The sequence below is a fragment of the Stenella coeruleoalba genome (assembly GCF_951394435.1).
Source record: "Stenella coeruleoalba genome assembly, chromosome: 2".
NCBI classification, from domain to species: Eukaryota; Metazoa; Chordata; class Mammalia; order Artiodactyla; family Delphinidae; genus Stenella; species Stenella coeruleoalba.
In genome coordinates this window covers 102,049,420-102,185,688 of record NC_137147.1, presented here as the reverse complement: position 1 = coordinate 102,185,688, position 136,269 = coordinate 102,049,420, and the positions used below count along the sequence as shown (strand labels likewise).

Here is a 136,269-nt window from a genome sequence, read left to right as displayed (position 1 = left end):
AGTCAGAGAGGTCAGGGAAGGCTTCCTGAAAGAAGCAGCATTTGAGATGAAATCCAAAACCAGCGAAGAGGGTTGAAAGCGGAGGAAACAGCAGGTGGAAAGGCTCTGAGGTCAGAGAGCTCCATAAGCCCAGACGCAGAGGGCAGGGAGAGGGGGCTGTTGTCTGAGGTGGAGCCGAGAGGGGGGTGGTGCACTGGGAGGCCCTCAGGGCGCTAAACAGGGAGGTGACAGCATCAGGTTTGGTGGGAGTGGGGGGGCCTCAGATCTTAGCAGCTGGTGGGGCCTCTTGGGACAAGAGCTGCTGAAATGAAACCCACACACAGCAGCGCCTGGGCCCGTAAGCCCCCTCTCCAATTTCCTGGGGCAAGACACGTCCCCTGGGCCTACGGTCAGTCGGTCAGTCGGTCGGTTGGTCGGTGTAAAGGAGGGTGGCTCGTGGGACACTCCCCTCTCCATTGCCCCGCCAGCGCCACCCCTACACGCCGGGACCCCCGCACCGCAGAGGCTGTCGTGTCAGCAACCCCCCGCCCCACCCAATGCCGTGACAGCTCCCTACCTGCGGTGCGACCACAGGACAGTCTCCAGAGCAGTGGCGTCTCCTCCGCCCCCTCTGGAGCGGGTCAGGCCTGTGAGGGCTGGCGTTGGAGGTGGGCTTAGAAGGGCAGCGGGCGAGGCTTTAATTTCCCTCCCACCTGTGTCTGCTCCCGCCCACCTGCAACCCGGGCCTGGTGAAGCTTCCGGGAGAGAACCCGGGGGAGCCTGACGAGGCCCACCTGGCTCGGGCCTCAGGCGGGGCGGCCGGGCCACGGCGAGGCCCCTGGGTGGCCGGCGGGTGGGGTGGGGGTGTCCAGGGGCTTCGAGGGAGGCGAGCAGCTCACAGCCCCTCACAGGATGTGCTAGAGGGGGCGATGCTGCAGGACGTTCCCCAAGCCTCCCTGACCCTGACCCTGACCCTGACCTGGAGGCTCATGGGAGACCCAGCGCTCACCTGGGGAGGCCACCCCACGAGCCGGGCCGGGGCCCCAGGGCCCTACTTCCTGCACATGAGCCCTGCCTCCTCCCTGACAGCTTGGCCGCCCGAGAGGAAGCCGCTCCACAGCTTCTGGGAGGGCAGCCCATGGCCCCAGCTCCAGGTGCCCTGGGCTCCATTCGGCCTGTAGGGCCAGGCCGAGGAGCCGCAGAGCAGAGAGCTTCCAGGAGATTCTAATGCGTCATCAGTGAGAAGCCCTGGTCTGAAACCAGCTTTCTGCCTTCAACCTAATTCCAAGGCAGCTGCTGTAAATCCACACGCGGCCGAGGACGCCTTCCCTGAAGCTGGGAAGGCTTGCCCTGTTCTCTGAGGACAAAGCCCAGAGTCCGCAGAGCTCCGCCCTGGGCCAGGCTGCTGGCAGCCCTGCGGAGACGGCTCGCTCTCCTGGGTTATTGATGTCAGGTGCAGACCCCAGGCTAAGCCCTCAGCAGCTCCTCTCCAGCGCCTGGCAGGTGGCCAGGGAAACACTCAGGCCATGGCCACCGTTTCCTGGGAGGCTGGAAGCTGGGAGCACTTTGTCCTCGTGGAAGGCGGGTGACCCATGGAGCCCGCCTCCCCAGCATCCTCGGGCAGACCTGCGGCCGGAGGGTTTCAGAGACGTGCTTCCCCCCCTTCACCGTCCCACTGATGTTTGTCCTATTTATCCTACAGTGATAGGCCCTTGACATTTGCCAAGTGTGTTGAGAAGACTTGTCAGCTCACCCTCTCGTTGCCTCGATGGGGAAAGGAGGACCGTCTGACGTGAGGCCCTTGAGACGGCTGAAAGGCACAGGCTGCATGCTTTGTGGCCACCTGGGTCGCACCTGCTGGCCAGCATCCCCCTCTGATCACCCGAGACCCAGCTCGGCTTTCCTGGGCTGTAGGAGGGGCTCCTGTGTGGAGGTGGAGGTAATATCCTAGATTCCTCTTCCAGGGACCCCAGGCCTGCCCATGACTGTCCAGAGGCTGGACAAGGCTCCCGGGCTCTGCTGTCCCCCTCCCCGTCTCCCCGACTGGCTCTTCTGTGACCACCTCCCAAATAAACTACGGGCCCCCAAACACCAGCCTCAGCTCTTCTTCGGGGAAGCCGCAGCCCGAGTCACGTGCACATGGGCTCCCAACAGAAGTGGGTTATTTCAAGTCCCCCTGGCTCCCCGCCCCACCCCAGGCCTGGGCAGCAGGGAGGGCCAGCAGCGGGGGAATGGGGTTAATCAGGGATCCACACGTGGGCTGAGGCCTGGGGGATGGGAGGGTCTTCACCTTAAGTAGACTTTTTCGGGAAGTTGTGACTCTGTTGTCCGAATGCCGTGGGGAGAAAAGACAAGAGAGCAAATGAGAGTCAAGCTGGAAACCAGAACCTAAGCATGTTTTGTTTTGGGCCCAGGAATCGCCCTCTCTCTGCATCCATCCTGACACATCACAGCCCCCGAGGCCAGGAGCACCTCCTGCAGATGCTGGCCCGCTGTCACCCCCTCTGGGGGAAGGTTGCCTTCTACCTGGGAGAAGTGAAGGGATCCCAACCCTCCTGGGGGCAGGGACGCCCTGTTGCACACTCGGATCTGTGGTGGGGTTTCCTCTGCCCTCACCTGGTGGGAACCAGCCCAGACTTGGCATCAGACTCCTGAGTTGGGTCAAAAGACCCTCCCAATCCCCGTGCAGGGAGGATGAGTCATTCCTTCCTTCACGGCAAATGCCTCCTAACCACTGAGTCAGTGCTCGGAAATGCCGTTTTTAGAGCCTCACTGAGGGCTCAGTGCCAGTGAATCAGAATTTCCACTATTGAAATAGAATTTGCAGAAGTGCTATTTCCCAGCAGGCAGAGCAGGAAGGGAAGGAGCCCACGCAATGAATGAAGACTCCCACACAGGTCCTGGGACCCAGCCTCTTCCAAGGGGGTCAGGCCCTGCGGCCCTGCAACTAGATCCGGCATGTGGAAGGAGGGTCCACATGGGGACGGGACCCAGGTCTCCACAGAGGGTCCACATGGGGATGGGACTCAGGTCTGCAGAACCCAGTTTGAGCTGTGTCTGTGTGCACACTGGTGGGTGACTATTGACCCCTACAACCAAAGTCTTCTGGGTGAGGCCAGGTGAGAACTTGGAGCCAGGCCCTGCTGCCCTGGTCAGCAGGCTGGAGGGGACATGGCACGTCTGCAGCTCACACTGCACTCACACGGCTCAAAGTGACACCTGGACTTAGAGGGGTGCTCTCCACAGCGTGAGGCTTGAGTTCCCAAGAGAAGTGTTACTGAACTTTGACAGGGTCTCAGTGGGAGTCCCCTCCAGGACACACTAAGGACTGGCCGGGTGTCCGAGGTTGGTCGTGGTGGCCTGGTGACTCAGGGCAATCTCTGGACAAAGGCTGGGGCTCCCTCTGTCATCCTGAAGCACTCGGCCTCCCAGGGAAATGCCCCGTCACGCAGGGGACGGTCAAGGCTGCCCCTGGGGTCATAAATCAGAGTGGGGCCCTGTGGGCACTGGAGACACACACGCCTTGAAGGGGCTCGTACCCCTGGATGACCCCGTCTTTGGCCCAGGAGAGCTCAGAGAAGTGCAGAGCCCTCCCGTCCACACCGCCAGGACAAAGCACTGCCGCGCATAGGCCATGGGCTTTTGTGGCGCCTGAGGGAAGCCACATGCTAGGCCTGCCAGACTGTGGTGGGTGGAGCGGGCTGGCCACAGGCAGCCACTGCCCTGTGCGCCAGCCCTGACCACCCCAGTGGACGGACAGCACCCCCTGCCCCGGCTCCGCCCCTCCTGCTAAGGGCAGGTACGCCGCCTGCTCTGTTCTCTGTTGCTTTGCGGGGCTGTGGCCATGGCTGGGCAGGGAGAGTATTTATCACCATCCTGGGAGTAACGCCAAGGGTCAAGCCCAGGGTGAGAGTCCAGTAGAACAGGCTGCACTTGGAAGTTACACTCAGACAAGAACAAACATAGTAATGGTTGTAATGGCTATCCACGGCTGTGTAACAAATGGGCCTTGCTCAGCAGCTCAAAGGCACTGACGGTTGTAATCTCAGTGTCTGGCTCTGGAGTCCTGGCGTGGCTTAGCTGGGCATCAGCCAGGGCTGCGAGGTTGAGGGACACCATCCCTCTGTGACCTGATCTTGGAAGTGACATTCCAGCTCATTTCCCACATTGACTTTCTCCTCAGGATATGGAAGAGTTGTGCTGGGTCCAGCCCATGCCCGGAGCAGGGCCACAGCACAGAACACAGCAGCAGAACTACGTTCCCCGGCACCAGCACAGGCTCCTCACGATGCTGAGGGGCCTCACTTCCCCACTCAGATGCTCGGCCAGCATCCTGCTGGCAGGGAAGCCCCCAGATTGAGGAGGGCCAGCCACAGCCTTCCCACCTCAGACAGACAAGTGTGCTGAGCCTGGACGGGAGGATGGGATGGCCAGAGTCAAGTGGAGCAGGGCATGTGGGTGGTACCACCTGGGGTCCCTGTGGGACGGGCAGGAGGACCCAGAGTGCTGGGTGGAGGTGGGAGGTGGGCTCCCCACCATACCAGGAGCAAGACTGCGGCCCCAGGGAGGGAGCCCCATGTCCCCCAGGCTGCAGGGACAGCTGTGGGTCCCCGGGCCAGGCCCGGGCACCATGGCCAGCACAGCATAGGGGCCCCATTGGGTCCCCCTCCATGGTGGGACAGCACCTTGGGCTGTCACCCTGTCTCACCCATGCTTGTGCAGTCTCAGGGCTTGCAGAGGACCGTGGGCCATCTACACCTACTCAGGCAGGAGCATCTCATGAATGCTAGGTAGGAGGTGCCACCGGGCCTCACGCGGGGGCTGGACCCAGGCCAGACTCCCCGCCCAGCACGTTCCCAGAGTCTCTCGTCTCTCTCTCTGTCTCTCTCAGAGAATTGGTCTGTGTGGGAGGTGGGTTGAGGCTGATGGGACACGGCGCAGGAAGGGTGGCTGGGCCTGGGGCTGGGTGGTCCTGGGGGAACAGGTGGTCCTCGTGGGTGCAGCTCCCTGTGCTGAGGTGAGGGAGGGGGCTTGCTGCCCCACACGCAGGGAGGGGGTGAACTGGAGTCCTCCTCGGTCCTGGTCTCAGCATTTTCATGTGATCTCCTTCAATCCTCTCCAAAGACCCTGAAGGTCGGTTCTATTTCCCCCATTCGTCAGGTGTGTAAACTGGGGCTCAGAGAGGTTAGGTGACATGCCAAAGGTCACACAGCTATTAAATGATGGAGAACTTGGACCCCGGATGCATCCCCTTGGCCTCCTCGGGCTGCTCGGGAGCTGGCAGGGCACCTGTGCCCCAGCACCGGCACCGTCCAGGGCCTCTCTCTTGTGGGAGGGGGGCTGATGCATCCAAAGCTGCGCTGTCCCTGCCTCAGCAGAGAAACGCGGCTCAGGGGAGCGACTCAGCCTGTGGCTGCGAGCCCTCTGCACCTCGGGCTGTCTGGATGGAGGGAGCCCAGGTAGGGGTCTCGCAGAGGGCCCGCAGCACAATGGGGCATTTGGCCTGCACCCACAGAGACAAAGTGGTCTCGCTGTGCAGACGAGCCCCAGAGATCCTCCAGGGAGGGGGACAGGCTCCCCCGGGGAGCTGTCATTCCAGTGCCCCCTCCCAAAGCAGTGCCACCCAGTGCAGCACCTTCTCCCAAAGCAGCTCCTTGAAGAAATCATTAGACAGTGCAACAAACACGAGTCCCTCACACTTCACCTCCTGTTCTGTCTCACGCACCCAGGCACACACGCACACACACACATACACATACACACTCATGCACACACACAGCTTTACCTACAAAGAAAACCATGTGTGCCCATAACTTGCCTGTCGCCTGCTCAGGCTTGCTTTTACTTCCTCCTCGGGTATTTCTTCGTGGGCTGGCCCTGCTCCGTTGAAAGCCCAGGTGGCCGCACTGGCCTCTCCCTGCCCCACTACCGCAGCCCCGCTCTGGGTGGAGCCACGCCTGGCTGTGGCGGGGAGGGGCACCTCCGTGAGCTGCCTGACCTGTGGTTTTAGACAATCGCAGGGCCAGCAAGACCAGCGCTGCCCAGGGGTGGCCACTGGCCCTGGGCTGCTGGCTCTTGAGAAAAGGTGGGGCCGGCAGTTGTGCAACACAGCTGCTCCCCAAGGTAAGTGTGAGCCCCCGTGGATAGTGTCTGATACTCACTACCTGTTGAAGTGATGGTGTTTGGGGCGTACTGAGTAAATAAAATTCATTAAAATCAGCGTAGCCTGGCTTCGAGGCAGGTTATAGCCACACCAGTGCCTCGCACTACATTTCTACGGGGCGGCGCGGGCCCAGGCTCCAGAAATAGCTCTCCGACGTGGGATTGGCGGGAGGACTTGCTGCAGCCACTTTGGGTGCGTCTGTGCAGGAAGCGGGGCCCCAGGATGGGGCGGCGTGGCGCCCTCTGCCCTCCCTGCCCGCCCCCTGCCCAGATCCACAGTGGGCGTCACGCTCGGTCAGCCTGTCCCTGCTTCTCAGACGAGAATCAGAGCCGATCGTTGAGGCTGAAAAGAACCTTAGCAGCGCCGAGATGCAGGGGCTGGGCGGTGGGCCGACCCTCTCTCGTTTAGAAAGTGGGAGGCGGCCGCTGCTGCCCTCACGGCCCCCGAAAGCCAGCCCACGGCCCTCCTCGGTCGCCAGGCGCCGAGCACAGATGCCTCCAGAGGGAAGCCGCCCTCAGCCAGAGGTGCGCGGAAGGCGCTGAGTCACAGAGTCACCCAGCGGCCCCCCACCCCCACGACTCCCAAGGCGCCGGCGCTGCAGAGAGAAGGGCTGCGGCCCAGGGGCGCCGGGAGCAGCCTCCTGCAGCGAGCGAGGGTCCAGCCCCTCCTGCCCGCCCCACGTGACCTCTACACCGCGGCTCGGCTCGGCTCCCCTCCTCGCCGGAGCGCTGCGCCTCCGAGTAGCGTTCCTCTGCGCTTCCGGAGCCACTGCTCCTGCATTTTCATTTGTCAGCTTCTGCTGCAGGATCAGGGGCTGAAATCACCTGCCTTCGCATCCTCGCCGCTCTTGTAGCTCCACTCACCTTGCAACGCTGTGTACACAGCTGTGCTGCTTTCCACCTTTTGGAAGCCAATCCTGAATCATTTCAGGTTGGCAGTAAATCGTTTGACTTATGGAACCAGGCTGTTTTCTTCCCCCAGAGCTAATGCGGGTGTTCAAAAAGCAGATAAAGCAATTATAACACTGCACCAAAGCAGTTATTTTTTAGTATTTCATTGCTGATCTCCTTTCTCCTTCTATATTATGTACTCAGCTGATTAGCTCTAATGAGCACCAGAAAGTAACTGGCAAAACATTAGAGGAATTCGTCACCCATAAATGGGGGAATGACGCTGTCTATGCTTGGAAGCGGTTGCGTTCAGGTGGCGCTCGTCCAGGAAATGCACCTGACGCTTCTGAGCGCACGACCCGGTTGAAACCGGATGGAATGTGCAGGCTCCTCATCCTGACAACCGCTTGTTTCCCGTCAGCTCCTGCTTTCTCCCAATTATAGAAACCAGAACCCCTTCCAGCTCCGCGAGGACCTGCCGCTGCGGCACCTGCTCCCGGGCGTCCTTTCTGCTGTCAGCGTGGTCAGCCGAGGCTCCCGAGAGCGGCATTCCCAAGTGCACGGGTAGCTCCCAGCCCAGCCCCACGCCCAGCACACGGCTTCCCGTCCAGAGGAGGGCCGTGTCGTCACTGGTCCCCGCCCGCCCTCCGCCTGCACAAGCATCATTTCTGAGTCTCTCCAGAAGGAGGCAGGAGGGTCCCGGTGTGACAGAGCCGCTGGGGGAGTGGGGAGAAGGGGGGAGCCAGCGTGTGCTGCCAGGACGGCCGGCTATGCTGAGTCACAAGCACCCCGGACTGGGCCGCTCTCCCGCTGGCTCCCACGGGTGGCACTCCAGGGCAGCTGAGCTCACCTGTCTTACCTCCGAGGCTGCACGTGCACACATGGGCCAAGGAGGAACCTGAGAATCAGGATACAGCTCTCAGACACCCCCCTTGGGGAAACGTCGCCCAGCTCCCTCATGCTGGTCAAAGGGCGCCGGGGCGGGGGTTCTCCCGGGGCTGACCTGGAAGGAGGGCGAGCGGCAGCCACCGGCCTGCCACGCGCACTTTGCGGAGCAGGGATGCCGTGGGTCCAGGCCTGGGGACAGCGTAGAAGGAGGATAGAGAGGAGACAGAGGCAGGGTTTTCCCCACAGAGGACATGCAGAACATCGGGATAGGCTTTGAGTAATCGGGGACACTGTGGGCGCCTTGGATCAAACGGGCAGTGGATCCTGACCAGGGAAGAGAGCTAATGCCCAGTTCAGAGACACCCATGGAGCCAGAGATGGGGGGACAGAGCTCCCAGGTCCATCCAGGGCCTCGGGGCATCGTGTGGTGTGGTTGAGGTCAGAGGTCGGAGGAACACAGAGGGTGGCACTTAAGAGCTTTCAATTCAAAGCACAGATTAGAATGATTCAATGTGAAAACTCAGTCCTCAGGCTCTTCCCTGTACAAACTGAGACAGAACATAATTACTTTTCATAGATGAAAAAGCGTGCAGGTGCCAAGGACCCCAGGTAGAGGGGGGCTCCCTCCCTCCCTGCCCTCCAGCCCCCTCCCCAAAAGCCACCACAGGGCCAGTTTCTGCTGTCCTGCTCCGTCTCCCGTGGTGTGGAAGGAAGGAGAGGCTTCCTTTTCTGCCAGCGAGCACAAGACCTTGCTGGGTGCAGAATGTTCTTGTCCATGCACCTGCCTGGGCTGGTCTTTGGCCAGCTTCCATCTCTCTGAGCGACTGCACCGGGACCAGGACCGGGGTGGCTCCCCACATGACCTGCTGGATGGTGACGCCCCCCCGCCACGTGCACTCTGAGGTCCCACGGGCTGCGTGCTGTCTGCAGTGGGGGACACGGCACAAAGGCACCGTCTTTAGGCTGGGGAGACAGTGGAACAGGAAGCAGCCCAGCCAGCACCGAGGTCTCAGAGTCCAGCCTCCAGAACTGTGAGAAATAAACATCTGTTGTTTAGGCCAGTGTCTGTGGTGTTTTGTTGCAGCAGCTGAGCTGCCTGAGACACTCTGGAGCCGTGAAGTGGATGCTGTGTAACAAACACCTCAACACTAGGAAGTGGCTGTGGCCTGGGTGAGTGTGGAGGCTGGAAGCTTGCGGAGTTCGTTAGGAGAAGCCCAGATGGCAAGAATAGACTGTTGGTGGAAATAATGGCGACTCAGGTGGGAGCTCAGGAGAGCAGAGGAGGGGGAGAGGTCACCACGAGGGGGACGGGGACGAGGGAATGCTGGCGGGTGCAGTGGGGAGGCCGCATGGAGCCAGGGACGGCAGTCCTCATCAGGAAGCAGCAGAGAGCTCCGCTGGGCCCCCCAGAGCTTCGTGGGAGGTGGACCCGCAGAGATGAGACTGGGCGTTTCCCCGGGTAGGGGAGGGGCAGACTCTTCTCCTGGTGGTGGTAAAACGTAAGGAGACGGAACTGAAGGGACTGCTCAGCAAAAAGGAATCAGAACTCGGAGATTTGGAAAATTCTCAACCTGTCTGCATTGCGAAAAATGAGTGTGTGTTGTGGAGGGAAGCCAGGGTGTGGCTGGACCATCAGAGATTTTGAGTGTGAACCATGCCCCAGAGGGAGCCAGGATAGGAGCTGAGCGTGCCCCCCACCCGCCCCCGCCCAGCAGAGACCCTGACAGATTTAGCTCCAGGGGACAAAGACAGGACAAGATCAAGGCAGGCTCTCAGATTCTCCAGGACCAGACAGCCACAAACACGCTCCATCCTTCCAGAAGAGAGTGACCCCTGGCGGTTCAGGGACAGGCACCACAGGCCCAGAGTGTTGCACGGGGCGAGGCTGCCTCATCCTTGGTTTCACAGGCCAGGATGCCACTGCCCAGGGCTGAGGGGGCTGGTGTACCCCAGCAGCCTGGAGGGCAGAGCATTCTCCATTTCTGAGATCTGATGGAATTTCTTTGCTTCGCGTGGGACTTGCTTGGTACCTGTCGCCCTTCCTTCCTTCCTCTGATCTCTCCCTTCTTGATGGGAACGTCTATTCCATGCCTGGCCCATCATCCTAATTCAAAAGCACACAGTTCACTGGGTTAAATATATTCACAGCTGGAGAGGAATCTTGCGTCTGGATGTAGGGTACCTGGAGTCTCACTCAGACCCGACATGGATGGTGTTTCTGTGAGACTGTGGACTTTAGAGTTGGTGCTGGAACCAGCTAAGATTTGGGGGATGTTGGGATGGGGTGAACATATTTTGCATTTGAAAAGGACCTGAATTTGGCAGGGGGGCAGGATGGAAGAGGAAGGAACATTTCCAAGCTTATTTTACAAGGCCGGCATTACCCTGATACCAAAACCAAACAACAACATAACAAGAAAAGAAAATTACAGGCCAATATCCCAGATGAACATAGATGCAAAAATCTTCAATAAAATATTAGCAAACCAGACTTCCCTGGTGGCACAGTGGTTAAGAATCCACCTGCTAATGCAGGGGACACGGGTTCAAGCCCTGGTCCAGGAAGATCCCACATGCTGTGGAGCAACTAAGCCCATGCGCCACAACTACTGAGCCCGCGTGCCACAACTACTGAAGCCCGCGCGCCTAGAGAAGCCACCACAATGAGAAGTCCGCGCAATGCAACAAAGAGTAGCCCCCAATTGCCGCAACTAGAGAAAGCCCGCACACAGTAACAAAGACCCAAAGCAGCCTATATATATATATATATATATATATATATATATATATATATACACACACACACACACACTAGCAAACCAAATTCAACAATACTTTAAAAGGATCATATACCATGATCAAGTGGGATTTATTCCTGGGATGCAAGGATGGCTCAACATCGACAAATCAATCAGTGATACAAAATGAATGTGAAAATGAAGGATAAAAATCAATCATCATCATTTCAATAGATGCAGAAAGCATTTGACAAAGTTCAATATCCATTTATGATAAAAACTTCCAACAGAGTGGGTACAGAGGAAACATACCTCAACATAATAAAGACCATATATGACAAGCCCACAGCTAACATACTCAATGGTGAAAAGATGAAAGCCCTTCCTCTAAGATCAGGAACAGACAAGGGTGCCCACTCTTATCACTCCTATTCAAGATAGTATTGAAAGTCCCAGGCAGAATGATTAGACAAGAAAAAGACATGAAAGGCATCTAAATCAGAAAAGAAGAAGTAAGACTGTCTCTATTTGCAGATGACATGATTTTATATTTAGAAAACCTTAAAGACTCCACCAGAAAAACTGTTAGAATTAATAACCAAATTCAGTAAAGTTTATACAAAATCAACTTACAAAATCAGGAGTATACTATATACACTAATTAAAAAAAACTATCAGAATGAGAAATTAAGAAAACAATTCACTTAAAATTGCATCAAAAAGACTAAATTACCTAGGAATAAATTTAATCAAGGTGAAAGACCCGTACACTGAAAACTATAAAACACTGATGAAAAAAATTGAAGATGACACAAATAAATGCAAAGATATTCCGTGTTCATGGATGGAAGAATTAATATTGTTAAAATGTCCATGCTATCCAAAGCAATCTACAGATTCAGTGCAATCCCTATTAAAATACCAATAGCATTTTTTACTAAAGTAGAACAAACAATCCTAACATTTGTACGGAACCACCAAAGACCCCAGATATCCAAAGCCATCTTGAGAAAGAAGAACAAAGCTGGAGACATCATGCTCCCTGATATTACAAAGCTATAGTAATCAAAACAGTATAGTATTGGCATAAAAACAGACATACAGATCAATGAAACAGAATAGCCCAGAGGTAAACCACGCATACATGGCCAATTAATCTATGACAAAGGAGCCAAGAAAATACAATGGGGAACAGACAGTCTCTTCAATAAATGGTGTTGGGAAAACTGGACAGCTACATGCAAAAGAATGAAACTTGACCACTTTCTTTTACCATAGACAAAAATCAACTCAAAATGTATGAAAGGGGCTTCCCTGGTGGCACAGTGGTTGGGAGTCCGCCTGCCGATGCAGGGGATGCGGGTTCGTGCCCCGGTCCGGGAGGATCCCACATGCCGCGGGGCGGCTGGGCCCGTGAGCCATGGCCGCTGAGCCTGCGCGTCCGGAGCCCATGCTCCGCAGCGGGAGGGGCCCCAGCGGTGAGAGGCCCACGTACCGCAAAGAAAAAAAAAATGGATTAAAGACTTGAACATAGGATCTGAAACAATAAAACTCCTAGAAGAAAACATAAGTGGTAAGCTCCTTCACATCAGTCTTGATGATGATTTTATGGGTCTGACATCGAAAGTAAGACAAAATCAAACTAAAAAGCTTCTGCACAGAAAAGTGAGCCATCAATAAAATGAAACAGCAACCTACAGAATGGGGGAAAATATTTGCAAATCATATATCTGATAAGAGGTTAATGTCCAAAATATAAAGTAACTCATCCAACTCAACAGCAAAAAACCCCAAATAATCCAATTTAAAATTGAGCAAAGAATCTGAATAGACATTTTTCCAAAGAAGACACATAGATGGCCAGCAGGTCTAAGAAAAGATGCTCAACATCACTAAGCATTGGGTAAATGCAAATCAAAACCACAGTGAGACATCACCCCACGCCTGCTGGGATGGCCATCATCAAAAAGATAACAAATAACAAGTGCTAGTGAGGATGTGGAGGAAAGGGAAGCCTCATACACTGTGGGAATGTAAATTGGTGCAATTACTATGGGAAACAAAAAGTTAAAACAGAACTACCATATGATCCAGCAATCCCACTTCTGGGTATTTATCTGAGGAAAATGAAAACACTAACTCGAAAAGATATCTGCACCCCCATGTTCACTGCAGCATTAATTATAATAGCCAAGTTATGGAAGCAATGTAAGTGGCCATTGATGGATAAATGGATAAAGAAATTGGGTGAATGGATAAAGATAATATTATTCAGCCATAAAAAAGAATGAAATCTTGCCAATTGAGACAACACGGATGGACCTTGAGGGCATTGTACTAAGTGAAATAAGTCAGTCAGAGAAAGACAAATACCATATGATCTCACTTATATGTGGAATCTCAAAACAAAACAAAACAAAAAAAGCAAGCTCATAGATACAATGAACAGATTGGTGGTTGTAAGAGGCGGGGGTGAGGGGTGGGTGAAATGGGTGGAGGTTAAAATAAAATAATTAAGTCCTGGGGATGTAACGTACAGCATGGTGACAACAGTTAACAATACTGTATTGTGTATTTGAAAGCTACTAAGAGAGTAAGTATTAGATATTCTAATCACAAAGATATAAAAGTTGAACCAATATGAGGTGATGGATGTTGACGAGACTTACTGTGATCATGTCACAATACACACATGTATCTAATCACTATGCCCTAAGCCTGACACTAATATAATGTTAACTGTCAATTACATCTCAATAATTTAAAAATCATTTAGTTCCACCTCTTAGGAAATGTAAACCTCCGGGGAAACACCCGACGTTGGCCGTGGCATCGATATGAGTCAGCAAAGAGGCTGGAGACCAGAGGCCTCACACTTCTCCCCGAGAGGCACAAAGCCTGTCCCCTTCTCACGCGGCACAAACACGACGCCAGCCCTCTTTACTCCCCATCGTTGGTGTTCTCTTTTCTGGCTCTCGGGACCCTCCACCCACTTCTGGGGAGGTGTGATTTCGGGAACCTGGGCTGGGTCTCCTCCAGCTGCCCACGACCTAGGGCATCCTGTCCCCGAGGCCTGCCCACCGCAGGGACAGAGTGCACAGCTGCCCTGGGGGCCATCTGAGAAGTCCACAAGAACCATTTGCCCAAAAATGGCTCCTCACCTGCCAGCATCGTCGCTTGGTGGGTGCTGGGAGCTGTGTTCCCGGATGCCCTTCTCTCTAGGCTCAGGCGTTATGCCCCGAGCAGTCGCCCTTTGGCCCGTGGGTCTGGCAACCCTGCAGGTTGCTGGGCCTGCTCACAGGTCCTACCCAGCAGGTCAGGGAACTTGCATTTCTACAGGTTCCAGGGGAGCCAGCCTGGGGACCCCACTTTGAGAAGGACGTGAGCATTTCACGGTAGGAAGAGAAAGATGAAGGGCTAGGGGCAGGCACGTCCATCCTGACCAGAGCCCTGAGCTCACCTGGTCAGCAGACAGGCACAGACCAAAGAGAAGGTGTGGAGACAGCCTCACCCATCTGGCCCCACTGAACCAATTAAATCAGACTCCGCAGGGTGGGGCGGAGCTTCAAAGTAGTCCCAGGTGCTTCTGAGAATGTTGAGCTGCTTGAAATCAGGTGATGCTGCTGAGGAGGGCGTTGGAATTCTGCAGGTGTGCATTTGTGTTCATCCCATGTGCACACGTGTGCGTGTGCAGGCTCCACAGCCGTCTCAGGCAAATTCGGTGGGGACACACCTACCGTGGGCAACACCTACCACGCTAAACAACAACAAACCTGGATTCCTGTGTTTGGTGGCGCCAGACCTCCGGGGTGAGGCCCAGGAGCCTGTGCTCCAGCAGGTGCTGGCTGACTCCACAAGGCTGGCTGGCTGTGGGCTGGGCTGAGCCTGGCCTCTGCAGCCCTACCCAGGGGGAGGAAACATGAGTGGTCCTCAAGCTGGCTGGGCAGGAGCCTGTGGGCGGCCCTTGGAAGGCAGGTGTGGCCCATCCACACCCGGAATATGTATGAAAAAGTAAAAGTATGTTTTACATATTTGAAACTTCATTTTAAAAGTCTAAAAACCTCTCTGTTTCTTTTCATGGTTACTGTTGAGGGAGCCGCACCAAAGCCTGGCCTCCAGGCCGCTCTGTTGAGCGGGGTCTCTGCACAGTGGCAGCCTGTGTTTTCACGGATTTCTGGTGTGTCAACACACTCCAGAGAAACACACAAATGGGATGCGATGGGGCTGGGATGGGAGGAGATGGTGGGACCTAGATGTTCAAAAACTGAGCTAAAACTGGTTTCTCTTTGGTGTTTCTGCTTGGCCGCGCTGGCTCTCATTTGGCTCCACTTTCATTCCCTCAAAGTGGATGAGTCTGAGGGAAAACTGGGGAAAGCCACATTATTCAGACTTTAAACAGTGTTGTTGAATATTTTTAATATTCAAATCCCTGAGCTGGGCTGAGGGGGAGGCTCCTGAGGGATACAGGAGAGGGCTGCGGGCAGGCTGCTCACGGCAGGGCGGCGTCCGCAGCTGTGTGTGTGCACAACTTAATCCCTCAGTCTCTGGGGACATGTCCATTCTTCAGGGGGCTTATTTGATTCTGTAAACTGGGCAGGGGTGGCCACTTATGTTCAGTTCAAAGACAGATTCATAAGGGCTCAGCGAGATTACATTTGTCCCAAGTGTCAAAATGGGCGACAGGAAGTAGTGGGGCTAGGCTTTGAATCATCTCTAACAGTCGAAGGAAAATATGTAGTAGTTGTAGTTTTGTGTGCTATCGACGAACAATAAGAAACTGGAAAAATACCATTTACAATAGCATCGAAATAGGAAATATAGAGAGAGAAACTTAACGAGAGACGTGCAGGACCTGTGCATCATAGTTACAAAGCATCGCTGAGGGAAGTCAAGAAGAATTCAGTAAAGGGTCAGGAGACCTGACATGGTTGAGATTGACAGCTCCAACAGAATCCCAATCAAAATCCCAGCAAGGCTTTCTGTAGAAAGTGACAAGCTGGTCCTAAAATTTACATGGAGATACAAAGAGCCTCAAATAGCCGAAATAACCTTGGAAATGAAGGATGCCGTTGGAGGACGAACACTACCTGATTCCAAGATGTGTTTCAAAGCTATGGTAAACGAGAGGGCGTGAAGATGGAAATATGGACCCACGGGACGCAAACGGTCCATAACAGATCCAAACAGACCCCAACAGCAGACTTTCAACAAAGGTGCCAAAGAAACCCCGAAAAAGATGTTTTTAAGAACTGATGCTGGGTCCACAGGAGTACCCACTGCATACTCACACCTTATGCAAAAAGTAAAAACAGTGGGTCACAGACCTAACACTGTAGAACTTTCAGGAAAAACATGGAGGAAATCTTTGTGATCTTGGGTTTGGCAAAGTTCTACTCTTAGAGACCCAGGATTGAAAAGGCAGATGACAGCCGGAGAAGTATTTGCAGTGGGTCCATCCAGCAGAGGGTCGGAACCCAGAACACAGACAGACTCAGGGTCCACAGGAGCGAAGGCTGCAGCTCAGGCCTGGGGCTTGCGGTTGTCAACGCCTCTCCCACCCCCATCTGGTGGGGGCCTCTGGTGTCAAGGCCTACAGGGGCTGCTCCCAGCCCTTCCTCCAGGTGATGACACAGCAGGAAGACCCCGTCTGTGAACCAGGAAGAGGGTCCTCACCAGACACTGAATCCGCCGGCACCTTGATCTTGGACGTCCAGCCTCCAGAACCGGAAGAAATAAATGTTCACATCCACTCCACACACAAACACACAAAAAACAACACGGGGGGGGCTCACGTGGCACTTCCACTGGGGCTCTGAGCTGGGCCTATGGAGCTGGCGAAAAGCCTGGGCAGGGTCTGTAGAAAAGGCCGAGAGAAGCCGCCTCCCCCTGCCTCCTTCACACACACTCTCACCGACACATACCCACATACTCCCGGGGCGCAGCCGCGGAGGCGCGAGCACTGCTCCGAGGTGTCCATCCTGGGGGGCGCGGACAGAGGCGCCCAGATCCTGCTCAGGTGCCCCGTCTGCACAAGTGCCCCCACCCCGACCCTGACTCCGGTCTAGGGGCTCTGACCCGAAAGGGGCTTCAAAGGTGCCCTTTGTGTCGAGCCGCGAGCGCCCAGCCAGCCGGGCGGAGCCCATTTTGTTTCAGGACCTCGGGTGCCGCCGCAGACAAGGGGCCCCGGGGGAGGAAGGAGGCGACCCGTGCGCGACACTCACGGCACCGGGATCCCCGCTCCTCTCGGGGAGGACTCGCCCCTCCCCCCCACGCCTCCGCCCCCCACACACCGCATGACTCCTCCAGACGCCGACACCGCCTCCGGGAGGCGAGGGCACCTGCGGGCCCCGCCCCAGTCTCTCCCCCACGCCTCCGCACCTGCGCCGCAGCACTATCCGGACCCGCCCAGAGGCCCCCGCCGACACGCGCGGCGCGGGCTGGGTCCGCAGAGGCTAGCGCCCCGGCTGGTCCACCTTCCAGGGGCGACCCCGCAGGCTGGTGTCCGGCCCGAGGAGGTCCCAAGAGGTCAGGTCTCCGGGTCCCAGGACTGTGACCTCGGCTCCTGTGCGCAGAGGCCAAGAGCGCCCCCAAAGCTCGTGGCCGCGGCGGGGCTCCCCCTCCTCCCTCTGCCCAGGATGCTCTGGACGCGCGACTGAAGCGCCCACAAGATTCCTTACGGGAGACTTGGCGGGGGTGTGTCTGGGGGTCCCCGCGGGGCGCGTTCCCACCTTGGTCACCCCTGCAATCTCCGAAACTCCGACCCCGTCCCAGGTCTGCGGGCTCCGCAGTACAGGACCAAAAAGCAAAAAAAGAGTAAAAATCTGAAATGTAAGCATTGAGGGTTTCACAGAAATGCGAACCGCAGCTGTGCCGGCGAGCGGGCAGTTAGAGGGAGAGGTCTGGGGGGCCCCGTGGGTGACAGTGATTGGGACAAAGCAGGTCTTCTTACGTGGCTGCTGAGTCAACACGTGAGTGGGTTTGTGATCCATCCCTCCAGGGCCCGGCGGTGCTCCCGGCCCTGCGGAGACAGAGGTGTAGACGCGGACAAGGTCTGAAGAATTGGCGCCAAAGACGGGAATAGGAATAAAATAAGAGGGACCAGATAAGAGGGGGCCCCGGGTGGGGGTATCGGAGAGGGTGCTCAGCATATGCCCTGCGAGGGGTCAAGATCTGAACTGAAGCTTGGGAAAAACGAGGAAGAGATTCCCAGCGCAGGAGATGCTGAGTGCGAGCCGGGTGTGCGGAGTGGCTGGTGTGCTCAGGTGGGGTGGACAGCGCCTGGAGAGGGGCCTGGAGGCCACACTGGTGCTCGGGCTTTATTCGGCCTCCCGAGGAACCATCACGGGGTTCTGAGCCAGGGAACCACGAAAGGCTCCAGAGCTGGGCATGGGGGACCAGAGGAGGCCCCCTACGAGGCCCTGGTAAGAGAGAACTGTGGCTGGACAGGGCGCGCAAGGGCTGGGGAGCACGTGGAGGCAGGGCTGGCAGCATCGTTGATGGGTTAGATCTGGGAGAGAGAAAATGGGGGACGGAGCGTGGCTCACGTTTCTGACTGGAGTAACTGGGTGGATGGTGGTACCAGTTGAGATGGTGTTTTGTGGAGGTAACAAGGGCCCTATTTTGGACCTACTTTGGGCATATCAAGTCTGAGATGTTGACTGAATTCGGATATTGACTCCCCGCCACAAGCCTGGAGTCTGAGGGGCAGTGGGGTTGGGGTACATTCCAGGGTCAACAGTGGGTGCAGCTGGCTGCCACTCCGTCTTTCCTAACAGAGTTTGGGTGTGTCCAGGGCCCCACCCCAGAGCCCCAAGGGTGACCTAACTGGTCTGGAAGCCCATTTCCCTTGATAGTCACTGGGTCAAGAATAGTAATGGGTCCCAGCTCTGGCTGAGACGTGAAATTTACTGGCAGCTTTGACATTATTCCTAAAGGCCACACATCCCTCCAGATGCTAATGGGTCTGCCCACAGCATTCTTGCTCTCTGTCCAAGGAAGACACTGACCCCGATGTGGCAGAAGAGGGTGATGTCAAGGATACGGGTCCTCCAGGCTCCGCTCCCCCTCGTGCATCGTCCTCCCGCCAGCTCCCTCATCACGTCCTCAGCCCAGAGCACCCAGAGGCAGAGGAGGAATTTCAGGTTATCACAGGAGTTCCTAGGGTCTCACTCACCTGCACTTGGTCACACGTCCACCCTAAGCCAATCTCCATGGCCAGGGGTGTGGTATGCCCTCTCTCGTTTAGCCAACAGGGGGACATGCCAGTACCCAGACTTGGGAATCATACCACCCAAGCCTCTGAGAACGGAGGAGGGACAGTTTCTCAAACTCCTGGGCCCTGGCTGCGCAGGGCATGCGTTCAGGTGCAGGGGGTGGCACTTTCAATGTTCGCTGTGTCTTCATAACAACCAGAGGAGGTAGGCACTGTGCGAGTCCCACTAAAAAATAAAAGGTCCAGGCTTAGCAACACTACATAACTCGCTCAAGTTATCTGTAAGGAGAGGATTCCCTGGAGGAGAGACTGACCTCCTGCAGAGCCCACTCTGGCAAACACATCTTCAGGCATAGAATGTCTTTTTTACAATAATTCCTGATCTGGGAGTTAAGAATCAGCAAATTATAACTCCCAGGAAGGCAAGAAAGAAAGAAACAGAGGGAGCAAGTGGAAAATAAACAAACTGGCCGGCGTAGGCCAGTCAATAGTTACTTTACGTGTAAATGGTCTGCACACACTAGTGAGCAGAGAGAGATTGGCCGAGTGGATTGGAGAACAAGACCCAACTATATGCTGCTTACAAGGGACTCGCTCTAAATATGACGGCAGAGGCAGGTTGAAAGTAAAGATGCGAAAAGGTGCATCTCCAAACATAAAGGAAAAGAAAAGCAGGAATGGGTATATTAATGTCAGATACAGGAGAACCTGAGGGCAAAGACAGTTACTGGGGACCAAGACGGAGATTACTGACATTAAAGGATACACCCCCAAGAAGACACAGCCATCCTAAGAGTGCAGGCACCCAACACAGCTTCAAAATACATGAAGCAAAAACTGAGGGGAATGAGAAACAGTGAAACACAGGAAGACAAATCTGTCACTTTCGTTAGGGATGTGACTCAGAGAACCAGGCAGAATGTCAGCCGGGGTGTGGACTTGACGGCACCTCGCCCTCCAGGATTGGGCCCACGTTACACACTCAAGCAAGCTCTGCATCTGGTGCATGTTCTTTTCAAGCACCCGTGGAACAGTCACCAGGGTGACCACATCCAGGGTCACAGACAAGCCCTAACACGTAAGTGGACTGATCACACAGCGCGTGTTGTCTGACCACAGTGGACCCTGGTCTCGCAGGGGATCCAGCCCATGGCTGCGTCCCTGCCCCATGGCTCCCCTGCCATGACAGCCCTTCCCCTGGTCGGTACCAGACGGCCTCCTCCGTAACACCATCCTGAACCTAGTGGGTCCTGCTGACCATCCTTTCCCTCAGCTTCAGTGGGACCCACAGATGGCATAGCCCCGACATGGAAGACACGGACCAGGCCCACTGAGCTGGGCACCCACGCTGGCCACGCTCCACGGCGCTCGAGCTCTGAGAACTGTGGGAAGTCTTGTTAAGACCCCCAAACCTTCCTGCAGTACCGTCTTTCTCATATCTCCCCCACCCACCACCCATGGTGAACTGGGAACACAGTATGTAAAGGGGAAGAGCCCCCCACACCTCAATCTAGGTGGCCCAGCACTTCATCCGGATCAGGAAGCGCTAGTGGCCCGCCAGGCCCAGCTGCCTCGGTGCTGGGGGTGCTCCTCTGACTGCTGGTTTTACCCAGTGATTTAGATAAACAGAGGGCTTTAACGTTAGTAAAAAAAACATGCACATGCCAAGGAACGGAATGCAACGACTGCAACTTCTTGGTGGAGGGGGAGGTGCAAACATCTGGGGTCCTTCGGGGTTCAGCTCTGTGCCACTCCACGGCCACAAGAGAACACGCCTCGGCTGGCCCGCGGACGACACACATGGCCACGAGCTGTATGTCCCTGGCCAGGCCCAGAGCGGCTGACGCGCACCTGGGAGCAAGAGGGGTCGAGGGCTGGCAGAGCTGCCAAGCTGGGCGTACATCTGCCAGTCCCGATGTATGACTTGTCATTTCAAGCCACTGAGTTTGCGAAGAGTTATCTGGAAAAGGCAAATCAACACATCACCCCATTTCTCCCCCAATTTCCTATGCCAGGGCTGTGCATGGAGAACACATAGTCAGCAGATACTTCATCAACTTTACAGGTATTTATTGAGCTTCTACTATGTTGCAGACAGTGTACTGAGACCAAGGGGATACAAGGGTGACAGAGACGGGCTTGATTCCCACCTTCAGGGAGCACATCGAATTATTTTTGTGATGAGTCCTACGAAGGAAATTCCTAGGAAGGCAGAATGGTGGGTGAGTGGAATTCCACGGTGTCCGCAGAGAAATGAGCCCAGAGGCACAGACTAGAGAGGCTAGAAAAAGCTGCCTGTGCAGGTGGGAGGGAACACCAAGTAACAAGAGTGGCACACGGATCAGTGGAGGAGTAATGAGCTACTCAATAGGCAAGTTTCCACACACACACACACACACACACACATCAATCAATTCCACATGGGCTGAAGACACATGTATTCATCAAGGGAGATTGTCTTCATGGCTCTGGAGTAGGGAGACTTCATAAACAAGACCAAGACACTCAACCATAAAGGAGAAGATGGGTCAATTTTACTACATAATTAAAAACTGTAAGATAAAAGCTACTCTAAATAGAGTTTAGACAGCTGGTAGGGATTGAGAGGAAATATCTGCAACACGTAACAAAGAATGAACAGCCAGAGACAAAGAAGCCCACATCAACAAGGGAAGGATAACCAAGTAGAAACACGGGGGAGGGGGTGCGCAGGTCAGTCACCAGCTGGCAGACCAGCCATCACACGTAACACATGCTGGAGGCCCAACCACCGCTGCTGGCGTCACCCTGATTTAGGGTGAAGTCCATCACCGTTTCTGAGGCTCACTTAGGATCTGAACACGATGGCCCCACCTCCACCCCAGGTGACTTTATGGGGATGTCTCCTGAGACGTTGCCATTTAACACGAGAAACAAGAGCCCGACACAGGGATACTTATTTCTGTGGTAAACCTCAAATTTAACAAAATGTGCCCTCACGAACACTGGCTTGAGGGCCAACCCTGGAGGCCCACAACTGAGCTGCTGGGCATGGTGCCCCTGCTGCGACGACTCGGGCTACGATCCGAACATGGGTGGACGGAACCCGCATTTCATTCTCACGACACAGATGGGTTCAAACAAAATACTATTTTTTAAAAAGGTGCATTCTTGAAGAAAATTTTAATTAAAAAAAAATGAAAAGAAAACCCAAACAGTGCCTAAATCTTTATTTTTCATAACCTACATTTTTTCAAATTAGACAGTTTTACACTGAATGACACAAAGGAAACTTAAATTACCAATAGTTTACACATAAGCTTGATTCCAGTCTTAATGAAAAGAAATAGAACAGAAACAAAAGCCCTGGCGAGGCGTCCGCGTCACTGCCCTCCTGCGAGCTGGTGCCGTGGCCGCTCCTTCAGGCCGATTGTCCGCCGCTCCCCGCGGACGCAGATGCAGACACGGGTTGTACCTGCCCCCGAGGCCCGCGAGGCCCCAGACTGGCCTCCACACGGCACCGTGGTGGCCCTGACCACGTGGCAACTTGACAGGTTTCTTGCCACCACTAGTGACAACCAGTGATGCAGTTACAAGAGGGCCTGATCAGAAACATGATGACACGGACTCTTAAAAATCAACGACTCTTCTTGAATTCATGTCTGGTGAAACGGGGCTGGGTTCTCATTCTTATCTCTCCAAATGACAAGTATCATCACACAATTGTCCAAGTTAAAATGCCATTTGTGATGCTGTGTCTCTGACTCTGTACCTTGAGGTACTGCCAGGGGAAAGGAAAGAGTTATATTTTACACGGACGAAGCCAGACACCAGCTGTGCATGGTGGGGCTGCCCGTGGGCTGGCGCCACAGCTTCCCACTGTGCACCCCCTGTGCTTTTCTGTGAGTGGAAAACCTCAGGAATATCAGAAAGGTGGAGGTTGGGGGACATTATATAGCTCTTTGGCATATCGCCCTTGCTTAATTAAAAAAAATGCTATAAAAATCACATCAGAGTGAAGTCTTAACTCGGCTGCGGGAGCATAGGCCTCATGTGCCCGGCCGGCCATGCCACCTGGCTGGGCCCGGCTGCTGTCACGGTCACCTTCATCCCAGCTGCACGCACAGCTCCACCCTGGTCACACAAAGGGCGGACAGCACAGCTGGCCCCCCACACCTGCCTCCAGGGAAAGGATCTGCCACTATTAAAAACCAGTGTCTGGGCTGCACAGGGTTTGGGATTCGGGGATGGTGCTGACAGCATCGCTCCCTCCTCCAGCAGAGACCGCCATGTCATGGGATCCCAGGGGCTCAGAGCTGGCCTTTCCAGCTCTTTCTACAGTACTCATTAGTTTGGGTGTAAGAGGTCAATTATTTCTGATTTTTTCAGTCAGCAATTTCAAAACTACAAAGAAATTAATTCCCCTGTTCCTTTTAACAGGCATTTGCAAACAGGAGCGCTGTGTGGGTGTCTAGGTATTTGAATAAAGACGCTGCTCTGAAGGAGATGGGCTTGTTTTCCTCTGGCAGGCAGATCATGCCTATTAGCTATTTGTAATTTTAAGTAGATTATTTTTTACTTTCACTTGAAGACCCTGCCAGTTTCCACTTTCTAGATTATACCTCAAAAACCCTTTCAACATTAGGTGTGATTAGTACATACTTACATATGTTTAAGAAGAGCATGAAAATATTCGAACATTTTAGTAAAACTTTCCATCTCCCTTTCACAGCAGCAAAGAGGCAGAATCAGTTCAGCACACCAGTATAAGAGAAAAAGAAAAAACCTCAACAAATTAAAATAATATTCAAACCACAACACTGAGTTTATCTACATCCAGGTCAATAGCAACATTTATAATATATCAATTTTTATCAGCTTTTTCTCTTTAGGGTACCTTTTTAATATGTTCTGATTATTTACAACTGTACAAGCAAAGCACACACGCCCAAGTGCACATATTTAATACAGTATCGACTATTTGCATTTACAGGATTTTTCAACAGTCTGAAAAAAGATCAACTGTGTAAGATCTTCCAGGTAAATTACAAACATGACTGCTCGCTCTTCCTACAGTGCTTACCCAGTAACACCGTGACAGCAGACCCCACTCACGCCAACACAGGCCGGTCTCAGGAACTCTAAGCTGTCATATACAAAAGTTAAGGCAAAGTCATTTTCAAGTTTAAATAAAATTCAAGTCTTTAAATATTGGATGGAAATAATCTCTTTTTTAAAAAGAAAAAACCTTAGTCTTGTTAAATAACATTTTGTGGAATAAACTGTATGGTTACATTTAGCAGGAAATATTCTTATTTTAATGTCTGCTGCTTAGAATACTTAAAGAAAAAATTTAGGCATTTTAAAACAAAATAATTTATGTTTATTATCAACTGCTAGCTTTAGTGCATGCGTGTTCTTGGAGAGCAGCACTTAGAGAAGGGATCACAGACCCTGTCTTGGAGGTAAAGAGAGAGGAACTTGGATCCTCCAACACCAGAGGGCACCACAAACACCTTCTCCCACGATCTGTGTGCCGTGTGCAGAGGTTCGGAAAGGCACCCCAGGAGGGGTAAGGTGGGGCAGACTGGGGCAGACGAGGGAGCCGGGCTCCATGTCCTCCCCACCTGCTCTCGGGAGCAAAACATCAGGGTACAATTTCGTGGTAACATGACAGTGGGCAACAAAGTTTATGTTCCATTTAAGTTCTATTCACAATGTGCTTTGAGTTTATCTTACATAACAGCCACTTGAGACTGGAGTGAGGAGCTGGTTACTTGCTGGCAGGACATCAGGACTCTCGGTGCTCTGCAGGGTTACTCTGCCCAGTGGACCAAAAATGGGCTCTACTTAAAAAATGCTAGAACCACTTGTTAGGCTTCTGAATGAAAGGACAACTCCCAGGCCAGCGTGTGGCGCCATTGGACCCCGTCCCTTCCCCAGGATACACTCACAGCATCGCCTCATGCCCTCAATTCCACGGTCCTCAGCCTCACCCGGCAGTCTGGACATCTCAGAGATACACACTTGCTAACCAGTTATTTTAAAAAATGAAGTAGCATAGTTCCGCTTAATTTAGAAAAACTCACTATATATATATATAGCTTGCATTCATAGCCACATGGAGGCTTAATAAAAAATATCAATTTGTTAGGATAAATGCATTTTCTATCCTGAAAAAAATCAGACTTATGCATCACCTCCAGTTAAGCACCAACCTAAAATAAGGTTTATATTAATTAAATCCTGAAAAATAGATTTTTTTCAAGAGGGGGGAAATCCGACTCATAGAAGAAAAATAACTTGCAGGCACCTTGTAGGCCTCATCTACACTGCAAGCTCCTAACCAGCGGCTCACTCACATCCCGAGCAGGACAGTGCTTAGTTGTGGCGACCTCAGCTCCTTGAAGCCCTCCCAGACCTCGGCGCTCACTGAGGGGACCTGGGTGGGGGGCTCTGTTCTCTGTGCAGACGCCGCCCCGAGGCTGGGGGAGAGGGCCGGCGGCCTGGCGGTCTCCTCTGGTCTTTGGGTGGTCCTGGGCTGGACTTGGGGGCAGAGGGCTCTCTCTCGGCGAGCTTCTTTTCTTCCTTCCCGCAACCAACAGTGTTTGGCTTTTGTTCTTTCTGGGGCTGCAACGGGGAAGATGGTGGCTCTCTATTCGTCCTCTGACAAATCTCTGCGTAGCTGGGTTTTCGCAATTCCTGGGAAACAGACACAGCTCTGGGATTATATGACAACATGCGAAAATAAGGTTCACTTGAGGGAGACGTAAAAAAAGGTTTCAACTGTAACCACATTCAAAATTATTTTAAATAAAGAATTCCTACATTTTAACAACTGAGGTTCCCCTGCAGCACAACTTTCCCTCCAAGATACTCTAGAAATATATTGTAAAAATGGTTAAAACTAGAAAAGGCATGGAGATGAAAAGTGCCGACTGAACTCTTTCCAGCCTCTGGCCTGTAATCACTTCTGAGCCACATACGAGCCTGAAAGGCGGCAGACAGCAGACACCCTAGAAAAACACAGAAGCAGCATCTGCTCTCCCTGCCAGACAATCTGCCTCGGCACAGAGCAGGTCTCCTGGACCCAGGAAGAGGTCCGGCTGTCACTTATGGGTGACCTTCAACAGCTGTCTCTGCAAAGCATTTGTACACACTGCAAACTACAGAGGGCTGGAGGTGTGGTTGCAGGAAAGTCAGAGGTAACAACAACAAAAAAGTAGGGTTTTCAGGTAAGTGGAAGCATGAAGGCTAAATGACAGATGAGAACATTTAGAAGTCTGTCACCTCCATCAACCATTTGTAACTTAAAAATAATTAAAAAAAAATAATTTTAACCTATAAAAAAGTTTTCTTTAAAGATTCAACCTAGCAGACAATAAAGGGTTTAACTCCCAAATCTAAACGATAAAGGCCCACCCAAGATCAAACTAGGGACAACACAAATCAGAATTTAAAAAGCTGGACTGAGCACCCAGGGGAGGAGAGAGGAAGAGGAGCTGGCGGTAGGCCTGTGTGGACCCGGGCGGGGTGGGAGGTGGGCGTCCCTCTGATCCGCCCTTGGACCACCCTAAGTCCTAGGGGCATAGGAACTGGAAGCTGTGGCTCCTCAGGCGACAGCCTCACTCTACTGACCCTGAACAAGATGACCCACGGCTGCAGGGACAACGAACAGCCAGATCGGTTAGTTACAATCATTAGCAAATGCCCAGGGTACCCTGCACAGAAAGCGAGCTCAGTGTGCACATAGGCGGCCACCGCTCCAGGGAGCCCCTCCACATCCTTGCCCCCGACATACCGAGACGGCGCCGTCCACCTGCACCGATTTACTTGCAGTCGTGCTCAGGGTAGGAGGAGGTCTGTCCACACTCGGGGTTTCCTTCTGCTTCTCCACCACCTTGGGATCCCTGGAAAGACGCCACCAGGCAGACACGTGAACATCCGGGCCCCACGGGCAGCCCCACAGTGAGCACAGCACGGGGCACGGGCATCAGGTGCAGGTGGACTTACTCGGGCAGGTGGGCAGGGGAGGGGGCACGCTCACAGGCTGTGGACACGGCACAGGGCACTGAGGGCTCTCGGGGGGGCACCGCGGGGAGAGTGTTCGTGCTTGCGTCTGCGTTCAGGCTCTGAAACCATCAAAAACAGTTTATCACTGCACAGAAGCACGTCCGTCAGATCTTTCTCAATGATCTTAAACACACAACAATGGTACCGGCTTCGCCGTCCTCCCGGGAGCACGGGTGGGCCAGCCCGGAGTACAACTGGACACACTGTGGCCAGGAAGCAGCCCCCGGTCTCCCCTTCCTCTTGGCAGACGTCTCACCGATCTGAGGCCTCCCTCTGTGCATGAGCACGATTGCCTGCAAGCCTGCTTTCCCACCTGAACAGGTACTGAAACCTCCACCCATCTGACACCCCAGTGCCCAGCACCGCCTGGCACGTGATCTGTGAATGTAGAGTCCCCAGCACAATCCAGTACGGCTCACCCGTTTTTACAGGGAAAACCAACAAGGTTACAGCTCCATCCCAATAAACCTGAGTGCCTTGAGGGGTGCAGGTGCTGACATCAGTTCCCACCTGAAAGCAGTGTGTTAACTCTCCTGATTTAACAGGGAACGAAACTGAGGCTTAGTCTGTTTAAGGCAAACACCTGGAGAATGCCAGCCCCATGAGCAGTAACCACTCACACATGTAGCCTTCTGTTAATTAACAAAAAAAAAAGGCAGCAGAGCAAATAAAGAACTGGAAGGGAGACTAACTGCAAACAAGTGTTTTCTCAAAATCTCACTTTTCAAAGCAGATAAAAAGTTCAGAAGTGAGAGGTTCTGGAGGGAGTGAGATGGAGGGAATAGCACTGCCCCCCACCATGGGGCGAGGGTGGTGGTGATGGAGACATGGGGCCCCTGAGAACCACCACCTCTCACGATTTTGTGCTCAAGGCTGGTGGAAACACAGGCATGGAAAATGCCTCCTTCTTGTAAAAGCTCCCTCACGTCCAGAGCACGCCCGAGACCGCCCCCCTCCCGTCGGAGGCCTCCCAGGGCCCCGCAGAGCCCCCGAGCACTTCACCAAGAAGCAGGGACACAGTCTCTTCCACCTAGAATTGGGCTCAGGCTTCTTAAAAGTAGCAATTCTCGGGCTTCCCTGGTGGCGCAGTGGTTGAGAGTCCGGCTGCCGATGCAGGGGACACGGGTTCGTGCCCCAGTCCGGGAAGCTCCCACATGCCGCGGAGCGCCTGGGCCCGTGTGAGCCACGGCCGCTGAGCCTGCGCGTCCGGAGCCTGTGCTCCTCAACGGGAGAGGCCACAACGGTGAGAGGCCCGCATACCGCAAAAAAAAAAAAAAAAAAAAAAAAAAAAGAGGAGCAATTCTCTCTTCAAAATAAATTTTACACAAACTCACAATGTAAAAACAGTAAAAATTAAAAAAAAAACCAACAACAAAATACTGTTTTTGAAATGGGGTGGAGGCCTGCTTGTTCTCTTCCCCTGCCCATCCCCAAGGGGAGTAAGGTCAGGGTGAAGCCAGGACTCAGGGTCTCTAACATCATTCCATGGGGCACTGATAACTCAGAATTTAAGACTGACAATAACGCACAAGACATGTCACATTTAATAAGTGCTTCTCTCTCCAAAATACAGGGTCTTGGAATCCTCTCAACCTTGAAGGCTAAAAATGGGAGCAGTAACCACACACTAGTATGAAGACAACTAAAGACCTGGCTTTATAAATCCCACCATGACCCCGCCTGGTACTGAGAGGCGACCCCACCCCTGTGGGGGCTCTGCAGGTGTAGACAGTCTGGACACGGTCTGCAGGGCAGTGCCTTCCCCAACCCAGAGGCCAGGGGTTCTGACTCCTTAGGTCTTCGGGCAGTACAGGGTGCTGGTGGGTGGGTTCCCACTGGAGAAAGACATGGTGGGTGGCTGTGGTGGAGCGCCAGGCTGAGAACTCAGCAGGCGCTGGATGAGGCATTCTGGCCACCTCTGCCCTGATCTGCTTGTCGACTGCAGCAGGGCCACGGGGAGCCCCCGGGCTCTTGCAGCACTTGCTGATTCCCGGGATGTAATCGCTGCAGAGGCATGAATACCACAGAGCTCGCCGACAGCCACCCGTATTACAGTAAAGTTGCCCTGGGCTTCTGGTTATTCATGTAGATTATTAAAAACGTGTTACTTCTGGTATAATTCAGATTTTTCTTTTTTATTCTGCTGACTTGTAAAATAAAAGCAAATCGTGAATAGCAAGAATAAAAATGCAACCTGAGTTTCTGGGTGAGTGAGTGTCTGTACAGTACACCAGTGCAGGGCTCCACCTCTGACCCTACCGCTCAAAACCTATGTGGCCTCTGCAATCACTTATCCTCATAAACCTCTTCCGCATGTGAAAAAAGCACACATGTAAAGAGCGGGACGCCAGCGGTGAGTGAGCATCAGGCTTGCGATAGCTTACCCTTTCTTTGGACGATCCTGTGAGCAAGCCAGACAGCCTGTTCTCAAACAAGTCCTCCGTCTTCAAATGCCCCGCCGCCCCAGGCAGTGGGGGGAAGCTGGAGAGGCCTAATTCAAAGCTCGGGGAGGGCGGCCTGGGCGGTGTTGGAGACTGAGTCTGACTCCTCTGAAAGAGAAGAACACCGTGGAGTCGCCCTGGGGCGGCTGGGTAGGAGGGGCTCAGAAATACCGCAGGTGAGCGATGCAAACACTCGCTCCCTAGTCTTCGAAGGTCCACACCTGTCTGGAGAAACGGATGGCCAATCCAACCCCGCCGACTTGGTCACCTATCAAAGGTCATCTGTCAGGCAACTTCGACCATGAGAGCAGAGCTGAAAAGACGAAACCTCAGGGCTGCTCCCGGCCACGGTCAAACACGCCGGTAAGAGCTGTGTGTGTACGACACCCAGACCCCCGGCAGCCGACAGAGACCAGTGGGGCACAGCAAAGTGACAGATGCACAAGAGCCTAAGTCTCGACATTAAACTTATTCACCTCCAGACAAGTTTTGTGTTATCGCAGCAGAGTCTGTGATCTAAGTCATAAAAGAGAAAGTAAAAGAAAACAAAAGCCACTCTCTCAACTCTGTACAACTTATGTAAAAAATTTCACAAAGATTTCCATTAAAAAAAGTTTAACAAAAAAGGGAGGGAGCTTCAGTTATCTGAAAATTAACTTACTGAAACTCCTTATATTTTTAAAAGGGAGGGGGCTTCAGTTACCTGAAAATTAACTTACTAAAACACCTTATATTTTTAGATCAGTATGTAAAAGCACGGTATTTAATATGAGACTGTTATCACATTCCCTGACTTCAAGAAAGTAAGTGAACTCAGCAAAATAATACCCAAGTAAAACTTATAAGCCAAAGAGAAAGGCAGGAGTCTCAGAAGAAAGGCAGTGATATACTTTTATTGAAACACTCTTAGTCAACCTGCTAGGTAGGAGTCATTCTGTAACATCCAGTTCCTTGGCTGAAACAGACAAGGAACAGAACGGGGAAATGAATTTGTATTAGGTAGAACACAGGCATTTTTAGTTGAATGGTGGGCTACTTGGACTGGAAGCAATGCTCTCGTGGGGCTCACTTAACTTGAAAGGCCAAGATTTCCCAGAAACTTATACCAACTGGAAGATTATCCCTACACAAGTAAAATCTACAGAAGATCTGTTACAGCTCAAGTGAGAGCAGGTTAAGGATGAAATCGGATCCACGCTGAGCACAGCCCACCTCTCCTTTGGGCCTCCTGCTGCATGTCTCCTCCTTGGCGTAGGTGTCTGAGGGCTGCCTACCTTGCTCGCGTGTGTGCCCTCTGAACCAGGCTGCACGGGTAACCGTGTGGCTACAGCGTGCCCTGTAGTTCAGCATGCTCTAGGTTATGCTCATCTCAAAGCAATTTTTAGAGGCTTTATTTTAAACATCTGCATGTTTCTGAGGTGAACCCAGCTTTTCAGAAGATGAGCGTTTCTAGGAAGAAAGACCTGAGAAAAAATTGACTAAGTATCAACTTTCAGGAAGAAAAGAGGCAATGTTTAACGTTTTTAGGGTCTGAATGGCTTAAGGCAAGGCATGAATGTCAACCCCTGGTCCCGAGGGCGTGGCCAGGCCACCTGCTCACACATCTGCAACCTGCCCCCAAGCTTCTCAGGTGTTCAGAACACCCAGTGCAGCAATGGGCTCACTGTCGAGTACACACACCTGAGCCACATGTGTGGGCATCTGAGTGGTTCCAGGTATGAACACGCAGATCAGGAACACAAAACAGAATGAAATGGAAATGGCAATAGAAAAACATTTCACCTTTGCAGGTAATGCAGTGACCAGGGGCAATGATTCCTGCAGGGTAACTATTACCTGAAGAGATAGTCAGATGCCTGTCTTGTTAGTCCAAATGTAACAGGAATTCATGCATTCCAACTGGAACCAACCGATATAAACTGCCTTACCACAGGGTCACCAAAAACTAGACTGAACTGACCAACATGGTAAAATTAGGGTGTTCATTTACTACCAATTTGCACTTTCTAAGTTCTAGGCAAAAACAGTAATGAGAATGTACACACTCAATGGCTTGGGGTCCAGACCAAGAACCGTCTCAAGGCCTTTTCCAGGCCCTGAATGTGGAGCTCTACGAGAGCCCACGTCTACATGCACACCGCCCATGCTCTCCCCTGCAGAGCACCACCCAGAGGGGGAGCTGGTCAATCACCCTAAGCAGACACAACCACGTCTCCTGTACTTACCACTCACATAAACCCATCACTTATTTTGGGTTTGTCCTGACCCTAAGTTACATGCAGCAAAAATCAACAATGCTTTCTACACAGTGGATACAGAGTAAAATATTTTGAATGAAAAATACTGATGAGCTAATTCCTACGTGAGAGAAGTTTATTCTGCTTGCCCAAACTCGTGATTCCGGTGATTTCAAAGTACACTACCTGGTCACCCACACAGAAAGCACTCATCTGGACAAGTGTAAACAGACCACATATGTGCATGATGCACTCCTGGGTGCACCTATGTGCCGCATAGGACACGCAGGTGCCAGCAGTTCCTCAGGAAACCAGCCACCACCACCTCCTCTTTAGAGCATCAAAAAAAGGTCTATTATCACCTAGCGGACACCACATTACGAGAAAATCTCTTTTGAAAAGCTCTTTCTCACATCTTAATTAAATCTCAGGTTTGTTTAGTGTAAGCTAGGTTTAAGCATCTTGTGAAAGTGGCACAGGCCTGATGTACTCACTGTGAACTTCTCCTCCCGTTTCTTCCGGTAACCAAAGGAATTTTTCCTAGAGGAGAGGAAAGCAGAAGACTGTTAACTTTTCCCATTTGAAACAATTTCACTGAGCACAGTATGTGCAGACACATTCAGTCTTCATGACTTTGTAATCTTTTATAGATGACTTTTGATTTTAAAATCCCAACCTTAAGAAGTGTAAGCAAAACAAAAAAAAATTTATAGTAAAGAAGTAAAATTGAGGTCTAGATAGGTAAATAAAAGAAAATATTTATTGAAGGAATTTTCCCATTTAGAATTTTTGTTATGATATGAACATCTGAATATCCATTCAGTTGGAGTGGCAAGATATGTAAAGTGTGACACTGAGCTATAAAGGTGAATTGTTAAAAAATGGTAATGACAATCTATCCAATTTATCATCAAAAGGAAAAGCTCCCAAGTAGCCTAGTCCACTCCTGCACCCCTGGCCCTCACTCCAGTGAACCACATGGGGTTTCTGAGCTCCAAGCACTTCCTCTCCCCATCTGCCAGCCTTCCACTCCACAGTTCCTGAGGCACATTTCCAACATCCAGAGTCTGACCCGCCAGCATTGGCGCCGTTCCCTGCACAGCAGCTTAAACCACAGCAACAACCCCACCTACTGAGTGGATGTCACGGCAGGCCCAAAGGCACCAAGACACTTCACTGCCCGGACGGGCTTCCGTGGCCTAACAGTTCACACATTAATTCCCATTTATAATTTCATTTTTATTTATTTACCCTTTGTCATTTCAGCTGAACGCAAAGACTCCCTAAGGGCCCGTATTATGTAAGTTGAAAAGGAATTTAGAAATAATCTTGACCAATTCCACCCCTGATGGGCCCAGCAAGGCCTGACTGCGAAGACGGAGCTGCCTGGGGTCCCTCCCGCTCCCACAGCACCGGGAGCACACACCCCCCGCCAGAAGGAGCTCCTGGAGGCAGACCACGTCCTCCGTACATAATACTCAGAAAAGTAGTCTTTACTTACAGGTTTCAAAGTGGGTTTACAACAGGAAAAGCTTATGGAGGCTGAGCCCACGCTAGATACGCTAGATGTGTGCTGGAGCGCACGTCCTTCCTGACATGCCGCGGGGGGGGGGGGGGGGGGGGGAGGCGGGGGCGGGCTGTCCATTCAGCTCTCCACACATAATGACTGTGACCCAAGGCAGCCTGGCCCACCCTCAGTTCCCACTGAACAGTGTCCTGTTACCACAAAGATGGAACTGGTCAAGTCTCTGCTCTAAACGTAACACCCCTGAGTAATTATATAAAACCTTGGATGGTTACAGCCTTCCATTTGATTTTCTGTGATGGACTTGAAAATAATGATTATAAAACACATCTGAATTAATGGAATCTGACACTACGAATAGTTTCTAAGTACACAGTACCTGTCCAAATGAAATTGTGAACACTCACCTCCCTCTACCTAAGCCCGGAGAGGACTCGAGGCTGCTCTGTTCCACCCGCCCGGGCCCCGCGTCTCTCTTGGCGTAGACTGGAGGGTTCTGTAGCCGAGCTCGAGGCTGACCCGTCTGCCTCGTTTGTGGGCTCCGCACACCGTTCATCAACCGGTCCGCAGTGAAGTTAAATATCGAAGGACTTTCTAACAGCCCGGGCCCTCTCTCTGCACTGGGAATGGCATGGCGCAGATGAGATTTACTAGGATTCCTGTAAATAAAATGTTTGTATACGCTCAGTTCTAAAATGATCATGGCATTATGAAAAAAGCGTGCTAATGCAGAAATGGCTAAGCTAAAATGTGCTTTCTTTTTAGGAAAAATATTAAAAATGTTACTTAGTTAGTTCATAATATGTCTGATAATGCAAATCTAAATGCAGTATGGACGTTCTGCTGGGCTGTAGCCCAGGTCTAAATTAAAAGCAGGCGCATGCAGATGCAAGCTGTCCCAGAAGCCTTTGTCTCACGAGTCTACCCTCTACGTAGGCGTTGCAACACGCATTTCAGGGTTTAATGCTCACAGAATGGAATTCCACGCCTTGAGTCGTTTTACTCCTGGTGGACATTACTGGTGGTCAAATCTACCATTAGCCAGCACAGAACAGCCTCTTCACTTAGTGTGACTCACCCAAATGGTGAGAATGACGGAGGTTTAACACATTTGCTTTTGCTTTGCTTTGAAAATATACAATGTGGCAGTGACCTCTTGTTACAAACCCTGGGGAAATAGCAGCCCTTCAACCCCTCACGGGACTTGCCTGTTCCTTGGAGGGTACTGTCTGAGTGAAGTCAGAGGAGATGCTGCAGGTTTGAAGGTTGGAGACGTGAACCCATTTATAAATCCAGTATTTGGAAATGGCGTTACCTAGATTCATTAAAAACAAACAGACTTCAGGCTGGTTAACACTGGTCGCTGACGTTCCATGTCATACTTGGAGTGCTCGCCATGGAGAAGAGCACTGGGTAGGACTACTGCTAATGGCCAAGACTTCTTGATCCAGGCTGGGGCCAAGACCTCACAACAGCCCCACGAGGAAGCCGCCTCACACGTGTGGAGGGAAGCGTCTGCCCCCACCCCGCCTCGCCCGGTGCTGAGCACAGGCTGAGCACGTGATCCCACACTCTCAGCCCGGTGCCCGGACTGACACCCACGATGTGCTGACATCAAGTCAACAACTCTTCATTCCTGATGACTTTAATAAAATCCATCAAAGCTCTCAATCTTGGGGGCATTTAGGGATCTATTTCACAATCACTGCCTTTGAGAATGCCCTTTTAGCCTCACCTGCATGCAAGTCTTGCTGAGTATCACGATATTTTCAGGTCATTAACAATTATGTCCCAAGTCACAATTTATGGCGATATACTTCATAAACATATACTGACATATATGTCAGAAGAAAATTAAACGGGGTCACAGTGCCCTTAAAAGATACAATCCTAAACATAATCTTAAAACATTAAAAAAATTAAGTACAGAATTTTAAATATCAGCCAACTACTAAAAAATCTAGTCACAACAAAAATAAGATAGAACTTAGTGTTGAAATAGTTTTTAAAAATCATGAAAAGAGCGATCACTCCTGTTTTCTGGATTCTGAACATGTGGCTTCACACAATTTCTGTATAAACAACATTCCCTGATGGATTGAAAGGCATTTAACTCCTTGGTGCCATCCAGTTCCGACCTCACGTTTTCACTAAATTGAGAGATACAAATAGGCCACTCCTTGTTTGGGGAAAAGGAAAAGACAAAAAGCCGGCAATTCCTCTTAACTAGAGCTAACCAAAAGCTGTAATAGGATGATTAAAAACAGCTTAAGACCAAAACAAATCATTCCAAATTTTGAAAAAGAAAATGAAAGCAATAAAAGGGAAATGCTGAGGGAGAAAGATGCAGTTAAAACTGTGTTAGGGGACTTCCCTGGTGGTGCAGTCGTTAAGAATCCACCTGCCAATGCAGGGGACAAAGGTTTGAGCCCTGGTCCAGGAAAATCTCACATGCCACAGAGCAACTAAGCCTGCGTACCACAACTACTGAGTCTGTGCTCCAGAGCCCACAAGCCACAACCACTGAGCCTGCGTGGCACAATTACTGAAGCTTGCACGCCTAGAGCCTGTGCTCCGCAACAAGAGAAGCCACCACAATGAGAAGCCTGAGCACTGCAACGAAGAGTAGCTCCCGCTCGCTGCAACTAGAGAAAGCCCGAGCACAGCAACGAAGACCCAATGCAGCCAAAAATTGATAAATAAATACGTAAATAAATAAATTTATTTTTAAAAAAACCGTGTTAGGGACTTCCCTGGTGGCACAGTGCTTAAGAATCTGCCTGCCAATGCAGGGGACACGGGTTTGATCCCTGGTCCGGGAAGATCCCACATGCCGCGGAGTAACTAAGCCCGTGAGCCGCAACTACTGAAGCCCATGCACCTAGAGCCTGTGCTCAGTAACAAGAGAAGCCACCAGAATGAGAAGCCTGCACACAGCAATGAAGAGTAGCCCCTGCTCGCCACAACTAGGGAAAGCCCGCGTGCAGCAATGAAGACCCAACGCAGCCAAAAATAAATTAAAAAGCAACAAGAAAAAAACCTCCAAAAAACTGTGTTAAGATCTCCAAAGCTCTTCTGAGGAACTACCATATATTCAGAAATACATCTATCACACCAGAACCAGAGTTTGAAGATTGTAAATCATGATAAGAACAATTGAGACGAATCATTTCATACCTGTAATTTTACATATAAAACCCTGGTATTTAAGTAATTTTTCTCAAGAGTTTAAAAATAAATTGGTTGCTAACGCAGTAATTTAACACAACTTGCTGAGAATTAACAGGCCTCATCTTGTCACTTCTGCTCAAAATGACGCAGTCTGTTTTACAACGGGCCTCACGTGGCCCAGCCAGATCAAAGGAACCAGCTGCACGGCCAGACTACCACCCAGGAAGTGAGGGCCCCCACTTGGGACAGGGACAAATACGATTAAGAGAGATTAGAAAAACAAGCACAGCAGTGAGACTCCTTTGGAGGAATCATTCAACCAAGAATTGACGGATGCTATTCCCCTTGAAGATTTCCTTGCTCACGATACATTAACTGCATGGCTCTCGGTACACTTCCACGGAACGCGATGAGGATTTCAAAACAGCAGTGTGTTTTCTTACCATAAGGATTCACTCAACAGAGACGGAGCGCTACCTTGTGTGCTCACTGCTCTCGTCCCACGCTGGCCCTGGGCTCCTGAGGGCTGTCCCTCATCCCCATCCATCCTCCCGGCCCTCATGCCTCAGGACACACTCAAGGCCTGGACAGTCTGGCCCTGACAGACCTTACCAACCTCCCCTCCCAGTCACTGCTTCAGCCTCTGCTTTAGCTCAGAAATACTCAGAGATTCACACAACTGTCGCCTGTCCGACATGTGCCTTTCCTGGACACGCATCTTGACATTCTGTGCAAAACAGGCACCAGGTACCCAGGTGCACCAATGCTCCCTCCCCCACGCCTGCCCTCTCACCATCAGTGGTCCCGACTATCCCCAGACTTGGCCACAGCCATACCTTCAGGGTTACTCAGTTCCTGCTCTTTGACCACAACTCTCCCCATGGCCCACCCTCCGCAGAGCAGCCCTGATTCTCACATCCCGCTCCATCAGACTCCTGCAATCGCCAGACATGGCCCGCCAATCACGCTAACATCTAGAGCAGCACAGCTGGAGAAAAGTGATGGATCCATTACACATCTATCGAGTCTAACCACAGGCCTTAAACAGGCCAAAATCTGTAAAAATTAATCACTCCAGCCAGCTGTAGGGCTGGTGTGAGAAATAAAGCTTATAAGACAGTACAGGCAGACCTCAGAGATACCATGGGTTCAGTTCCAGCAATAAAGCAAATGTCACAATAAAGCAAGTCACACAAATTTTTTGGTTTCCCAGTGAGCATGAAAATTATGTTTACACTATCCTATTGTCTAAGTGTACAAAAGTATTATACCTTACAAAAACAATGTACACACCTTAATGAAAAAATACTTTATTGCTAAAAACTGCTAATCATCCTCTGAGCCTTCAGTGAGTCTAAGATCACTGATGACAGATTACCATGACAAATATAATTATAATGAAAAAGTTTGAAATACTGTGAGAATTACCAAATGTGACACAGAGGCACAAAGTGAGCACTGTTGGAAAAATGGCACCAAAAGACTTGCTCAATGCAGGGTTGCCAAAACCTGCAATTTGTAAAAAAAAGAAAACCAAAAAAACGGAGTACCTGCAAAGCGCAATAAAACGAGGCCTATCTATATGTCTTCCACTTGTCCTGGATTGTTAGAAGCCTATTAAACACCCTTTTCTCCTTCAAACCATGTCCCGTTGGGTTCCCCTCTGTGCTCAGAAGGACCCCGGCTAGCCTACAACTCGTAATCACATTTTGTGTTTTTCTAGGGATTACACAGCTTAGGAAAGGAAATGCTAGACAGGAGGGGAGGCAAACCAGGCAAAGGATCGGGATCTCATTATTGGAAAGGTTTTTAAAAATTTACACAGTTCCATATTTATCTCTCAATTAAACTGAAAATCCACCAGAGAACTTGAAGGCCTGTTTTACTATGGCAAACGGCATCCGTACTGGTTTCCCCGGTTAGAGGAAGATATTATTCTCTAAAGCACCCAGTGTCTGCCACAGGGCTGTCTGCCATAGAAGCTCCAGTGAAGCCAGGACTCACCAAGGGCGGATCAAGATAGCTATGTGTCGCTGACCATGTCTGGGGGGCGATCAGGCTGTAGAGAGGAAACTGCTGCTGGGGGCTGTAGACTGGAGGTAAGTAAAACGATGCGGTGTAGCGCTGCTGTGTGTAGAGGCTCATGTCCAGAGGTCTAAAGCCATTCTTTGGCAAAAATGTGTTTATAGCTATTGCCTTCGCTTTTATCCGTGCCTGTTTGAAAACATGTAAGTTTCTCTTAGAACACTTAAGGACACTGGTTTGCAGATAAAGTATAACCAATGATCTTGCTTACCTTAATTGGTTTTCCTTGAAAAGTTTTGACTTCTTCTCGCAGATATTTGTAAGCCTGAAGACAAAATCATTCATAACACCATTGTGTTAATTTTATAAATAAGATGAACCTATAATTAATTCAGCACCTCAAATAAGCAATTATATAGTTAAAATATGGTGGATAGGACCTAGCACAGTGATTCTTAACCTTTTTGGGTCACAGATTCCTTAAAAGATCCTGATAAGAGCTATGGAGCCCCTATCCAAAATTCTCATTAATGTAATACTGTAAATTGACTATACGTCAATAAAAAAGAAAAAAAGGAAAAAAGTTCTTATGAACAGTATTTGTATACAATTTTGTAAGTGTTAATAGAAACCATAAAAGCATCTCACAGATCATAGGCTAAGAATCCTTACCTGGGAAAACAATGGATACCAAGGTCCTAGTAATAACCCCAATATGAACTTGGAATTACAGTTTAGGAAATGAAAGGATTACGATCGCAATATTCAAAAGTCATTATTTGTGAAGCTCCTGATTCTGCTCCAAATTCTCCTACATAACTCCGAAGGCTCTGACCCATGTGACTCAGCCTCAGGCCATATTCCCCACGCAGGTAAGGGGGGCTTGCACCTGCCCCACAGACCTGCCTTTTCTCACCTCCCATCACCTTGCTCCTCCTAGTCCTTCTTTCCCTTCCATCCAGTTAAGACCCATCTTTCAGATTCTTGTTTCTCTCTTCTGAACCCACAGCAGCCTCAAATGTGTTAACGCCTCACACTCTACTGCCATTCCTTTACGCAGGCTAGAGTTTCCCCTGAATATGATGCTTCCTTCAAGGGCAGGGAGCCGTCTGAGCTCCATGCCTCTCACAGAGCTTCTCAATGCCTTTTCAAGCACCTTGTAATACAAGGCTGCCCAGGGAAAGTTAGAATTAGGTTCAAACTTCCCAAACACTTTTCCAAATATTAAAACCTTTATCTGTACAGAGATAAGAAAAGAACTAGTTTTCCTAGGCTGCCTGTCTTACATGTCCTTAGAAAATAACGTCTATGCTTTTCACATCGCTACAAAACTGTCTACACATACACCTTTTTAGGTTTCTTCAACCTGATTTCCCTGCACCTTATGTTCACACTCAACACCACATGTGATCGTAATCTCCGTGCCCACGTTTAGTCCCACTATGTACTGACTGCTAAGTACTGGTAAACTCTGTCCTTTGTGGCAGAACAGGGTGGGGGGTAAGGGGAGGAAGAGCTTACCTGTTGTGCATCTGCTTCTGTTTCAAATGTAATAAACCAATTATCATTATAGGCAAATTCACAGTTTATAAATCTCGGTAAGTTATCTCCTTTAAATAGTGCTTCTACTTCCTACAGGAAACAGAGAGGTTAGGAATTAATTCTCAACTACGCCACTGTTTGTCCTCACCAAAGAAACACGGTGCCCACTCTTAAGGACAGATGCCTAGAAGACAACCCCAGCACACCGAAGTCCAGGGCCCTCTCTCAAGGTGGCTGAGGAGTTCAGTGTGGCTTCCAGAATTAGGATCTCATTGTCACAGGAAATAAAATTCACAACCCTCCTGATCCCTAAGAGACCCGAAACTAAATTAATAGGAAAATATTTTATTTTACCAGTAGCCAATAACTACACAATTTGGAGCCAGAGAAAGGTAATTTAAGAAATCTAAAAATTAGCTGGCCTTTTGCTTCCAGCCAAGATGGACTACATTTACCCTCCCATATGAAATAATTACAAACAAAAGACAAAATATATGAAATAGCATTTTTCAGACAGTGGACCTCGGGCCATGCAGGACAGCAATCCCTGAGAGGGACAGGTACAGACAGGTCCTCGAGTGCCTGACTCACATATGGGGCTTCCAGGCCGTGGTGCCAGGAGGGTGGGCACAGGCCCAGCCCAAAGCTGCAGAAATAGCAACCTGAAGTGATGAGAGGTTTCCCCTAGAGCTCTCTGGGATCGAGGAGTATCTCCACCAGCCTGAGTGGAAAACAATCCTAACTCAGGACATCAGGTGGAGCTCTCAGGAAGCACTGCCCCAGGGGGAGGCCAGTCTGCTTCCACCAGTTCCAAGTCACTTAACTGAGCCTCGTAACAGAGCTCAAGAACATGTACAGAAAGGAGTACAAAAACACTCTGTACCCAATAAAATAAAATCCAAAATGCCTGGCTGGCATCCATTCAAAATTTGCAAGGCACACAAAGAAATAGAAAAATATGACTTATAATGAAAAAATCAACCAGTCAAATTAAACCCAGAAATGCACCAATACTGGCACGTCGGCTCAAATCAAGCACAGGCCACACTGGTGTTCATTGCATCCTTCTCATCGTGAAAATTTGTTTTGGAAAGTGATTTAACATAAAAATATGTTCTCTGTCTCAACTTGTTGGTTTACTATTCTTATTTTTAAATGAATAAATATTTAAACCTTTTCTCTTTCTAACTTCGAAATACTGAAGTTACCATAAACTCTCACTACTTTTTTCAGCGTGAAATGTGTAATGGAGTCCTGAGACCAAAAAGTTTGAGAACCACTCTTACAAATGAATCACACTGTAACTATCAGAGTGTGTAAAATCTTGGGAAAAAAGTGTTACTGTACGTATTTCTGCTTTAAAATACATCTTCCAAAAACCACAGAAACAAACAAAAAACCCACCCAAAAAAGTCCAAGTTTCCTTCAGAGGAGAAATGACTTACTTCTACAGGGGTGGATTCAGGTATTTCACGTAATATTACTATGCAACGATTCTGATTTGGCCTTACTTTTTCTCCCTTCTCATCCACTTGGACTAAAGGTAAAGCTGTAAAGAGAAGAGAAATGGATGATACACAAATATTAAAACAAAGCAACCATTTGCACTACATCGGGACCCAACGTAGATACTCTAGCGGGACGTGTTAGACTACATCGCCAGACGCGTTAAAGAAAGCCGTATACAACGGGAAAACTATCAAGTCTTGATAGCTTAACACAAGCTATCAAAAGGTTTTAGACCAATCTTGCACATTACAATTAGGGGCTCTGGGGAGCCCTGTGGGAGCTGTAACAGAGGTAACGCTATGACACAGGTTCTCCATAGCTCAAACAACTCCAAGTCGGTCACAATGCAGGGCTAGAGATTTTCTCTTTCTACAAGTCCCCAAAACAAGACACTTTCCTGTCTCCTTACGACTTAATTTTGAACTCACAGAAGTTGTCAAGCACCCTTCACTCAGCCTTCCCTAACGATGGATCTTACATGACCACAATCCACCATTGAAACAAGGGTCAACGCTGCCAGCACGGGGACAGGCCCAATTCAGGTTTCACCAGCTTTTGCCTTATCTCCTTTTGTTAGGTTTTGTTTTTTGGTGTCACTCTATGAAATTCTATCACATGCAGACTCAGGTCATAGCACACCAGGATCAAAATCAGGGCTCAGAGCTGTGTACCACCACGAAGACATATATTACCAACATCAGAAATGGAAACATCCCTTAGTACCAAAGCTAACTTTTGGGAAGTAGGATCCATGAGAGAAAAGAAAACTCAAGGCCCATGTGGTTTCTGGAGAATCCTACCAAATGTCAAGAAAAAAAATAACAATTCTGTAGTACAAACTCTTCTGAACTTAAGAAAGTACTTTCCAATTCAACCTATGAAGCCAGCAGTTCTTTGATACCCAAACTAAACAAAGGCATTACAAAACAAGAAAACTATAGACCAATATCTCCCATGAACAATAAAAATTCTTACCAAATTTTGCCAAATTGAATCTAACAATATATAAAGATGGGAATACAAAATGAATGACAAGTGGATTTTTCTCAGTAATGCAAGGTTGGTTTACCAAAAGAAATAAGCAATATAATTCACCATATTAATGGACTAAAAAACAAAAAAAAACCCCACACAACTATCTCATAGATGCAGAAGCATTTGACAAAATCCAACATTCATTTCTGATAAAAATTCTCAGATAACTAGGAATAGAAGGGAAACCTCCTCACCTACAAAAAAAACCAACGTCTAGCATCTTTCTTACTAGAAGATGGGCCAAGGCAAGGATGCTGACTCTCCCCACTTCTATTCAACACAGCACTGGAGGCTTAAGCCAGGGCAATAACACAAGAAATAGAAATTACATACACCCAGACTGGGTGTAAGAAGGTAACCTTTTCATTCACTTTCATTCAAGCTGAGCTCTATGTAGAAAATCTGATACAATTTCCATAAAAAACTAGGATTGTGAGTTTCAAAAGGTTTAAGTATACAAGATTAATATTCAAAAATAAATTTTATTCCTACATACTAGCACTGAACACCTAGAAATTGAAATAAAAATATTTATGCCCAAATATGAAATACTTAGTTATAAATCTGGTAAGATATGAAATACCTGCACTATGAAAACTGCAAAACATTGCCAAGAGAAAAATTTTTAAGATTTTTCTAAATGAATGGAGAGATAGCCTATGTTCATGAATTAGAAAACCCAATACTGTTAAAATGTCAATACTCCCCAAACTGATTTATAGATTTAATGTAATCCCAGTAAAAATACCAATAGGACCTTCTGAAAGAACAAAATGTCGATTCTAAAATTCACAAGGAAATGCCAAGCATTTGGAAGAGCCAAAACAAAGCTGGAGATTTTGCAACTACTCTAAGATGTACTATAAAAGCCAGTACCATCCAGACACTGCAGCAATGGCATCAAAACAGACAAAATAGATTGAGCACAGACATACGGCCCAGAGAGAAACCCACACATACAGGGATACATGATTCTCACGATGGCACAAAGGCAGTACAGTGGAGAAGTAGAGTGTTCTCAACAAATGGGCTGGAAGAGCAGCACATTCACATGCAAGGGGGTAGAGAGCTCATACCACATACAAAAATCAACTGACAACAGATCACAGACCTAAAAATGTAAACCCTAAAACTAAAACTTCTAGGAGAAAATCCTTGTGACCCTGAATTAAGCAAAGATTTCTTAGGCACAATACCAAAAGCAAGATCCATAAAAGAAAAAAATTAATAAATTGGACTATATAAAAAAACTGAAAACTCTGCTTTTCAAAAGACATTATTAGAACAAAAAGAGAAGCCACAGACTGGGAGAATGTATTTGCAAATCACATCTCCAATAAGGACAAATACAGATATGTGCATCTCAAATTGCACACAAATACACACTCCTTAAATCTCACCTGTAATAAAACTAATTAAAAAAAAGTGGTGGGGGTGGGGCATCTGCACAGACAGCTCAGAAAGGCAGCACATGAAAAGACTGCCCAGTGTCATCAGGCAGTAAAGAAACAGAAATTAAAACTACAATGAGATACCACCGCCCACCTGCTAGAACACCTACAGTGGCCCATCTGTGACGCCAGGCCTGGGTACCTTAGCACGAATGGCTGTGAATCTAAGCATCACACTGGCAAGAAAAATGCTGTCAAGACCACGTACGATGCAGCCTGGGCTGCAGTCTACTTACATCTCAGCACTTCGACAATCAGGTCTATGTCGGTGCTGAGCTTCTTGATGTGGTCCAGGTTAGCTACCGTGGTGATTGGCACGTACTGATCACTGTCCATCTGCGATATAAGGTACATGTCACTAGCAAGGTTCTCCCTGGAGAAAGAAGACAATCTGTCTTAATTCACAACTTCTTTAAAAGGAACCTTCACAAGAGGCACGAGTGTGGTACGGTACTGCCCTGGAGTGAGAGCTGAGTTCAACCCCCACCCCGCCGCCGCGATTTGCCATCTCTCTGACCTTACGTCGATTTTGTCAAAGACATCTGGGGAGGCAGAGAGAGCAAAAGTAAAAGTGTACTGCACTTTATATGATCAAAATTAATGAGCAGGTAAATCTTTAAAAAAATGTATTTATAGCTCATCTTTGTTCTAAAAAGTGTTTTGAGTAGCTTTTTAAAAATAGAAACACAGGGCTTCCCTGGTGGCACAGTGGTTGAGAGTCCGCCTGCCGATGTAGGGTACACGGGTTCGTGCCCCGGTCCAGGAGGATCCCACATGCCGCAGAGCGGCTGGGCCCGTGAGCCATGGCCGCTGAGCCTGCGTGTCCGGAGCCTGTGCTCCGCAACGGGAGAGGCCACAACAGTGAGAGGCCCGAGTACCGCAAAACAAAAAAAACATAACAAAAACAAACAAAAAAATAGAAACACAATTTTCTTTTTTTTTACATTGATATTTATTTATTCATTCATTCATTCATTCATTCATTCATTGCGGTACGCGGGCCTCTCACTGTTGTGGCCTCTCCCGTTGCGGAGCACAGGCTCCGGACGCGCAAGCCCAGCGGCCATGGCTCACAGGCCCAGCCGCTCTGCGGCATGTGGGATCTTCCCGGACCGGGGCACGAACCCATGTTGCCTGCATCAGCAGGTGGACTCTGAACCACTGCGCCACCAGGGAAGCCCCGAAACACAACTTCTTAAAGTAAGGAAACGCAGCTAAGAGAATGAAAAAGTAAGAAAAATGTGATAAGGCCAAGAAAGGCTGGTGCCCAGAGTGCTTGCAGTTCAGGCTGGAACACTTGTCAGAGGGGCTGTGACTCCAACTCTGGCCTCAACAGCCCTCTGCAGCAGACGACGGAAAAGCAGTAAAGTGAGTGACCAACAGCACGACCCAGGACTAAAACCTGTGAGGCTGACCACCTATGGCTCCACCATCAGAGTCCAAGTCCGTGGGCAGGGGATGGGGGTAGGGGGGATCTCGACTTCCTACAGATGGACGTACAGACACAGATGTTAACAGATACTCCTTCTGCGTAAAGCATGACATCTGTACATAGTAGCAGTGCACAACACCTTAGATATCAGATACTAGAAAAACACTACCATCCTCACCTAGACAAGCAGAATTCCAATGTTTTTTTAAGTACTTCCCGGGGGTCTTCCTGGCTTTCTGGTTGAGATTCATTTCCTCCTACAGAGAAGCAATGGAAAAACGGCTTAAATTTACCAAGCACGTGATTCAGTATAGCAATTCTAATGTTTTCAATATACACAGTAATTTATCTACATAATGTATAGAGAATATAAGAAAAATGATATTTTACAACGCAATCAGAGGCAAAAAAAACAAAACAAAAAAAACACTCTCCCCCAAACAAAAACACAGTTTCAAAAAATAACCTGAGGGCTTCCCTGGTGGTGCAGTGGTTATGAATCCACCTGCCAATGCAGGGGACATGGGTTCGATCCCTGGTCCGGGAAGATCCCACATGCCGCGGAGCAACTAAGCCCATGCACCACAACTCTAGAGCCCGTGAGCCACAACTACTGAGCCTGCGAGCCACAACTACTGAAGTCCAAGCACCTAGGGCCCGTGCTCCACAACAAGAGAAGCCACCACGATGAGAAGCCTGTGCACTGCAAGGAAGAGTAGCCCCCATGAGCCGCAACTAGAGAAAGCTCGCGTGCAACAGCGAAGACCCAATGCAAAAAAACCCTGAGGAGTAAGATTTATTAGCAAAGTTTAGCAGGTGCTTTTTATTACAAAATAAGTATAAGCTTATTTAATGCTTTGTCTCAATTCAAAAAGGATTTTCAAGTAACCTAGAAGCACACGAGATACTAAACATGTAATAAAATATACAGGAAATAATCAAAATAACTAAAAGTTTTTTTGCACACTACTATATAGATTTGCATGGCATAATAATACATGAAGAACTTTCTAACAAGAGACACTTGTATTTTAAAAGTCAAAGTTAAAGACCATCAAAAAAGCAAAGACAGGGACTTCCCTGGTGGCACAGTGGTTAAGAATCCGCCTGCCAATGCAGGGGACACAGGTTCGAGCCCTGGTCCGGGAAGATCCCACATGCCACAGAGCAATGCAGCCCGTGCGCCACAACTACTGAGCCTGCGCTCTAGAGCCTGTGAGCCACAAGTACTGAGCCCGTGTGCCACAACTCCTGAAGCCCGCGTGCCTAGAGCCCGTGCTCTGCAACAAGAGAAGCCACCACAGTGAGAAGACCGCGCACCGCAACAAAGAGTAGCCCCCGCTCGCAACTATAGAAAAGCCCGTGCGCAGCAACAAAGACCCAATGCAGCCAAAAATATAATAAATAAATAAATTTATTAAAAAAAAAAAAAAGCAAAGACAAAGTGGGAACACTGATGACAAATAAGGACAGAGAGCTTGTGTGTGTTTTATGTAAAGAGCTTTAACAAAATCCATCCCCCACCAGCAAAAAACAAAACAAAACAAACAAAACCAATGGAACAAATGAGACAAAATCAGAAATGGCCGTTGAAACCACAATCTCATTTCATTCCTTCATCCAGAAAGGCCTCTCCTGAGCACCATTTAAATTCACATTGAACAGATATGTCCTGTCCCTCCTTTAGCTATCTCCTGCATGCCGGGCACTGCTGTGGAACTGCTTACTCAGCCTCAATGAGGCAGTCTCTGCTCTTATTGGGAGGCAATCAATAGTCAAACAAGTCAACAGTAAACAGGTAGAATGTGACACAATGGAGAAAACCACAGGGCGCGGGCAGACCTAATTGTGCAGAAGGAAGAATCAGCAAGCTCGAAGACACGTGTAATTAGCCAGTTACAGGAACAAAGAGAAAAAAGGATGCAGGACAAGGAAGAAAGCCTACATGACTTGTGACATACCATCAACTGTACTTCTATACACTAACAACAAACTACCCGAAAATGAAATTAAGAAAACAATCCCATTCACCATTGAATCCAAAAGAATTAAATACCTAGGAATAAATCCAACCAAGGAGGAGAAAGATCTGTAAGCTGAAAACTTTAAGATACTAATGAAAGAAATTAAAGACAAATGAAAAGCTACCCCATGTTCCTGGACTGGAATAATTAATACTGTGAAAATCTCCATGTAAAAATTTCCAAAGCAATCTACAGATTCAATGCAATCAATTCCTATCAAAATTCCAATGGCATTTTTCACATAAATACATCAAACAATCCTAAAATTTGTATGGAAACACAAAGACACTGAATAGCAAAAGCAATCTTGAGAACCAAGAACAAAGGTGGAAGCATCATACTTCCTGATTTCAAACTACTTTAAAAAAAGCTATAGTAATCAAAAAAGTATGGTACTAGCATAAAAACAGACATATAGACCAATGGAACAGAACTGAGAGCCCAGAAATAAACCCGTATATTTATGATCAACTGATTTTCAACAATGCTGCCAAGGATACTTAAGGGGGAAAAGGACAGTCTCTTTAATAAACAGTGTGGGGAAAGCTGATGGCCACATGCAAAAGAATTAAACGGAACCCTTATCTTACATCATATACAAAAACCAACTCAAAATGAATTAAAGACTTAAACGTAAGACCTGAAACTGTAAAACCACCGAAAAACATGTAGGAAAAAATGTCCTAAACATCGGTCTTGGCAACAATTTTTTTGGATATGACACTAAGAGCACAGGCAAGAAAATCAAAAATAAACAAGTGGGACACTACATTCTATTTAAAAGCTTTTGCACAGCCAAGGAAAGCATCAACAAAATGAAAAAGCAACCTACTGAACAGGAGAAAATATTTACAAATCATGTACCCGATAAAGGGTTAATATCCAAAACATAAGGAACTCACACAACTCAGTAGCAAAAAAAACTCTGATTAAAAAATGGGTATAAGACCTAAATAGACATTTTTCCAAAGAAGACATACAGATGGCCAAGTGGCACGTGAGAAGATGTTCAATATCTCTCATCACTAGGGATGTGCAAGTCAAAAACCACAATGAGGATCACCTCACACCTGTTAGAATTGTTATTATCAAAAACAGGTAACTAATAACAAGTGTTGGCAAGGATGTGAAGAAAAGGGACCCCCTTTGTATTATTGGTAGGAATGTAAATTGGTGCAGCCAATGGAACACTATGGAAAAGTGTGGAGGTTCCTCATAAAATTAAAAATAGCACCCACTACCACATGATCCAGCAATCCCACTACTGGGCATATATACAAAGGAAAGGAAGTCAGGATCTCAAAGATATGTCTGCACCTCCATGTTCACTCGATTATTATTTACAATAGCCAAGACATGGAAATAACCTACGTGTCTACTGATGAATGGGTAAAAAAAATGTGGTATACACACACATACATACACACACACACACAAATGGAATATTATTCCACAAGAAAGAAGGAAATCCTGCCATTTGCAACAACATGAATGAATCTGGAGAATATTATGCTAAGTGAAATAAGTCAGACAAAACCCAAAAAAACTACACAATGTCACTTATATATGGAATCTAAAAAAACTGAACACATGGAACCAGAGGGTAGAACCATAGCTGCCAGGGGCTGGAGATGGGAAAATGGAAAGCTATTGATCCAAGGATACAAACTTTCAGTTATAAGATGAATAAGTTCTGGGGACCTAATGTACACCGTGGTGATTATAATTAATAATACTGTATTGTATAATTGAAATATGCTAAGAGAGTAGATCTTGTGTTCTCAGCATACCAAAAAAAAAAAAAAAAAGGTAAGTATGTGAAGTGGTGGATATCAAACCATCATGTTGCTGTATACCTTAAGTATAATTAATTTTTACGTGTCAATTACACCTAAATAAAGCTAGAAAAAACTGTAACCTACCCTACCATGCTTTGTCTTTTCCACTGTGTTTTATCACCCTTACATTATATAACATGAACTTATTTATTATGTGTATTATGAATAGTCTGTCTCTGCCCGATAAGATGTAAGCACAGTAGGGCAAAGGCTTTCATTGATCATATTCACTGATGTGTCCTAAGTAAATCTGGCATGTGGTGGGTTTTGAATGATTTTTTTTTTTTTTTTTTTTTTTTTTTGCAGTATGCGGGCCTCTCACTGCCACAGGCTCCAGACGCGCAGGCCCAGCGGCCATGGCCCATGGGCCCAGCCGCTCCGCGGCACATGGGATCCTCCCAGACCGGGGCACGAACCCGCATCCCCTGCATCAGCAGGCAGACTCCCAACCACTGCGCCACCAGGGAAGCCCGAATGAGTATATTTTTTATTAAAAAAAAAAAAACAAAAAAACAATAGGTGAAGCAAGTTTTCCAGATGTAGAGCATCGGCTCCTGAGCGATAAAGACACACAACGGTCGTGGGCCTGGGCTCAGGAAGCGGGAAGCAGATGGAAGCCAGCGGGCTCAATGAGTTCAGGGCGTGGGACAGAGTGCACTGGGAGGGCGCCCAGAGGCGTGGGGAACCCCCGGAGGCAGGTGCGTGTTCTATGCACATCACAGGTATGATGGACTCCCTGAGGCCAGGAAAGAACCACTTGAAAGGAAGAAGGGAGCTCACATATCCTGCTGCACAGTGCCTGCTCCACCAGCTGGCCTGGAAGACCTCACGCTCACAGAGCCCCAAACACACTGGCAAGAGGAGAGAAGGGTCTGGCCTCAGAAGTGGGAAATAATGAGCCCCAGACTGAGCACTGCTCCACTCATGCCTAACAAATCATAAAACAAGATATGAAAGATCTATTTGTTTCCAAGTAACTTTGTGGCATCCTGGAACAAGAACCAAAATATCTATAGAAATATAAAAATATTAAGTACCTAACAAAGTCAAATCCAGTCCAACCAAAAATTACAGTGAGTGTAAAGAAACCTATCCCACACAGATGTTAACATTAACTGACAAAGACATTGTAATGGTTATCCTACCTGTACCCCACATGCTCCAAAGGTTAGGTAGAAACATGAAAAATATAAAAAAAGACCCAAATAGAATTTGTACAGATGAAAACTATAATGTCTGATATCAAAAATATAGTTTGTGAAATTAACAACTGATCAGATAGTATAGAAGACTAGTGAACTTGAAGATATGAGAAACTTTCCAAAATGAAACAGAGAAATAAGATTTTTTTTAAAAAGGACAGAGGATCACTTCGAGGGACTTAATATAGGTATAACTAGAGATCATGTAGGAGAAGAAATGGCAAGGTGGGGGAGGAGCATTTGAAGATATTACAGCCAAGATATTCCAAGTTTGATGAAAACATTTATAAATCATAGATCAAGAAGCTCAACAAAGCCCAACCACAAGAAACAAGATTACCTTTAAGACTAAGATACATCATAATCAAAATACTCAAAACTACTATAATGAGAAAAATCTTAAAAGCAGCAAGAATTTTTTTTTTCCAGTACGCGGGCCTCTCACTGTTGTGGCCTCTCTCGTTGCGGAGCACAGGCTCCAGACGCGCCGGCTCAGCGACCATGGCTCACGGGCCCAGCCGCTCCGCGGCATGTGGGATCTTCCTGGACCGGGGCACAAACCTGTGTCCCCTGCATTGGCAGGCGGACTCTCAACCACTGCACCACCAGGGAAGCCCTAAAAGCAGCAAGCTTTTAAACAGTGGAACAAAGTTAAGGATGATACAGTTATCAGAAATAATGCAGGTAAAAAGAGAGCACCACAGTATCTTTAAGGCCAAGAGAGGGAGATCAGGATTTACACATAGGAATAAAGAATACCAGAAATGCTAACTGCATGGATAAGTATGGAAGCTTGCTTTCTTATAAAATACCATTTTCCAGTACAAGGAACCAAGGTTCCTTGGAGAAATGGCTGATTCTAGGACCAGAGCAGCCAGAATGAGAACAAAACAACAAACCCTTCACTGATGGGATAGGTCAGATGGAGGAGCCAACTAGAAGAGCTTCCAATGGCCAAAGGTAGAGCATCGGAGCAATCAAATAAAGAAGTGATGATTTTTACACATGGATACAATAACACCCATGAGTCCACACTGATACAAGTCAATGGCTGAACAAATAAATAAATGAGAGGGAAGAGACAAATCCCTATGCATAAGAGTTCCAAGTTATTTATGGAGATTCTCTGCCCTCATGAAGGGGACATTCCTTAAGTGTAGGTTGGGTACAGTCAGTGACTTCCTTCCAAAGAGCACCACATGGAAAGAGGTAGGAAAAAGAGAGTAACTTCACAGTTGAGAAAGCTAATAACAAACCTACTTCAGCCAACTGGTCAAGGTCAACATCAACCGTAATAAATCATGCTGATAGTATGTACCCTTAAAATGATGGGATGAAAACTGCTCTTGGCCTCTGTGGTATTCCTTCCCTCAAATCCATCACGATGAGAAAAACATCAAATGAATTCCAGTACCATACAAAATAAATGACCAGTACTGCTCAAAACTATCAAGGTTATCAAAAACAAGTAAAATCTGAGAAACTGTTACAGCCAAGAGGAGCCTTAAGAACACATATCAACTAAATGTAACATGGTGTCCTGGGACAGAAAAAGGACATTAGGTAAAACGTACCAACACTGGTTCAGTAACTGTGGCAAATATATCATACGAATGTAAAGTGTTAACAGGAGAAAATGAATGCTGCGTCTATGGGAACTCTCTGTACTCAATCTTCTCAATTTTTCTGTAAGTCTAAAGCTATTCTAAAACAAATAGCAAGGTGAGAGACTCAAACCTAAACATATCAATTACCACAGTAAACATTTATGTTCTAAACATTTAAATTAAAGGTAGAGACCATAGGATCTGACTTATGATCCAAATACTGGTTCTCTGATATGAATATAATCGACAAACCTCTACCCAGATTGACTAGGGGGAGGAGGGGAGAAAAGACATAAATTACCAATAACAGGAATGAGTGATGTGACATGACTACAGATTCTACAGATATTAGAAGTATAAACAGAGTATTATGAGCAATTCTATGCAATAACTGAAAATTTAGATGAAATGGACAAAGTATATAAGTAACCAAAGCTTTCAAGAAGAAATAAACCTGAGTAGCCCTATATAAAAAAACAAACTGTAGCTGACAACTTTCCCACAATCAATACTCTAGGCTCAGATGGCTTCATTCTTCATTTAAGGAAGAAATAAACTCTTCCCAAAAATTTAATAGGAGGGAAAACATCAAAAATACAGCTACAGAGCAATATTCCTCATGAACACAAGTGTACAAATTCTAAGCAAAATTATGGCCAGTCTAATCCAACAATATATCAGAAGTGTATTACATCCTGACCCAGTGAGGCTTACCCCAGGAATTTAAGGTTGGTTAAACATTAAAAAAAAAAAAAAAAAAAAATCAATGTAATTCATCTTAACACACTAAGAAAGAAAAAAAATATTTGGTCATTGCCATAGATGAAGAAAAAAGTATCACAAACTCCTCTTCAACCATTTCTCTTTGAAACTCTCAGCAAATCCTAACAGAAGGGTACCTGTCAACCGATAAAGGTCATATACGCAGAACTACAACTAACATTATACATAATGGTGAAAGACAATGTTTTCCCCCCTAAGATCAGTCAGATATTTGCTCTCACCACATCCGTTCACCTTTGTAAGGAAGGATCTAATCAGCGCAACCAGGCAAGATAAAGGAATAAAAGGCACCAAATTGGATAGGAAATAAAACTGAATTTATTCATAGATAACACGATAGCCTATATAGAACATGCAACAGAATCTACAAAATAGTTTCTAAAACTAATAAGTGAGCTTAACAAGTTTTCAGGGTATGATATCAATTTATAAAAATTAATTATATTTCTATCTACTAGTAACAAACAGTTGCAGACTGAATTTTTAAAAATGACTTACAATAGCACCAAAAAATATGAGATACTTATGGATAAATTGGACAAAAGATGTGAAAAGCCAGTAGGCTGAAAACTGAAAAATACAGTCAAGAGAGATTAAAGAAGATCTGAACAAGTGGAGACATACACCATGTCACAAACATCTAGCCAAGATGTCAATCTTCTCCAACTGATCTACAGAGTCAATGAAATCCCAATAAAAATCTCAGCATTCTACAGAAATTGACTGGCTCATTCTAATTTGCATGGAAATGAAAAGGACCTAGAATAGCCAAAATAACTCTGAAAAAGAAAAAATCTGGAAGACTAATACTACCTGTTTTTAAGAATTATTTACAGTAAGCAAAACAGCGTGGTTTTGTTGTCCCAAGAGATGGATGGAGAAGAGACAGTCCAGAGACAAACCGACATACTCAGGGACAAATGATTCTGACAGAGGCACAAAGGCAGTGCAGTGGGGAAAGGAGAGTCTTTCTGACGAATGGTACTGGAACAGTGGCATATCTACATGTGAGAAAAAAACAAAAAAGAACTTTGCTTCACACCTCAGACCACATACAAAAATTAACTTAAAATGGGCCACAGACCTAAAAAATGTAAAATTTAAAACCATACAACTTATAGTAGAAAAGCTTTGCAACCTTGGATTAAATAAGGATTTCGCAGGAAAAACACCAAAAGCAAGATCCATAATTGGACGATATAAAAGATTTTAAACTTTTGCTTTTCAAAAGATATTGTTAGGAGAACAAAAAGACAAGCCACAGACTGGAAGGATGTATTTGCAAGTTATATATCTGGTAAAGACTTGTGTCCAAAGAACTCTCAACTCAATAATAAATCAACCCAGTAAAAACATGGGCAAAAGACTTGGACAGATCCTTCACCAAAGAAAACATACACAGATGAAAAGATGTTTTGCACCGTTAGTCATTAGGAAAATACAAAGTAAAACCACAATAAGATTCCACTGCCTACCTTTTAGAATGGCTAACATTAAAAGATTGACCATATCAAGTGCCGGTGAGGACGTGGAGCTGCTGGAGCTCTGATCCACTGCAGGTGGGAGTGCAAAGGGTGAAGATAAACCTATGCCTAATAGATGATGCATCTACTCCATTCCTATGTATTTACCCAAGAGAAATGAAAACATATGTACATACAAACCCTTGTTTATAAATGTCCATAGCAGCCTTATTTGTAAGAGCCTCAAACTGGAAACAATCCAAATATTCATCAGCAGGTGAACAGAAAAACAAACAGTGGTATATGATGAACTGGAATACTATTTGGCAATAAAAAGGAAAGGCCCATAAATGTTATTACATGAATGAATCTCAAAATTAGTAAGTAAAAAAAGCCTAAGAAAAAGCACATACTACAAAACTCCGTTTACATAAAATTCTAGAAAACCCCAAACTAATCTACAGTGACAGGAAGCAGATGAGCAGTTGGCAGGGACAGGGAGCGGGCAGGAGGAAGGGCACAGGTAGCTTCGTTATCTTGACTGGGTCATGGTTTTTCATGTGTACACACACCTCATCAAATTCAGTAGAGAAATCAGTGAGGAAGGGAAGAGTCAGCAAGTCAATTCTAGAATGCACTGAATACTGTGCTTTAAACTACGGAAAATAAAACTTATAGAAAGGTTAGGGTATTCCAAACATGTGATGTTTATGGTACATCAATTATGCTTCATTAATGCTCTATACCCCAAGGTTGGTAGATGTGAAATAGCCATCCAGAAGCTGGGCTGCACGGGGCCACGCAGCCCCTCTAGTCCGAGACCGTGAATGGAAAATGAGACCATTCCACACTGCTATAATCCTTTTCTTCACCCACATCTGTCTATCTGCTCAGGAACAGACACAGAGTAGGTACAGAATTATATTTAAACAAGATGGAGGCATTTGCTAAGCAACTGTGAAGAAGTTAGATGCAAGGAAGTAACTGAAATGATGGTCTGTGTAATCCAGGCAGAGTGAGGAGGGAAGCGAGGGTCCAGGCAGGCATGTGACCACAAAGGTCAGTCAGTGCCAACCGAAGCAGAAACCGTGTGGATGAGGTCTTCGTGGGGCCCCTTCAAGGGGAAAATAAACAAATATTTAATGCCAAACACTTACACGGTGCTTATTACATACCTCTCGTACATAACATCACAGCTGGTGGTGAGAAAGGGAGGACAGGCTTTCTCAGTCATGTAACCTTCTCTAACCCAAGCGTGTCTCTAGACAGTCACACAGGGTCCTGAACATGCTCCACAGGCAGTTGCTCTGCTCAACTGCTGGCAGCCAGTTTCAGGGAGTTATTTCTTTCCACTCAAGCTTTCCCATCCAACTGGCAATAATGAGAGTGTAGTCTACCCCTAAGGTCTGTTGGGGTTTTAAAAATTGTTTAGTTCTTTTAGATCAAGGCAGAAACAAAATCGGAGGTGAGCAATTGGTGTCCCATTACCTACAGCCATTTCTATGCTGGTCCACACCCTGGACCCCAAAAGAGAACTGCTCTCTTCCTCTTTTCCTTCTTCTGAAAAGCTTTAAATATCCCTTTTATAGAAAGCCAACTCCTTTTGGGTTTGACTCTCAATTTCAACATTAACGTTCCCTCTCTGTACTTTTATCGACGTTTTGCCCTACAGTCAGTTTTCCGCTTCTCCTATTTAAATCTGATTTGCCGTTCAGGAACTATTCAGGTCTTACATTCCCTGTGAGGCCTCTGGACCAGAACCTCTCACCTCTGCATCAACAGAAGAGTCAGTTTAAAGGAGAATCAAAGGAAGCAGTGAAAGGCACATTGTTTAGGGAAAGATTTAACAAGCTGAATTTTTAAAAGCACACAAACCTCTGAACAGGGCAAGGGTTGCCATTGTCGGTACATGTGTGCACAGAGATATTGGACTAGAAATGGCCTGGGGCTCTGACGGCGTGTTGGGACCACCTAGTGTGCACCCCAGCTCGCTCCAGCCCCTCTGGCTCTGGCCCGCTCTCCACTAGGGTGGAGGAACCACTGCGGGGTCGGGGTGTCTGCACACATTTAGAGGGAATGGAACCAGCTCAAACCCAACCCTCAAGGCTTCTGTTCCAGCACCATGGGCCCCCCAACCCCCCCCAGCCATGATAGTTACCTGTTTTATCTAATTTCATAGAGACAGAGAAAGTTAAACAAAATGAGAAGACAGAGGAATATGTTTCAAATGAAAGAAAAGGAAAAAACCCTGTAAAAACCCCTAATGAAACAGATAAATAACTTATCAGATAAAAAATTCAAAGCATTAGTAATAAGAATGCTAACTGAACTAGGGAAAGGAACAGATGAACACAGTGAGAATTTTAACGAGAAACTAGGAAATATAAAAAAGAACCAGTCGGAACTGAAGAATACAATACCTGAAATGAGAAAGACAGTACAGGGAATGAAAGCAGACTAGGCGACACAGAAGAACACATAAGTGATCTAGAAGATAGAATAATGGAAATCACCCAATAAGAACAGCAAAGAGAAAAATAAATTTTTTAAAATGAGGATAGTTTGGGACTTCCTTGGTGGCACAGTGGTTAAGAATCCACCTGCCAATGCTGGGGACACGGGTTCGAGCCCTGGTCCAGGAAGATCCCACATGCTGTGGAGCAACTAAGCCTGTGCACCACAACTACTGAAGCCCGCGTGCCTAGAGCTTGTGCTCTGCAACAAGAGAAGCCACCACAATGAGAAGCCCGAGCACCACAACAACGAGTAGCCCCCGCTCGCCGCAGCTAGAGAAAGCCCGCGTGCACCAACAAAGACCCAACACAGCCAAAAAAATAAATAAGTAAAATGAAATGAGGATAGTTTAAGGGACCTCTGGGACAACATCAAGCATACTAACAATCACATTATAGGGGTTCCAGAAGGAGGAGGGAGAGAGAAGGGGGTAGAAAATGTATCTGATGAAATTATGGCTGGAAACTTCCCAAAGCTGAAGAAGTAAACAGATATCCAGGTACAGGAAGCACAGAGGGTCCCAAACAAGATGAATCCAGGGACCCACACCACAACATATTATAATTAAAATGGTAAAGGTTACAGAGAGAATTCTAAAGACAACAAGAGAAAAACAAAGAGTCACATACAAGAGAACCCCCATAAGGCTATCAGCTGATTTTCCTGCTTAAACTCTGCAGGCCAGAAGGGAGTGACATGATATACTTAAAGTGCTGAAAGGGAAAAACCTGCAACCTAGGATACTCTATACAGCAAGATTATCCTCCTTCGTAATTGAAGAAGAGATTAAAGAACGTCTCAGACAAGCAAAAAACTAAAATAATTCAATACTTAAACCTACACTGAAAGAAATGTTGAAGGGTCTTCTCGAAGTGGAAAAGAACTAAGAATCTATTGGAAAGGGAAAATTCCACTAGGAAAGGCAGACATATAGCAAGGAATGAAGATTACTTAAGTAAGTCAGTATGTAGATAAGGATACAAACTGTAAAAGCAACTATAACTACAATACACAGTTAAGGGAGAAACAAGAATATACAAAATGACATCAAAAACAAAATGTGGGGGAGGGGAGTAAAAAAAGAAGGATCTTTTAGAATGTGTTTGAACTTAAATGACTATCAGTCTAAAACAAGTAGATATAGTTATAGGTTAACATCTACAAGGAACCCCATGGTAACCACAAATCAAAAACCTACAATAGATACACAAAAGCTACAGAGAAAAGAACACAAGCATGACACTAAAGAAATCATCAAACCACAAGGGAAGAAACAAAAAAGAAATGAACAAAGAATTAAAAATGTAACATAAAGAAGCCCATACTCTATATGAAAATGAATTCATAAAACAGCTTTACCCGTCTCGCTATTTTCAGGCGGTGATTCATACTCTGAGTGGTCCAGACCCAAAGTGCTCATGGCTGTCTGGTCTGACTCCTGTAAATCTGACAGTGCAGCATTCTCATGACTTTTGTCACCATCACCATTGGTGTCCAATCCTGTAATTAAGAATTTCACCCCAAAAGGCAGGGTTAGAAGAACAGCCTTCTCTTAAAACAAAACAAAACAAAAGACTTATACCTGCAGTTACCTGACCTTTTTAACTTGACTGTGAGAAACCTCATTGCTCTTAAATACTGTCACTAACCATGACACAGATCTTAACAAACACTTTCCCAAAGATGAACTACAAGGAAACAAAGCCAAAGCCAAGAGGAAAGATGCCCCTCGCCCCCACCCACTCACCCTCCTGGCCGCGGCCGGGCGTCGCCTCCCAGGCTGCGCTCACACTGCCATCCGCTGCACTACTTGCTTCCAAGTGTAACACAGGAGTCCCCCATACTTTTGCATTAGGGTTTAGCTCTGAAACCTTGGCCGTTGGTACCTAAGAAAAAATGTGATATATTCATTTGTATCCAAATTTCAATCAAATGCAATTTTACTTACTAATTCAGAGTTAAAACACATCCATCTTAGAGAATTTATGGGAAAAAGGCTGAGCCTATCTACACGTACGTTTAGGATGAAATCAAGTGAAAAAGTAATAAAAGTTGATGTACTCAGAACTCAACTCACCAGTAGATTTTAAGTTCTTACTAAGTAGAAGGCTCTCTAGAAACAGGAATGAAAGAGTCCCTGCCTTCATGGAGATATCTGATCAACTGTGTAACTGATAAATAACTGGTGATCCAATTATCATTTCTGTTCCAGATTCCCAACACAATTCACAGATTTAGAAATCTGAATATCAATGGATAAAATGTTAAAATAAAGCTCGAACATTCACAGAAGTAAAGGCTGCAGAAAATGAAAGTCTGTCGGAGAGGTGCCTGGTGCGGCCACTCTTTGTGCTCATTTCCAGTTACTCGGCCTCCTCGCTGTTCTGGACACACCGGGCCCTTCTGCTTGCCCAGCTCCATTTGAACAGAACACTCCCAGACGTCCGCACGGCTGGCTCACGCCTTCACACCCCTTGGGGATTGCTGAGGTCTTCCCTGGCACACCCTACTAAACCCACAACCACCCCTGGATTTTTCCTCTCCTGCTTACAAACCTTGAGTGGCTCCCAAAATCTAAAAGAAAGTTGATGTCCCGGGGACAGCTGCCCCCCAAACTAACTCCAGTTCTACTGCCATGATTCCTGAGCAAAACCTAGCCAAACGATCTGCCTTTTCCCAGATACCATAAGCCTTAACACCTCTGTGCAGGGGCCAGAGCTTCCAAAGGGAGGGAGACAAGGTTCCAGGTCCCAGAAGCCCCCAGGTAGTGCCAGACAGGAGCTCCAAACTGGGAGCAGCCTCACTGCATGACCCCAGAGATGCCATCTCCAAGGTCAGGGGCACCATGATGAGCCAAGAAGGAAAGAACATGTGGGTTAACAATCCTAAAAAATAAATTCACCCTAGCTGGGGCGATTAAAGTTTTTAGTGAAAGTTTTTCTGAAATTGAGCATACAGACTGATGTGGATTAAAACTACAGAATATATTCTGTTCATACCTAGGAGGCATGGGCAATAAACTTCATGCCCACAAAACCAGGGACCTAAGTGAGGGCCTATCTGGAGTCCTTTGAAGTAAAGTACTGGATAGGGCAAAGAATAGGGTCCCCCTTCTCCTTCAAGAGTATCATTCTCAAGAAGCACTTACTCTTCAAGCTCCCTTCTTAAATGACATCTAAACTTCCAGCTCATTTCTGGTCTCTGCTTCTGCACATCCACTCATCTCTCCAACAAATTCTGAAATTCTCACTAAGTGCCCGGTACAGCACGAGGCGATCAGAGTATCATGGGGAACAGGCAGAAACGACTGCTGCCTTGAGCACAGCAACGCAGAAGATGCTCCGCACCTCACAGACACCATTGCCCTTCTCAGCAGTTATACTTTTTCAATCTGTTCTCTCTTTTTTTTAACTCAAATCTTTATTTTCTTTCCTATTCTAATACTAGCGTAAATCACCTTTTCTGGTTAGACCCAGTCTCGTTCTACCACACAACACACGTCAAGTTTCCCACCCACGGAACATACTCCCCTGACCTCATGGACATGCTATACATTCTCTAAATTCCCAACACCAACCCACACTGGTCTTTTCCATTTTTAGCACCATCTTCAGTTGGCTACACTGCATCACCGACACACATTTTTTAGCTCACTAACACACACACACACACACACACACGGTCCTGGGAGCACCCTGCCTGCAAGCAGCATCCCAGGGCCGCGTGCTCCTCCCCCTCTGCTCGCACCGCAAGGACATGTCCTGTCCTCTCTGCGGCCCGAGGGTTCCCGGACATCCACCCTGGGCACACTTCACGGCTGACACCTGGCAGTCCTGAGCTCAGCATGGAGCTGCCTGAGAAACATGCAGAAGGAATGAATGTTTAATAACGTAATAACAGAAAATTCTACTTTCCACTATTTGACAACTTGTGCAGGTTTTATGCCACAGCTGAATGGAACCATATCTGTACACAATTTACTACTTCTAAAGCAGTAAATCAAGTATTAGGGATTTACCAGTTTTGAGCAGTTAACAAGTATTCAAGAGGTACTCTGAGGTGTGACATCGGATGCAAGAACAGAGACATGATTAAGGGGGAACAACATGACAGCTAGCACGAGGGCCTGCTGGGTGACAGGCGCACACCACGCACATACCTGCGTTTAATCCTAACACCCTAGGAGGCAGTGGTCATCACACCCCATTCCACAAGGAAGAAAACCAAGGCAGAGAAAGGTTAAGTAACTTGCCAACAAAAATTATGGTAATTAGAAAACTGTATTCTAATATCAGGAAAAACAAAACATTTATCAAGAGTTCATTAACTTCATGTAACTCACATGAGAAACAACTTGTACTAAAAATATTTCTTTAAAAATGCAGCTACTCTCTTGCAGTCACAGGGACCTCCAACTGATTATCAACAACTCAAGTTTCATCTGCACAGCTTCCTAAGTCTTATTTTTCCACTGAAAAATCATGGCTAAGCAATGGTTATTAGAACCAGCGGTGAGCTGACCTTAAAGGCTACATGCTGAAGCCATCCTATACAAATGACCAATGTTACTCTTTGAAGAGTACAGTATCCCCAAATTCTTGACACTCCAAAGAAACTTTCTAAGCCTCTAAATGCTACGCTCCATTAACAAAAATAAATAACCTACCAACTCAGAAACTTACATTTTCTGGCCAGGAAACAGAATGGTCCCACTGACAAGTAACTGAGTAGGAACTAGAGTAACTAACACCAGAGGAAGGGAAAGGCACATGGAGAACATAAAATAGGTGAGATAATGGAGGAAAAGAAGCACTCGTTTTCTATTTTAAGTTAGCATGGACTACTCCTGGATTTGCCACTAAGTTTAGTAAGGTTTTACAGTCATGACATCTGTAACTCTGGCTTTTTATTTGTAAAATGGAATAACAGTGGCTACTTAAGACTAGTTTAAAAAGATGTCTGTACAAGCACTTTGAGAACTGGAGTTCTGAACAAAGAGCACTCTCGTTAAATGTAGTCTGTCAAATTAGAATACTGTTGGGCACATCTCACAATTGAAAAGCTAATTCAGAACAGTGCACACGTACCTCACCCACGTGTGTAAGAGCAAGACCCATGGGCACTCTACCTGAGGTACAGGCACGGACTCTCGCAGCCAGGTGTCAACCACATCCACTGATGGAAATGATTAGGTAGCGTTTTGCCTCCATAACTACTTAAGGAACAAAACTGATTAACTTGAATGGAACTGTTTCTGGTAAAACTCCCAAATGTGGGCATGGAAAGGAAAGAAAGGAGGTTAATGGATAAATTATAGGATTTAATTTCTACTTGTTTATTTCCATATAATAGGCATAACACTGGAGCCACATCTATCTCCTTACTATTACCATTTTTCTTGCCTAATGCAACAAAAATCACTAAAAATAAACTACTGATTGAATGAGATTTTGCTATTACAAGTATGCAGGTCCAAAGGACAGCTTTAAGAGCAAGACTAACTTCCTGTTTGTTGAATGTTTCACTTATTACAGAAATTCTAGGAAGATGCTCAAACTAGCTGCCCGTTGCAGGATCATTTGCGAAGGTTCTCCCAAACCAGTGGGGCCTGAGCACTGAGGTCCAAAAAGCTCTGCAGGTGCTTCTGACTAAAAGAAGACAGAACCAAGATTTTGGAGCCAGTTAAAAGCATCAAGTTCTACCTCCCTTAGATGGTTACCATACAAAAACAGTGGAAAGCACAGATTTTAATGCCTCTACATTCTGCAAGTGTAAACTTCTTAGAAGTGACTTTAAACACCCAATGGGCCAAAAGTTTGTTCCGCTCCAACGAGGGGCTGGTGGTGAGGACAGGATGGATGAAGACTGAGGGGAGCAGCCTCTGGGGGCACATGCATCTGATGACCAGCATGCAGGGGTTAGTGCTAACGAGAGTTGACACGTAGATTCTGGCTTAAATATACTAACCAGTGAACCAAATTCACGTTCTTCAGTTTGGAAATGGTTAAATTGATGTTATACTAACTTATAGCTTTACAATAACATTCAAACGACTGCCAATTGTTTAGAATAAATCTTTGTTAATCTGAGTTAAAAGCAATCAAAATGAAAGATTAACACATCACTGCACAATAATAAGAACTGGTACAGCATACTTACTAACTGTCCACCTCTCTCTTGCCATCCCCAAATAACACCATCTTCTGCCACTGGTAGCTGATAAGGGGGCTTTTCCATCCAAAACAAAGAGATCTCTAGGTCCTGTGGCTTACTGTGCAGGTCCTCACTAAATATCTGCTCTTCTAATGTGTCTTTCGCAGCTGTATTAGTCCACGGGCAGCCCACTTGATATCCACAACCGTCTGCCAGCCCTTCAGAAAACATCTGTCTTGCCAACTCTGCCATCGGGTAACAGGAAAGTTCATTCAAAAACTGGGAGTACAGTTCCTCTGGGAAGCTCTGCAAATCCCCCTTTGAGGGCTTTTCAGATATGAGTGGTAGAACAGTGTCCTTGCAACCTGGTACTGCTATTTCCTTGCTGTCACCTGGGATGACGGGAATCACCTGCGGACCATCGAGAGGAGCAGCTGAGTATCCGTCCACTTCGGCAGGGTCAACACCAGCCAAGCAGGAGCACCCCGCACGAGCGCCCCCTAACTCCATTCTTCCAAAGATCACCTTTGAACTTCCCACCAAACCCACTTCCCTATGTAACCCAGGTCCCTGCACAGTGGGCCTGGCACCCCTTTGTCTGAAACGGCATGCATGTCTACTTGTCCCGCGCAGACCCACACAGCTGATGATGCCGGGACCACTGCCGCTTTCCTTCAGACAAAGCATCTCCTCCTCTTCTCCACCGAGCAGCTCTGGTTTTCCCACCCCCAATGCACGTCCACCGGAGGCATAAAAAACTTCTTCAGCTGACTCGGAGAAAACCTGCTTCAGTTGCGGGCTCCCACCATTGTCCACAGAGTTCATCTGCACTACTTCTGACTCCCGCGCACCTGGACTCGAACTCTGGTTTAAAGCTGGCACAAGGCTAAGATCTTCATATCTGTCGTCATTCACTCTACAAGTTTCATCATTTTTTTCTACTTGATTTGTTTCAAAGTCAGGGTTTTTTGCTACACTAGAACTAACACAAGCCAGCACATCCTGACTGTGCACCACCTTGCATTTTTGTGCATTTGTTTCCCAGTCAAAGGCTGTTTTAGGGTCTGACTGGACACTTCCTATGTCAATTTTACTGGTTTCTCTGTGATTGGCTCTCAATGATTCTTGTTCAGCACTTTCTAGTCTGTGAGGGTGACTCCCTGAGCTCTTCACACACGTTTCATCCTCTGTTTCACATTCCTCTTCAGCGCAGGTGGAAATACATGCAGAGGAAATGAAGTCACTCTTGAGCCACCTGGAGCCACAGAGAGACTCGCCGTTTCGGGGCACTTCCTGTGAGTTTCGGAACACTCCCTCCACGTCTGCTGCCTGCACTGCACACGTTACATCACTGATCTGGGCCTTGCTGGCCCTAATGTCTGCACTCAGATGTACCTGACAGGCAGCTCTCCATTCAAAAGCCCTCGAACCACAACCCTCATCTTCAAAAATGCTAATTTCATCCTCATGTTGATAAGATGAACTATTTTGAGACTGCAAAGACAATTCTGCTTTGTTTGCAAGCTGGCTGCTTCCCACTTCCAAGCTGTAGTCACCCTGGTGCTGCTCCTCAAGCATCACTGGCCCCAGGAGGAACTCAGTGCCTGGATCATCACATCTGTTAGGGGCTGATTCTTGGATATTTGCATGAATAGGAAGACACTCATTTCCAAAGCTCAGTGAAGTGATACATCTTTCTGAACTTAAATTGATTCTATCTAGACTTATGGAAAGGAGACTGTCTGATCTGCTAACGTCTAAACTGGAACAATCATTGTCTTTTAGTGGTTTTATAGAGTTATTTTCTCCTTCCTTTTCAGAGTTTAAACTCTGATGTACAGTAGCTGTTATAGCACCAGAATCACCGTTTCTTTCAACGTTTGAAGTGCCATTAATTAAATTAACATGTGAATCAGCCACCTGACCTCCCGGTCCTGAACTGCAGTGCTCTCTCCCTTCTGGAACAGTGCACACACACAGTAGCGAGTCAATGTCTGTGCTGATATTTAATGTGGGGAGTGTGCCAACATTACATAATACACTCCTTTCTGTGTAATCTTCAGGAAACCTGGTGGAAGTCTTTGCCTGCAGGTCACCGATGTTTACTTTACAGGGTGGGTCACCATCACTCAAAAGTTCAGAACTAGGTTCAGTTTTCTCGTTAAAAGCTTCCTTCCTTTCCCCTGGGAGTGGCCTGCCCTGCAGGGATGGCTCTGCCCGAGGTGCCTCTGACTCCCCTGGCCCTTGGGCAGCATTGTCTGGTGGCCAGGCCCCTCCGCAGACCCCCTTGGAGGTGACAGCTGGACGACTCTCTGGAGCCGCAGCTGTTCCATGCACATGAGCACACAGCTCATCTCCAACGTCCGGGCCGTCAGGGTCAATAACACAAATACTGTAAAACCCGCTCTCTCGTGAATTCCTACATCGTTTGTGGTCACCACAAATAGGATCTCCACCCTCCCTCTCCCCACGATTCAAACCTGCAGAGTTAGCAGCGCTGCCAATCTGAACAGTTACCGCTACCTCATTCTCTACTGCAGAGCTTTCCCAGGTGGTTGGGTGACAGCAGGGAGGGTGACTGCCAAGGCCCCGGTGGGAGGGCACCCGGGCACGTGAGCGGGGTCCCTCGCCCTCAGGGAGGCCCCCGCTCAGAGGGGCGCAGGCACCTTCACCACCCCACCCGACAGCAGAGACGTCGGGGTTCTTGTCAGCCTCACCCACACTTTCAGACCCAGTTAAGAACCCAGATGTGGGAGAGGAGACCGAGTTAAGTGGCTGCCCTGGCATTGTACCCTGTCTGTGCACCGGCCTCACAAAAACCCCGGCCCACACACCGGCCCTGCGTCCCACTCCATGAAGTTCCTCACCTCCAAAGGTACCGAATAAGGAAGATAAAGTTTTACTTATCTTGTTCTCTGGTTCCTTCTCCTCCACAGATTTTTCTAACAGGCCAGTTTTTTCACTGTCATTGTCACTACTTAATTCTTTGCTGAAGCAACAACCCATGTTCGAAAGTTCAAAAGCTCACATAAAAATGCTTGTCGCTTTCTGAGCCTCCGCAAGTGCATCTCCCACTAACTTTCTATAGTTTCTGATGAGAAGCCGACACCCAGATCCCAAAAATAACCCTCGCACAGCAGTCACATGTCCCTGCCACTCAAGTCCAAAATCCTAATCACAACAGACCCTGTCCAACAGCCATTCTATTCCACACATTAAAACCCAAATGGCACACGGAATCCAAAGACTGAGAACACAGCAAAAAGATTTTCGTATTATTTTTCTTATTCTCATAAACTCAATAAAAAAATAACTAAAATTATTATCCCAGACAGAAGAAGGAATTTCAGACTTTTGCTTTTTCTACAGTGTTTCAGCATTCTCTGAATTATATTTCATGGAATGGTGGCAACCAAAGGAGTTAACATGTATATTCCCCAAAGGGAAACAAGTGTAAAAATTTGTTTTTTAAAATTCTTAGGTACTTATAGTTGAATCTAATTTTCTGCCTTAAAGAAATAAAGTCTGTGAGTGTTTGGGAATGATCGTGCTAGGCAAGAAACTGGAATGGTGTCTGTTAGAGATGCATGTTGAAATGTTTACGGCAAATGGCACGCTGTTAAATCACACCTGGCCTGAAAATAAATAAGTAAATACATACAGACATAACACTTTTTAAAACTGTGTGTGCAGAGGGGAGGAAAAAACAAAATAAAAGCAAAATGTGAGGGTGGGAACTGTTCAAGTCAGAATGGGCACACTGAGGTTCATTTTATTACTCTACTTCTACAGATGTCTGAAAGTTCTAGTTAAGAAAACAGAAAGAGCAAGAGAAAAAGAGAAAGAAAGAAAATCTGCACCTGCCAATCCAATACAGGAATCCCCTTGAAAGCTCCCAAACGAAGCCCTTCTTCGAGCAGTAGGAGCACCGCCACCCTGCACCCTGTGGTCCAGGACCGCTGACACATACAATGGGTCCGAACCTTCTTCAACATCTGTAAGCTTTGTTCTCAGTATAAGAGATTCTTTTTCTTATTATGATTCAGATATGCTACTCTGAAAACAAAATAATTCTGTTAACTCCTCTGCAAGGAGATTTTTCTACTTTAATCTACAAGTTATGGCTGGTGTACTACTAACATTTTACAAAATGCTGATATCTTTTATTTTTTAAAATAAATTTATTTATTTTATTTATTTATTTTTGGCTATGTTGGGGTCTTCGTTGCTGTGTGTGGGCTTTCTCTAGTTGCGCCGAGCGGGGGCCACTCTTCATTGCGGTGTGCAGGTTTCTCACTGTGGTGGCTTTTTTTATTGCGGAGCATGGGCTCTAGGTGCAGGGGCCTCAGCAGCTGTGGCTCATGGGCTCTTAAGAGCGCAAGCTCAGTAGCTGTGGCGCACGGGCTGAGTTGCTCCGTGGCACGTGGGATCCTCCTGGACCAGGGCTCGAACCCGTGTCCCCTGCATTGGCAGGCAGATTCCCAACCACCGCGCCACCAGGGAAGTCCCAATGCTGATATCTTTGACGAAAAAAGTTTAGGAGTTCTACTTAAACATGAAGATAACAGGGACACTTCTAAATGTACATAAACTCAAGGACTGAAACCACAGCAGATGATGGTGATGATGATGATGATGATAATGGTAGCACTTATGTGCTATAAGAATCTAAGCACACAAATATTTTCATTTTGTCACACATTTATTTGAATTCACACTCCCAACAACCTGGGGTAGATGTATTAACTCCATTCTACCGATAAAGAGGTCTGTCTCTATCACTATAGAGTTAAATATCCCTACAAAAAATGGATTCTTCACCCAGGAAGACACAAACCCTTCATATCTGTGACATGGAGTTAAATGGAGCAGGAGTTACAGGGGCAAATTCATAAGCTTATCTGCCTAGGTATGTGCCGGTTAGCTTTTACCATGTGTGTAAGCTTTGGCAAATTATTTAGTCTCTTTTTCTCAGTCTTCTCACTTGTAAAATGAGTTGTCGTGATGCTATTAAGTAAAATACTTAGAATCAAACCCCAACATCACTTCAAACTCCTCATAATCTGACCCCAGCCCACCTCTATAATTGCCTCTCATTCAAAGATGCCATCCCCCTCAGCTCCTCTATTTCATCTAAAAAAAACCCAACTGGGAACTCCCTGGTGGTCCAATGGTTAGGACTCGGTGCTTTCACTGCTGAGGGCCTGGGTTCAATCCCTGGTTGGGGAACTAAGATATGTTAGTTTGGCAAGCCTCGCAGCACAGCCAAAAAATAAAATAAAATATAAATAAATAAATTTAAAAACCCCAACTGAATAACCCTGGCATATCCTATCTTTGCTCAAACTGTTTATCAGGTCTCCTCCCCCCAATTTCCAGATCGCACCATCCTTTATAAGGCCACCCCTCTCAATTTTGCAAAACGACTCTCTCCTATCCCCACACACTGCCCCGTTCTTCAAGCCCCTGGGAAAGCATCCTAATAGCAAGTCAGTGTCTGCACCATCGACTCAAAGTGGGGGAATCTACAGGCTCTCTAAAAGAATTAAAGGATGCAGGGCTTCCCTGGTGGCGCAGTGGTTGAGAGTCCGCCTGCCGATGCAGGAGACGCAGGTTCGTGCCCCGGTCCGGGAAGATCCCACATGCCGTGGAGCGGCTGGGCCCGTGAGCCATGGCCGCTGAGCCTGTGCGTCCGGAGCCTGTGTTCCGCAACGGGAGAGGCCACAGCAGTGAGGCCCGCGTACCACAAAAAAAAAAAAAAAAAAAAAAAAAAAAGATGCAAATACAAAATTTTAAAGATATGTCCATGTTTGCATGTAGGTTTAAGAGTGCAGTGGTGCTATGTGACAACACCTAAATTAACCTAATTTACTGAGAAAAGAACTGGATCTAAAACGTCATAAATTCATTCAAGCCCAGTGAAGGCCAGGTGACACCAAGGTGCACCAAAGAAACGAATCAACAAAAGCAGTAAGAAGTTATTCACTCGAAATTCTGCAGTTTAGGTTGTGGTAAACTCAAAGAAATTGTGGGTAAACTAGTACCACAAGTACTTGGTGAAACAGCTTTTAGTTTCAGCAAAACATCACCTGCCAGACGAAATGAATGTCATTAATTTGCATTTTATAGGTTTGAACAATCAAGCTTTATATTTGTATAAGAATTCTTATTACATGCAATAAGAATTTATCAGTAGTTCTATGTTATTAAAAAGACAATTTAAATCAATGACAACCTGGAAAAAGTTCTCACATAAAAGGTTATGAGAAAATGTGGGGAAGGGGAGTAAGAAAATACAGATCTTTTAGAATGTGTTTGAGCTTATATGACGACCAGTCTAAAGCAAGTAGATACAGTTATGCGTTAACATACTTGAAAACCAGGGTAACCACAAATCAGAAACATAAAACAGATTCACAAAAACCAAAAAGAAAGGAACTCGAGCATAATACAAAAGAAAACCAACAAATCACAAAAGGAAAAAGAAGAAATACAAAATTAACTGGAAAACAAGATTTAAAGTGGCAATAAATACATACTAATCAATGATTACTTTAAATGTCAATGGACTAAATGTTCCAATCAAAAGACAGAGTGGCAGGGCTTCCCTGGTGGCACAGTGGTTGAGAGTCTGCCTGCCGATGCAAGGGACGCGGGTTCGTGCCCCAGTCCGGGAAGATCCCACATGCCGCGGAATGGCTGGGCCCGTGAGCCATGGCCGCTGAGCCTGCGCGTCTGGAGCCTGTGCTCTGCAACAGGAGAGGCCACAACAGTGAGAGGCCCGCGTACCACAAAAAAAATAAATAAAGACAGAGTGGCAGATTGAATAATAAAATAAGGACCTATAATATGCTGCCTACAGATCACTTTAGGGCAAAAGTCACATATGGACTGGAAGTGAGGAGACAGAAAAAGTCATTTCATGCAAATGGAAATGACAAGAAAGTGGGGGTAGCAATACTCATATCACACAAAATAGACTTTAAAACAAAAGCCATAAAGAAGGACAAAGCCGGACACTATATAATGATAAAACCATCAACAGAAGGAGTGGATATATGCACCCAACATAGGAGCACCTAAATACATAAAACAAATACAACAGACATAAAGGGAAAATTCGATGGGAATATAATAAAAGTAGACTTTAACACTCCACTGACATCAATGGATAGATCTTCTAGATAGAAGATAAATAAGGCAATGAAGATTCTGAATGACACATCAGAATAGTTAGATTTAGTTGATATTTCCAGGACACTGCATACAAAAAAACCCCAGAATACACATTCTTTTTAAGTATGCATAGAACATTCTCTAGGGTACAAAACAAACCTCAACAAATTTAACAGTATAAAAATTACTTCAAGCATCTTTGCTGATCACAACAGCATGAAACTAGAAATTCACCACAGAAAGAGAAACAAGAAAAAAAACGATTACAGGGAGACTAAACAACATGCTACTAAGAAACCAATGGGTCAACAATGAAATCAAAGAGAAAATTTAAAACATACCTCGAGACAAATGACAATGAAAACACAACCGTACAAAATCTATGGGATGCAGAAAAAGCAGTTCTAAGAGGGAAGTTCATAGCGATACAGGACTTCCTCAAAAAAAAAACAAGAAAAATCTCAAATAAACAACCTAACCTACCACCTAAAGAATCAGAAAAAGAACAAGTGGAACCTAGTGCTGGCAGGAGGGAGGAAATAATAAAGATCAGAAAGGAAATAAATAGAGAGTAAGAAGAAAAAAAACAGAAAAAAAATCAATAAAACCAAGAGCTGGTTTGTTGGGGGTTTTTTTGTGGTACGTGGGCCCCTCACTGCTACGGCCTCTCCTGCTGTGGAGCACAGGCTCCGGACGTGCAGGCCCAGTGGCCACGGCCCCCGGGCCCAGCCGCTCCGCGGCATGTGGGATCCTCCTGGACCAGGGCACGAACCCGTGTCCCCTGCATCAGCAGGCTGACTCTCAACCACTGCGCCACCAGGGAAGCCCAGAGCTGGTTTTTTGATAGGTTAAACAAAAGCAACAAACCTCTGGCCAAGCTCACCAAGAAGAAAAGAGAAGGGATCCAAATAAACAAAATAAGAACTGAAAGAGGAGAAACAACAACCAACACCACAGATTTTTACGGTATTTTAACAAAATACCATAAAAAATATTATGAACAGTTATACGCCAACAAAATGGACAACTCAGAAGAAATGGACAAGTTTCTAGAAACATACAGCCCACCAAAACTGAATCAAGAAGAAACATAATTTGAACAGACCAATCACTAGATGTGAAACAGAATCTGTAATTAAAAAAAAATTCCCTGCAAACAAAAGTCCAGGACTGGATGGCTTCTCTGGGGAATTCTACCAAACGTACAAAGAAGAACTTATACCTAACTTCTCAAACTCTTCCAAAAGACTGAAAAGAAGGAAACACTCCCAAAGTCATTTTATGAAGCCACCATCACCCTGATAATAGAACCATACCAAAAAAAGAAAATTACAGGCCAACATCTTTCATAAATAAAGATGCAAAAATCCTCAACAAAATATTAGCAAACCAAATAAAACAGCACATAAAAAGGATTACACACCATGATCAAGTTGAATTCATTCCAAGGTCACATGAATGGTTCAACACATACAAATCAATCAATGTGATATACCACATCAACAAAAGACAAAAAACACATGATCATCTCAATAGGTACAGGAAAAGCATTTGATAAAATTCAACATCCACTCGGGATAAAAACTCTTCCCAAAGTGGGTACAGAAGGAACATATCTCAACATAATAAAAGTCACATGACAAACCCATAGCCAACATAACACTAAACAATGAAAAGCTGAAAGCGGGACTTCCCTTGTGGCACAGTGGTTAGGAATCCACCTGCCAATGCAGGGGACATGGGTTTGAGCCCTGGTCTGGGAAGATCCCACATGCTGCAGAGCAACTAAGCCTGTGCGCAACTACTGAGCCTGCACTCTACAGAGCCCACGAGGCACAACTACTGAGCCCACGTGCCTAGAGCCCATGCTCCACAACAAGAGAAGCCATGGCAATGAGAAGCCCGTGAACCGTAACGAAGAGTGGCCCCAGCTCACAACTAGAGAAAGCCCACGTAGCAATGAAGACCCAGCACAGCCAAAAATAAATAATTTTTTTTAAAAAAGAAAGAAAAGCTGAAAGCCTTCCCATTAAATTCTCAAACAAGCCGAGGATGCCCACTATCACCACTTCTATTCAACATAGTATTGGAATTCCTCACCATAGCAATTAGACAAGAAAAATAAAAAGTATCCAGACCAGAAGGGAAGAGGTAAAGTTATCATTATATGCAGATGACATGATACTCTATATAGAAAACCCTAAAGACTCCACACAAAAACTATTAGAAGTGATCAATGAACTGAGCAAGGTAACAGGATACAAGATTAATATGCAGAGATCTGTTGCACTTCTTTACACTAACAATGAAATATCAGAAACAGAAAGTAAAAAAGCAATCTCATTTAAAACTGCATACAAAAAATAAAGAAAAAAGAAAAAGAAAAAAACCTAGGAATAAACCTAAACAAGGAGGTGAAAGATTTATGCACTGAGACCTATAAAACACTGATAAAGGAAATCAAAAATGATTCGAGGAAATGGAAAGATATGCCATGCTCTTGGATTGGAAGAATTAATACAGTTAAAATGGCCATACTAACCAAAGCAATCTACAGATTTAATGTGATCCCTATTGGATTACTCATGACATTTTTCACAGAACTAGAACAAATAATCCTAAAATCTATGTGGAACTATGAATAACCCAGAATTGCCAAAGCAATTCTGGAAAGTACAGAGGAAAAAGGAACAAAGTACAAAGCTGTAGGCATAACCCTTCCAGACTTCACACAATACTACAAAGCTACAGTAATCAAAACAGCATACTATTGGCACAAAAACAGACGTACAGATCAATGTAACAGAACAGAGAACCCAGAAATAAACCCACACACCTATGGACAATTAATGTTCAACAAAGGAGTCAGAATATACAGTGGAGAAAAGACAGTCTCTTCAGCAAGTAGTGTTGGGAAAGCTGGACAGCCACACCTAAATTAATGAAGGTAGAACACTCCCTCACACCATACACACAAAAAAACTCAAAACGGCTTAAAGACTTAAATGTAAAACATGACAACATAAAACTCCCAGAAGAGAGCATAAGCAAAATATTCTCTGACATCAATCATAACAGTTTTCTTAGGTTGGTCTCCCAAGGCAAAATAAATAAAAGCAAAAACAAACAAATGGGACCTAATGAAACTTAAAAGTTTTTGCACAGCAAAGGAAACCATAAACAAAACAAAAACACAACCTACAGACTGGGAGAAAATATTTGCAAATGATGCAACTGACAAGGGCTTAATTTCCAAAATACAGAAACAGCTCCTACACCTCAGTAACAAAAAAACAAACAGGCCAATCAAAAAATGGGCAGAAGATCTAAATAGACATTTCTCCAAAGAAGACATACAGATGGCCAACAGGAACATGCAAAACTACAATGAGGTATCACCTCACACCGGTCAAAATGGCCACCATCAAAAAGCCTACAAATAATAAATGCTGGAGAGGGGGTGGAGAAAAGGGAATGCTCCTACATTGTTGGTGGGAATGTAAATTGGAGCAACCACTGTGGAAAACAGTATGGAGGTTTCTCAAAAAACTAAAAATAGAGTTACCATATGATCCAGTAATCTCACTCCTGGGCATATAACTGGAAAAGATAAAAGCTCTAATTCGAAAAGACACACACACCCCAAGCGGCACTATTTACAACAGCCAAGATATGGAATCAACCTAAATATCTACTGACAGATGAATAATAAGAAGATGTGGTGTATATATATATATATATATATATATATATATATATATATATATATATATATATATATAAAAATATAATGGAATACTACCCAGCCACAAAAAAGAATGGAATAATGCCATGTGCAGCAACATGGATGGACCTAGAGATTACCATACGAAGTGAAGAAGTCAGAGAGAGACAAATATATCATTTATATGTGGGATCCAAAATATGATACAAATGAACTTATTTTACAAAACAGAAATAGACTCACAGACACAGAAAACAAACTTATGGTTACCAAAGGGGAAAGGTGGGGAGGGATAAATTGGGAGTATGGGATTAACAGATGCACATTGCCATATATCAAATAGATAAACAACAGGTTTTACTGTATAGCATAGGGAACTATATTCAATATCTCGTAATAAACTATAATGGAAAAGGATAGAAAGAAGAATATAGATATATACATACATATGTATAACTGAATCACTTTGCTATACATCTGAAACGAACACAATATTGTAAATCAACTGTACTTCAATAAAATAAATAAACATAAAAAATGAATTACGCAAGTGTAGGATTGAGAAAAGCAAAAAAAAAGGTTATGAGAGGTCAAGCAAACTGGTGAACTAGGAAGCTCCAGGCTCTCATTCCTTCACAGAAATATCATGAAAAAAACAGAAGTTTCTGAACACACTTGGTAGGAGCTCTGAAAAACAATCAACAGTTTACAGCAACTAAGCAAAGAAACAATCACGAAAAGGCTGTGCTCGACATGGCAGGAACGTTTTGTGGTGTGGTGTGACCTTGGTCTGGGGTGGCAGCAGCCCAGGTCCCAGATCCCCTCCAGGAGCCAGAGGGAGCAGGGTAAACCTTACTTGCAAATTAGTGTGTCCATCTGTTCTGTCTTAGCTGGAGGCTACCTAAAGGACTGACTTGCCTCTCCTATCTCACATAACTCAGAACACAAATGGGAAAAGTGGGGAATTCCCTGGCAGACCAGTGGTTAGGACTCAATGCTTTCACTGCTGGGGTCCAGCTTCGATCCCTGGTCAGGGAACTATGATCCTGCAAACTGCACAGTGCAGCCAAAAAAAAAAAAAAGGTGGGGGCAAAGTGTCAGGCACTGCTCATAAAAGCTATAAGGTGACTACAAACCCACACATGCCAGGGCAGAAGATGACATGCAGAGACATGCAAGAACCACCTAAAGCCCCTAGAAGAGGCTGGAGTGTAACTCCAGGAAATTAGGACACTCAAAAGCAGCCATGTATATGGGGAATTCAGAAAGCTACAACCAGGCAAGATGGGTGCTCAAAAACATCCTGAGAAGACCTTCAGCTTTCACTTCAGGCTGATCTCTAGTCTCCAAGGAAGTTGAGCTACTCAGTGAGGGACTGTCCCAGCACAAAGCCAGTCTACAAAGACTGGGAGAGGCAGCTCTACTCCCTCTCACTGGGGGGAGGGTTGGGGGGGTGGGGCAGGAGGGGGCCACCAGGCAGGGCAGTGCTGGACTGACTGTCTGCTTCAACTCACGACATTCAAGGAATCTCTGTGAAAATATCAGCTGAACACAAGCAAAAGGAACAGAGACATCACTGAATACACATGACAAGGAACGGTCTTTACAAAAATAGTTTGGAAAAGTCTCAAAACCATGAGACTACTATAGCCTTCAACAACAGTGACAACAAACAGCAAACCCTGGGTAAGAAGTGAATCTGACGTCCAAAGTTAACACATTACAAATGTAATCAAATGTCCAGTTTTCAACAACAACAAAATCACAAGGCACACAAAGAAACAGGAAAACACAGCTCATTCAAAGGAACAAAATCAACTGTCCCTGAGAAAATCAGACGTGGAACTTACTAGATGAAGACTTTAAACAATCATCTTAACTATGCTCAAAGAGCTAAGGAAAAGACATGAACAAGGAACTAAAGTTAATCAGGAAAACAAAATGTGAATGAAATGAGAATATCAACAAAGAGATAGGAACTGTAAAAAAGAACCAAACAAATATTTCAGAGCTGAGAAGTACAATAACTGAATTGAAAATTTCACTAGAGGGGCTCAATAGCAGACTTGGACAGGCAGAAGAAAGAATCAGCAAATTTGAAGACAGGACAATTAACATACACATTGTGGGAGTCCCAGGATGAGAAGAGAGGAAGGGTAAGAGAGAATATTTGAAGAAATAATGGCCAAAAATTTCCCAAATTTAATGAAATCCATGAATTTACAAATCTCCACAAACTTCAGGTAGGATAAACCCAGAGACCTATACCAAAACACATTACGATTAAACTGTCAAAAGACAAAGAAAGAAGCTTAAAAGCAGCAAGAGAAAAGTGACTCATCAAGTACAAGAGATCCTCAATAAGATTATCAACCAATTTATCATTAGAAACCTTAAAGGCTAGAAGGCAGCGAGATGAAGGAAAAGTGCTGAAAGAAAAAAACTGAGAATTCTTTATCCACCAAAACTGTCCTTCAAAAATGAAGGACAGGGGCTTCCCTGGTGGCACAGTGGTTGAGAGTCCGCCTGCCGATGCAGGGGACATGGGTTCGTGCCCCGGTCTGGGAGGATCCCACATGCCGCGGAGCGACTGGGCCCGTTAGCCGTGGCCGCTGAGCCTGTGCGTCCCGAGCCTGTGCGTCCCGAGCCTGTGCTCCGCAACGGGAGAGGCCACAACAGTGACAGGCCCGCGTACCGCAAAAAAAAAAAAAAAAAAATTAAGGGCATTCACTTCATTTTGGACATTCCCTGGAATGTTAAAAGAGGGACATTCCCTGGGAAAGGACATTAGCAGATAAACAAAAGCCAAAGAATTTAAAAGGCAAATGCATAAAAACAAGCATAAATCTATGGTATTGGGCACATAATAATAAGATATAATTTGTGACACCAGAAATGGGGGTGGGGAGTTAGAACTTTATAAGAGAAGAGTTTCTGCATGCTACTGAGGTTATTAAGTAGGCAACTTAAAATTTGATAGTTATAACTTCTGGATGTTATATGTAATCCCCATGGTACCACAAAGATATATATATGATATACACAAAGATAAGTTTTTAGGATGAATGACTAAATTATCAATTATGCCATGTTGATGTTAACAAAATTTCTTTTCAATTTAAATAAAGTATGACTTGCAGAGAACTATCAACGAGCTACATTACATAGTTCCTGCCCGAATGGGTCTTAAAACTCCCATGACAAAGCAAACACATTTGAAACATTTAAAAAATAACACAGAACATAATTTATTAAATAAATTTTAATCAAATATACATATAAGGAAGTAATACAGGTGACTATGAAAAAGATGAATCAGTGAAGCTAACAGTTATAACTGAGAATGCCCTTGAAGGACATAAAACTTCTAAGATGGGCAAAAATATTACAGAAGGAAAAAAAAGTATTAGAGTTGATTTTATTCTAAATGGCAGCTCAGTTACTTTTTAATTGTAATTTTTAATTTTAGGTAACTCAGTTACCTAATCCACATAAACAATAGTAGCTTTAATATTCTTTTCTGTGTAATAAAAACAATAAAAAAAATCTATTTGTTTATTCCAGATTTACATCTCAGGGCCTAACCTCTCTAATCAGGTCCAACTGGCACTGATGACCCAATTCACTGCTCACTTAAATTTATACCAGGTGGATTTTCCCTCCACAAACCTTTCCTTCTCCAGTTTCTCCCATCTCCAAATAAATGAAACCACCATCCATTAAATTGCTCAACTATCCTTGATTTACTTTTCCCTCACCCTAACCCCTAAATCCAATCCATAAATGGTGCCATTGAATCCACCTCCAGAGTAAATCTGAAATCCATTCATTCTTAGTCTAAGCCACCATCATTTCTCACCTTACTTAACAGCTTTTTAATTTGGTTTCCATACTTCTATACTTGGCTCACTACAATACATTCTATTAATATAATAAGGTCAAAATAATCTTCTTAAAATATAAGTCATGCTATTCCCCACCTAAAATCCTCTAGCTCTATCCCAAATTAATTTCAACCACTTAGAGCCAATGCAAATAGTTCCCAAATGGTTGACAAGAGTGAGGTTTTGTCTCTCGTATTACTTTCTACTTGTTGTTTCTCTTTCTAAAGGAAATAACAGATGCCAAAGAGGAAGTTCTCTTCTCGAGTTGGCTCTGAAGCCAGGTTGCCTAGGTTCAAATCCTGGACAGCTGAGCAATCTTGGGGAAATTACTTAAGCCTCTCTGGGTCTCAGTTTCCCCTAGCTAAGATCACTTTTTGGCTGATTGGCTAAACTTGTAAATAGTTACTACTCAATAAGGGTAGTATTTTATAGGGGGAAGGAGCAGGGAGCTGTATAATGAACAATTGGTATTACCAATGGATAAATGCAAACCTGCTCCTTAATTATCCAGACATTTATTTCGGGATCACTATGGCCATTCTCCTCCTACTTACACTGCATCCAACTTTGGGGGGAACACTAAACCTTAAAGAAAATGGTTCCTAAATTAGACTGCTAAGCACATTCACCTTCCAGTCATACAACTGCAGACCACTGAGGATCAGCACTCAGAGCCACCACACCAACTATGCTATCCACACACTTAGGTGCACCATGATAACGCTGGTTAGAAAAATGTTCAAAGCAATGCCATTTATAATAGCAGGAAAAAGAGAAACAAGTTAAGTAAATGTACCCAAAAACCCAACAGCTAAAGAAGTGACGGCAAATCAACATAAAGAAAATACTACAGGGCAAGTACAAGGGGATATACAGATGAAATCTGCTATGGGGGAAAACATGAGGTGAAATATATATATATTGATTACAACTTCATAAAAGTTGTAATGGATTTCTTTTATTTTCTATAAAATGCAAGTTTGTTTTAAAGTTTTAAAGAACATACATGTTGTGAGCCCAGACGGTCTCTTATGGTCCCTTCCAGCTCTAGTATTTAATGATCCTATGAAAACCTCAAGTGTGCAATACCTTGAAAAACTGATAAATAGTATACGCACGTTACAATATCAGGTGTCAGAGATGTGCTCTACCCAAGAGACTCCAGGGGTACTGGGTTGCAGGACTGGACCAAGAACTAGTCATATAATATTCTATTGTAGTACCTTGACCCTTTAAAATGACAAAGCATGTGTAGGCAGTACTAGTTGCAAATTATTTCGCCACAGAAATGAAATATTGAGTTCTGGCTAAAGTGTTACACTTCTTTTCCACATAGGTCTCTCTCAGTTATTTTCCACAAAGTAATTTTAAAAAGCAAGCAAAGAAACACCAAACCAAAACCCACCCATAGAATCCAAATATCTAGTTTTATGCCCTGAAATATGTTTTAAAGATGTTTGAATATTATATTGGACCGCAAATCAACCAAGAGGAAGAGGGAGATTTGATCTGAAAACAATTATTTTAATCCATCAATGATTTCTGTATAAGTCTTATATTTGGATTTTGAAGTACTTAAGATATTATAAAATTCACTTAAAAAATCAATGTAAAGTACAATATGCAAAAAACCCTACATACATAATAGAATAACAACAATGAAACAAAGTAGTTTGGAGCAGATCCCTCATTTTTTAAAATTCTGCCTTACTAAAAATAGATCAACAGGGACTTCCCTGGTGGCGCAGTGGTTAAGAATCTGCCTGCCAATGCAGGAGACACAGGTTTGAGCCCTGGTCTGGGAAGATTTCACATGCTGCGGAGCAACTAAGTCTGCACCACAACTACTGAGCCTGTGCTCTAGAGCCCGTGAGCCACAACTACTGAGCCCACGTGCCACAACTACTGAAGCCCACGTGCCTGGAGCCTGTGCTCCACAACAAGAGAAGCCACCGCAGTGAGAAGCCCGCTCACCGCAACAAAGAGTAGCCCCCGCTCGCCACAACTAGAGAAAGCCTGCGTGCAGCAATGAAGACCCAATGCAGCCAAAAATAAATAAATAAATAAATAAATAAATAAATTTATTATTATTTTTTTTAAAAGATCAACAATCCAATCCCCGCCTTTAGTTTCTACATGAGCTGCTTATATTTTCGGGGTGTAGATGAGGTTGACTATAAATTTAGTAAGATTACTCTTAAAAATTTACTTTTACTTTAAAAAAAAGACTTACTTTTAAAATTTTGTAGGATTTATGAGATCACTTAGAGGACTGCCAAGCTAAATGTGCCTGACTCCAAATGCACCTGACATACGCAAATGCAAACGGTGTAAAGCAGGATTTAAAAACCAGTGGATCTCTATTTCCTTATTCTTTCATTAATCACAGCTAAAATGTGAAATCAATTTTCTTACTAAAAGCTTACTATCACTTTTGTGCTTTAAGGAACACAGGCTATTAAAACATAAAGTTAATCATATACATACAATAGATGATCAGTGAACCATTAAAAACACTGTGAGGAATACATGAAATTAAATTAATACACATGGCACACTGCTGTCTGTAGAACTATACACATACACACACACACAAGCCAGAAAAGGATATACAGTACTGACATATAGTGTACCCAGGTGGTGGTTCCCCCCACTCTCTTTTTGGGGGACACTGACATTTTCTAATTTTTTTTATAATTAATGTTTGTTGTTAGGCAATATCTGTGAGCCTCAGCTGTGATTAATCTCTGAACTGAATTACCTGACTCAAAGCTGGGATGGAGCTTGTCTGAGAAGTGGTTTGAGATATGGGACCATTCATCTGTAAAATTGAAAACACCAAACACACCATCACAACAGTGTAAAGAAACATATTTTCAAACCATAGTAATTTAGTAAAACAAAACCCACTGAGAAAAGCAAATTTTTACATGACAAAGAAATTCAATGAGATATTCAAAATGATGTAGGAGTCTTGAAATTTAAAATATTTTGAAATTTTGACTGAACACCATTAAGTAAAATTCCTTGTAGTTTCCACAGGGAAAATTAAGAAAACCTACTTTTCCCAATGTCATTTAGAAACTTTAAATATTATTGCTTGACATGATAAAATCTTACAATAAACAAACGCACTCAAAATTAAAAACTTACATAATTCTAATTAACTCTTTAAATAAATACCACTACAATGACTATAATGTTATTAAACTATTTACAAATCACTGCATTTTTCTTGGTGATTTTAAATCCAAAGCTTTAAGTATTCAGAGCTATAAATGACATCTGTTTTCTCTCTCACTTTGAAACTGCTAATTTCCTCTACTAAGCAACCCCTAAATTTACTCAGAATATAACACCTATATTTCAGCATGAGATATGCTAGTGTTCCAAGTGTACTGTAGGATCTGTTATCAGAAGAGAAGAGAGGTACACCAGGCCAGTGTTGGCCTTGGATGCCCACTCACCAGATGAGCGCTGTCTTTGCCTTCCTGGACTCGCTGGCCCTGAGGTTCAGCCACGACCTTAGCGTCCTGATCAGAAGTCATGAGCTGTTTACTTTGTGGCTCCACTGGGAGAAGTTTAATGCTAGCCGTAGGATGCTGTAAAACAAGAGACAGTAAATTGGTAACTTGAGGTGCAGAGTGTAATTAATTCTAAAATGATATTACTAAGCAGTTTTAAAATCTTCAAGTTTTCCAGGACATATGTTTATCCCTCTGGAGTCTAAGTAGTTTAAAGAAATTTGCCCATAATTTCCACCTTACGCACCCAAGAAATAATACTTGTTTTTTAATAAGTTTCTTCTTCACACTGATTTGGTAACCATGATAATATCCTAAGACTTAGAAACTAAATGCTAACATATCCAAGCCCACTCATGTTCAGAAAGTTATTTTTTAAAAACAGAAAATTACAAAATTAATAGAACTCCAATTTGGGATTGATGAATCCCAAATATATATATATACACACACACACATATATGGTTTTTGACCAGCCCCATTAATTTCATTCTGTTCCAGGAAAACAGCTGTCAGGAGAAATAAACAATAATTCATTTAAAAGGAATCCCTTCACAATCCCTTCCAAACGTGCTATAAGACACGTTTGGAAATGTAAACTACTAACAGAGGAGAAATGCTTGAAACAAATTAAATCAGTTTCACAGAGATCAATGTTTTCCACAATGTAGGATGAATGACAAATATGTTAAACTGTAATTATTTGCAATGTGTTAAATTGTAAAATCCTGAAAATATAGATTGGTACCCAGACTGACAGTCACAGAATGGGGTGTAGATGCATTTTACCACTATTAACTTGATTTTTAAGATTACCAAAGGAAAAAAAGTTTGGTTGAAAACAAGATATGATACCCAAAAGAGAAAAAAAAATCAATAGTCCTTTATTATATATACTACCTATATTTTTTCAGACAGTCAGAAATTATGTACCTTATAATAGAAACAGCATCACTACCAGATAGGAAGTAGTCTTGCAAAACAAACAACAAACCCAGGACGTGATCTTATTACAAACTTGTAGCAAGCACAAGCACAGAGGAATGCCAAGGGGTTCAGCGAAGCTCGCAATTCCTGGATGAGTACCCTTGGCTTCTTCAACACAAAAGGAGACAAGATACACATACTGGCCAAACTATGGCTTTATTTTGTTTATATGGCTTTATCTGATGCAAATAAACTGAAACCAAAGACAATCAGGGAAGCAATAGTGATGGGATATTTGACAGTATTAAAGAATTCCTGTATTTTCTTAGATGTCATGATATTGTGGTTATGTTTAATAATAATAATAAAAGTGAGCCTACCTTTCAGAGCTGCATATTTAAATACTTACAGGGGAAACACCATGATGTGGGGCAGAGACATGGGGGTTCACAACTGTTCTTCCCAGAAGAGGTGAATGAGGGTTCATGATTCGACCCCATCTACTTTTGTATGTTTGAAATGTTGTATAATAAAAGGTTAAAAAGGTAGCCATGGCAGTAGCTTGTATAACAGAACAGTGGTCCTGATCTGACACATGCATCCTATCTATAAACAAGTAATCTTTACATCACACGACTATATCTCTTTATTACTGACCTGACACACGTTTTTTTTTTTTTTTAAAAAGTCCAACAACTGGAAAAGTTGCCAGAAAAAAACCATAATTCAAAAAGACACATGCACCCTAATGCTAACTGCAGCACTATTTACAATAACTAGGTCATGGAAGCAACCTAAATGCCCATCGACAGACGAATGAATAAAGAAGATGTGGTACACATATACAATGGAATATTACTCAGCCATAAAAAGGAACGAAACTGGGTCATTTGTAGAGATGTGGATGGACCTAGAGACGGTCATACAGAGTGAACTAAGTCAGAAAGAGAAAAACAAATATCGTATATTAACATATATATGTGGAATCTAGAAAAATGGTACAGATGAACCAGTGTGCAAGGCAGAAGTAGAGACAAAGATGTAGAGAACAAACGTATGGACACCAAGGGGGGAAGCAGGGAGTGGTGGTGGGGTGGAGGTGGGATGAACTGGGAGATCAGGATTGACATATATACACTAATATGTATAAAACAGATAACTAATAAGAAAAAAAAAAGTCCAACAACTGGAAAAGTTGCCAACAGAAGGGGTTACTGATATGCACCTCATTAAGCAAGCTGTACAGAGATACACAGCATTAAAATTTGCATTAAAATTAACCTTATTATCAAATATCTGAATCTGAAATAAGACTAAGAGTATGATGAGTATGATGATGAATATGAGTATGATTGACAACAGTTCCAATAAATAACAAAATAACTTTTTCATTACTTGTTCGAGAAACCAAAACTATTTTAAGACTTACCACTATACAAACTATTGTTTCTTGGCATAAAAGTAGGTCTCTAGGTTGTGAAGACAAATAGGCAAGGGGGGAATAGATCTACTGTCAAAGCAAAATATTTCCTGGCATAAGACCTAGTAATGTGACAACCTGATAGTGGTCAGAGGCAGCTTTCACAAAGCTTTAACGAGCTGAACAAAAGGAGTCATTTTCCTGATTTGATTTCATTTTCTCTTTACATGAAAAAACAAAGAGATGAAATCAGAGGGCCCACCTGCCTACTTAGTGGTCTTTCTGCTAGCAGACCTGGTTAATTCCATCTGTCAAAGCTCCACCTCAAAAAGTTTTATTAACCTTATTAACTACTTGGGAGAGTATAGTTCTCTTAGTTCTGTTTCTAAACAATTCTTTTCACATATACCTGAAATGTTTGTTTCATAATTAAATATTTATTTAGGTCTTTTGGGACAAAGAAATCCTTAAAAAAATATAAATCAGTTTCAAATAAACATAACTGTATATCAAGGTGGCATAAATATCCAGAGAAGAATTATTCTAAGTGATATTAAAAGATAGTATTTGCACACAAAATCCTAAAAACTCACCAAGAAATCTTAAAATGCACCCAGTAGGCTTGTTCTTTGGGGTAAATGTTGGTATTATTTTGAAACTATTTTACATATTATATACACACATACACACACTGTAATACGATAAGGTAAATAAGAATTACATTAATATTAAGTATTCATTTTTAGCATAAAAGGAAATACAAACATAAAATCAAATAAGCTAGGTAAGATCTACATAATCTTTTTTTATTTATTGTAAATGTAACTTTTTAAACTACAGTTGGCCCTTGAACCACAGGGGTTGAGGTGTGTGGGTTCACTTATATGCAGACTTTTTTCAATAAAAAATACCAGAGGACTACACGATCTGGATCTGTGGTTGGTTGAATCCAAAATGCAGAACCAAGGATACCAGGGTACAAAACTGTGGATATGGAGGGCTGCATGCCAAGTTACATGCTGGTTTTCGACTGCATGGGAGTCAGCGCCCCTAACTCCTACGTTGTTCAAGGGTCAACTGTATACATTTTCTTTGGCTTTTACTAGTTTTTCTACTAGTATCCTCCTTCTACACCAGAACCCACTCTAGGATCCCACACGGCACTGAGCTGTCACTTCTCTCCAGTCTCCTCCAACCTGTGACAGCCCCTCAGTCTTGCCTCCTCATTCAGCCACACTTTTGCAGAACGTTGCTCAATTTGAGATGAACCGGGCACACCTTATCATGACAGCAAGTAAGTGCTCCAAGACTCCTGTGGTCACATCACAGGAGCAACAGGAAAGGAAGGGAGGGGCTCCAGATGGCCAAAGACAGAGAATGTGAGGGGCACAAAGAAAGAATGGAAACAAACATATAAAAATCCACAACAGTTCAAACGCCACCACTATACTAGTCACTTCTGGACGCTGTTATGATACCAACTTCTTTTTCTGAAGATTACTCTAGGAAACAAGCATCAGCCTGCCTTTCCTGGATGACTGTTTCAGCAAAACCAAAGATCAGGGCACACAGTTCACTATACAGGAACCACAATTAAAAACTCATAGTGAATAACAGCATTAGAAAATCAAAATGTTGCAACATCTAATGAAATGATGGTTGATGTCTGCTAAAACTAGCGGAAGAGCTGATGGGGAACTTATAATGATTGGCTCAGAGGGACTGAAGCTACTTTTCAATCTTATCACTAACGTGCAACAAGTAGGTATCACACTCTTAATGGGACGAAGAGTATCAGATCTATGAAGTATTCTTGCCAAAAAAAAAAGAACCTGAATTCAATCAAACCTCTATATCCAACTCCCAATTTCAAGGAAATTCTGGGAACACTATGTGTTAAATAACACCAACACAAAGCCACTAGCTAAACCCAAAACGTGGGGCATACTACAAACAGATGCCCTCATTTCTACAGCAAATCTACGACATGAAAAAAAAAAAGGGAGACTTTTATTGCTACAAAATACAAAAGCTTTAACCAAAATAACTTTATGTAATGTGAGAACTGTATCTGGATCCAGATTTGAATAAATTAAGTTAAAATGACATTTTTCACAGGAATAATTGAACGCTGCCTAGCTGATAAAAGGTGATTATTAATTTTGTTGAGTGCAATGAAGGTGCTGTGGCTGTTTACTCTTAAATGTCTTATTTTTAAGAGACATAAACTAAAAGACCACAGATGAAATTACACATCTGGAATTTGCTTTGAAATATGCTAATAACTTTTTTGTAAGTTTAAGGAAAGAGAAGAAACAGAAATACAAGAATGCAGCAAGTTAATGGTAGCTGAAACTAGATGATGGGTACAGTACGTGGAGGACTGCTATAATGTCCTCCCTACTTGTGTAGTTAAAATTTCCATAATAAAAACCAAAAATAAAACTCTAACTAGGATATAGTATAAATACACATCCAAAACTTCCCATACTTACTTCTATTTAAAATCTGTACTAATGAAACAATTCAAAAATATGTAAACCATTTTATAAAAAATGTTCATGGAAGCTTTAGTCAAAAAAGGGGAAATAAAAACTACAGAAAAGCAAAAAAAAAGCAATATATTACAAGTATTAACAAATATTCACAAAGATTACATAAAGTAAAAAAGCAAGATATAAAACTGTGGACAGTATAATTACAACTATGTTTTTAAAATTCACAGAGCTTTGTGAATATTTAAAAATGAAACAAATGAAACTAGAAGGAAAGGACACCAGATGAGTAACAATGTGTGATTAAGATTAAAACTCAAGGATCATGTTCCACTTTGTTTCATTCCTGTAGGCTCAATTTTTTGGAATAATTTATTATTTATATATCACACATACTTAATAAAACTCACCGGCTGGCTGATTCCACGTTCACAAACCACCCACCTAATCCTTTAGGGTTGAGAAAAGTCTCTCCTGCAGAAAGAGCAGGTACTGACCCAGCTGTCTGTCAATATGGGTAATAAAACTGTCATTCAGTTATCACGACATTTTCTCATGAAGTTATACTATCAGTCTTGTTCTCTGAGACAGGGAGTCTCAAAGTGTGGTCTGGGCTCCATCAGGGGTCCCAAAGGCCCTTTCTGGGGCAACGAGGTTGAAACGAATGCTGACATGTCTTTTTCACCCTCATTCTCTCCTCACAGAAGCTCAGTGGAGTTCTGGTGTAAGATCAAAGTTCAAGGTTACATGAAAAGACTATTAAAAACTCACCTTCCCAAACTGAAAGCATTTCCACTAAGATCAGGAACAAGACAAGGTTGCCCACACTCACCACTCTTATTCAACATAGTTTTGGAAGTTTTAGCCATAGCATTCAGAGAAGAAAAGGAAATAAAAGGAATCCAAATTGGAAAAGAAGAAGTAAAGCTGTCACTGTTTGCAGATGACATGATACTATACATAGGGAATCCTAAAGATGCTACCAGAAAACTACTAGAGCTAATCAATGAATTTGGTAAAGTTGCAGGATACAAAATTAATGCACAGAAATCTCTGGCATTCCTATACACTAATGATGAAAAATCTGAAAGTGAAATCAAGAAAACACTCCCATTTACCACTGCAACAAAAAGAATAAAATATCTAGGAATAAACCTACCTAAGGAGACAAAAGACCTGTATGCAGAAAATTATAAGACACTGATGAAAGAAATTAAAGATGATACAAATAGATGGAGAGATATACCATGTTCTTGGATTGGAAGAATCAATATTGTGAAAATGACTCTACTACCCAAAGCAATCTACAGATTCAATGCAATCCCTATCAAACTACCACTGGCATTTTTCACAGAACTAGAACAAAAAATTTCACAATTCGTATGGAAACACAAAAGACCCCGAATAGCCAAAGCAATCTTGAGAACAAAAAACGGAGCTGGAGGAATCAGGCTCCCTGACTTCAGACTATACTACAAAGCTACAGTAATCAAGACAGTATGGTACTGGCACAAAAACAGAAATATAGATCAATGGAACAGGATAGAAAGCCCAGAGATAAACCCACGCACATATGGTCACCTTATCTTTGATAAAGGAGGCAGGATGTACAGTGGAGAAAGGACAGCCTCTTCAATAAGTGGTGCTGGGAAAACTGGACAGCTACATGTAAAAGTATGAGATTAGATCACTCCCTAACACCATACACAAAAATAAGCTCAAAATGGATTAAAGACCTAAATGTAAGGCCAGAAACTATCAAACTCTTAGAGGAAAACATAGGCAGAACACTCTATGACATAAATCACAGCAAGATCCTTTTTGACCCACTTCCTAGAGAAATGGAAATAAAAAACAAAAAATAAACAAATGGGACCTAATGAAACTTCAAAGCTTTTGCACAGCAAAGGAAACCATAAACAAGACGAAAAGAAAACCCTCAGAATGGGAGAAAATATTTGCAAATGAAGCAACTGACAAAGGATTCATCTCCAAAATTTATAAGCAGCTCATGCAGCTCAGTAACAAAAAAACAAACAACCCAATCCAAAAATGGGCAGAAGACCTAAATAGACATTTCTCCAAAGAAGATATACAGACTGCCAACAAACACATGAAAGAATGCTCAACATCATTAATCATTAGAGAAATGCAAATCAAAACTACAATGATATATCATCTCACACCAGTCAGAATGGCTATCATCAAAAAATCTAGAAACAATAAATGCTGGAGAGGGTGTGGAGAAAAGGGAACACTCTTGCACTGCTGGTGGGAATGTGAATTGGTACAGCCACTATGGAGAACATTATGGAGGTTCCTTAAAAAACTACAAATAGAAATACCATATGACCCAGCAATCCCACTACTGGGCATATACCCTGAGAAAACCATAATTCAAAAAGAGTCATGTACCAAAATGTTCACTGCAGCTCTATTTACAATAGCCCGGAGATGGAAACAACCTAAGTGTCCATCATCAGATGAATGTATAAAGAAGATGTGGCACATATATACAATGGAATATTACTCAGCCATAAAAAGAAACGAAATTGAGCTATTTGTAGTGAGGTGGATGGACCTAGAGTCTATCATACAGAGTGAAGTAAGTCAGAAAGAGAAAGACAAATACCGTATGCTAACACATATATATGGAATTTAAGGGAAAAAAAAGTCATGAAGAACCTAGGGGTAAGACAGGAATAAAGACACAGACCTACTGGAGCATGGACTTGAAGATATGGGGAGGGGGAAGGGTAAGCTGTGACAAAGCGAGAGAGAGGCATGGACATATATACACTACCAAACGTAAGGTAGATAGCTAGTGGGAAGCAGCCGCATAGCACAGGGAGATCACCTTGGTGCTTTGTGACCGCCTGGAGGGGTGGGATAGGGAGGGTGAGAGGGAGGGAGATGCAAGAGGGAAGAGATATGGGAACATATGTATATGATTCACACTGTTATAAAGCAGAAACTAACAGATTCACTTTGTTATAAAGCAGAAACTAACACACCACTGTAAAGCAATTATACTCCAATAAAGATGTCAAAAAAAAAAAAAAAAAAACTCACCTTCCCAACCACATATTTGTGTAAGGCCAGGTTTTCCCTCTTACACTTCAACCAAAATAACCCATCACTAACAGAGCAAATGCAGAAGCAGATGAGATTACAGCCGAGATTCTATTAAATCAGACATTAAAGAGATTCACAAAAACAGAAAATGATGCCACTTTCCTCATTAAATTACTTTTTGTTTTTGGAAAAGACTGCTGTTTTTTCACAGGCAATGTTATTTATATTACATGCAAGGAGTTTGTTATTTTTAAAGAAAAATACATTTTTAAAATTTTGAAGTCTTAATTTTTAATATAAATATAGATGGAAATAAGTCATGTAAAGAAAAGCTCTTAGGGACCTTCAGTGTTTAAAAGTGTAATGAGGTCCTGAGCCCACAAGGTTTGAGAACCACTGATAAAAGACATAACTAGTTCTCATGGACAAGTGCCTGGTGTTCATGGATGGGATGACGTGCTACTCTTATGGCCAACACTCCCCAAATCAATCCACAGAATCAATGCAATCCCTATCAAAATCCCACCTGCCTTTTTTGCAGAGACTGATGAACTGATCCTAAAATTCCTATGGAAATGCAAGGGATGCACGATAGCCAAAACAATCTTGGAAAGAACATAGTTGGAGGGACTTCCCTGGTGGCACAGCGGTTGAGACTCCATGCTCCCGATGTAGGGGTCTGGGTTCGATCCCTGGTCAGGGAACTAGATCCCACATGCGTACCGATACCAATCCTGAGAGTTCCCATGCTGCAACTAAGGAGCCAGCGAGCTGCAGCTAAGAAGCCCACAAGCTGCAACTGAGGAGCCTGACCTGCTGCAACTAAGACCCGGTGCAACCACATAAATTTAAAAAAAAAAAAAAAGAACAAAGTTGGAAGACTGATACTTCCTGATTTCAAAAGTTACTACAAAGCTATAAAAATCAAAACAGTATGGTGCTGGCCAAAAGACAGACATACAGATCAATGGAACAGAATTAAGAATCCAGAAATAAACCCTTATATTTATGGGCAACTGAGTTTCGAAAGAGTGCCATGACCATTCAATGGGGAAAAAATACTCCTTTCAACAAATGACTCTGGGACAACTGACTGTCCACATGCAAAAGGATGGAGCTGGACCTCTAAACTTACTCTCTCTATAAAAATTAACTCAAAATGAAGCAAACACCTGCCTATAAGAGTAAAACTATAAAACTCAGAAGAAAATAGAGTGAAGCTTCATGAGCATGGGCTAGGCAATGGCTTCTTAGCTGGGACACCAAAAGCAGAAACAACAAAGGAAAAAATAAACTGGTCTTCATCAAAATTTAAAACTTCTGTGCTTCAAAGCACACCATCAAGAAAGTGAAAAGATAATATGGAGAATGGGAGAAAATATTTGCAAGTTATATATCTCATAAGGGACACATATCTAGAATAAAGAATTCCCAAAACTGAGACACAAATAAGTTAAAAATGGGCAGAGTCTGAATTGACATTTCCCCAAAGAAGATATACAAATGGCCAATAAGCAGGTGAAAAGATGTTTAACATCATTAATCATTAGGGAAATGCAAATTGAAACATGAGATACCACTCTACACTCACTGGGGTGGCTACAATCAAAATGACAAAAAAAAAAGCGCTGACAAGGATGTCCAGAAATGAGAATCTTCATACATTGCTGGTGGGAATTTAAAAGGGTACAGCCGCTTTGGTAAGCAGCTTCAAAATGTTAAACAAAGAGTTACCATTATGACTCAGCAATTGCATCCCTAGGTATACACCCAAGAGAACTGAAAACATATTTCCCCACCACAACTTGTACATAAATATTCATAGCAACATTATTTATAATAGCCAAAAAGTGGAAACAACCCAAATAGTAAACAATTAGAGGTTAAGAGCCTTATTTTCAAACACATGCCTGGCGCACTTCAATAGGTTTTCAAATAATAAGGACAGAGAATTTGATAATTTCTAAAACAGTCAAAATAAAGATATCATTCTCGGGACTTCCCTGGTGGCGCACTGGTTAAGAATCCGCCTGCCAATGCAGGGGACACGGGTTCGATCCCTTGTCTGGGAAGATTCCACATGTCCCGGAGCAACTAAGCCCGTGCACCACAATTACTGACCCTGCGCTCTAGAGCCCACGAGCCACAACTACTGAGCCCGCGTGCTGCAACTGCTGAAGCCCGTGCGCCTAGAGCCTGCGCTCAGCAACAAGACAAGCCACTGTAATCAGAAGCCCGTGTGTCACAACGAAGAGTAGTCCCGGCTTGCCTCAACTAAAGAAAGCCCATGCAGAGCAACAAAGACCCAACACAGCCAAAAAAAAAAAAGATATCATTCTCCTAAAACAGCATGAAATTCTTTTTCTTAGTACAAAAAGGTAACATGGAAACATGGATGATTTGTCTCTAGATTAGAATCAGCATCTGGATCTCTGTTGTGCAATGATTATTCTAAGTACTTTACATAGTACTAAATTAACCTTAATTCTGTTAGGTCTCACGGCCACCTAGCAGACTGGGAAACTGAGTTCAGAGGACACGCAGTCAAGGCCACAAGGCTAGTAGGTCCAGTGAGCTGGGTCACAGGCACCTGTGCAGGTAGCTCACCCTGTCAGTCCACACTAACGGGCACACGCCCCACTGTGACGGGGCCTCAGACGTACCTATAGTTTCCTTAGCTGCTCTTCGTTCCTTCTTCCCTTTTATGGTAATATTCATTTTCTACCAATGTGCAGATTATGATTTTGGCACTTAAAATAAGTGGTTTAAAAAAAAGAAAAAACATGGTGCCTAAATATAAGCCAAATACTTCATCTTTCTTTACAACAAAAAGTGATCTGATTCAATGTCAGAATAAAAAGTAGAGTGTGGAGAGATGATACACTGCACCTTCCTGGGGAATTTTCAAGGGTAGAGACAATTTTTGCTTTATGAGTTGACCTTAAAAGGTACACATTTCACATAAGACAACTCTCCACTATATGGGTGCCAAATACAAAGCCTCTTTTCTGAATCTAAAAACATTCTGAAGTCAGGAAGTCTGGACAAACTTCCCCCCACGCTCTGTATTCACTGAACCCTTGAATACTTCCAGACCTTTCTTTGCATTCTGTTCTCCTGGCCTGGAACGCTCCTCCCTCCTTCCTGAAGGCAACCTTAGATTCCCCTTCTCATTCCCTTCCTCACGCACCACAGCCTCTCTGCTCTTTACAGCAGTGACCATACATGTACCTCTCCCTTACCATCCTTAGTTTCTCAAAGGTATCCATGTGCTTCTTCTTAGTATGTATAGGACACAACAGGAAAATATATCCCACCAGTGATATATTACAATTTACCCCAAAGAGCTTCGTTTTGTCAGTAACACTCAAATACATATGGTTTTACTATCCCGTTGCCTAAATACTCTTTCTGCATTTGCAGCCACATATGCTAAGGTCTCTTCTAACGCCTAATAACTGTGTGTGATCAAGAGCAATGAGTTAAGGAACACAGCACAAGCAGAGGAGATGGATGATCCACGATGCTATCACACAGCCATATGTTCTAAGAACTCCAGCCTAACAACTGGAATCATTTTACAAAAAAACAGTAAATATTCAACTAGAAAAGTAAACACAATTTTATCTATATATGAAAAATGGATTATTAGTAACTTCAGAGGCTGTCTTAATTAAGTAGTGTGTGACCCCTTTGACAATCAATTAGAAAAGTTAAAATCTGTTACTTTCAATGTCTAACCATACTTTTTAGAAAGACAGTTTACCTCCCAGACATGTGAAACTAAATAATCTCATTAGAAAAAGACCAAAATGGTCAAAGAAGCTAAATCAAATCATCAAAGCACAATTCTAGCATTTTGGGACTGTAAGGATGTGTGTTAAGAATTGTACCTTAAATATTTTATGAACTCAATATGCCCCACTCTAGATAAAGAGGTGTAAGAAAATCAAACACCACAATGGGAATGACAGTTATCAAATACTTGTCTCCTACTGCCAGCTGGGCTGTACTGTTTACCTCACAGCTGTCTGCATCACCCTACAGTATCTGAAGTGCATATTCCTGTCTCACAGCAGAATAATTCATATTGGGGCAGATCAGCTTATGCACCTTCCACAGCACCTTCCACAGATTATATCCTCAACTGAATCTGTAGGCCTGAATAGTGGGAACATTTACAGAGCAATAGACGGCTGTCGCCAGGAAAGCTGTTACTCTAGCTCTTTTGCTTTTTAAGATTCAATATCTCTATGACAGTCCATTCTTTCCACTGAGTCTTCCTACAGTGATGATGAATGAAAAGAGCAATCCAATCTCAGTGGAGTAGTTGTTTAATTACGCTTTCAAACTGGCACCCAGTATGGAAATACGTATTCCTAAGCAGATGCTGCCAATAAACTGATATTAATTTTTAAAATTTCCTTTTATACATGCATACCTGTGCTTCTACTGAAAAAGACAGTAGGAGGAAAAGGTAACTCTTTTTCATAGTTTGATCTGGTTCTGCTCCTAGGGAGGGCATAAAATCAAACACAACATGCAAAAACTTATTTCTTAGCCAAACAGGAATGGGAAAGTATCTACATGACACATATACCATAAAAATTAATTATAATTTTTTTCTACTAATTGCTTCCAATTTAGATCTTTACTAGATAATTCCACACAAAAAAGTGAAAAAGGTCCCTTGCAGCTTTAAGACTTATAATTGGTTTATGACATATTATCTTGCCCTGGAGAAGACAAATATTTGAGAAGATTATTTTACTAGGTTATAAGGAACCCTAAATAAACTATTATTTGAAACAAGTAAAGCAATATGAAAAAGATTTTAAAATCCTTCTCTTACTTTGCAAGTGGTCGTAATGGCTGTTTTGTAAAATTTTGGTAAATGTGAGTGCAAAGGTGAAGCAGAGAATCACATCCTTAGAGATATAGCCTTTCTGCCCTCAAAGTATAACCTCTTGCTCTTATCATGAGTTGCTCCTTTTCCAACAGAAGAGCATCTCCTGAAACAGCCACATATTTTTTCACCAGTGCAAGCTTTGCTAATTGACACATCTTTCTGGACACGACCAGGAAGTGCCAGGGCCAAACTGGCAGCCTGCACAGGACACAAGGCAGCACGTCCACACCACTCAGCCTAATGTGGAAGGAGTACATATGCCAAGAAATACTTTCATTTTAACAAAGATATTCAATTTCATAGTTCGAAAGCTAATGGTTCTGAGTCCAGCCTGTTTAGAATGTATTCTGACCTCCATTCATCTGTTTATCAGCATTTTTTCAGTAAGAACTACTTCCCAGGTTGAAAGTGAGGGCCCCCCCACGTGCCAGGTGCACAGGGTCTGGCCAGCAGTCTGCCGGGCTGAGAGCCCCCCTATACCTCTCCTGCCTCACTCAGGCCCCCTCACTTCCACCCCCAAGTCCTTCTCACATCAGTCTGCTCACCTGCTGCAAAGGCCCTTCCAGCATGAGCGCCTGCGCCTCTTATTCACGTGTCTCTGTTCTCAGACACACACTAACCTTGCTGATAGAAAGCTGAACGTGTCTATAGTCCAGAGCAGGAAAAAACAATCACTGCTGACCTTTCATGCATAATATCACCCTTTGGACAAAGAGCAGAACTGCTTCATTCAGTATCTTTCATAATTTATTTTTACCTTAGGGGACTGAGCATACATAGGTTTTTTTTCCCTAAACTATACAGCTTTGTTACTTTCATTTTGAACATGTGATCACTTTCTTGAGATTATTGAAACTCTCCACAAAAATCACTTTCTCTCATTTACATTTGAAAACAAAAAATGCTGATAGCCAAATATACCAATAGTATACACCTGTACCTAAAGTCTGAACCAATACCACAAAAGTGTCTTTCAAGAGACCCAGAAGCCCTCTTCAAAAATAAACTCTAGACAGTACATTTCTTCAACTCTTTTTATGGGAAAAAGTCTCTATTCACCTCACCCTTTTAATGAATCTTGCATTTTTTCAAGGACTGCCTATCACGTTCTATTGTGCTTTCCAATTTATAATCACATAACTACAGTTTTTCAGTTGAAAGAGCACAATACTCTTTAACCTGAAGAGGAAGACGGGTGGGGGGTGGTGAGCAAACTTAGAACTCAACATTTTAAAGAATGACAGAACGTCAGAGCTGGAAACATCTTAGAGCTGCTTTAACCCTGTGCTGCTCAAACTGGGACATGTTTATTATTCCTAGGAGGGCGCCACAAAACCAGAACTAGAGGTGGCACGATTGTTCGAAGTTCTGGAACCATATACAAATTCAGTGATTTAAAAAAACTGTACACCTGATACTGACAGAATATTTTCACTTCTTCATCCTGTAACAGACCAATTTCTTAAAGTACTATCAACATGTAATTTTCAAGTATGTTAAATTAAAAGAAAAGCTTTGGGGCTTCCCTGGTGGCGCAGTGGTTGAGAGTTCGCCTGCCGATGCAGGGGACACGGGTTCGTGCTCTGGTCCGGGAAGATCCCACATGCCGCAGATAGGCTGGGCCCGTGAGCCATGGCCGCTGAGCCTGCGCGTCCGGAGCTGTGCTCCGCAACGGGAGACGCCACAACAGTGAGAGGCCCGCGTACCGCAAAAAAAAAAAAGAAAAGCTTTGCTGTGGGGAAAAGGTACTTCTGATCTACATTAATCAACTAAGCAATAAACCAAAACAAAGCAAGAACATCTTGAATATGTAATGTTTCTCCAAAGGAAGGACAATGAAATTCCCACAGGGTCTGCAGAACTCCAAAGCAGTAAATAGCTGTATTTGATGCAACAGATGGCCGTAATAAATAGCGCAACCTATCTTCCTCAAGCCCCATGTACAGCCCTATGGGTCTTCCCTAAAATCTTGTTACCTGACATGCAAATCATCTTCCTTAAAAATTAAAAGCCACTTAACAGCTTTATAAGTAGCGATAAAATATGACTTATTTCAAGATCTACGTTAATGTGCATCTTTCCTTTCCTGAATTTAGTATTTCTAATAGACCTATATTTCTTAGCACTTTGGTGAAAGGGAAATATTCCATAACAACTATAATCTTATATAGCTCTTGAAAACTAGACCTCGAAAGTCGAAGCAAGGAACCCAAATACATACAACCTGCACCTAAGACAACTTTTAAAAACTTTGAAAATGAATGAGTTTTTCTCTGCAGTTTCTATATCAGAGAAGGTTTAGAGAAAAAACTACCTGTTAATTGTAAGAGCGCTGGTCATTTATCTGTGGTCTGGATCCCATTCCCTTCTCTTTTCCTATATCTTCAACCTCTTCCTCCTGTCCCTGTCTAAACATGCCCAGCCCGTGCTGTCTCCAAAGGCAGAGCACAAGGGAGGGAGAGTGGAGACAAGAGAAGCACAACAAAACCAAGTGACTGGGGGGGTCCTGGACCAGATGCAGCCTCTCCAAGGACACTGTTCCTTCCAAGACGGCCACTCGCCTGCCTGACACTAGATGGACCAGAAGGCGGCCTCTGCAAGCGCTCTCTTCCTCATGTGCCTGCTTTTCTGCTCCTCCTCTCTGACCCTCCCTGGATGCTCTCTCATCCTATGTGACAGGAAGTAACTGTATAGGAAGGGAGGCGATTCTGAAACCTGATACATGAATCCTGAGCCACCTGAACTTGTATATACTCATCACTTGGGCCTTTTTCTTAGACTGAGTTAGTCTATTGGACGTTCTTTTATTTCTTTCTCACCTAAACCACATCCTAATGAATCACCTAAGACTTTCACTTGTTTCCTTAAAGTACAACTTAGATACTTAAAAAATAATCTGAATGGTGCAATGCTTCTAGAATAACTATTCCCCAATTTTTTATAGTTGTCATATCCATCTACCTAATTTAATAGCAGTTTTGGTGATTTGTTTTTATTGAGACACTCCAAAGTTTTCAAATTAGTTTTCCTATGATAACTGTTTTGTACTATTTTTATCAGTTTATATTAGTTAAATCATCTACTAATGAGTACAACTGCCCTGAACAAACTCGGGGACAAACTTAATTGGCTTGTGTAAGCAAACAACTCAACTGGTAGGAAGAGGAACAGAGAGAAAACAAAGAGCAGCCCACCAGCCCCAGCACTTTGCTGCCCACATGTAGCTGGTTTCACCAGGAGGTCATCACCTGGAGCTTCTACCTCACTGGGCCTTCTGCTCTCAGCTTTTCCTGATTTCAGTTAACACCATGTGTTAAATTTCAGTGCATCTAAGCAAATATCTGGCAAACATTTTTTGACCTATGGATTCCTCAAAATCAACCATTTAAAAAATCCATTCTCATATAAAACAAACAAACAAAAACTGACAATTCCTCAATCTCAAGGAAAGACAGTACATCATCTACCCTGCTGCTCTAACCAGAAACCTGCAAATAAATTTCTAACCCCTTCTCTCACATAAGCTTATACCTCCTCACCTCTACTGTCACTAAACTGTTCCAGTAACCATAATCTTTGCACAGAATGACTACCTCAACCTCCTAGGTCTTCCCCGTCCCACCAATCCTTCCGCAGAATGACACTCCTGAAACAGGAGACCTGCATCCCACCCTCAGCATACACCCACCACGCAGGCACTCAGGACACTGGGACACCAACCAGCCAGCCCAGCTGGAAATGTCACTCCCCATGCTCTCCACAAAGCCTGAGTTGCAAACCCTTTACACGCAGCGAGGCAGCCATCTCTCCAGTACTGGGAGGGTGGGAAAGTATCTACTTTCTTGACCGCTGTATCCTGATACAGTACCCAACAGAGCATAATCTCAGGAAATGTGTTTAATCATCTCATCTTTCATGCACTAAACATGTGGGAGGAAATTCCTAGTATTTAAAATATAAAGCTCAGAAAATGAGATGACTCCAAGTGAAAGCTTCTGTTGCTGAATATTCCAAATGATGTGTTAATGTGGGAAAAGGCAACATTCTTAGATCACAGTAAAATTACTTTGAGTTCACTTTCATTTTATTTTAGATACTCTCTAGGTTTTGTATATGTGTGTACATGTGTGTACATACATGTAAGTGTGCACTTGGGATCTGAACATACAGAAGAGTTAAATACAAAGTGATGTTGGCAATAAAAAATTACATTTAATTATCAAAATGACAACTCACAGAAGAAACTCCTAAGCGGCAAACACACAAAACTATTATTTGTATTGAAAGTAGAGGTCAGGACTTCCCTGGTGGCTCAGTAGTTAAGAATCCGCCTATCAATGCAGGGGACACAGGTTCGATCCCTGGTCCAGGAAGATCCCACATGCCGCGGAACAACTAAGCCCATGTGCCACAACTACTAAACCTGCGCTCTAGAGCCTGTGAGCCACAACTACTGAGCCCGCACGCCACAACTACTGAAGCCCACGTGCTTAGAGCCTGTGCTCTGCAACAAAAGAAGCCACCTCAATGAGAAGCCTGTGCACCTCCAAGAAGAGTAGCCCCCGTTCGCTGCAACTAAAGAAAGCCTGCACGCAGCAATGAAGACCCAACACAGTCAAAAATAAATAAATTTAAAAAAAAAAAAAAAAAGAAAGTAGAGGTCAAAGATCCTTCTGAAAGTATGCTGAAAGTTATGACTCCTTTCACTGGAAAAATGGACATACACTAGAAATGTTAAACACAAACCCAGGAGCTCAAGGATTCCCTCCTCACCCCAAGTCCACCTATGACATCAGGCTGGGCATGGGATGAGGACAGTAAGAGCAGGGACCCCCACCCAGCAGGTGGTGAGCATTTTTAGGGCCTGTCAGCACAGAGCATGTGCTCAAACAAGTGCCAGCAAACAACCAGGCACCGGCTCCAGGGAGCTATGAAACACAGAGATCTCCCACTTTGCCAAAGTTTGCTTGTACGAAAGGCCTATGTTAGTACCCATTTTTGCTAACCAAGAGACCTGAAGAGAACTTTTGCTTTTGCGAAAATCAAAAATGGCGGCTTGGCAGCTTTCTGCGTTCGTTTTGCAGCAGTTACAGAGGCATCGCTCACTAGAGCAGCGAGAGCAGCCTCGCTGAGCTTCTTCCCCCGCCACACTCAGCATCTCAGCACCCAGCCACCTGGCTGTGAGCTGCGTCTGTGAGCATCTGGGCTTTACCTCCATCTATTCTGTGCCTCCCTTAACAAGATGTGTCCTAAGGTAACTGCTTCTTTGCTTTATACCATTTTGGCTTATGGAAGGTTCCAGAGGAGTGCTCCACTTCCGAATAGGACAGCAGGGACACCCGTACCACATTGTACTCAGAAAGTAACAGCCACTGAGTCCAAGCACAGAACCTAATCACGATCCTCAAAGATTAGGTTTGACAATTGAACACGCTTTCATGTTTTCCAAAATGACTGTGCAAATCAGTTAATATTAAAATACATCAAATACCCCCTAACATGAAGCATTCCTTACAAAAGTGATACCATGTTTGAAAAAAGAATTTATGTTCCACAGTTATAATTCAAAAGCATGTACTACTTTGGATAATCTTTCAATTTGATATTCCAACATAATACCATCTCCATTTTGTAAGTAACTGGATCACAAGTCCTAGCCCACTTAGGATTACAGTTCAACAGACGATGAAACTAATAACATCACCATAAAAGTTCCAAGCCAACTATGAGGATCAGAATCAGCTCCAATAATTTTGAATTACTGCTCAGCAAGGTAAATGATCTTCTCTCAGACTTCTGTTGTGGGCTACCCCTGACCTCAACAATCATCACTATAAAACAACTATTAAAACTTTCTAATTAAAGCCAGCATTTCTGATGATTAGCTATGCTGTGTTTATTGCTCTCAAATCTATCAGGTTACTGGACCTAAGACACCTTTATGCAAGACACCTATGCTTTCTGAGAATTGGGCACTATTCGCAGTGGACTTGGAAACAAGAAGTTAGGCAAATCCCATTTTCTGCTCTTCTCTCTTGTGTGATATAAGGTACCTGTCTCCAGGCCTCAGTTTCCTAAACAGTAAAACAGATGTTCCTAAACAGTAAAACAGATGTTCCAAAGAACAAATGGGGAAAAAAGCAGCAAGGGCTTTGAGTCACCTGAATTACAAGTCCAATACACTGCGGAGGATGACCTGCGCTCAGGTCTCCGTTTAGGAAAGCTGCAGGCTGTGGAGGTGTGAAATCACTGGGCACACGGCAGGAAGGAACACAAACAGACAAGGCCTAACTGAAGGCCTGGAGAGGTGTTCAGAGCTCTGGAGCCCGCCCTCCTCTTCACAGAAAGGTGGTGGGTGTGAACACAGGGGCTGCTGCTTCCAAAGCCTGAAGGCAGAGCCCTACACAGGGGTGCGGATGTTAAGGTCTAAATGCTTTAGAAAGGAAACCACTGAATTTAAATGAATTTTCCTTAGACTATTTCTCAAAGACGAGTCTGAATATATGATACAGACAAAAGACCTGTTAGCGCCTTCCTAACAGGAAGGATTTTAAATGGATTAAAGCTAATAGGTTAAATTATCTAAAATGGCAAACAAAACCCTTAATTTTCCTGGAATAAAAACATTAATTCAATGTTTTAAAAAGCACAGTTTAATGGCTGCTTTACAAATCTGCTTTAAAAACATAACAATAAAATGCTGACTTAAAATTCTATAGGATACATAAAACTAACACTTTCACCAATTTCAATTTTTCTTTTGAAATTCCACTGTTAAGGGTATAACTTGAAAAGTATCCTACTGAGTTCTATTAATAGTGGACCGAAGTTATAGTCCTCACTCTGCCACCAGCCAACTAGCTGTATTTCTAATTAATTTTACTTCTGTGGGTTTCAGTCTCTGAATCTTTAGAGCTCTAAAACCCTCACACTACAACTGTAATACTACACAATTTTTCTGGCAGTTATTTTCAGAAACTATTATCAAATCTCAGTTAATAAAATAATGTAGACCAAAACTCAAAGTCTCAGAAAATGACTTACTTCAAAGTGTTATTTCATTCACACCAAACATTACAAGAATAGTCAAAAAGGATAAAAGGTTTCCCCCTCAGTCTTATAATTCCAGGCAGGTAACAACGGCACTGATAAAAACAAACTACTCCGGCTTCCCTGGTGGCGCAGTGGTTGAGGGTCCGCCTGCCGATGCAGGGGACGCAGGTTCGTGTCCCGGTCCGGGAGGATCCCACATGCCGCAGAGCGGCTGGGCCCGTGAGCCATGGCCGCAGAGCCTGCGCGTCCAGAGCCTGTGCTCCGCAGCGGGAGAGGCTGCAGCAGTGAGAGGCCCGCGTACGGCAAAAACAAAAACAAAAAAAACCAAACTACTCCGTGTAACTGGATTAAGGCTGATTACGTGTATTGTTAATTATTAAACACTTAGTACACTTATTCTTCACCAATTATCAATAAACCTACCTAACCTCACCCCCACGCACCAAACTGTAAATTGGAAGTTAATGATCTAGCTTTCATTTGCCCCACTCAGAATATTACCTAACATAGTAGTCCCTCCCCATCCGTGGTTTGCTTTCCATGCTTTTGGTTACCCAGGGTCAACCATGGTCCAAAAATATCAAGTGGAAAATCCCAGAAATAAACAATTCATAGGTTTTCAATTGCGCGCCATCTGAGTAGCACAGCCCAATCTTGCACTGTCCCACCCGGGACGTGACTCAACCCTTTGTGCAGCTCGTATCCCGCCCATTAGTCACTCAGCAGCCAGCTGGCTATCAGATCAGCTATCACAGTCTGGCAGTGCTGGAGTTCAAGGGACCCTTATTTTATTTAATAATTGCCCCAAAGTACAAGAGTAGTGATGCTGGCAATTTAGATATGCCAAAGAGAAGCTGTAAAGTGCTTCCTTTAAGTGAAAAGGTAAAAATTCCTGACTTAATAAGGATAAAAATTGTGTGCTAAGGTTAAGATCTATAGTACAAACACTGAAAATTGTGAAGGAAAAAGAAATTCGTGCTAGTTTTTCTGTCGCACCTCAAAGTGCAAAAGTTATAGCCACAGTGTTTGATAAACGATTAGTTAAGATGGAAAAGGCATTAAATTTGTACAATAAGGTACTTTGAGACCACATTCACATAACTCCTATTATGGTATATGGTTATAATTGTCATATCTTATTATTATTGTTAATGTCTTACTGTGCCTAATGTATAAACTTTATCCTAGGTATGTATGTATAGGAAAAAATTATATAGGAGTTATGGCACTATCCGCAGCTTCAGGCAGCCACTGTGGGAATGTATCCCCCACAGACAAGAGAGGACCGCTGTAATATGACTTGTGGCCATACAGTGAATTTGGGAAAACACCTGATTTACGGTTTTTTATCTTGAGCTGTAATCTTGCGATTTCACGAAAAACTTAAAACTACATTAACAGATTAAAAACCTCCACAATGACAATCAAACACACTCTCAACATTCTAAACTTCAAAGAACAGTATGCTAAGAGTGTCCATGACTGAAAATACTAAAATTTATGGTCATTTTAGGATCCCAAGCCACTCTTTTGTAGGAAAACATTTCACTCTAAACTGAAAGTTTCGCCAGGTCACAGAGACTTTCAAATTCTATCTGTGTGCCTGAATGCTTCTGCAATTTTATCTGGTGATCCTATTTTCTACTTCCGGTCCTTTCATGTTTAGGATTAGCTCTCCTGCACTGAGCCCTGAAAGATAATGATTTCAGCAGAATAAAGGAAAATTTGTCAATGTATACAAAGAAATAGGAAGAGCTGTGAAAAACTAAGGGCCACACGCACAGACAGCAAGTACTACGTATGAGCTGCTTTAATCACTGCATCCTTCTGTCCTCACCAGCTGCCCTTCCCCTGCCTAGATATTTAAGGTGTGAAGAAGCAAACACTGCTGACTCATAGTTACTCACTTGTACAATGGTCTGTACTCCAAGGGAAATGGTCTGTACGAAGGGAAACTAGAAATAGCATTCTAGTCTGACACCAAACATCACTGGAGATACAGATATGAATCCAAAAGGAACATGGACCTTACAATAATGCCAGAGAAAGGTTTATCCCAAAAGGTTTCCACACTGAGCTTCTGCACTAAATGACAACCAGCATACCATAAAAGTACAAGCAAAGATCAAATGCTTTTGCCTTCTAAATACCCAGATTTTTAAAAGGCAACTCTCTCCATGGGGACTTCAAGTCTGCTTTTAAAGGCTGCTGTTATTCCCTGACCATGGGAGTTGTGAGAAGCCAGGCAGCAATGGATTACAGTACATACTATATGCAGTGTGCTTATGACTCACACACACACACACACACACACTGTTGACTCAACAACACAGAACTGTGTGGGTCCACTTAAACACAGATTTTTTTCAATAAATATGTACTACAGTACTACACGACCCAAGGTTGGTTGAGTCCACGGGTGTGGGACCACAGATACAGAGAGCCAACTGGAAAGTTCTATTCTTATTTTCAACTGTGCAGAGGACTGGCTCCCCAACCCCTCCGTTGTTCAAGGGTCACCTGTACATGGCAAGGCAGAAATTATACAGATGGTAGAATCTCAACAATGAAATACAGAGACATATGTAATCAACAAACAGAAATAAAAATGTTCAGAAAGTATTAAGTATTTAAAGAAGAGGTTTTAAAGGACTTGTTTATTTCCAGAAAAAAATATTTGAAAAGGGAATGTTTAATATATTCAGAAAGAGATAATAATTGAGGCAACTTGTAAATCTATATCCAACTGGTCACTATGTTTTTAATCCCTATATTTTCAAGCTTTGTCAATAAAACAAAGCTTTTTGAAATCTGAAAACAAAATGTTCTCATTTTTCAGAGATGTTTCTAAAAAAGGAATCTGTTAATTAGTCTGCCTTAATAAAAGCTGAAATAACAAATATACTTTATACTTTAAACAAGTATACTTTAAACAAGTGACAAATGCTACCAGGTTTGAGGCCTATTTTTAAAGTATTTTTTAAACACACATGATTATGTGTAATACAAATGAAAGTGGTTCTAAGCAACCTATTCTTCATTTAGACCAGGGCTTGGACTGTTCCACTGTGACAAACACAAGTGTAAGCAAAAGAGCTTGCCACCCTGGGGCCAAGTAAAACCAGTCTGTATGCATCCATTCCTCCCCTTCGACACAAGTCTCTGTAAAGCAGAAGGATTGCTTAAAAAGGCAATTCTGGTCTTGGAATACTCCTGTTTCAAACTCTCTGACTGCTTCTCACTGTTCTTAGGATAGAAAGCACAATTCTCACCCATGCCAGGAGCTCCAGACCCTGCAGGACCCCGCTGCTGCCTTGCCCACCCCATCCCTGTCGCCAGCCTCTCCGAATCAGTTCCTAGCTCAGAGTTTTTGCACCATTATCCTCTGCCTAGAAGGCTCCCTCCCCTTGCCCAATCCCTCAAGGTCTACATGACAACCTCCCAGCACAACATTATCTGTTTGTCTCCCTGCCTCAGTGGACAGAAAGTTCCAGAGAGGAGGGCAATTTTCTCTTTTGTTCACCATTACAACCCTGGGATTTACTCATCAATTATTTAGTGCATACTGTTTTCTAAGGTCTGGGTTCATAGCAATGAACGGAAGAGACAGAAACCCTCAACTTCATAGGGTTTACATTCAAGTACAAGAAGACACAAGGTACGTAAAATACAGAAATTACATGGCATGTTATAACGTAGTAGTAAGTGCTACAAACAAAAATAAAGCAGGGAAGGGAGATGAGGGATGTCCACCACACTCCACACTACAATAAACTTGACTGTCCTAACGGGACTGCTCAAGGAAGCGTGGAGTGGAGAGTCCTAAAGATGTTTCACGTACAGAGGGTTCAAGAGTCCAAAAATGCTGGTCTACTTTACTTTAAATAAAACAATTCACTGTCTTAATTCCTTCTAGACCACAAGCCTTAGAGAAAAGTTCTGGTATCATTCATCTTTGTACTGCTAATGTGTGGTTGATCAAAAATACCCGCTCAAGAAAGGAATGAATCAACTCTCCTCTTTCCTCTCAGTGGCCCTGCTCTGCACGAGGTCATGGAGCAATGATTCTCAAAAGAGAATAAAAAATTGAAAAATCCACTGAAGTTTAAAAATACATTTTCACTATTGTAATTGCTTTGTTTTTGGCTAATATAATTTGTTTTCATTTCAAAGCAAAATAAAGAAGGTAAGAAATATTGTTATCAAAAGGGGCACATTTTTAAAGACTGAGAAAGAATATCATCTAGAGGTCACGTAGTTAAATCACTCCACCTAAAATAGTGTACGTGCTAGATGTAGCTATCAAGTCAGTTAACATTTTGTAAGTAGAATTTTTATGCATTTTCTATTGCGTTCTTTTCAAGTAAAAATTTGCATGTTTGTTTATGAAAGCATGCAAATAATTCCTCTAAAACTGAGGTGGGAGGTACCTTATCCCTCTAGTGAAACAAAGTTTCCTCAACATCTGTAGTGCAACACTTGGTCCTGGGCTGGGCAAAGAGATTAGGGACATAAAAGGATCTTGCCCACAAGAAGCTTACATTAATTAATTAGTGCAATGCCTTGGGGTGCTATGGAAACAGAGAAGCACTCAGCATGACATTAAAAATTAAGTCAAGCATTCCTGAAATACCTTTTTAAGGATGGGTTAAGGAGCTAAGTCAAAAAAAAAGAAGAAAAGACCTTCAATTCCAGGCAAAGGAAAGAGAGAGCAAAGACGAGGCCATGGTTTTGGGGAGAGGACTGTGGCCAGAGCAGGCCAACCAAAGGTGGCCCAGCCGGCAAGGAGAAGGCAGAAGTGGCAAGGCCCCTGGGCACTTCTTAGTTAGGCAGGGGACAGTCACTGAGGAGTTTTTACAAAGGGCCTAACAATCAGGCTATGCCTTTAAAGCAACCTCTCACTACAGTGTGACAAAAATGGTGTGTGTAAATAAAAGAGCATTTTATTTTTATCACACAAATAAATATCACCCTAATTTATCAATTTTTAAGCCAAAACTTTTGCATATCAGATTTCATAAAGAACATTTTCAGTGAAGACTAAGTCTCACCTCAAGGATTATCAAATTTAAGTTAAATAGGAAATGTCCACCATGTTACAGAATGCACTCTGTGGCCCAGGTCTCACTATAGTAGGGAAATAGGTCTGACACTAAAGAGGAAACCAGACCATGACAGAAGGCACAAAAGGGGTGGCATCACTCACCTGCAACCCTTCATGATTACAAAGGAACCATGACTGCTTCTCCAAAAAAATGATGAAAAAGTTTATAAAGCACTGAAGGAACAAAAGGTTTGGGGTGGGGGAGGTGAGAAGGAAGGAAACATAAGCTGACTTAATCATTTTGCCTGATCATAAGGAAGACATTTACATGTGGGAAAAATAAAGCGCTAGAACATTAGGGAAAAAAATTTCCATGTTGGAAATATCCTCCTCCTTTCAGTAAGAGAACCTAATGGTTATCTACCTTACAATTCCACATTCTAATAAAGAAATTCATTTTCTAATCAAGATAACTCCAGAAGTACAGTAGCTCCAAAGATACCAACAAGTGCAACAATTAGGAGCAAAAAGTTCAAACTGAACTAAATTAAAATCAGGTCTGGTGAGTTTAACCCTCTCAGAAGGCAGTGTGCCTCCTTTACTAGGTACTCTAAAATTAGCTCTTACAGAAAAAGGAGAACTCTTTACAGGAATAAAGGTTTACAAAGGAGCATAAGCGACCAAACCCTGTAGCAGTGTCTGTTTCTTTTAACAATGTACTTTCCATAAACACAACTTCAGTGCTTGTTTTCTTCTCTCCATTATTAAAAGGTTGAGTCAATGGTCTTATAGGAGAAATTACAAGAATATACATGATTTTCTTGCATTTACCAATCGGGAAAAAAAAATCCTTAAATATGAGAGAACCCTGCAAGAGTACAGCATGTGTTATGAAAGCCTATTTGAAACTTGTGCCTTAAATATTAAGACGAAAACAAATGGAATTTAAAGTAATATAGCTACAGAGCTTTTTGCAATCTCAAGGGACAATCATAAAGAAAACACAAGTTACTAAAATTAGAAGACCTAGGTTATAATCCTAGTTATCACTACAGAAAGTATGAATTCCAGCAGCAGGACACTGAAATTAACAGTGAAAGGAGTTTGTCAGCCACTTGGTTGGTAACATCAACTACAGCTCTATCATTGCAAAAACTTGTAATATTGTTGCAAATCTATGTTAAGTAGTGGGGCTACTTTAAAGCACTGTTTATTGTTATTAACATTAAAAACATGATGTTCCCACCTTGCACTTAAGTATTTTGGAACTGTTTTATGATAGATATATGAAGACTGCTTCATTAAAAACAAGTGATTAAGTAAAATATTTGTTTCCACAGATTTTAAATACGGATTTGTCTAAACATGTGCTTATCTGTGAAAACCATATTAATATCAATAAGTTCTCCAAATCTCAATTTTTTTTAAAGTGCAATTCCTAGGAAACTTAAATAAAATCAAAATCTTCCCTGAACATGTTGCCATTTAATTTTGGCTACTCTTCAACAAAACACGTTAAAATAAATGCCAAGAAACTTCTGTTCTCATATTATCATCCATTTTCTCTCTGGCTCCTACTCAAATATAGTATAAATCCTTTCTCCAACTACACATTCTGTCCTCAGACCTGCTTTCTCTGCTCAGATACATGTGATAAAGAAAAAAAAAATCTGTTAATAAATTAAAACTGACACTCACTAAAAGAATATTGAAAACAGTAATAAGGTAAGCACCATTTTCAAAATTCTGAATAAGAATCTGAGTAATAAAAAAAAAAGAGCAAAAACAGCCAACATCAATATGTTACAAACAGTCCAATGAGGCTGATGTTATTATAATCCTCCTTTTAGAGATAAAAAAGTGAAGCCCCAGAGGGTAATTTCTAATCAATAAGAAGCCATGTCTCTCTTCACACACCCACTTTTTCATCTTACAAAGGCAACACACATCAACTTTTCAAAATACAGGATGAAATTTATTTCTAACTAAACACAAGTTTCAAAGCGAAGTACACAAATCAAACTTATGGTTGAATAATAAACTTGCTAACCTGATGCCTTTCATAAAGTATTTCACCTTAGCAACTCAAGCAAACTTACATCAAGCGATTTCGTTGAGCCTGATTATAAAACTGCCCTTCAGAATATTAAATACAGAGAAAAGTTGACAAGCCACAACCATTTCAACTTCTGTAAATTACCCTGACTGTAAATTAGAGGGAGCCAGGCAGGTGGGGAAGTATGGAAATTGCACACTGCACATATTATCTGACCTCCAAAGAAATGAACGTCACTCTTCCCCACTGTGGTCTTTGCAAACTACAACTCAGAACCTATTTCAAAAGCATTTTAGATACTTAATACAAAATAAGAGACCAGCTAAATGTCATGAGAAAAACTTTAAAAACAAGAAAATAACTTGTATGCTTACAATATTCAAGTTGATATTATCTTTTTCTAAAAACCCTCACACAACCTGATTTCCCTGAACAGTCCAGGGAACTCTTCCCATTCCTTCAGTTATCCAAAACTTCAAACTTCCACTTAACATTTAGGGCAAGTTACTGAGCAGCCAAAGAGAGGGTCTCAAACGCACAGGATAGCTACCCTACAGATAATCTTCTCAAGTTTCACCTCAGCCTAAATTAAAGACCGTTTTATGTAGAAATGAGGGGGAAGACAAGATGACCTGCACGGAAAGTTGCAATACAAAATTACAGTGAAGTCTGAACAAGTCTTAAGTTTTACGTTCTGATTGGACACGACTGAGAAGCAGGTGGTAAGAGATTCCTGACCTGCCCCTTTCTCGAACACAAGGCGTCTTTAGAATTTTTTCTTAATTCTTCCAGAATCTGCCTCTGCTTAAACCTCTCTGAGGAGAGCGGGACCGTCCCAAGCATACCCGGAGCAACAGGATCCTACTTCCTGGTCCGAGTGACCCGGGCCCTCCCCGCCCGGCCGGCCGCGGTCCCGGGCCCGGGCGGAGGGCAGGGCGAGGCCGCCGCAGTGCGGGCCGGACGGCGTGCTGCCCGTACCCTACCCCTGCCCCGGCCCCCGAGACCTCGGCCCGGCCCTGGCCGGCCCCAGCCCTGCCCGCCGCCCCGGTCCGCACCCAGACCCCTCTGCCCGCGCCCCGGCCCGGCTACACTCGCTGGGCCCTGCCCGGCCGCGTCCTCCGGGAAGATGGCGGCCCATGACAGGCGGGCGCGGCGCGGGTCCGAGGCGGAGGCCGGGCGCGACGCGGCGGGAGCGGAGCAGAGCAGCCCGCCCGCCGCCGCGCTCACCTGTCAGCACCGCCGCCGCCCGGCCGCCGACCGCCGCAGCCCCGGTGCCCGGCAACCGCGCCACACGCGGACGGGCCGTGAGGGAGGGGCGGAAGCAGGGGCGCGGCCGGCCCGGACGAGCGGCGGGGGTCGGCGCGGCGCGGACTGGCGGCGGGGCGGCGGCAACTCTTTCCCGTTTCGGGCCGAAAAATATCTCAACCTCGCGACTCCAGCACCCCAACGCTCCTTCCCGTTCGCATGAGAACACACAGCTCCCGCTTCCGGGCCCCGCCGGAAGTCCCGCCCAGCGCGCTCCCGCGCCCGCGCGCCCGCGTACTCACCGCCTGGTCCGCCGACTGGCGCTCGGCGCCCTTACGTCATGACGGCACGGCGCCCTGATTGGCCTCGCGCAGCGCCGGGCCCGCCCCCTCCTCCTGGCCTCTCGGTGCTCGTGCCCCTCCCGGCGACGCCTGTGATTGGTGGGGGCGCGCACGCAGACCCACCCCGCGCACGCTCTCCGTACCGCCCCCGCCGCGACCTGAGGAGGAGGTGCTGTCGGCTGGGACCGCGACCACTGCCCACTTCAGCCGGGGACCGAGACTCCCGCCCCCGGGCTCATCCCGGGACCCCGACCCCGTCACCCCGGGATCGCGACCCCCGCCCCCTCGGCCCAAGACCCCGACCCCTCCCTCCCCTCACCCCGGGACCGGACCCTCCGGGGCCGTCTGGCCATCCGGGTGGTCGGGTCAGGAGAGCCCCCTGAGCGCGCCCGGGAAAAGGGAGAAGGCGGCGTCGCCTGTCCGTGGAGCGGGTGCCCTGGGCCGCTCGTCGGCCAACTCCGTTCTCCGCGGTTTCAGGGGAAATGCTGAAGAGTCGGGATGTCTTCCCAAACCCAAGCATGTGCCACCCACCCGACCCATTCTATGGGGAGGAAAAACAAAAGTAAAGTATGTTCACCGGCTTTAAGCTTGCTGCCTGATTTCCTGTGTGCCTGCTCCGCTTGGCTGTTGATTATGTAGACATACATGTGACCTGGAAAGTCTTCTCTGGGTCACTCTGTCCAGCCTTATCCGTGCACCGGTGCTTCTTACCTGTTCCTTCTGCGGGTCCGAACGCCGACAGGATGCGCTCTGGACTTCCGTGTATTGACTGGGAAGATCACATCGGTGCTGGGCGCCTTCTGCTTTGGCATACGTTGTAACATCCTCGCTCTAAAAAACTTGGAAGTTCAATAATGCTATTCATAGCAATGTCTTTAAACATAATCACGTAAGACTGAGATTTCCTGTAATATTCAAAGCAAGTACATATTTCTGGAAAAAAAGTCGCGTTTAGAGTTCACTTTCCAAGAGAACCTGTTGGATATGTTGCAGAGCCCTTCTCAGGTACCTCCGCTTGGAACGTTTTAGACTGAGGCCCAGGAAGTCATCCCTAGGCCGGGCCCAGTGATGTGGTCCACCTCTGAAAGGTCAGGAATTCTCCAAAGTTATTAGGTTAGATTTCCATCTTTTTTGCTTGTGTTTACATTCTGGCAGACTTTTTGATATACAGATAAGTTCCCATATTACAAAAGAGACTAAATGATATGAGAATGGTTTATATTGAAATGACATCTCTCACTTTCTATTTGTGTTGGGTGATCCTTCCTAAACAATCAAAACTGGCTTTTTATTCGTGTGTGATTTTTTTTTTAACCTGTGCTTCAAAAGAAGCATCCATTTTCACCTTGGGATGTGAGATTATAACAAAATGAATTTTTATGGCATTTCTACTTAGAAAAATAAGATCAGTTTTTAAAAACCACTTCTCATCTCAAGCAGTTACAAGTCCTACCTATTCTATCTAAAAGCTTTCCTTCTCCTGCTTATGATGGATTTGCCTGCTGTTACTTCTCTCCCAGTTTGTTTCAGTAGCATCACAGCTGGTCTCTGCCTCCCCACCTTTCACCATGCCAGCTTACATTTCCTTTAAAAGCCTCCTCACCATCCCACTCTGAGTCAAGACTTGTTGAAGTCCAAGTTGTTTTTCATGGACTAGCAGGCCCTTCACAAACTGGCTCTCGGGCCTCTCACATCTCCTTTCCTGCCCCAGGGTTAGACAACCTAACCTTCCAATCACATTCCCTTAACATGCATTTTTGAAAACCTTGGGGTAGTCTCTGGGTGTGGATGTGAATGACACGCAGGCTTTACACTCTATGACCCTACTGTTTACTGAAAGGCCAATCAACTGGCAGTCACCACAGTGTTATAATTCCTGTTAGAGAACAAAACAAAGAGAGAAGCATTGGTTCCCAAATGTTTGCTGCGCATGAAGTTGTGTGTGGAGTGTCTTCGTTTCTGAACACTTTGGTCCTCTAGTGTCCTTCATCTGTGCTCTTCCTTCTGCCAGAAGGGTCGTCCTCTGCTTCCACTTCTGGCAAAATCTGGCTTATTTTTCCAGTTACAGCTCAAGTGTCAGCCATTTACATCTTTTCCTTTCAGACAAGCGGTTTCCCTTCTGGGTACTCGTAGCACTCACCAAGTCCCTGCTCCACTTTAGGGGCGGTGCTAAGTGCTGGGGAGATGGCACAGAGCAGTACCGACCAAAAGAGAGGTGAACAGGTAGTGGGGGATAAAGAGGAGTAAGGTTTGCTATGGAGTGTGTGCAGATTGTCCAGGTAGCAAGCACATGGGAGGGTCTGAAGCCAGCTGGGGAAGGAATCAAAGAAAGAGATGACCGAGCCAAGGCCAAAGACACCAGAGTGGAGGGGCTGCCAACACACCTTCCAGCAGGGAGGGAGAGGCCAGTCCTGGTCAGAGAAGGAAATATTTGAACATGACAGATCATAAAACCAATGTGGTAAGGTGAGTGGAGGGCATGAGAGCCTGGAGGGGTAAGCAAGGCAAGAATCCCAAAGGTCTTCCGAGCGCTTATGATGTTTGAATTCGATAGTGAGTCAAGATTTGTATTAGAAGGTAAGAGAGGGCTCATAAAAGGTATTAAGCTCATAGAGAATCTCTGGCCCCCAAAAGCCATCCAAATAGAAATGCAATAAAGAACTAACTTAGTCAAATTAGGTGGAAGTATCAAAATGAAAATGACAGTAATACATGAGAATACATTGGAAAATAAAAGAATCCATGAGTTCTTACTAAATATAAACAAATGTGTGAGTAAAAAAAAATAATAGAGATGAGGAAGGAAAAGGGAAAGCTATTCTTTACAGTAGAAGGCTGACTAATGAATGAGAAAGAATTGTTTTTTAAATTACCATGTTGCAACTATCGTAGCATTTATTCTGGCAAGAGTCATCAATGTATGCTAAAAATCATTGGATAAAAGTTGTTGAGTAAAAAGTTGTGAATGCCGTTTCACAGCTTATTAATTGCTTATTGCTCATTAATTTCAAAGAGGGGAAAGGTATTTTTACAGTGGATAAATATGGTGGACCCCATCTTAACTGAGAGGTGAAAGTTGGCATCCCCAATAATGGTGGCCTGCTGACATCACGTGATGTCAGTTATGTCGTGTTCCTGTCAAGCCACAAACTAACCATGAGGAATGATCACAAACTGAGGACGTTCTACAAAAACTCTCACTCTTCAAAAACCCATACTCTTCAAAAATATCAAGGCTTGGGAATTCCCTGGTAGTCCAGTGGTTAGGACTTGGCGCTTTCATTGCTGAGGGCCTGGGTTCAATCCCTGGTTGAGGAACTAAAATCTCACAAGCCGCACGGCATGGCCATAAAAGACAGTGAAAGGTTAAGGAACTTTTCCAGATTTAAGGAGACTAAGGAAACATGACAACTAAATGCAATATGTAATCCTAGACTAGATTCTTGATTGGAGTAAAATTTGCTATATGGGTCATAATTAGAATTTCAATATGGACTCTATTCCAGTCTTATAATCAAGGTTAAATTTCCCAAATTGGATTTATTTATAAATTGTTTTATGACTCTGTAAGAAAATGTCTTTGATCTTAGAAGATATAAACTGGAGTATTTAGAGGTGAGGGATCAAGATATCTGCAAGTTTCTTTCAAATAGTTTAGTGAAATACACACACACATACTTATACAGAAAGAGAATATAACAGAACATTAATCGGTGAATCTAGGTGTGGGATATGTAAGTGTTTGCAACTTGCCTGTAAATATGAAGCTCTTCAAATGGAGAATTATCTTTTAGAGATACATACTGAAGTGTTTATGAATGACATGATATTATGTATGTTTTACATTTGATTCAAAACAATCTAAAGGAAGGTGGTCGGTTGGAATACAGAAGAAATAATGGGACAAGCTGGTGTGTTGAAAATTGTTGAAGCTGGATGATGGATACATGGGGGTTCATGAAACTCTTCTCCCTGCTTTTCTATATGTCTTAAATTCCTCATGATAATAGAAATACAGTGATGAAGTGGAGGGTTTTAATTCATTAAAGATATTCCATGAACATGTATTGCTCAAAAAGCAGTCACAGAGGAGGACTACATTTCCCAGGATACTCCACAGCCTTCCTGCTGGAGAAACAAAGGGGCCAAACCTCTGGGTCTCAAAGCTGAGAGAGACCAGGACAGGGGGGCAAATTTGTGTTGGCAGGTGCCAGCCCAAGCGGAGGAGGCCTGAGGCCCTGTAGGGGAGATGCAGGGTTTGCATGAATGTTGGAAACAGGAACCATATCTAGAGAGAGTTTCTGAGAAACTTTTTTGTGCAGTGTGCTTTGTAATACCCCAGGGCTAGTTCCTAGTAAAGACCCAGGCCAGTCCTTCAAGGCTTCTGTAGTTGGATCGTGTTTCCTTTGAAAGTAACTCGTTTCTTGGCCAAGGGTGCTGCCTGGGATGGCAGCTTAAATTTGTACTATTGCTGGCAGATATCTTCTGGGGTAGTTGACCTACATAGTACCTCTGCAATGAGGCAAATGTATTACTCTAGGCCTCAAAAAAGATTGCATTTTCACCATGATTGCTGCCTGCCTGTAGCTCTCATAGAAAGAAGGATGAGTTGATGAGTCATAAGAGACATTTTGGAGAGACTTCCCAGTTTGGATGTTTCAGGCAGAGAACCAGACTTAATAAGCATGTTGTTTTTATTAGATTGAGAAAAATTAACTTCCTGGAGATCTGGCAAAGTGGACATTCTTTTTAGTCCAACATCCATGTACATTCCTCTAATGGGAGGGAAGGTCGATGGCTAGACATCATTGCCTTTCTTCAAAGTTCTAGACTATGCATGGCAACTGCCAGACACTCTCCTGTTTTCTTCCATGCAGTCACTCCTTGCTTTCCTGGCCCCTCTTCTCCAAGCTGGAGTTGGTCCCAGACGCTCTAGGTTGGAGCGCTAGTGCCAGGTGCCCTTTGGTAGGCTCACAGGCGTCTCCTGAGAAGTGTGCTTCTCTCCCCCAGACTCCTCTGATGAGGACTCTCCACCTCATTACTTTAAGAAATGGGCACACCCACCCAGTAATCCAAGATGGGCAGCCCTGTTGCTCCCTACTGGTGATGAGCTGTCAAGGTCGAGGAAGGGAGCCCCTGAACAACAACATGCTCTGTTTTTGAACCCTAACTACAACCACCTGAAGGGGCTTGAAATTTCCCTCCCTGATCCTGGAACTGACTGGAGTTTCCTGAGCACACTAAGCCACTCCACCTCTGTGTTTCTCCCCCTCTGTCTCTCCCCTCTTCTTTCTGGCCAGTTGTCTTCCACAGTTTCCACAGCTTAACTCAGACACTTTGACCTCCTCCGGGAAGCCTTCTCTGAATACCTGCCCCCTAACCCATCCCTGGCGGGATCAGGGCCCATCCAGGGTGTACCTTTATCACAGTTCTTACTGAGTTGAGTAGGAGTGCCAGTTTGTGTTGTTTTTTATCTCCTGCTCATTATGAACTTTGCAAAGGCAGAAACTTTATTTATCCTCATCATTTTTCACAGTGACTGGTCATTAGTAGATGTTTGCTGAACTGAAATCATCCCAACTTTGCTAGCTCACCCACCAACTTCTGAGAGGTTTCTGTCAATTCTTAGTGAGCTGCTTTCATTTTTTTTTTTTTAATTTTTTTTTTTAAAGAGATGTTGGGGGTAGGAGTTTATTAATTAATTAATTTATTTTTGCTGTGTTGGGTCTTCGTTTCTGTGCGAGGGCTTTCTCTAGCTGTGGCAAGTGGGGGCCACTCTTCATCGTGGTGCGCAGGCCTCTCACTGTCGCCGCCTCTCCTGTTGCGGAGCACAGGCTGCAGACGCGCAGGCTCAGTAGTTGTGGCTCACGGGCCTAGTTGCTCCGCGGCATGTGGGATCCTCCCAGACCAGGGCTCGAACCTGTGTCCCCTGCATTAGCAGGCAGATTCTCAACCACTGCGCCACCAGGGAAGCCCTGCTTTCATTTTTGACACCATTCACTATAGTGAATCTAGTAGACTTGGAATTCTTATCATTTGCACTTGGTGTTTTGTTTTTTTTCCTAGATTTCATGATGATAGCTATTTTTGTTTCCTTGTTTATTTATTTTGACATTATAACCTTAGATACCATATACCGAAGTTGAGTGAGTGATAATTTTCCATACATCAGCATTTTTACAATCATGTTTCCTCTGGATATATTTTAGTCACTTTGATTAGACTTAGGAGACACTGTTTCCTTCATCCAGTTAGCGCAACACTTAAGTCTCATCAGAAACACAGCAGTCACCACGGGTGGAGTCACCACCGAGAAAGTGAATCTAAACCAGTGCATGTCCATTCTTTTTACCTTCAAAGGGTAACATCTCCTGACTTTATCCCCTAATTCTGGGGGTGTTACCCTGTTTGAACATACCATCTGCACACATTTGTCATGTGAGCAAATATGTAACACACACATAAAAAATACGCATTTCAAATTTTTCATTTTGTCAAATGTTTGAATTTATCTTTTTCTTTGGAAGTATCTCCTCACATGCAGGGTTAGAGTATTTCTCTCACACCCAAGTTCCATCAAAGTCACAGTTAGTGGACTATCCATTGTCTTACATATGGGAAAAGTGAGCTAATGCAGGGTTTTCATGCTTTTTTGAAAAAGCCAAGACCCATAGTAAGAAATACATTTTATATTACAGCTCAGTACACACACACACACACACATACACACACAAAGCAAAAGTTTCATGAAATATTGTTGATGGTGGTACAACTTTGTGAATGTGCTTAATGTCACAGATCTGTGCTTAAAAATGATTAAAATGGTAAATTTTGTTATGTATATTTTACCACAGTTTTTTAAAGTTTCATGAGATAATATTTACCCTTACTTTGTGAGATTTTCTCTGATCTCTTCTGTTTTATTTTTGTTAATTCTAGTTGTAACCCTTTTAATTGATTTATGACACTGTGGTCACAACCTGCCTGCTGAAATGCTGACTTGAGGGCCAGGAAGCTGAAACTTATTCACTCCATTTTCACAGTTTACTGGGCACTTTGCTTTTCCAAAGCATTTGAAACAGCATAATTAAAAAGAATAAGTAGAGCTTCCTTGGTGGTGCAGTGGTTGAGAGTCCGCCTGTCGATGCAGGGGACACGGGTTCGTGCCCCGGTCCGGGAAGATCCCACATGCCACGGAGCAGCTGGGCCGGTGAGCCATGGCCGTGGACCCTGTGCGTCCGGCACCTGTGCTCCGCAACGGGAGAGGCCACAACAGTGAGAGGCGCGTGTACCGCAAAAAAAAAGAACGAGTAAAAGCAAGCTAATAATTCCCTAAATATGTGTGTATAAGTCACTATTTTTGAAGGCCGAGCTTGGGGCCATATTTAGAAAATATGACTTAATTGTATAACTGTAAATTATATCTTAATTTGCAAATCTTCCCTTCCTTAGTTTGACATTGTAGGTATGTGATTCTGTTGATTATTATTTTTATCTTTAGTGCTAGAGGTTATAAATGCAAATGCCTTTAGGGACCAGACATTTCACATAAATGTGTGAACTGGCTGGAGTGATAAAAGGGAGTTTGCCCAGCCTGGAGGCACTCACATTCTGTTAAAAACAAACACTCAAACTGCTGTGTCCACAAAGGAGTGATCCGGAGCCTGTGTTTGAGATCTTGGTTACAGACAGTTGTTTCAGGTAGTTTGACCATAAAGGCCACAAAGGAAAAAGAAATAGTAGGTTCAAGAAGGAACCATGGAGTGACAGGAGAGATTTTTAAGATGGGAAAGACTTGAATGTACAGAATGAGAGCATGGAAAACATCACAGCAGTATACAGAACTGCTGCGATCCTGCTTTTGGATCTATAATATTAATATTGATGAAGATGTTATTTGTAGTTCTTATCGTATTATAGAATTTTATCCAGCACTCCAAAGTGCTTTTATATAATATTAATAATTATGACTCTCATTTCTTTACCACTTTGAATTTATAAGATGTTTTTCACATGCACAATCTCATATCCCTAAAATGACACTGGAATGTAAATTATCACCATTTCCACTTTAAAGATAAGGAAAGTGAACTCAGAGATGTAAAATAATCTGCTAGTGAGTAGAAAGCCAGACTAGAACTCCAGATTCTGTGCAATTTCCACTATCCCATAACGTGTACTGTGTTCTCTGTCAGCAGAATGGAGGTCCCATCATGGAAATCTCACATTTCACTAGGTGGAATTTTTTTTTGTTACACCTTGCTTAACATGGCAAAGTGGAAGACAAATAACTTTCTATATAAAGAATTAATCAGACTTGTGCTCGCTTCGGCAGTACATATACTAAAATTGGAACGATACAGAAAAGATTTGCTCAAGGATGACACACAAATTCATGAAGCATTCCATATTTTTAGGTCCTACTGTATAGCACAGGGAACTCTACCCGATACTCTGTAATGACCTATATGGGAAAAGAATCTAAAACGAGTTGATACAGTAAGTCCCCTACACATGAACCTTCAAGTTACAAACTTTCAAAGACGCAAACGTGTGTTCGCACATACAATCACGTAAGTTAGTTCACGTGTCTGGTGTACATTGTCACGTGCATGCATCCTCTACAAGTGGTTGTGCTTTTGTGTACTTTACTGTACAGTACTGTATAGAGTATAGTAGTACAGTGCCTTTATTTCAAGCCCAGCATGTCCGGAAGCAAGTGTAAAAGCAGCGGTGATATAGCTGGTTCTGCTAGGAAGCGCCAAGTGATAATGATGGAAACAAAAAGTGAAAATAATTGAGACAGTGGAGTGACAAGAGGAAGAAGAAGTAACTGAAGGACTGAAGAGATTCACGATGCAGGAAATGGCAAGAGGATTTTCTTTATTTGAAGAGGCACTGTTAGTTTAAGGCACTAGTAAAAGTTAGTCACTTGACGTTCCTGGTGGAGGAGGAGAGCATCTAGAGTTGGGAAGTAGGGCAAACAGAGGAGAAAGGAAGGGAGGGCTGGTGATGAGGATGGTACATGACCCCAAAGTCAGTCCTACTGGTATAGGACAGATGTGAGTTAGGAGAAGATGAGCCAGAAGGACATTAAATTCTGAAGTCCACCTTTTCCACCAACATGGTTGCATGGTTGCATCTCCTTAGAATTCTCAATAAAGTTCTGAACATTGGAAGAACTCATTGTTTACACACTTATCATTATGTCACTAAAGACTAAACTTCAAAATTGATTTGTTACCAATTTGTGAAGAGTGGCATGAATAGTGATTGGACAGGTTGCCTCATCATAAGAAGGGAAATCAAAATTTTCATATTAATACAATTATATCAGAGCTTGGCCAATTTCTTTTCACTACAGGGTGAACGTGGAAATCTTGTTCGGCATCATTGGCCTGAGGTTACATCCCTTAGAAAACTGGGGTGGGGGCATGGGTCTTGGAATGAATGGATTTGGATTTGAATCTCAACTTCCACGCTGGTCCCTGCCCCAAAAGCCTTAATCCCATAACAGTTCAATGGACGAGTGTCATTCAGTCAGTTTCAGGGAAAAAATGAATTTCCCTTCCTGGTAACACTTGTGCTTTGGACGTTTATTCTTGGCCCTTCCTGTGTGTGTTGACCCTGCCCTGCCCCTGTACTGCTTTCCACTCAGTTTGCCCTGCTGGCCACGGCTGCATACGTTCTGACTCTGAGTCCTGTGTCTGATTTTGAAGTACTTTGTTCTGTTCCAGATTCTGTTTCTGGTGCTCTTCCTTGATGTCTAATTGAAATCAACCCATAATCAGTTTCCTAAAAGTTAATATCTGAAGGTTGCTTTTCTGACGCTTTAAGCTGCAGGGGGTTACATCATAGTCCAAGTTGTATGCATAGTTAGTGGATAGTAAATTGTTGATAATATGTGACAGAATTTGAAATTCACTAAGTATTGTTGATTCTTACGTTTCTAGATTCTTAAATGTTTCCAATTTTTCGTGTATTATAAAAATAAAAGTAAGTGTATATTAACTATGGTTATAATGCATATTTTATATGATTATATTCTTGAACGTGAAGACATTTTAGCATTACTATCTATTATGGATTGAATGTTTACTCAAAATTTATATGTTGAAGCCCTAACCCCCAGTATGGCTGTATTTGGAAATGAGGTGTCTAAGGAAATGATTAAGGTTCAAAGCAGCCATAAGGGTGGGGCCCTGATCTAGTAGGATTAGTGTCCTTGTAAGAAGAGACACCAGAGAGTTCTGGGGCACCCTCTCTCCTCAGGTATGACTGAGGAAGTGCCAAGTAAAGACAGGGCAAGAAGGCGGCCAGGAAGAGGGCTTCACCGGAAACTGAATTGGCTAGAACCTTGATCTTGGACTGCTAGCCTCCAGAACTGTGAGTAAGCTAATTTCTACTGTTGAATCCACCCAGTCTATGGTACTTAAGGCCAGGAAAAATGCAATTATGAAAGAATTGATCCCTAGGGGAAAAGTCTCTCCATAAATATTACTTGCTTCCTGGTACTTTTCCCAATTTATCTGTTCTCAGTTAACATCACATTATAGAATACTGAAAATCAACTACTAAAAATAAACTTTTAATTTCTACATTCTGTATGAATATTTCTCAAAAGGTCTTTACATCCCTTACCCTCCTCACTGATTGTGTGTTTTATATCAGCTCTTAATTACATAGACTGGTTTTTAAATGAAAATATAAAGATTTATAAAGATTTTTAATTAGTTAAATTAGGGAATATTTGTTATTTTTATAAATAAATACACATTTGTCCCAATTGCTTTTCTGATAACTTTTAGGGCAATTAGCATACGTTCCTCCAGTTATTAAAAGAATCTTAAAAAGCCAGGGAAATAAACATTTCCTGTAAGGTTTGTCTTCTAATGACATGTGGTGGCATAAGGGAAGGTGGTGTGAGTGTAGGGAGTGCAGGACTGTGGACCCCAGTTCTAAGTAACGTCCAACAAGTTATTTCAGCCCTTTGGGGTTCATTTCCCCCATTTGCTTAATCAAAGGATTGAACGAGAAGCTATACTATAACTAAACAAAGCAGCTACATTAGATTAAAAAAAGACACTCAAAAAATACTCTTCATAAAAAAAAATTAGGGGTAATGACTTCAGTCAAAGCTAACTGGAAATGAAAACTGCCATAATTTTGACTCTGATATACTTTTATCTGCTGAGCTCCAGAAGTAAACATACTTTGGGGTGAAAAGGAAGCAAGAACCAGCATTTCATCATCAAAACCAGTGTATCTTGCCAATTTTTGCCAACAAGCAAACAAAAAAACGTTTTGTTCTGCTTCTTTCAGGCATGGAAAAAATATGACTCGGTTCTATCCGCAGTACAAGAGGCAGAGGCTCTGTGGTTCTCTGCGTAGCAGATGGTCTGTGAGTGACCCACACGTTCCAATCAGAGGGTGTTAGACCTCGGCCATGGTTAGTGGTGGTGCACACTGAGATACCAGGAGCTGGGGAGGAAGTCTGTGACTCGGTAGAACCAAGAAGGAAGTAGGCTGTGGGCTTGGAAGGGGAGGTTAAGAAGTCTCAGATTTTCTTGATTGACTGAGGAATAGTGGTTTCTTCTTTAAATGTAAAAAGCTCCCAGATCATGAGGGCTTGCCTGGTAGCGCAGTGGTTGAGAGTCCGACTGCCGATGCAGGGGATGCGGGTTCATGCCCTGGTCCAGGAAGATCCCACATGCCGCGGAGTAGCTGCGCCTGTGAACCATGGCCGCTGAGTCTGCGGGTCCGGAGCCTGTGCTCCACAACGGGAGAGGCCACAGCAGTGAGAGACCCGCGTACCACAAAGCTCCCAAATCATAAACTTAATTATACAATTTTTAAAAGCTAATGAATCAAACAAAAATGTCTTCAATCTTGGCATGGTCAGACGGCTGGCAGTGTTATGGTGACTGGAGAAGGACAGAAAGACATCTTGAGGGCAGGGTCTGTGACAGTATGTTTACTGTTTCAACTGGCAGGCCTCCACTCTGGACATGCTGTGTGCAGCAATACAGTAGAAAAAACGCCTCCAAATATAGAAGGCACACTGACTTACTGTTTCTTAATTAAAGTTTTAATTTTGAGGTAATTGTAGCTTCCCATGCACTCATGTAATGTGGAGAGGTCACATGTCCCTCTCCCCAATTCCCCCATTGGTGGCATCACGCACAACTGGAGTGCAGCATCTCAATCAGATACCGACATTGATGCAGTCAAGATGCAGAGCACTCCATCAGCACGGCACCCTCTTGCTGACCTCCTCCTTAATCCTGGCAGCCACTGATCTGTTCTTCATTTTTTCATTTCAAGAATGTTCTGTAAATGGAATTATACAGTACGTAACCTTTTGGCATTGGCTTCTTTCATTCAGCCTAATTCTCTGGAGAGTCATTCAGATCGTTGTGTATGTGTATCAGTACTTAGTTCCTTTTTGTTATGGAGTACTATTCCATGGTATGGATGGACCACAGTTTAACCATTCACTCATGGAAGACATCTGAGTTGTTTCCAGTTTGGGCCATTACAGATAAAGCTGCTGTGAACATTTGTGTACAGGTTTTTGTGTGAACATAAGACATCATTTCTGTTGGATAAATGCCCAGGAGTACAATTACTGGGTTGCACGGTTAGTTGTATGATTAGTTGTTAAGAAACTGTTAGACTGTTTTCCAGAGTGTTTGCACCATTTTACATCCCCACCAGCAGGATATGAGTGGCCAGGTTTCTCCCCATCCTTACCAGCATTGGACGTTGCCACTATTTTTTATTTTAGCCATTCTGGTAGGTATACAGTGATAACTCATTGTGGTTTTAACTTGTATTTCCCTAATAGTTCATTATGCTGAATATCATTTTGTTGAACATCTTTTCCTGTGCTTATTTGCCATCTGTATATCCTCTTTGGTGAAATGTCTTTTCATATCTTTCTCCCATTTTATAATTGGATTATTTGTTTTTTACTGTTGAGTTGAGTTTTGAATGTTCTTTATGTAGTTGAGATACTAGTCCTTTGTTGGATATGTAGTTTGTGAACATTTTCTCCCAGTCTGTCATTTGTCTTTTTATCTTCTTAACATGTTTTTTTGCAAAACTATCCAAAAGATTTTATTTTTGATGAAATGCAATTTATCATTTTTTCCTTTCATGTGTCATATTGATGGTCTGAAGTCTAAGAAATGTTTGCGTAGCCATAGATCCCAAAGATTTCCTTTTTTTTTCCTAAAAGTTTTGTGGTTTTGTGTTTTATATTTAAGTCTGTAATCCATCTTGAAATAGAGTAGAGCGAGTCCATTGCTTTATTCTTCTTTTTCAAAATGGTTTAGCTATTCTAGTTGCTTTGTCTTTCCATATAAATTCTAAAATTCTCTATACTAAATATCTTGCTGGCATTTTGACAAGAATTGCATTAAATCTGTATATCTGTATTATATCAGTGTGGGGACAATTGGTATCTTTACTGAGTTGAGTCTTCCAATCCATGAACACCCTATATTTCTCCATTTATTTAGATCCTCTTTGAGTTCTTCCATTGACATTTTGTAGTTTTCAGCATACAAATCCTGTACATGTTCTGTTAGATTTACATTTACGTATTTCTTTTTTTTTTCTTTTTGAGTGATTGTAAATTGCATTGTATTTTTAACTTGAAGTGTATTCATTGCTAGTATATATAAATACTATTAACTTTTGTATGTTTACTGTGTATCCTGTGATCCTGCTGAATCCATTTATTAGTTTTAGGGGTTTTTTGGTAAATTCTTTGGGATTTTCTCTGTAGACAATCATTTCATCTGCAAATAGGGACAGTTTTCTTTCTTTCTTATAGTTATGCCTTTTATTACCTTTTCTTTCCTTGTTGCAATGGCTAGGACTTCCAGCACCATGTTGAATAACAATGGGGAGAACAGACCCCTTTGCCTTGTTCCTGATCTTAGGGGGAAAACATTATCTTTTACTAGTAGATATATTATTAGCTGTAGGGTTTTTTGTAGATGTGTTTTATTAAGTTGAGGAAGATCTCTTTTATTTTTTTTTCTTAAAGTTCCTTTTTTTAATCATGAATAGATGTTAATTTTGTCAAATGCCTTTTCTGCATCCATTGATAAGATCATGTGACTTTTCTTCTTTAACATGTTAATGTGGTAGATTACATTGATTGACAATTGAATGTTGAGCCAGCTCTATTTATCTCTATAATAAACTAGGTCATGGTGTAGAATTCTTTTCATATATGCTGAATTCTTTTTGCTATTTTGTTACAAATTTCTGTATCTATATTTATGAGGATGTTGGTCTGTAGGTTTCTTTTTTCGTACCATCTTTTGTTTTGGTATCAGCTTCATGAAGTGAATTGACAAGTGTCATCTCCTATTCTGTTTCCAGGAAGAGATTATGTAGAATTGGCGTCAATTCTTTAAATGTTTGGTAGAATGCTGCAGTGAAATTATCTGGGCCTGGAGATTTTAGTACTTTGGGCAAAGTACTTGCTTTCTGTGTATGATTTGATGATACGTCAGTGAAAAACACTCATAAAAAATGAATCATATAAAGTTGACACGTATTAACTTAATAATTCTTAACAGTTTATACAGTGAGTTATTGTTTATGTATGCGTGTTCCATTAGGTCATGATATCAATGCTGTGAATTCAATGGGGCAGGATTACTCTCACCTTTTTATTTTATTTCAGTTAAAGAAACAGGCTCAAAATTTGAATGACTCATCCAAGTATACTTAATAAGCTAAGAAAGAGCAAAGAAAAGCTTGGCGCTCAGATTTTTTCATGATGGGAAATGTGAGATTATATTAGATTAGAATTTTTAAAAATAAACTAAGCTATCCGAGAAAAGGCAAATGAACATTAAAAAGGATGATTGTGAAAGCCAATTTTCCTAGTTGTTACTTTATAGAAGCAAATTCTCAAGGCACTTTAAAAACTGAAGTATAGTTGACTCACACTATTATATTAGTTTCAGGTATACAACATAGTAATTCAATATTTTTATAGATTATACTGAATACAAAGTTATTATAAAATATTGACTATATTCCCTGGGCTGTACATTACATCCTTGTAACTTATTTACGTTATACCTAGTAGTTTGTACCTCTTAATCCCCTTCACATATTTTGCCCGCCCCACCAGCAACCACCTGTTTGTCTCTATATCTGTGAGTCTGTATGTTATATTTGTTCATTTATTTTTTAGATTCCATATGTGTGATAACATACAGTTATTTGTCTTTCTCTGTCTTATTTCACCAAGTGTAATACCCTCCAGGTCCATCCATGTAAATGGCAAAATTTCATTCTTGTTTGTGGCTGAGTAGTATTCTATTGTATGTATGTATGTATTTATGTATGTGTGTGTGTGCATGCGTGTGTGTGTGTATATGTGTATACCACATCTTCTTTATCCATTTACCTGTTGATGGACACTTAGGTTGCTTCCATATCTTGACTACTGTGAATAATGCTGCTAAGAACATTGGGGTGCAGATATCTTTTCAAATTAGTGTTTTAGTTTTCTTCAGATAAATACCCAGGAGTGGAATTGCTGGATCATATGGTAGTGCTATTTTAGTTTTGTGAGGAACCTCCATACTGTTTCCCATAGTGATTGCACCAATTTACATTCTCACCAACAGTGTATGAGGCTTCCCTTTTTGCCATACCCTCACTGACACTTACTACTTCTTGTCTTTTTTTTTTTTTTTTTTTTTTTTTTGCAGTACACAGGCCTCTCACTGTTGTGGCCTCTCCCGTTGCGGAGCACAGGCTCCGGACACGCAGGCTCAGCGGCCATGGCTCACAGGCCCAGCCACTCCGCGGCATGTGGGATCCTCCCGGACTGGGGCACGAACCTGTGTCCCCTGCATCGACAGGCAGACTCTCAACCACTGCGCCACCAGGGAAGTCCACTTCTTGTCTTTTTGACGATGGCCATTCCAACAGGTGTGAGGTTCTTAAGGCACTTAATGCTTCAACAGGCAGGTTTTAAAAAATATATTATGAAAGGAGATCTGGATGGTTTTTACTCCACCTGTAACCATGGCATCCTACTATGTCTAATAAGTAGAGAGGGTCCTTGGAGGTGGGCAGGAAGTAGGAGAAGAGAGCTTCAGGTTTTCCATTTGTTCCCTCCACATACAGCCTCTCCTCACCCCAATATCTGCCTTCCTTGCCACTGCCCAGAGATATAGATAATGAGGAAGATTAGCAAGTAGTCAGTAGTGCTATTTATGCTCCACAAAATGAGAGGGAAAGCCAGGAAATACTACCTGACAGCATCTTACCCTCCACTACACACACACACACACACACACACACACTCAGAAGGCTCTACTTGCTTTTTTCAGATTATTTGACGCTTACCCATCCTGCAAATACTGCTCAAATCTTCTCTCCTCCGGAAGCCCCCTACACACGACATACCTCCTGCCTCTGAACAGTATCATTAGCACTGCTTTGTGCTGCTGCACACATTTTGACTCTGAGTAGACAGTAAACTCTTGGGTTCTGGGATCCCATCCTTTACAAGTTTATTCACTTCCCAACTCTGTGTGTCAGTTGCAGGAAATGCACAGGCCAGGATTAGGCCAACCGGTCTCCTTGCTGTGCCCTGTGCGTGCCTCGTGCTTCTTGCAACCGTTCAGAACCTGGCTCTCACCTCTGCCTAGAAAGTCCTCTTCCCTTCTACCAACTTTGTCCTTGAATCATTCTAATGAGGGGAGCAAGCATCAGCTGTGCCTAAACAATGATCATCCCTGGTAGGAAAGAGGGTAGGAGATGAGTTGGCAGCGGGGCTTTGAGGGGGTTTGATTTATTCCTTCCCCATCACTTGATATGAACATTTGCAAATATATCGAAATATTGAAGGAATGGTCTCTGCGACATCCATATAACCACCACCCACGTTCAACTGTTAATATTTTATTATATACTATTTTGAATAGCTTGTATTTACTTTAGCTTATATGCACAGTTCTTTTGTCCATTAATAAAGTAGCACAAATTAAAGTATTTGTATAAAAAGTCATTTGGTCCGGGGTCCAGGTCCAAGCCTGGGACCTTTGGGTGGCTAAGCGAAGGGCCTCCCTCTTGGGCTGCAGCCTTCTTCTGCCTAATGTTTGCTGCCTCACTTTAGGCTGGCTTCTATCTTAGCTTCCTGCTGAAATCAGTCTTGCCCAGAAACCTGGCCTGTTTGGCCAAAACCTTGACACCTGTGCCAGTTTTCCTCCCCCTTCTGGGTCCTTCTTCCCCTTTCCTTCTTTTCCTGGAACTATGCTGTTGCCTCCCTGCAGTTTTGAGTATCACCCACTATTTATTTTTGCTGTATGGCCCATATTCTTGTCACACTCTTCCAGGAAGTGAGTTTCTGTCTAGATCAAGTCTGAATACTGCATATTGGACTGTCCTCTGGGTCAAAACCTCCTCCTAGATCCTTGTTTCCTCCTCTTCCTCACTTCCCCAAGGCCAGTGACTCCACGGTCCCAACGTGTGTAGAAACTGAGCCAACACGGGTTTTGCTAGTGTAAAAGTCATCTCATTCCTTTAAGTTGCTGGAAACATCGTTAATATGGCCCTAGCTCTGTCTCTTTGAATTGCAGTTATCAAAAACATCTTATTTTTCCTTACCAGATTTTAATCTGTAAGTGGCATAGACAATGTCTTATGTGTTTTATACCCCTCATAATGTCCTGCATTTGAAAAAGTGGTCATGTATTTCCTGAATTTATTGAATGAATTTACTGACTAAAGGAAAGAATAATTGTGGTGGAGTGAACTTAGAAAGAGTTGAAGGTGTTGTGGTGATCTGAATTTAAAGAGGGGGATGGTCATATTGAGAAGGAAGGTAGAAGGCTCTGAGAGCAAAAGGAGAAGGAGAGAGAAGCTTCCTGCCAACAGAGGAATAGACACATCTGCGTGCGTGTGAATGCCGCTGTGTTTGGTGGGGACCGGAGATGAGGCTGGTGAGGCGAGGGTCAGTTGGGGAAGGTGAGAGGCTGTGTTGGATGGATGACGTGCATGCAGAGGTGGAGTGAGGGGCCTTTCAGGAAGGGTTCTGGACAAGCATAGTACGATGACAGTTTTTCTTGTTAGCAGTACACAGGATGTTTGATAGGCAAGGAGACTGACAAATAATAACATCTCATCTTTGGCTCTTTCCCCTTTGCCCCAAATCTTATCTTTTGGTTCCCTCTGGGCAAAGGGGACATCCTCTCCTCACATTGGCCTGGATGATGGGAAACTTCAACTTTTAATTTTTGCAGAGAGAAGCCAGCTTTTTAAGTAAGAAAATGTGGTGTGTGGTAAATATTTTCACAAACATTTCCTAAAAGTAATCAAGAGAGAAATAAAAATGGAACATCCGATGAGAAAAGTCTTAAAGTAAGACCATTGTTTATTTTGATATTCCTTCTTGGAAATCAAATAGTTCCAGCAAGATATGTCAATTGGCTGATGCCACCATTCTTTCCACATTTAGGAAAGTTCAAGAATGTTGTTACTTAGAAAATCACTGGGAAAGCTGACAGCAAGTACATGGCCTACATAACTTGCAGGGTTTTGCCCTTGTGTGCTTTGCGCAGGTGCCCAGAGAAAGCCTGCTCCTGTTTGCTTATTTATCTTATTTGTAAGATAAGCATTCTTACTTCCTATCGCTCCTTTCTTTAAAAACAATAAAACCCTTTCTATTTCTTGGCTTGAAAACACCTCTCTGCCTCTACTGTTGCCCAATGTCTGGACTATTCTTCAATTACATATTCTCCTTTTTCTTTTCTAACCTTCAAGTAAAATACTCAGATTCAGTCCTTCTGGGAGGTCAACACATAGAACATCAGAAACTGCAGGGTGTGAACTGAGTGATTATCCCAGAGACTTGCTGACATGAGAGGCCTGGTCTCCAAGCACCACGACCTCAGAAACTGCAGGGTCTGGACTGTGAGATTATCCCAGGGCCCTGCTGACACTAGCAGCCTGGTCTCCAGGCACCATGGCCTCCGGGTCTGGCACTTTGGAGGGCCTTTGGGTTCTACCTACAGTTCTAATGAGTGTGAGTCTGAAGAACACACTTTAACACAGATGGACTGCAGCCTCTTGACTACATTGGCGACATTTAGGGTGAGGAAAAGCGTGTTTCATTCTCTGGGTTGTGCCCACCTTAGGGGGGGTCTCAGCAAATGGATGAGGACTCAGCCCTCTTTCAAAATCTGAGGGAAGTGATGGACACTCTCCCTAGAAAAATACCCATGATTTTTTGTTATTTCGCACAACACAGACCTGAAGGCCCTTCGGCGGAACCACGTGTGAATCCCCACTTAGAGCTTGGACTGTGGCCTCTCTTACCCACACCCCAAAAAAGCCCTTGACAAAGTCAACATTGACACCCACTCAGCAATGACAGAGCAAAATGAGGTGCTTTATTCATCGTCCTTGTTCAGTTGACATTCAAAATCCCAGAAACATTTTCCTTTTCTTCCCATTTATTTGTCGTATTTTGCTCTTAGTTCAAGGGGTCAGGGGTTTTATGTGCTGGCAGATTCTGTGTCCGGTGAGAACCCCCCTCCTGGTTCATAGACAACGTCTTCCATGTCCTCACGTGGAGTAAGAGGGGAGGGGACTCTGTGGGGTCTCTTTTATAAGGTCACTAATCCCATTCTTGGGGGCTCCACCCTCATGACCCAATCACCTCCCAAAGCCCCCACATAATACCATTACCTTGGGGATTAGGACTCAACATATAAAGTTGGTCGGGGGGGACACGAATATTTGGCCCATAGCACTAGCTGAAGGTGTGAGTGAGGGGGATAGGTTGGGGATGGTGGGTCACCTTTACCCACCCTTGTTGGATTATACAAGGCCTGAAACATCTCATGGTGGAGAATTTGGAGTTGATTCTGCATCCAGTAAGGAATCACTGAATGTTTTAAATCAAAAGCGTAAAAGTATCTGTTTAGGATTGAAGAACATCATTACTTCATATTTCTTCTGGGCAGAAAATGGATTGGAATAGAGCAGTGGTTCTCAATCCATGAAGACTTTTATCCCAGTAAATATTTGGCAGTGTATGGAGATGTTTTTGGTTATCACAATTGGTAAGGGGAGGGAGCTGTGGGTCTGGAGCGGGTGGAGGCCGGAAATGTTGCTCACACCTTACAGTGCACAGGATGGCTCTGCTCAGTGACAGAGAATCATCCGGCCCAAATGCCAGCTGTGCTGCTGTGGGAACAGAGTGGGTGCGGCAGGGACCTACCACAGCTGTCTGGGGGGACGTGGACGGAGCTGGCAGCTGGAGCCAGAGGAGGGTGGGCATCTTCCAAATACATCAGGAGCGTAGAGAGCAGGACTTGCTGATGGGATCATGCATGTCTGGAATGGAGGCAGAAATCAAGCAGGAGTCCCAGGTTTCTGAGCCACCATGTTGACAGTGGTATTACTTATCCAGGTGGAGAAAACTGGGAAACTGTTTGGGATGGGCAAGTCGAGATTTATGTCTGGATGTGTTTGGTTCAAGAAAAGCATGAGACACCTACGTGCAGATGTCAGGTCAGCTGTCTGAAGCTCAAAGGAAATGTCAGGACTGAGTTGGAGTCTTCTATGTACAAAATAAATAACTAATGGGAACCTACTGTATAGCATGGGGAACTCTACTCAGTGCTCTGTGGGAACCCAAATGGGAAGGAAATCCAAAAAAGAGGGGATATATGTGTACGTATAGCAGATTCACTTTGCTGTACAGTAGAAACAACATTGTAAAGCAACTATACTCCAATAAAAATTAATAAAAAAATAAAAATGTTGGCGTCTTCAGTATATACGTGGTTTTGGAACCATCGAAACTGATGCGATTGCTTAGGGAGCTTAGAAGGAGAAAACCAAAAAGACACAGGATGAAGGCCTGAAGTACTCCTATTGTAGTAGGCTCATTAATAGTCACTAGAAGTTCCTTTTTGAATTGATAATAACCAAAAAATCTCTTGAAACTGAAATCCTCAAAGTTCACAGAAGTTGCTATTTACTGCATTACAATCTAATCTTTATTTTGATTTTAAAATATGATTCTTTTTAAAAGCCGCATTTTGATCCTCTTCACCCCATTTCTAACATCGGAAATACTGACATTTTTGTTAGACTAATCGGGGGATTCCCACTCCAACAGCCTGTAGGATACATGGCCTGGGTGGAATGTGGACCAGGCCGGGGTGGGCGGCAGGTTTCTGAGTCAACACGGCGGGGTTGGAGTCTAGGCTGTGGCCTCAGCCAACTGGAGTCACAAAAGGCTTCTGCTCCTGCTGTGGGTCCGTGATGCTGGACACACCAGCGCTCAGCAGAAATCTGGTGCGTGGCGTGTTTAACGTCCATTCTGAATAGTTGGATACGTAAATATCCTATGTGAACATGTAGCTTTACCTTGTTGATCTGAAGATTCTGGTTATGAAAACCTCAGACTCTTACATTTGCCTAAAAAGTACAGGCTTTCAAGGTAGTAAAAGCAAGCAGCTCCATTACAGAATGATCTACCTACTAAAAACAAACATTATCATAAAGAACCGCCACAAAATGGAACCGAGGACCCTGCCCTGCTCTAGAAAAGGGCCCCTGTGTGGGAAGCGGAAGCATTTCTGCTTAGAATTCCACAGGGAACACACACCACAACCTGGTTTAGAGACTCCAGGGTCTCTAGTTACAAAACATCTCAGTAGACTTGTGGGGAATCAGTGTCTCCTCCGGGCTGGCCCCGCTGGTCCGGCTCGTGGACCACCAGGACTCCAGTTTCTGCTGTGATGATAGACAGTGAGCCCCCGGCCCGGGAGCCAGCGGAGGACGCGGTGCTGGGGCTGCCTCGGAGCTGCCACAGTCTTGGACAAATGTGGAATGTTAGGAGAGCCGGTGGTTTCAGAGAAAAACACATGCAAAATACTTCGAAGCGACTCTTCCACTGCTCACCCCGGCCCCTGTGCCACTTCACCAGGTGCGCGGCCAGCGACTGTAGAGGTTCAGACACTGTTACCACGTGGCCACGCTTCTAGGAAGGTCCAGTCGAGCCTGGCGAGCCGGCAGCCGCGGGGGTAGGAGACAGCTGGGGAGAAGGAAAACGGAGAGCTTTGGGGTGGGGACAAGCGTGGCCACTGTGGGAGGGGCCTCGGCACGGCACCCATGCAAGATGTGCACGAAAGAAGGTTGGGTCACAATACTGTGCTCAAGCCCAGCTCTGCATAAAGGGGGCAGAGGAACTCTCCCTCGGCCACCACTTCCCTGAGCTGCAAAGCCCCACCCACAGGACCCAACGTTGGGCTGGGGCATCAGAGAGCTTTACATACGGATGAGCAACCAGGCCCCATGGGAGGGCCTGGTGTGGCAGGTTACACTGCCCTGCCTCAGCTACTGACCTCGAATGTGAACTCTTGAGTTCTTGCCCTTTGCAGACCTCAATTTACTCATCTGTAAAATGGGGATCATACCATCTGTCTCACAGGGCTGTTCAGAGTTAGGCAGCTGATCTATGCAGTCACTCAGTAAATAGTAGCTCTTGTTTATTCACCCCAAACCGACACTGTTATTATCTAATTCAGCATCACCGTATGTTAGATACTTGGTGTAACTTATGCACACAGAGGTATTTTGAAAAGATACTGGATTTGCCCTCAGTTGTGTTTGGTGAGTCAGCTGAGAATCGAGCTACCATTGGTGACATTATTCCAAACATCATATGTGGATTAGCTGTGGGACTATGACTTATCTGTAACTTGAGGACCCCCGGAGCAGTGTGTCAGGAAATGCCACCTTCAGAGATAGAAAGCCTCAAAGAGTAACCTAGCTCCCTCCTATTCGTAAGAGACTGCATTCAGCACCGCTGCAAAGAGTTCTACGTGAAGTGGCCATGCACAATCTTCTGCCTTGGGCCATGTTTATTCCTGGAGAATAGTGACTCACCAGCTGCTGAAAATATTGCGACTGGATTTTTGTGCCTTCCTGCAGGGCCATTTCATTTAATTATAGCATAATAGTAAACTGCAGCTTTTCATTTAATTATAGCATAATAGTAAACTGCACTGAGCAGACCCATTTATATTTTTGTTGTCAGTGGGAGCTCCTTGAAGAAAATATGTGGTATTTGCCTACCGTGTTCTTGCAGCTACAGATACACAGCACTGCTGTTTAGCTCCTCTGGGGCGATTTTCTGCCAGTGCACATCCCTCTACCCAGAACACGATTGTATCTGCAGAGAACTGTGTGCTGCAGCAAGCTGTGTGGATGGTGATGGAAAGGAAGAGCCTCCCCTTCATCTTTATGCCTGCTCGCTGTGACTGGTTTTTTTCTAGAATTCCACCTAAAGAGAGAAAGAGTTAGCCCAGTGAGAAAGAATATGGAATTGAAACATAAACACTGACTCATTCATGATCCAGAAACACTTACCTCATTAATACCCTGACCTCTAGTTTTATCTTCGGGTTTTTTCATCTATTTATATTTTCACCTTTGCCTGTAGTTGATTTGTAGGACCAACGGAAAATGACCCTCAAAACTGAAGATAACACTACCCTTTAGACCAGAATGAAGGAGAACGAAGATAGCAGGTACAACAGAGCCACACGACTGCAGAGGAATCCATGTCAGCAACAAATACTCATAAACCTTGCACTTCACTTAAAAACTTGGACAGACCTCCAGGGGCCTCCAAGGCTCCTAAGACATGTAAGGACAGAAGGACCACAGGTATAACTGGAATAATCAGCCCCAGATGCAGTGGTGCTAAAGTCAGAAATAGGAAAGAACTTAAAAAATATTAAACTAATAGAACTTTCAGAGACTTTCAGGACAGTATTGTATATATGAAACAAGAATAGATTGCCAGGAGGAACACCAGTACAAGAAAGAGTTGTAGGGAATTTTAAATATAATTTTTATTTTGTGTGTGTTCATTTTGTTAATTTTTTTATTATAAATTTTGTTTATTTTTTAAACAAATAGGTTTTATGGGTTATTTTTGCAGCCTTCAAAATTAGCTAATCAACTCTTGGTTTGAAAAACACAACAAAAATCCTCTATTATATACTTTATATTCAACATGGGGAGTGGGAATAAAATGTAATTTTTAGAAGAAGTTACAAAATACAAAGGACCAACCTAATAACAAAATGGACTCAAGTATATAAACGACAGGTACAGGGTGTGTTTGAGGAAATCTAGAACATGCAGTAAAAACACAGAGATAGGATGAGAGGATTTCTGCTTCCATTAATGGTGGAATGGGTAAATCTGCCCAGACCTCCCTGAAAACACCTGAAGAGGCAGCATATTAAAGATCTTCTGGAAAATATATAAGGACTAACCAAAATCCGGGGAAAGATGGGAATTTGCTTCAGCTCTTCCATGCTTGCGATGGGGAAGAGGGGGCTGAGAAGGTGGAGCTGGCTTTGACCCGGGAGCAAGGGGCCCAGGACTGCCTGGGTGTAGCCATCTGCGGACTGTCTCGGAGCTGAACCCCAAGGCTGGGAGCAAGTAAGCACTGCAGAGACCGCATCCCGGCTGTGTGGCGTCGGGTGGCCCAGAACCTCTGCAGCCCTCACGCTGGATCCCTGTCCTCTCTGGGGCCGCAGGACAGAGGTCTCTGAGACTGTCCTCAATTCTTTTCATTCTTTTTACTTTATTCTGCTCCCTGGCAGTTATTCCCACCACTTTATCTTCCAGGTCACTTATCCATTCTTCTGCCTCAGTTATTCTGCTATCGATTCCTTCTAGAGTATTTTTAATTTCAGTTATTGTGTTGTTCATCACTGTTTGTTTGCTCTTTAGTTCTTCTAGATCCTTGTTAAATGTTTCTTGTATTTTCTTCATTCTGTTTCTGAGATTTTGGATCATCTTTACTATCATTACTCTGAATTCTTTTTCAGGTAGGTTGTCTATTTCTTCTTCATTCATTTGGTGGTGTAGGTTTTTACCTTCCTCCTTCATCTGTGACATATTTTTTTGTCGTTTCATTTGTTGTTGTTGTTGTTGTTGGGTGGGGCTGTATTCCTGTCTTACTGGTTGTTTGGCCTGAGGCATCCAGCACTGGAGTTTGCAGGCAGTTGGATAGAGTCAGGTCCTTGTGCTGAGATTAGGACCTCCAGGAGGCCTCACTCTGATTAATATTCCCTGGAGTCTGAGGTTCTCTGTTAGTCCAGCAGTTTGGACTCAGAGCTCCCACCACAGGAGCTTGGCCCTGACCTCTGGCCTGGGAGCCAAGATCCTGCAAGCTGGTCGCTGGGTGTTCCTCCCATCCCCTTAATTGTCAGCGGTCCCCTACCGGTGCCTGGTAGGTGTCCTAGTTGTGTGAAGACACATTTTCTGCATCCTCCTACTCTGCCATCTTGACTCTGCCCTCTGCTGAGTACTTTCTTGCTTCAGTTTCTGACATATCTGTTGCCCCAGGCCATTGGGCGGGCTGGCTCCCGACTGGCGTGCACACTGCATACCCTGTGCTGGTTGTAGCGAAGTCCAGAATTCCACACCTAGAGAAACTTTTCGGCCAGCAGGGCAACCACAGGGGTGTACGTTAGTTTTACATCCTGCAACTTTACTGAATTTATCAGTTTTAATAATATTTTGTGGAGTCTTAGAGTTATCTCCTATATGATCATGTCATTTACAAACAGAAATGTTTACCTATTCCTTTCCAATTTGGATGCCTTTTATTTCTTTTTCTTGTCTAATTGCTCTGGCTCAGACTTTCAGTTCTATGTTGAATAGAAGTTGCCTTGTACCAGATCTTAGAGGAAAAGCTTTCAGTATTTCCACATTAATTATGATGTTAACTGTGGATTTTGTATTTATGATTTTCATTATGTTGAGGTAAGTTCCTTCAATACCTATTTGGAGATGTTTTACCATGAATGGAAGTTGGATTTTGTCAAATGCCTTTTCTGCATCTATTGAGATGATCGTATGGTTTTTATCTTTCATTCTGTTAGTGTGGTGTATCACACTGATTAATTTGTATATGTTAAATCATCCTTGCATCCCAGGGATAAATCCCACTTGGTCATGGTGTATAGCCCTTTTCATGTGCTGTTGAATTTGGTTTGATACAGTGCCATCTCTGGGGGATGAGCAGTGGTCCATCTCCAAAGGGGCACAATGGTGTGGGCTCTGGTTGTCTCTAGCAAGGGCTGCAGGATCCTCAATGAAGAAGGCTGCTGAGGTCCTCCTGCTCTTTTTTTTTCCCTGTGAGGGAACTCACAAGGAACTCCTTTTGGCACTGAGATGTGCCAGTCTGGGGAATAGGGTGACAAAGGTAAAACGTTTCTGTGCCTTTCCTATGTGGCCATCCTCAGTTTTTCTGCTCCACTGGGTTGCTACAATTTCTTAATTGTACTCCAGAGCTCTTCCAAGGATATTATCATCTGTGGATAGTTGTTAAATTGTTGTTTTTGTGGAGGGACAAGGGCTGAGACCCTCCTAGCCCACCATCTTGCTGACATCACCTGCATCCCTACTCTTACATCAACCCGCTAGTACTGTAG

General features: G+C 44.1%; 1 protein-coding gene across 1 annotated transcript; it reads right to left on the bottom strand.

The window, feature by feature from the left end:
* Nucleotides 1–22,062: 22,062 nt before the first annotated feature.
* LARP4B (La ribonucleoprotein 4B) lies at nucleotides 22,063–81,258 on the bottom strand. The gene is made up of 17 exons (XM_079915146.1): nucleotides 81,126–81,258; nucleotides 80,420–80,479; nucleotides 58,469–58,607; nucleotides 58,081–58,221; nucleotides 45,469–45,547; nucleotides 44,095–44,231; nucleotides 41,309–41,412; nucleotides 39,843–39,953; nucleotides 38,593–38,646; nucleotides 38,301–38,510; nucleotides 34,325–34,440; nucleotides 33,533–33,784; nucleotides 32,095–32,140; nucleotides 29,307–29,471; nucleotides 26,863–26,981; nucleotides 26,651–26,759; nucleotides 22,063–25,551 (listed from the first exon to the last, which is right to left on the bottom strand). Exons 1-17 carry the CDS (start codon nucleotides 81,204–81,206, stop codon nucleotides 25,279–25,281), a joined length of 2,196 nt encoding a protein of 731 aa, XP_079771272.1. The 5' UTR covers nucleotides 81,207–81,258; the 3' UTR covers nucleotides 22,063–25,278.
* Nucleotides 81,259–136,269: the final 55,011 nt, after the last annotated feature.

What these genes read in the sequence shown, in the direction of transcription:
- LARP4B (XM_079915146.1), bottom strand. Translation starts at nt 81,206, where the DNA reads ATGACTTCTGATCAGGACGCTAAGGTCGTGGCTGAACCTCAGGGCCAG. An exon ending in GCAAAGACAGCGCTCATCTG is followed by an intron (nt 80,480 to 81,125) that starts GTGAGTGGGCAT and finishes TCAATTTTACAG; the next exon opens with ATGAATGGTCCCATATCTCA. An exon ending in CCATCCCAGCTTTGAGTCAG is followed by an intron (nt 58,608 to 80,419) that starts GTAATTCAGTTC and finishes ATTTTTTCTTAG; the next exon opens with GTACCAACGGCCAAGGTTTC.